We start from the raw sequence: 139,818 nt of genomic DNA, 5'->3' as shown, positions 1-139,818 counted from the left end.
GGGAATGGGGAAATCAGAAAAGATGGGCCATTTCCTTGGAAGTGAAGACAATGCTTTTTCAGTGTGCAGCCAAGCAGTGGAAGCGGTTGCACAGAGAGGTGTTGGAGTCTTGATTGTAGGAGCTACTGAAAAGCTGAGTGGCCATGGTCATGGACATCCTGCTGGAGCTGATGCTGTTGTGTAGTTTGGCTTGAACTAGCTGATCCCTAGGGGTTCCTTGCGCACCCAATGATTTAGTTTGCTGTGCTTCTGCTAGGTGTGATGGCCTGAGGTACATTGTCGGGAAGAGAGTAGGTCAAGTGCATGCTGCTATGGGGAGCTTGCATGAAAGGTGTGAGTAGAAGCGCATTAGCATGTGCAAGCCTTTGTTTGAGCAATTGCAGGGTTTGTTGTCATGGACTGGAAGTCCCCCTGTGCTGCTTTGTGTTTTTGGTGTTGTTGCTCGGGACATACTTTCTGTGAGAGGTCTTGTAGCCCGTTTGGACACATTCTGAAACCCTCTTGAGCCCTGGCTTTGTGCACGGGTGAAGGCGGCAGAGCCTTGTGAGATGCAAGGAAGAGGAGGCATCTGAGGCTGTGATGCAGGAGAACTTTATTGAGGGAACGTAAAACAGCGAAAAGGCATGAGTGTGAAGTGGCTGGGAGCCAGTGTAGAAGAGCAAGTAGGGCGACAATCAGCGGGGGTCCCTTGGGTGAGATAGATCCGGCCAGAGCAACGAGGTCTTTGTGCCCTGCAGTGGATTTCCCCAGTGCCCTATGAGCTGTGAGAAGGTTTTTGCGGCAGAAAGTACCGGACATAGTTGAAGAGGCAATGGAGAGAAGGAAGAGGGAGAAGAGGAGGTCAATGGGCCATGTTTGCAGGCAGCCCAAGCTGACTGCTTCCTTGCCTATGTGCTTGTTGCCTGGAGAGGAAGAGCTGTGGACAGCTGGTCTAGATGCCAGGAAGGGCCTGGATGTGCATCCTCAATGCATGCCGTGGCTTCCAGAGCAGGGGTGGTGGTAAGGGGGCCTTTAGCAGGGGTAGCAGCCTCTTCCGCCATAGTTGCAGCCTCTTGCGCCGTAGTAGCAGCCCAGGCCTCCTAAGCCGTAGCCATAGCCATAGCCATAGCCGAAGGCACCGGAGGAGACGGGCACTCCCTGGGAGCTGAGTTCGCTGCCCACGGCAGCGGATGTGGAGGATCCAACGGCGGTGTTCTGTGGGAAGGAGCTGAGGATGGGTCCTGGCAGGGTGACCACGACGGTGGAGGGCTGGATGATGACACGGGAGTCCTCACACTGCCTGACACAGGGCTCGTTGCAGCTGTTGGCCAGCGGGGTGGGTCCGCAGGGGCGGCAGAGGTCGTAGCAGGCCATGTGTGTGGTGTGGAGAGTACCTGGAAGACAGGGTGATGAGAAAGCGGAGGGGCATGGGGGTGCGAGGGGCAGTGCTGCAGGGGGGTGAGGGAGTGGGGAGGGCTGGTGTCTGAGCGTCCTGGAAGAGCCAGGTGAGGAGAAGGAGAGGCAGGGGTGTTGAGACTCACCTTGTTGATGGTGGAGGAGAAGGTGTCAGGAGAAGTGTGTGAGGGAGAGCAGCGCTGGTCCAACTTATATGCTGGTCCCCGAGGGGCGGGACAGGCTTTGCGCAGGACAGCGCTTTGCAGCAAGCAGCTGTTGCATGCCAGAGGCTGGCGAGTAATGAGGTGGGGTGTGTCTTCCTTCCTGCAATTCTCCAAATTGAAGTCGTCCAGTTGAGGAGGTGTCCGTGTGACCCTGTCGGCACCTTTTAAGTGAGAGTCGGCTTTTGGGAGTATTTCCATGGCAGGTGCATGTCAGCACGTTCAGCAGACATGGGCAAAGCGTGGAGTGGTGCGGTGTCATCAGTGGAGTCATGCCGTGGCACTGGTGTGGTGTGGTTTGCAGGTGCGTGGTGAAGAGGGGACCCCGTTTCCTTGCAGCCCTTGGAGGCTGCTGTGGGTTTAGCAGGTGTAGTGGGCGTGAGGGGCTGCCCCTTGCATGGTGTTCAGTGCATCCCTGGCTTGCTGCCAGCTGGCTAAGGCTGCGTTTAGGCCTGGCCTTTCCGTTTGGGTATGCGCTTCTGGTGTGTTGGTGTCCCTCATGCTTGTAAAGTTGTAGGTGGGAGAATGAGGGCTGCCTGTTTGGGCTTGAGCATGGCTATGGCCGTGTGCGGGGTGTGGGAGTGGAAGCAGGCAGAGGAGGGCTGCTGGTGAGAGCAGGCTGTTGTTGTAGCAGGCGTGGTGCAGAGCTGGCAAGCCCTGTGCTGTGCGGAGGCCTGCCAGGCTCCCCAGAGGCTTGTGTTGGCCCCTCTCTAGAGATCCCCTTAGCTGGGTGCGAATCGTTTGCAACCTCGACTCTGGCTTGACGTTTCCAGACAAGAGCAACGAAGCTCGTGAAGGAATTAGAGAACAGGAGTTAAGAGGAGCAGTTGAAGTTACTCGGGGTGTGCAGTGTGAAGATAAAGAAGGCTGAGGGGTGACCTTATCGCTGTCTGCAACTACCTGAAAGGAGGTTGTAAGAAGGTGGAAAGGTGGATAGAAGTCTCTTCTCCTTAGGCACATGTGATAGTAGAAGAGGACAGAGCCTCAAGTTGCATTAGGGGGAGGTTTGGATTGGGTATTCGGAAAAATTTCATCCCCGAAAGGGTGATGAAGTGCTGGAAGAGGCTGCCCAGGGAAGCGTCGGAGTCAGCATCTTGGGAGGTATTTGAAGGGCGTGTAGACATAAAATGATAGGACTAGAGAATCATAGTATAGTTTGTGTTGGAAGGGACCTTGAAAGGTCATGTAGTGCAGCCTTCCTGCAATGGGCAGGGACATCTAGCACTATAGCAGGTTGCTCCGAGCCGCGTCCATCCTGACCTTGAATGTTTCCAGGGATGGGACATCTCCCACCTCTCTGGGCAACTTGATCCAGTGTTTCCCGTTCATCATTGTCAAAGTTTCCTCCTTAGATCCAGTCTAAATCTACGCTCTTTTAGTTTAAAAGCAATACCCCTTGTCGTATGCCCTGGAGCTACAGGCAGATGGTTTCGTGGTGGACTTGGCAGTGGTAGCTTAGCGACTGGAGCCGATGATAGGAAGAGTCTTTTCCCAGCTAAATAAGTCTATGATTGTATAAGGGGCAGCCGGCAAGGGCAGGTGAGTTTCTGGAGAGCGCGTGAGAGTGGCGAGAGGCAGAGCGGGAGTGTGAGCAGGAGGCAGGGGAGGCTGGTGAGGCAGGGCGTTTGGTGGCCTGTGCTTGAGGTGAGTGCCGAGTGTCCAGGTCATTTCTCTGCACAGCACGTGACAGGAAGAAAGAGGGTTTGGAGCATGCCAAGGAGAGCTGGGGGCAATCATGGTGCAGGTGGCTGCAGAGCCGCTGTCCTGGTGGCGGTTGGTGCATTCTGAAGTGTTGATGAATGAGAGGCCGTGTCCCACTTCAGGCAAGGTGAGTGTTTTGCAGGGTGTTTGGCTTGTGAGTTGTCCTCGTTGTTGAGGAGGATGAAGGGAGGTAGGAAGGAGTGCTGTGCGTCTGGATGTACACAAGTCTATCGGTCCTTGGTGGCTTGTAGCTGCGAATGCCGAGGGAGCTGGCTGCTGTCCTTGGGAGCTCAGTGCCCGTTCTCTTGTCAAGGTCATGTTGCGCGGGAGCGGTTGCTGATGTGTGGAAGAGAGCTCGTAGCCCTCCTGTCTTGAAGAACATGAGGAAGGAAGGTGTGGGAAAGCAGAGGCTAGTGATCCTCAGCTTGTCCCCTGGAGAGGTGATGGAGGAAGTGGTCCCAAAAGCACTGCCAAGTGAAGGTGAAGAAAGTGATGGGGAGCTTTTGGGGTGAATTTAGAAAGGGGAAATGCTGCTTCAGTGACCTCCATTTCTTGTGTGTTGAAGTGAGTGGGTGTTGGACAAGGGGAGAGCAGTGGCTTTCGGACCCTTTGTCACTGTCTGCCATTGGGTGGTCCTAGAGAAGCTGAGAAAGTGTGGGTAGCACAAGTGGCCTGTGAAGTGCACTGCAAAGTGGCTGAAGGTCTGGGCCCAGAGGCTTGTGATGAGTGGCGCAAAGTCCACTGACAGTCAAGTGTCAAGTGATGTAGCCCAGGAGTCGTATCCATGGGGCCACGACTGTTCATCTTCCTGATCGATGAGGTGGGCAGCGGGTCAGAGTGGCCCCTGAGGCAGTCGGCAGCTGATGCAGAAGGTGGAGGACTGGCCGAGTGGTTGTGGCAGTGTTGAGAGGGAGTTGGAGAAGTTGGCGAACAGGGCCGAGAGCAATGTCCTGAGGTTCAAGACAGGCAATCAGAGAATCATTAATGTATGAAAAGACCTCCAAGATCATCAAATCCAACCTTTAGCACAACACTACGATGCCTGCTAAACAGTGTCCCGAAGCGCAATGTCTACACATTTTTGAAACAGCTGCGGGTCTGGTGACTCCACCAGTTCCCTGGGCACATGCCAAGTCGTGCATGAGGGCAGGAACAGCGCTGGTCCCCAGGACATTGTGGAGGCTGAGAGGCTTGAAAGCAGCTTTGCTGAGCCCAACCTTGTGGTGCTGGCAGAAAGCAAGGTGACTACAAGGCAGCAAGGCAGCCTTGGGGCCAAAGAGGCCCAGAGTCTCGAGGGCGACATTGGGAGGAGCATTGGCAGCACAATGGGGGAGGTGATCTTGCTGTCTCTTCATTACTGGGGGTGCCCCGTGTGGAATCCTGTGTGCAGCTGAGGGCTCGGCAGTGGAAGAGGGGCACGGCGTTAGTGGAAGAAGTTGAGTGCAGGGCCAGTGAGATGCTTAAGGGTCTGGAGCATCCTTCCGCTGAGGAGAAGCCGAGTGAGCTGGGAGGTGTTTTAGCCAGGAGGCAAAGCTGCTGATCGGAGATGACAGGAATGTGTGTCAAAACCCGAGTGGAAGGCATGAGGCCAGGCAAGTCGGACTCTTGTGTTGGCTGCCCATGGCCAGGGCAAGAGGGAATGGGGAAATCAGAAAAGATGGGCCATTTCCTTGGAAGTGAAGACAATGCTTTTTCAGTGTGCAGCCAAGCAGTGGAAGCGGTTGCACAGAGAGGTGTTGGAGTCTTGATTGTAGGAGCTACTGAAAAGCTGAGTGGCCATGGTCATGGACATCCTGCTGGAGCTGATGCTGTTGTGTAGTTTGGCTTGAACTAGCTGATCCCTAGGGGTTCCTTGCGCACCCAATGATTTAGTTTGCTGTGCTTCTGCTAGGTGTGATGGCCTGAGGTACATTGTCGGGAAGAGAGTAGGTCAAGTGCATGCTGCTATGGGGAGCTTGCATGAAAGGTGTGAGTAGAAGCGCATTAGCATGTGCAAGCCTTTGTTTGAGCAATTGCAGGGTTTGTTGTCATGGACTGGAAGTCCCCCTGTGCTGCTTTGTGTTTTTGGTGTTGTTGCTCGGGACATACTTTCTGTGAGAGGTCTTGTAGCCCGTTTGGACACATTCTGAAACCCTCTTGAGCCCTGGCTTTGTGCACGGGTGAAGGCGGCAGAGCCTTGTGAGATGCAAGGAAGAGGAGGCATCTGAGGCTGTGATGCAGGAGAACTTTATTGAGGGAACGTAAAACAGCGAAAAGGCATGAGTGTGAAGTGGCTGGGAGCCAGTGTAGAAGAGCAAGTAGGGCGACAATCAGCGGGGGTCCCTTGGGTGAGATAGATCCGGCCAGAGCAACGAGGTCTTTGTGCCCTGCAGTGGATTTCCCCAGTGCCCTATGAGCTGTGAGAAGGTTTTTGCGGCAGAAAGTACCGGACATAGTTGAAGAGGCAATGGAGAGAAGGAAGAGGGAGAAGAGGAGGTCAATGGGCCATGTTTGCAGGCAGCCCAAGCTGACTGCTTCCTTGCCTATGTGCTTGTTGCCTGGAGAGGAAGAGCTGTGGACAGCTGGTCTAGATGCCAGGAAGGGCCTGGATGTGCATCCTCAATGCATGCCGTGGCTTCCAGAGCAGGGGTGGTGGTAAGGGGGCCTTTAGCAGGGGTAGCAGCCTCTTCCGCCATAGTTGCAGCCTCTTGCGCCGTAGTAGCAGCCCAGGCCTCCTAAGCCGTAGCCATAGCCATAGCCATAGCCGAAGGCACCGGAGGAGACGGGCACTCCCTGGGAGCTGAGTTCGCTGCCCACGGCAGCGGATGTGGAGGATCCAACGGTGGTGTTCTGTGGGAAGGAGCTGAGGATGGGTCCTGGCAGGGTGACCACGACGGTGGAGGGCTGGATGATGACACGGGAGTCCTCACACTGCCTGACACAGGGCTCGTTGCAGCTGTTGGCCAGCGGGGTGGGTCCGCAGGGGCGGCAGAGGTCGTAGCAGGCCATGTGTGTGGTGTGGAGAGTACCTGGAAGACAGGGTGATGAGAAAGCGGAGGGGCATGGGGGTGCGAGGGGCAGTGCTGCAGGGGGGTGAGGGAGTGGGGAGGGCTGGTGTCTGAGCGTCCTGGAAGAGCCAGGTGAGGAGAAGGAGAGGCAGGGGTGTTGAGACTCACCTTGTTGATGGTGGAGGAGAAGGTGTCAGGAGAAGTGTGTGAGGGAGAGCAGCGCTGGTCCAACTTATATGCTGGTCCCCGAGGGGCGGGACAGGCTTTGCGCAGGACAGCGCTTTGCAGCAAGCAGCTGTTGCATGCCAGAGGCTGGCGAGTAATGAGGTGGGGTGTGTCTTCCTTCCTGCAATTCTCCAAATTGAAGTCGTCCATTTGAGGAGGTGTCCGTGTGACCCTGTCGGCACCTTTTAAGTGAGAGTCGGCTTTTGGGAGTATTTCCATGGCAGGTGCATGTCAGCACGTTCAGCAGACATGGGCAAAGCGTGGAGTGGTGCGGTGTCATCAGTGGAGTCATGCCGTGGCACTGGTGTGGTGTGGTTTGCAGGTGCGTGGTGAAGAGGGGACCCCGTTTCCTTGCAGCCCTTGGAGGCTGCTGTGGGTTTAGCAGGTGTAGTGGGCGTGAGGGGCTGCCCCTTGCATGGTGTTCAGTGCGTCCCTGGCTTGCTGCCAGCTGGCTAAGGCTGCGTTTAGGCCTGGCCTTTCCGTTTGGGTATGCGCTTCTGGTGTGTTGGTGTCCCTCATGCTTGTAAAGTTGTAGGTGGGAGAATGAGGGCTGCCTGTTTGGGCTTGAGCGTGGCTATGGCCGTGTGCGGGGTGTGGGAGTGGAAGCAGGCAGAGGAGGGCTGCTGGTGAGAGCAGGCTGTTGTTGTAGCAGGCGTGGTGCAGAGCTGGCAAGCCCTGTGCTGTGCGGAGGCCTGCCAGGCTCCCCAGAGGCTTGTGTTGGCCCCTCTCTAGAGATCCCCTTAGCTGGGTGCGAATCGTTTGCAACCTCGACTCTGGCTTGACGTTTCCAGACAAGAGCAACGAAGCTCGTGAAGGAATTAGAGAACAGGAGTTAAGAGGAGCAGTTGAAGTTACTCGGGGTGTGCAGTGTGAAGATAAAGAAGGCTGAGGGGTGACCTTATCGCTGTCTGCAACTACCTGAAAGGAGGTTGTAAGAAGGTGGAAAGGTGGATAGAAGTCTCTTCTCCTTAGGCACATGTGATAGTAGAAGAGGACAGAGCCTCAAGTTGCATTAGGGGGAGGTTTGGATTGGGTATTCGGAAAAATTTCATCCCCGAAAGGGTGATGAAGTGCTGGAAGAGGCTGCCCAGGGAAGTGTCGGAGTCAGCATCTTGGGAGGTATTTGAAGGGCGTGTAGACATAAAATGATAGGACTAGAGAATCATAGTATAGTTTGTGTTGGAAGGGACCTTGAAAGGTCATGTAGTGCAGCCTTCCTGCAATGGGCAGGGACATCTAGCACTATAGCAGGTTGCTCCGAGCCGCGTCCATCCTGACCTTGAATGTTTCCAGGGATGGGACATCTCCCACCTCTCTGGGCAACTTGATCCAGTGTTTCCCGTTCATCATTGTCAAAGTTTCCTCCTTAGATCCAGTCTAAATCTACGCTCTTTTAGTTTAAAAGCAATACCCCTTGTCGTATGCCCTGGAGCTACAGGCAGATGGTTTCGTGGTGGACTTGGCAGTGGTAGCTTAGCGACTGGAGCCGATGATAGGAAGAGTCTTTTCCCAGCTAAATAAGTCTATGATTGTATAAGGGGCAGCCGGCAAGGGCAGGTGAGTTTCTGGAGAGCGCGTGAGAGTGGCGAGAGGCAGAGCGGGAGTGTGAGCAGGAGGCAGGGGAGGCTGGTGAGGCAGGGCGTTTGGTGGCCTGTGCTTGAGGTGAGTGCCGAGTGTCCAGGTCATTTCTCTGCACAGCACGTGACAGGAAGAAAGAGGGTTTGGAGCATGCCAAGGAGAGCTGGGGGCAATCATGGTGCAGGTGGCTGCAGAGCCGCTGTCCTGGTGGCGGTTGGTGCATTCTGAAGTGTTGATGAATGAGAGGCCGTGTCCCACTTCAGGCAAGGTGAGTGTTTTGCAGGGTGTTTGGCTTGTGAGTTGTCCTCGTTGTTGAGGAGGATGAAGGGAGGTAGGAAGGAGTGCTGTGCGTCTGGATGTACACAAGTCTATCGGTCCTTGGTGGCTTGTAGCTGCGAATGCCGAGGGAGCTGGCTGCTGTCCTTGGGAGCTCAGTGCCCGTTCTCTTGTCAAGGTCATGTTGCGCGGGAGCGGTTGCTGATGTGTGGAAGAGAGCTCGTAGCCCTCCTGTCTTGAAGAACCTGAGGAAGGAAGGTGTGGGAAAGCAGAGGCTAGTGATCCTCAGCTTGTCCCCTGGAGAGGTGATGGAGGAAGTGGTCCCAAAAGCACTGCCAAGTGAAGGTGAAGAAAGTGATGGGGAGCTTTTGGGGTGAATTTAGAAAGGGGAAATGCTGCTTCAGTGACCTCCATTTCTTGTGTGTTGAAGTGAGTGGGTGTTGGACAAGGGGAGAGCAGTGGCTTTCGGACCCTTTGTCACTGTCTGCCATTGGGTGGTCCTAGAGAAGCTGAGAAAGTGTGGGTAGCACAAGTGGCCTGTGAAGTGCACTGCAAAGTGGCTGAAGGTCTGGGCCCAGAGGCTTGTGATGAGTGGCGCAAAGTCCACTGACAGTCAAGTGTCAAGTGATGTAGCCCAGGAGTCGTATCCATGGGGCCACGACTGTTCATCTTCCTGATCGATGAGGTGGGCAGCGGGTCAGAGTGGCCCCTGAGGCAGTCGGCAGCTGATGCAGAAGGTGGAGGACTGGCCGAGTGGTTGTGGCAGTGTTGAGAGGGAGTTGGAGAAGTTGGCGAACAGGGCCGAGAGCAATGTCCTGAGGTTCAAGACAGGCAATCAGAGAATCATTAATGTATGAAAAGACCTCCAAGATCATCAAATCCAACCTTTAGCACAACACTACGATGCCTGCTAAACAGTGTCCCGAAGCGCAATGTCTACACATTTTTGAAACAGCTGCGGGTCTGGTGACTCCACCAGTTCCCTGGGCACATGCCAAGTCGTGCATGAGGGCAGGAACAGCGCTGGTCCCCAGGACATTGTGGAGGCTGAGAGGCTTGAAAGCAGCTTTGCTGAGCCCAACCTTGTGGTGCTGGCAGAAAGCAAGGTGACTACAAGGCAGCAAGGCAGCCTTGGGGCCAAAGAGGCCCAGAGTCTTGAGGGCGACATTGGGAGGAGCATTGGCAGCACAATGGGGGAGGTGATCTTGCTGTCTCTTCGTTACTGGGGGTGCTCCGTGTGGAATCCTGTGTGCAGCTGAGGGCTCGGCTGTGGAAGAGGGGCACGGCGTTAGTGGAAGAAGTTGAGTGCAGGGCCAGCGAGATGCTTAAGGGTCTGGAGCATCCTTCCGCTGAGGAGAAGCCGAGTGAGCTGGGAGGTGTTTTAGCCAGGAGGCAAAGCTGCTGATCAGAGATGACAGGAATGTGTGTCAAAACCCGAGTGGAAGGCATGAGGCCAGGCAAGTCGGACTCTTGTGTTGGCTGCCCATGGCCAGGGCAAGAGGAAATGGGCAAATCAGAAGAGATGGGCCATTTCCTTGGAAGTGAAGACAATGCTTTTTCAGTGTGCAGCCAAGCAGTGGAAGCGGTTGCACAGAGAGGTGTTGGAGTCTTGATTGTAGGAGCTACTGAAAAGCTGAGTGGCCGTGGTCCTGGACATCCTGCTGGAGCTGATGCTGTTGTGTAGTTTGGTTTGAACTGGGTGATCCCTAGGGGTTCCTTGCGCACCCAATGGTCTTGTTTGCTGTGCTTCTGCTTGTTATGATGACCTGAGGTACATTGTCGGGAAGAGAGTTGGTCAAGTGCGTGCTGCCATGGGGAGCTTGCATCAGAGGTGTGAGTAGAAGTGCGTTAGCGTGTGCAAGCCTTTGTTTGAGCAATTGAAGGGTTTGTTGTCATGGACTGGAAGTCCCCCTGTGCTGCTCTGTGTTGTTGCTGGTGTTGTTGCTTGGGACACACTTCCTATGAGAGGTCTTGTAGCCCATTTGGACCCATTCTGAGACCCTCTTGAGCCCTGGCTTTGTGCAGGGTGAAGGCGGCAGAGCCTTGTGAGATGCAAGGAAGAGGAGGCATCTGAGGCTGTGATGCAGGAGAACTTTATTGAGGGAACGTAAAACAGCGAAAAGGCATGAGTGTGAAGTGGCTGGGAGCCAGTGTAGAAGAGCAAGTAGGGCGACAAACAGCGGGCGTCCCTTGGGTGAGATAGATCTGGCCAGAGCAACGAGGTCTTTGTGCTCTGCAGTGGATTTCCCCAGTGCCCTATGAGCTGTGAGAAGGTTTTTGCAGCAGAAAATACCGGACATAGTTGAAGGGGTAAAGGAAAAAAGGAAGAGGGAGAGGAGGAGGTCAATGGGCCATGTTTGCAGGCAGCCCAAGCTGACTGCTTCCTTGCCTGTGTGCTTGTTGCATTGAGAGGAACAGATGTGGACGGCTGGTCTAGATGCCAGGAAGGGCCTGGATGTGCATCCTCAGTGCATGCGGAGGCTTCCAGAGCAGGGGTGGTGGTAAGGGGGCCTTTAGCAGGGGTAGCAGCCTCTTCCGCCATAGTTGCAGCCTCTTGCGCCGTAGTAGCAGCCCAGGCCTCCTAAGCCGTAGCCGTAGCCATAGCCATAGCCAAAGGCACCGGAGGAGACGGGCACTCCCTGGGAGCTGAGTTCGCTGCCCACGGCAGCGGATGTGGAGGATCCAACGGTGGTGTTCTGTGGGAAGGAGCTGAGGATGGGTCCTGGCAGGGTGACCACGACGGTGGAGGGCTGGATGATGACACGGGAGTCCTCACACTGCCTGACACAGGGCTCGTTGCAGCTGTTGGCCAGCGGGGTGGGTCCGCAGGGGCGGCAGAGGTCGTAGCAGGCCATGTGTGTGGTGTGGAGAGTACCTGGAAGACGGGGTGATGAGAAAGCGGAGGGGCATGGGGGTGCGAGGGGCAGTGCTGCAGGGGGGTGAGGGAGTGGGGAGGGCTGGTGTCCGAGCGTCCTGGAAGAGCCAGGTGAGGAGAAGGAGGGGCAGGGGTGTTGAGACTCACCTTGTTGATGGTGGAGGAGAAGGTGTCAGGAGAAGTGTGTGAGGGAGAGCAGCGCTGGTCCAACTTATATGCTGGTCCCCGAGGGGCGGGACAGGCTTTGCGCAGGACAGCGCTTTGCAGCAAGCAGCTGTTGCATGCCAGAGGCTGGCGACTAATGAGGTGGGGTGTGTCTTCCTTCCTGCAATTCTCCAAATTGAAGTCGTCCAGTTGAGGAGGTGTCCGTGTGACCCTGTCGGCACCTTTTAAGTGAGAGTCGGCTTTTGGGAGTATTTCCATGGCAGGTGCATGTCAGCGCGTTCACCAGACATGGGCAAAGCGTGGAGTGGTGCGGTGTCATCAGTGGAGTCATGCCGTGGCACTGGTGTGGTGTGGTTTGCGGGTGCGTTGTGAAGAGGGGACCCCGTTTCCTTGCAGCCCTTGGAGGCTGCTGTGGGTTTAGCAGGTGTAGTGGGCGTGAGGGGCTGCCCCTTGCATGGTGTTCAGTGCATCCCTGCCTTGCTGCCAGCTGGCTAAGGGTGTGCTTATGCCTGGCCTTTCCGTTTGGTTATGTGCTTCTGGTGTGTTGGTGTCCCTCATGCTTGTAAAGTTGTAGGTGGGAGAATGAGGGCTGCCTGTTTGGGCTTGAGCATGGCTATTGCCGTGTGCGGGGTGTGGAAGGGGAAGCAGGCAGAGGAGGGCTGACTTTGCCCTCTTCAAGGAGCTACTGGGAGGAATCCCGTGGGCCAGGGCTCTCGAAGGCAGGGGGGTCCATGAGTGCTGGTCGCTCTTTGAACAACACTTCTTCCATGCACAGGAGCAATGCATCCCCCTGAGAAAGAAATCGAGCAAAGGAGGCAGGCGACCTGCATGGTTAAAGAAGGAGCTTCTAGCAGAGATCAGGCAGAAGAGAAAGGTCCATGGAATGTGGAAAGAGGGGCCGGCCCCTTGGGAAGAGTACAGGAACGTGTTCCGAGCATGCAGGGATGCGACGAGGAAGGCCAAGGTCCACCTGGAATTGAAACTGGCAAGGGATGTGAAAAACAACAAGAAGGGCTTCTTCAAGTACATCAGCAGCAAAAGGAAGGCTAGGGACAATGTGGGGCCGCTGCTGAATGAGGCGGGTGTCCTGGTGACGGAGGATGCGGAGAAGGCAGAGCTACTGAATGCCTTCTTTGCTTCAGTCTTCAGTGCTAAGACTGGCCCTCAGGAATCGCAGGCCCCAGAGGTATGAGAAGAAGCCTACAAAGAGGACGACTTTCCCTTGGTCGAGGAGGACTGTGTGAGGGATCGCTTAAGCGATCTGGACGCCCACAAATCCATGGGCCCCAATGGAATGCACCCACGAGTGCTGAGGGAACTGGCGGATGTCATTGCTGAGCCACTCTCCATCATCTTTGAGAGGTCCTGTGGGACAGGAGAGGTGCCCGAGGACTGGAGAAAGGCCAATGTCACTCCAATCTTCAAAAAGGGCAAGAAGGAGGATCTACAGGCCGGTCAGCCTCACCTCCATCCCGGGAAAGGTGATGGAGCAGCTTATCCTGGAGGCCATCATGAAGCAAGTGGAAGAAAAGAAGGTTATCAGGAGTAGTCAGCATGGATTCACCAAGGGGAAATCATGCCTGACCAATCTGATAGCTTTCTACGATGACATGACTGGCTGGGTAGACGAAGGGAGAGCTGTGGATGTTATCTACCTTGACTTCAGCAAGGCTTTCGACACAGTCTCCCATGATATCCTCCTGGGGAAGCTGAGGAAGTGTGGGCTGGATGAGTGGTCGGTGAAGTGGATAGAGAACTGGCTGAATGGCAGAACTCAGAGGGTTGTCATCAGCGGCGCTGAGTCTAGTTGGAGGCTGGTGACAAGTGGTGTCCCCCAGGGGTCAGTACTGGGCCCAGTCTTGTTTAACTTTTTCATCAACGACCTGGATGAAGAGTTAGAATGTACCCTCAGCAAGTTTGCTGATGACACCAGACTGGGAGTTGTGGTAGACACACCGGAAGGCTGTGCTGCCATTCAGCGTGACCTGGATAGGCTGGAAAGCTGGGCAGAGAGGAACCTGATGAGATTCAACAAAGGCAAATGCAGGGTCCTGCACCTGGGGAGGAACAATCCCATGCACCAGTACAGGCTTGGGGTGGACCTGCTGGAGAGCAGCTCTGCGGAGAGGGACCTGGGTGTCCTGGTGGATGACAGGTTAACCATGAGCCAGCAGTGTGCCCTGGCTGCCAAGAAGGCCAATGGAATCCTGGGGTGCATCAAGAAGAGTGTGGTCAGCAGGACGAGGGAGGTTCTCCTTCCCCTCTACACTGCCCTGGTGAGGCCTCATCTGGAGTCCTGTGTCCAGTTCTGGGCTCCCCAGTTCAAGAAAGATGAAGAGCTACTGGAGAGAGTCCAGCGGAGGGCTACAAGTCTGATGAGGGGACAGGAACATCTACCCTACGAGGAGAGGCTGAGGGAGCTGGGCTTGTTCAGCCTGAAGAAGAAAAGGCTGCGAGGGGACCTAATAAATGCTTATAAATATCTGCAGGGTGGGTGTCAGGAGGATGGGGCCAAGCTCTTTTCAGTGGTGCCCAGTGACAGGACAAGGGGCAATGGGCACAAACTGAGGCACAGGAAGTTCCGTCTGAACATGAGGAAGAACTTCTTCCCTCTGAGGGTGACGGAGCCCTGGAACAGGCTGCCCAGGGAGGTTGTGGAGTCTCCTTCTCTGGAGATATTCAAGACCCGCGTGGACAAGGTCCTGTGCAGTCTGCTGTAGGTGACCCTGCTTTGGCAGGAGGGTTGGGCTAGATGACGCACAGAGGTCCCTTCCAACCCCTACTATTCTGTGATTCTGTGACTCTGTGAGGGCTGCTGGTGAGAGCAGGCTGTTGTTGTAGCAGGCGTCGTGCAGAGCTGGCAAGCCCTGTGCTGTGCGGAGGCCTGCCAGGCTCCCCAGAGGCTTGTGCTGGCCCCTCTCTAGAGATCCCCTTAGCTGGGTGCGAATCGTTTGCAACCTCGACTCTGGCTTGACGTGTCCAGACAAGGGCAAGGAAGCTCGTGAAGGAATTAGAGAACAGGAGTTAAGAGGAGCTGTTGAAGATACTCGGGGTGTGCAGTGTGAAGATAAAGAAGGCTGAGGGGTGACCTTATCGCTGTCTGCAACTACCTGAAAGGAGGTTGTAAGAAGGTGGAAAGGTGGATAGAAGTCTCTTCTCCTTAGGCACATGTGATAGTAGAAGAGGACAGAGCCTCAAGTTGCATTCAGGGGAGGTTTGTATTGGGTATTCGGAAAAATTTCATCCCTGAAAGGGTGATGAAGTGCAGGAAGAGGCTGCCCAGGGAAGGGTCGGAGTCAGCATCTTGGGAGGTATTTGAAGGGCGTGTAGACATAAAATGATAGGACTAGAGAATCATAGTATAGTTTGTGTTGGAAGGGACCTTGAAAGGTCATGTAGTGCAGCCTTCCTGCAATGGGCAGGGACATCTAGCACTATAGCAGGTTGCTCCGAGCCGCGTCCATCCTGACCTTGAATGTTTCCAGGGATGGGACATCTCCCACCTCTCTGGGCAACTTGATCCAGTGTTTCCCGTTCATCATTGTCAAAGTTTCCTCCTTAGATCCAGTCTAAATCTACGCTCTTTTAGTTTAAAAGCAATACCCCTTGTCGTATGCCCTGGAGCTACAGGCAGATGGTTTCGTGGTGGACTTGGCAGTGGTAGCTTAGCGACTGGAGCCGATGATAGGAAGAGTCTTTTCCCAGCTAAATAAGTCTATGATTGTATAAGGGGCAGCCGGCAAGGGCAGGTGAGTTTCTGGAGAGCGCGTGAGAGTGGCGAGAGGCAGAGCGGGAGTGTGAGCAGGAGGCAGGGGAGGCTGGTGAGGCAGGGCGTTTGGTGGCCTGTGCTTGAGGTGAGTGCCGAGTGTCCAGGTCATTTCTCTGCACAGCACGTGACAGGAAGAAAGAGGGTTTGGAGCATGCCAAGGAGAGCTGGGGGCAATCATGGTGCAGGTGGCTGCAGAGCCGCTGTCCTGGTGGCGGTTGGTGCATTCTGAAGTGTTGATGAATGAGAGGCCGTGTCCCACTTCAGGCAAGGTGAGTGTTTTGCAGGGTGTTTGGCTTGTGAGTTGTCCTCGTTGTTGAGGAGGATGAAGGGAGGTAGGAAGGAGTGCTGTGCGTCTGGATGTACACAAGTCTATCGGTCCTTGGTGGCTTGTAGCTGCGAATGCCGAGGGAGCTGGCTGCTGTCCTTGGGAGCTCAGTGCCCGTTCTCTTGTCAAGGTCATGTTGCGCGGGAGCGGTTGCTGATGTGTGGAAGAGAGCTCGTAGCCCTCCTGTCTTGAAGAACCTGAGGAAGGAAGGTGTGGGAAAGCAGAGGCTAGTGATCCTCAGCTTGTCCCCTGGAGAGGTGATGGAGGAAGTGGTCCCAAAAGCACTGCCAAGTGAAGGTGAAGAAAGTGATGGGGAGCTTTTGGGGTGAATTTAGAAAGGGGAAATGCTGCTTCAGTGACCTCCATTTCTTGTGTGTTGAAGTGAGTGGGTGTTGGACAAGGGGAGAGCAGTGGCTTTCGGACCCTTTGTCACTGTCTGCCATTGGGTGGTCCTAGAGAAGCTGAGAAAGTGTGGGTAGCACAAGTGGCCTGTGAAGTGCACTGCAAAGTGGCTGAAGGTCTGGGCCCAGAGGCTTGTGATGAGTGGCGCAAAGTCCACTGACAGTCAAGTGTCAAGTGATGTAGCCCAGGAGTCGTATCCATGGGGCCACGACTGTTCATCTTCCTGATCGATGAGGTGGGCAGCGGGTCAGAGTGGCCCCTGAGGCAGTCGGCAGCTGATGCAGAAGGTGGAGGACTGGCCGAGTGGTTGTGGCAGTGTTGAGAGGGAGTTGGAGAAGTTGGCGAACAGGGCCGAGAGCAATGTCCTGAGGTTCAAGACAGGCAATCAGAGAATCATTAATGTATGAAAAGACCTCCAAGATCATCAAATCCAACCTTTAGCACAACACTACGATGCCTGCTAAACAGTGTCCCGAAGCGCAATGTCTACACATTTTTGAAACAGCTGCGGGTCTGGTGACTCCACCAGTTCCCTGGGCACATGCCAAGTCGTGCATGAGGGCAGGAACAGCGCTGGTCCCCAGGACATTGTGGAGGCTGAGAGGCTTGAAAGCAGCTTTGCTGAGCCCAACCTTGTGGTGCTGGCAGAAAGCAAGGTGACTACAAGGCAGCAAGGCAGCCTTGGGGCCAAAGAGGCCCAGAGTCTTGAGGGCGACATTGGGAGGAGCATTGGCAGCACAATGGGGGAGGTGATCTTGCTGTCTCTTCGTTACTGGGGGTGCTCCGTGTGGAATCCTGTGTGCAGCTGAGGGCTCGGCTGTGGAAGAGGGGCACGGCGTTAGTGGAAGAAGTTGAGTGCAGGGCCAGCGAGATGCTTAAGGGTCTGGAGCATCCTTCCGCTGAGGAGAAGCCGAGTGAGCTGGGAGGTGTTTTAGCCAGGAGGCAAAGCTGCTGATCAGAGATGACAGGAATGTGTGTCAAAACCCGAGTGGAAGGCATGAGGCCAGGCAAGTCGGACTCTTGTGTTGGCTGCCCATGGCCAGGGCAAGAGGAAATGGGCAAATCAGAAGAGATGGGCCATTTCCTTGGAAGTGAAGACAATGCTTTTTCAGTGTGCAGCCAAGCAGTGGAAGCGGTTGCACAGAGAGGTGTTGGAGTCTTGATTGTAGGAGCTACTGAAAAGCTGAGTGGCCGTGGTCCTGGACATCCTGCTGGAGCTGATGCTGTTGTGTAGTTTGGTTTGAACTGGGTGATCCCTAGGGGTTCCTTGCGCACCCAATGGTCTTGTTTGCTGTGCTTCTGCTTGTTATGATGACCTGAGGTACATTGTCGGGAAGAGAGTTGGTCAAGTGCGTGCTGCCATGGGGAGCTTGCATCAGAGGTGTGAGTAGAAGTGCGTTAGCGTGTGCAAGCCTTTGTTTGAGCAATTGAAGGGTTTGTTGTCATGGACTGGAAGTCCCCCTGTGCTGCTCTGTGTTGTTGCTGGTGTTGTTGCTTGGGACACACTTCCTATGAGAGGTCTTGTAGCCCATTTGGACCCATTCTGAGACCCTCTTGAGCCCTGGCTTTGTGCAGGGTGAAGGCGGCAGAGCCTTGTGAGATGCAAGGAAGAGGAGGCATCTGAGGCTGTGATGCAGGAGAACTTTATTGAGGGAACGTAAAACAGCGAAAAGGCATGAGTGTGAAGTGGCTGGGAGCCAGTGTAGAAGAGCAAGTAGGGCGACAAACAGCGGGCGTCCCTTGGGTGAGATAGATCTGGCCAGAGCAACGAGGTCTTTGTGCTCTGCAGTGGATTTCCCCAGTGCCCTATGAGCTGTGAGAAGGTTTTTGCAGCAGAAAATACCGGACATAGTTGAAGGGGTAAAGGAAAAAAGGAAGAGGGAGAGGAGGAGGTCAATGGGCCATGTTTGCAGGCAGCCCAAGCTGACTGCTTCCTTGCCTGTGTGCTTGTTGCATTGAGAGGAACAGATGTGGACGGCTGGTCTAGATGCCAGGAAGGGCCTGGATGTGCATCCTCAGTGCATGCGGAGGCTTCCAGAGCAGGGGTGGTGGTAAGGGGGCCTTTAGCAGGGGTAGCAGCCTCTTCCGCCATAGTTGCAGCCTCTTGCGCCGTAGTAGCAGCCCAGGCCTCCTAAGCCGTAGCCGTAGCCATAGCCATAGCCAAAGGCACCGGAGGAGACGGGCACTCCCTGGGAGCTGAGTTCGCTGCCCACGGCAGCGGATGTGGAGGATCCAACGGTGGTGTTCTGTGGGAAGGAGCTGAGGATGGGTCCTGGCAGGGTGACCACGACGGTGGAGGGCTGGATGATGACACGGGAGTCCTCACACTGCCTGACACAGGGCTCGTTGCAGCTGTTGGCCAGCGGGGTGGGTCCGCAGGGGCGGCAGAGGTCGTAGCAGGCCATGTGTGTGGTGTGGAGAGTACCTGGAAGACGGGGTGATGAGAAAGCGGAGGGGCATGGGGGTGCGAGGGGCAGTGCTGCAGGGGGGTGAGGGAGTGGGGAGGGCTGGTGTCCGAGCGTCCTGGAAGAGCCAGGTGAGGAGAAGGAGGGGCAGGGGTGTTGAGACTCACCTTGTTGATGGTGGAGGAGAAGGTGTCAGGAGAAGTGTGTGAGGGAGAGCAGCGCTGGTCCAACTTATATGCTGGTCCCCGAGGGGCGGGACAGGCTTTGCGCAGGACAGCGCTTTGCAGCAAGCAGCTGTTGCATGCCAGAGGCTGGCGACTAATGAGGTGGGGTGTGTCTTCCTTCCTGCAATTCTCCAAATTGAAGTCGTCCAGTTGAGGAGGTGTCCGTGTGACCCTGTCGGCACCTTTTAAGTGAGAGTCGGCTTTTGGGAGTATTTCCATGGCAGGTGCATGTCAGCGCGTTCACCAGACATGGGCAAAGCGTGGAGTGGTGCGGTGTCATCAGTGGAGTCATGCCGTGGCACTGGTGTGGTGTGGTTTGCGGGTGCGTTGTGAAGAGGGGACCCCGTTTCCTTGCAGCCCTTGGAGGCTGCTGTGGGTTTAGCAGGTGTAGTGGGCGTGAGGGGCTGCCCCTTGCATGGTGTTCAGTGCATCCCTGCCTTGCTGCCAGCTGGCTAAGGGTGTGCTTATGCCTGGCCTTTCCGTTTGGTTATGTGCTTCTGGTGTGTTGGTGTCCCTCATGCTTGTAAAGTTGTAGGTGGGAGAATGAGGGCTGCCTGTTTGGGCTTGAGCATGGCTATTGCCGTGTGCGGGGTGTGGAAGGGGAAGCAGGCAGAGGAGGGCTGACTTTGCCCTCTTCAAGGAGCTACTGGGAGGAATCCCGTGGGCCAGGGCTCTCGAAGGCAGGGGGGTCCATGAGTGCTGGTCGCTCTTTGAACAACACTTCTTCCATGCACAGGAGCAATGCATCCCCCTGAGAAAGAAATCGAGCAAAGGAGGCAGGCGACCTGCATGGTTAAAGAAGGAGCTTCTAGCAGAGATCAGGCAGAAGAGAAAGGTCCATGGAATGTGGAAAGAGGGGCCGGCCCCTTGGGAAGAGTACAGGAACGTGTTCCGAGCATGCAGGGATGCGACGAGGAAGGCCAAGGTCCACCTGGAATTGAAACTGGCAAGGGATGTGAAAAACAACAAGAAGGGCTTCTTCAAGTACATCAGCAGCAAAAGGAAGGCTAGGGACAATGTGGGGCCGCTGCTGAATGAGGCGGGTGTCCTGGTGACGGAGGATGCGGAGAAGGCAGAGCTACTGAATGCCTTCTTTGCTTCAGTCTTCAGTGCTAAGACTGGCCCTCAGGAATCGCAGGCCCCAGAGGTATGAGAAGAAGCCTACAAAGAGGACGACTTTCCCTTGGTCGAGGAGGACTGTGTGAGGGATCGCTTAAGCGATCTGGACGCCCACAAATCCATGGGCCCCAATGGAATGCACCCACGAGTGCTGAGGGAACTGGCGGATGTCATTGCTGAGCCACTCTCCATCATCTTTGAGAGGTCCTGTGGGACAGGAGAGGTGCCCGAGGACTGGAGAAAGGCCAATGTCACTCCAATCTTCAAAAAGGGCAAGAAGGAGGATCTACAGGCCGGTCAGCCTCACCTCCATCCCGGGAAAGGTGATGGAGCAGCTTATCCTGGAGGCCATCATGAAGCAAGTGGAAGAAAAGAAGGTTATCAGGAGTAGTCAGCATGGATTCACCAAGGGGAAATCATGCCTGACCAATCTGATAGCTTTCTACGATGACATGACTGGCTGGGTAGACGAAGGGAGAGCTGTGGATGTTATCTACCTTGACTTCAGCAAGGCTTTCGACACAGTCTCCCATGATATCCTCCTGGGGAAGCTGAGGAAGTGTGGGCTGGATGAGTGGTCGGTGAAGTGGATAGAGAACTGGCTGAATGGCAGAACTCAGAGGGTTGTCATCAGCGGCGCTGAGTCTAGTTGGAGGCTGGTGACAAGTGGTGTCCCCCAGGGGTCAGTACTGGGCCCAGTCTTGTTTAACTTTTTCATCAACGACCTGGATGAAGAGTTAGAATGTACCCTCAGCAAGTTTGCTGATGACACCAGACTGGGAGTTGTGGTAGACACACCGGAAGGCTGTGCTGCCATTCAGCGTGACCTGGATAGGCTGGAAAGCTGGGCAGAGAGGAACCTGATGAGATTCAACAAAGGCAAATGCAGGGTCCTGCACCTGGGGAGGAACAATCCCATGCACCAGTACAGGCTTGGGGTGGACCTGCTGGAGAGCAGCTCTGCGGAGAGGGACCTGGGTGTCCTGGTGGATGACAGGTTAACCATGAGCCAGCAGTGTGCCCTGGCTGCCAAGAAGGCCAATGGAATCCTGGGGTGCATCAAGAAGAGTGTGGTCAGCAGGACGAGGGAGGTTCTCCTTCCCCTCTACACTGCCCTGGTGAGGCCTCATCTGGAGTCCTGTGTCCAGTTCTGGGCTCCCCAGTTCAAGAAAGATGAAGAGCTACTGGAGAGAGTCCAGCGGAGGGCTACAAGTCTGATGAGGGGACAGGAACATCTACCCTACGAGGAGAGGCTGAGGGAGCTGGGCTTGTTCAGCCTGAAGAAGAAAAGGCTGCGAGGGGACCTAATAAATGCTTATAAATATCTGCAGGGTGGGTGTCAGGAGGATGGGGCCAAGCTCTTTTCAGTGGTGCCCAGTGACAGGACAAGGGGCAATGGGCACAAACTGAGGCACAGGAAGTTCCGTCTGAACATGAGGAAGAACTTCTTCCCTCTGAGGGTGACGGAGCCCTGGAACAGGCTGCCCAGGGAGGTTGTGGAGTCTCCTTCTCTGGAGATATTCAAGACCCGCGTGGACAAGGTCCTGTGCAGTCTGCTGTAGGTGACCCTGCTTTGGCAGGAGGGTTGGGCTAGATGACGCACAGAGGTCCCTTCCAACCCCTACTATTCTGTGATTCTGTGACTCTGTGAGGGCTGCTGGTGAGAGCAGGCTGTTGTTGTAGCAGGCGTCGTGCAGAGCTGGCAAGCCCTGTGCTGTGCGGAGGCCTGCCAGGCTCCCCAGAGGCTTGTGCTGGCCCCTCTCTAGAGATCCCCTTAGCTGGGTGCGAATCGTTTGCAACCTCGACTCTGGCTTGACGTGTCCAGACAAGGGCAAGGAAGCTCGTGAAGGAATTAGAGAACAGGAGTTAAGAGGAGCTGTTGAAGATACTCGGGGTGTGCAGTGTGAAGATAAAGAAGGCTGAGGGGTGACCTTATCGCTGTCTGCAACTACCTGAAAGGAGGTTGTAAGAAGGTGGAAAGGTGGATAGAAGTCTCTTCTCCTTAGGCACATGTGATAGTAGAAGAGGACAGAGCCTCAAGTTGCATTCAGGGGAGGTTTGTATTGGGTATTCGGAAAAATTTCATCCCTGAAAGGGTGATGAAGTGCAGGAAGAGGCTGCCCAGGGAAGGGTCGGAGTCAGCATCTTGGGAGGTATTTGAAGGGCGTGTAGACATAAAATGATAGGACTAGAGAATCATAGTATAGTTTGTGTTGGAAGGGACCTTGAAAGGTCATCTAGTGCTGCCTTCCTGCAATGGGCAGGGACATCTAGCACTATAGCAGGTTGCTCCGAGCCGCGTCCATCCTGACCTTGAATGTTTCCAGGGATGGGACATCTCCCACCTCTCTGGGCACCCTGATCCAGTGTTTCCCGTTCATCATTGTAAAAAATTTCCTCCTTACATCCAGTCTAAATCTACACTCTTTTAGTTTAAAAGCAATACCCCTTGTCGTATCCGATGGAGCTACAGGCAGATGGTTTCGTGGTGGACTTGGTAGCGGTAGCTTAGCAGCTGGAGCCAATGATAGGAAGAGTCTTTTCCCAGCTCAATAAGTCTATGATTGTATAAGGGGCAGCCGGCAAGGGCAGGTGAGTTTCTGGAGAGCGCGTGAGAGTGGCGAGAGGCAGAGCGGGAGTGTGAGCAGGAGGCAGGGGAGGCTGGTGAGGCAGGGCGTTTGGTGGCCTGTGCTTGAGGTGAGTGCCGAGTGGCCAGGCCACTTGTCTGCACAGCACGTGACAGGAAGAAAGAGGGTTTGGAGCATGGCAAGGAGAGCTGGGGGCAATCATGGTGCAGGTGGCTGCAGAGCCGCTGTCCTGGTGGCGGTTGGTGCATTCTGAAGTGTTGATGAATGAGAGGCCGTGTCCCACTTCAGGCAAGGTGAGTGTTTTGCAGGGTGTTTGGCTTGTGAGTTGTCCTCATTGTTGAGGAGGACGAAGGGAGGTAGGAAGGAGTGCTGTGCGTCTGGATGTACACAGGTCTATTGGTCCTTGCTGGCTTGTAGCTGCGAATGCCGAGGGAGCTGGCTGCTGTCCTTGGGAGCTCAGTGCCCATTCTCTTGTCAAGGTCATGTTGCGTGGGAGAGGTTGCTGATATGTGGAAGAGAGCTCGTAGCCCTCCTGTCTTGAAGAACCTGAGGAAGGAAGGTGTGGGAAAGCAGAGGCTAGCGATCCTCAGCTTGTCCCCTGGAGAGGTGATGGAGGAAGTGGTCCCAAAAGCACTGCCAAGTGAAGGTGAAGAAAGTGACGGGGAGCTTTTGGGGTGAATTTAGAAAGGGGAAATGGTGCTTCAGTGACCTCCATTTCTTGTGTGTTGAAGTGAGTGGGTGTTGGACAAGGGGAGAACAGTGGCTGTTGTTGAGGTTTACTTGAATGGAAGCTTTGTCCCTGTCTCCCATCACATGCTCCTACAGAAGCTGAGAAAGTGTGTGCTGCCTAAGTGGGCAGTGAGTTGGATTGCAAAGTAGTGCAAGAGCTGTGCCCAGAAGCTGGTGATCAGTGGCAGGACTGAAGCAGCCCAGACTTCGAAAGACATAGCCAAAGCCACCGGAGGAGACGGGCACTCCCTGGGAGCTGAGGACATCACCCAGGGCAGCCAATGAGGACGATCCGATGGCAGTGGGCTGCTTGGAAGAGGAGGATGCTGTGCTGGCAGCTCTGGTTCAGAATTTCTGCTGTTGAAAGGCCTGTCAGGCTTCCTGGTAGCTTCTTTTGGCCCCTCCATCACTCTCCCTTTAGTTGGTTCCAGCATCTTTGCAGACTGGGCTTTGGCGTGACTAGGTGCCTGATGCAGTAATAGGCAGCAGATCAACACCTTGCTGCGAGCCTGGTGTCTCCAGCAGAATTTTGGTATTTCTGGTCATGGGTCTCTTTGCATGACACCAGGGCTTCTAGCAGCAGATGGGTTCCACCTGACTCAAAGCGGCACAAGGTGTTTGGCACAGGAGTTAGCAGGGTTCACTGCAAGAGCTTGAAACTAGACTGGAAGGAGAAAACGAATAATCACATAGAGATAAGGCTGTGGGTGGCCTGCCAAAGTTTGAGGGACGGTGTGCCAGCGAGGTCCTTCAGTCTGCCATCTCAGTAGATCCAGGGGATTGAGATCCCTTCAGCAGCAAAGACACAGCGGGTATTGCTGAGTTAGAAAGCACGGGAGCGCCTGAGAATGGTCACGTAGGCATTAGGGCTTCTAACTGAGCTTCCTTCTCTCTTCAGGGCTGCTGAGGCTGGGGGCCGAGGGTTTTGAAAGTGCCGGGGCAGGAGCAGGAAGGGAAGGTTATTGAGGCTCAGCTTGTTGACCATGGAGGAGATGGTGTCAGGAGAAATGTGCTGGGGAGAGAGACTGTGGCCTCGCTTTTCTGCTGGTCCCTGAGTGCCCAAGGGGGCGAGTCAGCCATTGCACATGACAGCAATTTGCAGCTGTAGCTGTGTAAGTAATGAGGTGCAGTGTGTTCTGCTTCCTGCAATTATCTAATTTCAGATGTTTCTCTTGAGGACGTGTCCACTTGGCCCTGGCAGCAGCTTTTAAGTGCAAGTGTTTGAGACCGAATACTTGTCGCTGATGGCACTTGTCAGAGCAGGCAGAAGATGCAACCAAAGCATGGGAGAGGTGGGGATGTCATCAGGGAGGTCAGCCATGGCATTCACATGGTGCGGTTTGCGGGCATGTTTTCAAGAGGGGTTCCCATTTCCTCACAGCCCTGGCAGGCTGCTGTGTGCTTTGGAGGTGTGCTGGGCATGAGGGACTGCCTCTTCCATTGTGTTTAGTGCCTCCGTGCCTCGCTGCCAGCTGGCTGAGCCTGTCTGTAGGCCTGGCCTTTGCTGTTGGCTGTGCTCTGTGGGTTGCTTGATGTCCCTCATGCTTGTAAGGATTCAGCTGGGAGAAAGGCAGCTGCCTGTTTTCTCTTGTTCCCGTTTGGGGCCATCCCTGGGTGTCGAAGTGGAAGCAGCTGGAGGGCTGCTCTCAAGAGCAGGCTGTTGTCCTTGCAGCCCTGTTTCAGGGCTCGCAAGCCCTGTGCTGTCGCGTTGCAGCCAGGCTCCCCAGAGCCTTGTGTTGGCCCCTCTCTAAGGCTCCCCTTAGCTGAGTTCAGCACGTTTGCAGCCTGGGCTTTGGCACGACACAGTGCTTGATGTGGAGCACCCTGCAAGGGCAGACCAGTGTCCAGAGAGCCCATGACTGTGTCGAGCGGCAGAGCGGGTGTGGAAGTGGCTTAGACCTGATGTGGGCAGGCAGGGTGTGTGTGGTGTCTCCTTGGGGTGAGTGCCGAGGGGTGAGGCCACTTCTCTGCACAGTGCCTGATAAGAAGAAAGAGGATTTGGAGCTCACTGAGGGGAGTTTGGGGCAACCATGCTTCAGGTGGCTGCAGAGCCAAGGTACTGGTGGCAGTTGATGCATTCTGAAACATTGATGAATGAGAGGCCCTGTCCCCTTTCAGCCAAGGTGAGTGTTTTGCAGGGTATTTGGCCAGTGAGCTGTCCTCGTTGTTGAGGAGGATGAAGGGAGGTAGGAAGGAGTGCTGTGCGCCTGGATGTACACAAGTCTGCTGGAGCCCTGCTGGAGCCGACCCTGCCTGAGCAGCCTGGATCGAACTAGGTGTTCCCTGGAGGTTCCTTTGCCCACTAAATGATTGTTTGCTGTGAATCTGCTTGCTGTGATGGGCTGAGAGTCGTGCTGGTGAGGAAGAGAGTAGGTCAAGTGCATGCTGCCATGGGGAGCTGGTGTCAGAGGTGTGAGTAGAGGTGCGATAGGATATCCAAGCCTTTCTTTCGGCATTTGAATGTTTTGTTGTCATGCACTGGAAGCCCCCATGTGTGGCTTTGTGTTGTTGGTGGTGTTGTTGCTGTGGACATACTTCCTAGGAGAGGACTTTCAGACCTTTTTCCACACCCTCTGCGAACATCTTCAGCCCTGGCTTTGTGCCAGGTGAAGGTAGAAGAGCCCAGGGAGATAAAAGGAAGAGGAGTCATCTCAGGCTGGGATGCAGGAGAACTTTATTGACAAAAAAGATAAATGAACAGTGAAAAGGCAGGAGCACCAAGTGGAAGGGAACCCATCTAAGGTGCAAGGAGGGCAATCACCAGCGAGGTCTCTGTGTGAGAGAGATCTGTCCAGAGCACCCAGGTCTTCCTGCACCACAGTGGCAGCGTTACAGTGGAATTCCCCAGTGGTCTTTGGCTTGTGAGAATTTGTTTGCAGAGGAGAGTACTGGACAGAGCAGAAGGGGTGACGCAAAGAAGGCAGTGGGAGAAGAGGAGAAGGGACATGGGCCATGTTTGCAGACAGCCCGAACTGGCCCCTTCCCTGCTTTGTTGCTTGGTGCCTTGAGAGGAGGAGCTGTGGATGGCAGGTGGATGTGCCAGAAAGGACCTGGATGTGTGTCCTCAATCCATGCTGTACCTTCCAAGGCAGGGGTGGTGAAAAGGGCCTTTAGCAGGGGTAGCAGCCTCTTCTGCCATAGTAACAGCCCAGGCCTCCTAAGCCGTAGCCACAGCCGTAGCCATAGCCGAAGCCACCGGAGGAGATGGGCACTCCCTGGGAGCTGAGTTCGCTGCCCACGGCAGCGGATGCGGAGGATCCAACGGCGGTGTTCTGTGGGAAGGAGGTGAGGATGGGTCCTGGCAGGGTGACCAGCACGGGGGAGGGCTCAATGATGACGCGGGAGTCCTGGCACTGCCTGACACAGGGCTCGTTGCAGCTGTTGGCCAGCGGGGTGGGTCCGCAGGGGCGGCAGAGGTCGTAGCAGGCCATGTGTGTGGTGTGGAGGGTCCCTGGAAGAGATGGTGATGAGAAAGTGGGTTGGTGTGGGGGTGCAAGGGGTGGTGTTGTATGAGGCGGAGGGAGTGGGGAGGGCTGGTATGGGGCTGTGGGGAGAGTGTGGCAGAGGGCAGGGATCAGGGCTGCTGAGGCTGTGGTCTGAGGGTGTTGGAATAGGCAGCACCAGAGAAGGAGGGGCAGGGGTTTGAGGCTTACCTTGCTGTCCGTGGAGGAGAAGGTGTCAGGAGAAAAGTGTGAGGGAGAGCAGCCCTGGGCTTGCTTTTATGCTGGTTCCTGAGGGGCGGGACAGCCTTTGCACATGACAGCACTTTGCAGCAAGCAGCTATTACATGCCACAAGCTCGCTAGTAATGAGACAGGGAATGTTTTCCTTCCCACAGTGCTCCCTTTTTCATGTCCTCCTCCTGAGGATGTGTCCATCTGACCTTGGTGTCACGTTTTATGTGGGAGTAATAGAGGCCAAAGCCTTGGCGTTGATGGCGCATGCCAGTGCGTGCAGAAGATGCGTCCAAAGCATAGGAGAGGTCGGTTGTCATCAGTGAGGTCATCCCGTGGCACTATAGTGTTGTGGTCTGCAGGTGCATTGTAAAGAGGGGACCCTGTCCATCCCTGGCTGTCACAGCGCAAGCAGTTGGAGGGCTGCTTGTGAGAGCAAGCTATTGATTTGTCAGCCCTGGTTCTGAGCTCCCAACCCCTGTGCTGTCTGGAGGCCTGCCAGGCACCCCAAAGGCTTCTGTTGACCCCTCTGTAGTGCTCCCTTGAGCTGGGTGTGGCACATTTACAGCCTGAACCTTGGCGTGACGCAGTGTTTGATGCAGGAAGAGGTAGCACATCAATACCTGGCTTCCAGCCTGGCTTCACCGCTAGAATTTTGGGGTTTTTGATCATTGGTCCATCTACTTGACACCAGACCTACTGGCAACAGACGATATACACGTACCTGGACACCTGAGTACAAGGGGGAAAGGACTCTTTGCACAGGAGTTCGCAGCGTTCATTGAAAGTGCTTTGGACTGGATTTGGAGGAGGAAAGGAATAAATCTGTAGAGTTATGCCTGGGGACGGCATATGAATGTTTGGGTGACAGTGTACTAGTGAGGTCCTTCAGTCCACCATCTCCGTGGATGCAGGGGTTTGAGATCCCTGCGACAGCAAAGACACAAGGGGCTTTGTGTGTGTTAGAAACCATGAAGTACCTCAAAATTGTCACAAAGGCATTAGAAAAAGCCCCAGAAAAGGCAGCGGCATCAATAGCCCAGCTGCAGTGTGTCTACAGCAGTGCATACAGCATGGGCAACAAACAGGGGGAGCTGGAAGCTGATGTGCAGCAGGAAAGTTATGATACAGTTGCAGACGAAATATTCTACAACCGGCTGGGAGAAGTATCACAATCATTAGCCCTTGTTGCTGTGGTGGCCTTCAACTTAGACTGAGATTAGATCAGATGTCTGATGGAAATACAGTACAGCAGAGAGAGTGACAAAGGATGAGGGAAAGGCTGAGGTATTTAATGCCGCCTTTGCCACAGTATTTAATAGTAATACGAGTTGTTGTCTGAGTACCCAGCCCCATGATCTGGAAGACAGGGTCGGGGAGCAGAATGAAGCCCCCACAAGCCAATGGAAATGCTTAGTGAGTTCCTACCACACTGAGACAAACAGAGGTGTATGGGGCCGGATGGGATCCACCCAAGGGTACTGAGGGAGCTGGCAGAGGTGCTCACTAAGCAATTTCCAAGAATTTAGCAGCAGTCCTGGCTAATCGGGCAGGTCCCAGTTGACTGGAATGTAGCAAATGTGATGCCCGTCTACAAGAAGGGCCAGAATGAATGTCCAGGGAACTCCAAGCCTGTCAATCTGACCTCGAAGCCTGGGAAGGTTATGAAGTAGATCCTCTGGAGTGCAAGTACATGGCACATATGGGACAACTGGGAGATCAGGCCCAGTGAGCATGGGTTTATGCAAGGCAGGTCCTGCTTGACTAACCTGATCTGATTCGAGGGCAAGGTTCTTAGTGAATGAGGGAGTGGCTGTGAATGTGTTCTGCCTAGACTTCAGCAAGCCTTTGACACCATGTCCCACAGCCTTCTCCTGGCGACACTGACTGCTCGTGGCTTGGACGGACATACCCTTTGCTGGTTAGCAAACTGGCTGGATAGCCAGACACCAAGAGTTTTGGCGAATGGAGTTAGAGCCTGTTGGCGGCTGGTCACAAGAGGTGCTCCCCAGGGCTCAGTACTGGGGCCAGTTCTGTTTAATGTCTTTATCAATGATCTGCACGAGGGGATCGAGTGCACCCTCAATAAGGTTGCAGATGACACAAAGTTGGGCGGGAGTGTAGATGTGCTTGAGGGTGGGAAGGCTCTACAGAGGGATTTCGACTGGCTGGATCTATGGGCCGAAGCCAGCTGTAGGAGCTTCAACAAGGCTGAGTGCTGGGTCACAGAATCACAGAATCACAGAATCACAGAATAGTAGGGGTTGGAAGGGACCTCTGTGGGTCATCTAGTCCAACCCCCCCGCCGAAGCAGGGTCACCTACAGCAGGCTGCACAGGACCTTGTCCAGGCGGGTCTTGAATATCTCCAGAGAAGGAGACTCCACAACCTCCCTGGGCAGCCTGTTCCAGTGCTCCGTCACCCTCAGAGAGAAGAAGTTCCTCCTCATGTTCAGACGGAACTTCCTGTGCCTCAGTTTGTGCCCATTGCCCCTTGTCCTGTCACTGGGCACCACTGAAAAGAGCTTGGCCCCATCCGCCTGACACCCACCCTTCACATATTTGTAGGCATTTATAAGGTCCCCTCGCAGCCTTCTCTTCTTCAGGCTGAACAAGCCCAGTTCCCTCAACCTCTCCTCGTAGTGGAGATGCTCCAGTCCCCTCACCATCCTTGTAGCCCTCCGCTGGACTCTCTCCAGTAGCTCTTCATCTTTCTTGAAGTGGGGAGCCCAGAACTGGACACAGTACTCCAGATGAGGCCTCACCAGGGCAGTGTAGAGGGGAAGGAGAACCTCCCTTGTCCTGCTGGCCACACTCTTCTTGATGCACCCCAGGATCCCATTGGCCTTCTTGGCAGCCAGGGCACACTGCTGGCTCATAGTTAACCTGTCGTCCACCAGGACACCCAGGTCCCTCTCCGCAGAGCTGCTCTCCAGCAGGTCCACCCCAAGCCTGTACTGGTGCATGAGGTTGTTCCTCCCCAGGTGCAGGACCCTGCACTTGCCCTTGTTGAACCTCATCAGGTTCCTCTCTGCCCAGCTCTCCAGCCTATCCAGGTCACGCTGAACGGCAGCACAGCCTTCTGGTGTATCTACCATACCTCCCAGTTTGGTGTCATCAGCAAACTTGCTGAGGGTACATTCTAACTCTTCATCCAGGTCGTTGATGAAGAAGTTAAACAAGACTGGGCCCAGTACTGACCCCTGAGGGACACCACTTGTCACCAGCCTCCAACTAGACTCAGCGCCGCTGATGACAACCCTCTGAGTTCTGCCATTCAGCCAGTTCTCTATCCACTTCACCGACCACTCATCCAGCCCACACTTCCTCAGCTTCCCCAGGAGGATATCATGGGAGACTGTGTCGAAAGCCTTGCTGAAGTCAAGGTAGATAACATCCACAGCTCTCCCTTCGTCTACCCAGCCAGTCATGTCATCGTAGAAAGCTATCAGATTGGTCAGGCATGATTTCCCCTTGGTGAATCCATGCTGACTACTCCTGATAACCTTCTTTTCTTCCACTTGCTTCATGATGGCCTCCAGGATAAGCTGCTCCATCACCTTTCCCGGGATGGAGGTGAGGCTGACCGGCCTGTAGTTCCCTGGGTCCTCCTTCTTGCCCTTTTTGAAGATTGGAGTGACATTGGCCTTTCTCCAGTCCTCGGGCACCTCTCCTGTCTTCCAGGACCTCTCAAAGATGATGGAGAGTGGCTCAGCAATGACATCCGCCAGCTCCCTCAGCACTCGTGGGTGCATTCCATCGGGGCCCATGGATTTGTGGACATCCAGATCGCTTAAGCGATCCCTCACACAGTCCTCCTCGACCAAGGGAAAGTCGTCCTCTCTGTAGGCTTCCTCTCTTACCTCCGGGGCCTGGGATTCCTGAGGGCCAGTCTTAGCACTGAAGACTGAAGCAAAGGCGGCATTCATTAGCTCTGCCTTCTCCGCATCCTCCGTCACCAGGACACCCGCCTCATTCAGCAGCGGCCCCACGTTGTCCCTAGCCTTCCTTTTGCTAGGGAGTGCCCGTCTCCTCCGGTGCCTTTGGCTATGGCTATGGCTACGGCTACGGCTTTGGAGGCCTGGGCTGCTACTACGGCGCAAGAGGCTGCAACTACGGCGGAAGAGGCTGCTACCCCTGCTAAAGGCCCCCTTACCACCACCCCTGCTCTGGAAGCCTCCGCATGCATTGAGGATGCACATCCAGGCCCTTCCTGGCATCTAGACCAGCCGTTCACATCTGTTCCTCTCAATGCAACAAGCACACAGGCAAGGAAGCAGTCAGCTTGGGCTGCCTGCAAACATGGCCCATGGACCTCCTCCTCTCCCTCTTCCTTTTTTCCTTTGCCCCTTCAACTATGTCCGGTATTTTCTGCTGCAAAAACCTTCTCACAGCTCATAGGGCACTGGGGAAATCCACTGCAGAGCACAAAGACCTCGTTGCTCTGGCCGGATCTATCTCACCCAAGGGACCCCCGCTGATTGTCGCCCTACTTGCTCTTCTAGACTGTCTCCCAGCCACTTCACACTCATGCCTTTTCGCTGTTTTACGTTCCCTCAATAAAGTTCTCCTGCATCACAGCCTCAGATGCCTCCTCTTCCTTGCACCTCACAAGGCTCTGCCGCCTTCACCCTGCACAAAGCCAGGGCTCAAGAGGGTCTCAGAATGTGTCCAAACGGGCTACAAGACCTCTCATAGGAAGTGTGTCCCAAGCAACAACACCAGCAACAACACAGAGCAGCACAGGGGGGCTTCCAGTCCATGACAACAAACCCTTCAATTGCTCAAACAAAGGCTTGCACATGCTAACGCACTTCTACTCACACCTCTGATGCAAGCTCCCCATGGCAGCACGCACTTGACCAGCTCTCTTCCTGACAATGTACCTCAGGTCATCAGAACAAGCAGAAGCACAGCAAACAAGATCATTGGGTGCGCAAGGAACCCCTAGGGATCACCCAGTTCAAACCAAACTACACAACAGCATCAGCTCCAGCAGGATGTCCATGACCACGGCCACTCAGCTTTTCAGTAGCTCCTACAATCAAGACTCCAACACCTCTCTGTGCAACCGCTTCCACTGCTTGGCTGCACACTGAAAAAGCATTGTCTTCACTTCCAAGGAAATGGCCCATCTCTTCTGATTTGCCCATTTCCTCTTGCCCTGGTCATGGGCAGCCAACACAAGAGTCCGACTTGCCTGGCCTCATGCCTTCCACTCGGGTTTTGACACACATTTGTGTCATCTCCGATCAGCAGCTTTGCCTCCTGGCTAAAACACCTCCCAGCTCACTCGGCTTCTCCTCAGTGGAAGGATGCTCCAGACCCTTAAGCATCTCGCTGGCCCTGCACTCAACTTCTTCCACTAATGCCGTGCACCTCTTCCACTGCCAAGCCCTCAGCTGCACACAGGATTCCACACGGGGCACCCTCAGTGATGAAGAGACAGCAAGATCACCTGTCCCAATGTGCTGCCAATGCTCCTCCCAATGTCGCCCTCGAGACTCTGGGCCTCTTTGGCCCCAAGGCTGCCTTGCTGCCTTGTAGTCACCTTGCTTTCTGCCAGCACCACAAGGTTGGGCTCAGCAAAGCTGCTTTCATGCCTCTCAGCCTCCACAATGTCCTGGGGACCAGCGCTGTTCCTGCCCTCATGCACGACTTGGCATGTGCCCAGGGAACTGGTGGAGTCACCAGACCCGCAGCTGTTTCAAAAATGTGTAGACATTGCGCTTCGGGACACTGTTTAGCAGGCATCGTAGTGTTGTGCTAATGGTTGGATTTGATGATCTTGGAGGTCTTTTCATACATTAATGATTCTCTGATTGCCTGTCTTGAACCTCAGGACATTCCTCTCGGCCCTGTTCGCCAACTTCTCCAACTCCCTCTCAACACTGCCACAACCACTCGGCCAGTCCTCCACCTTCTGCATCAGCTGCCGACTGCCTCAGGGGCCACTCTGACCCGCTGCCCACCTCATCGATCAGGAAGATGAACAGTCGTGGCCCCATGGATACGACTCCTGGCCTACATCACTTGACACCTGACTGTTAGTGGACTTTGCGCCACTCATCACAAGCCTCTGGGCACAGACCTTCAGCCACTTTGCAGTGCACTTCACGGGCCACTTGTGCTACCCACACTTTCTCAGCTTCTCTAGGACCACCCAATGGCAGACAGTGACAAACGGTCCAAAAGCCACTGCTCTCCCCTTGTCCAACACCCACTCACTTCAACACACAAGAAATGGAGGTCACTGAAGCAGCATTTCCCCTTTCTAAATTCACCCCAAAAGCTCCCCATCACTTTCTTCACCTTCACTTGGCAGTGCTTTTGGGACCACTTCCTCCATCACCTCTCCAGGGGACAAGCTGAGGATCACTAGCCTCTGCTTTCCCACACCTTCCTTCCTCATGTTCTTCAAGACAGGAGGGCTACGAGCTCTCTTCCACATATCAGCAACCACTCCCACGCAACATGACCTTGACAAGAGAATGGGCACTGAGCTCCCAAGGACAGCAGCCAGCTCCCTCGGCATTCGCAGCTACAAGCCAGCAAGGACCAATAGACCTGTGTACATCCAGACGCACAGCACTCCTTCCTACCTCCCTTCGTCCTCCTCAACAACGAGGACAACTCACAAGCCAAACACCCTGCAAAACACTCACCTTGCCTGAAGTGGGACACGGCCTCTCATTCATCAACACTTCAGAATGCACCAACCGCCACCAGGACAGCGGCTCTGCAGACACCTGCACCATGATTGCCCCCAGCTCTCCTTGCCATGCTCCAAACCCTCTTTCTTCCTGTCACGTGCTGTGCAGACAAGTGGCCTGGCCACTCGGCACTCACCTCAAGCACAGGCCACCAAACGCCCTGCCTCACCAGCCTCCCCTGCCTCCTGCTCACACTCCCGCTCTGCCTCTCGCCACTCTCACGCGCTCTCCAGAAACTCACCTGCCCTTGCCGGCTGCCCCTTATACAATCATAGACTTATTGAGCTGGGAAAAGACTCTTCCTATCATCGGCTCCAGTCGCTAAGCTACCACTGCCAAGTCCACCACAAAACCATCTGCCTGTAGCTCCATCGGATACGACAAGGGGTATTGCTTTTAAACTAAAAGAGCGTAGATTTAGTCTGGATGTAAGGAGGAAATTTTTTACAATGATGAACGGGAAACACTGGATCAGGTTGCCCAGAGAGGTGGGAGATGTCCCATCCCTGGAAACATTCAAGGTCAGGATGGACGCGGCTCGGAGCAACCTGCTATAGTGCTAGATGTCCCTGCCCATTGCAGGAAGGCTGCACTAGATGACCTTTCAAGGTCCCTTCCAACACAAACTATACTATGATTCTCTAGTCCTATCATTTTATGTCTACACGCCCTTCAAATACCTCCCAAGATGCTGACTCCGACACTTCCCTGGGCAGCCTCTTCCAGCACTTCATCACCCTTTCTAGGATGAAATTTTTCCGAATACCCAATACAAAACTCCCCTGAATGCAACTTGAGGCTCTGTCCTCTTCTACTATCACATGTGCCTAAGGAGAAGAGACTTCTATCCACCTTTCCATCTTCTTACAACCTCCTTTCAGGTAGTTGCAGACAGCGATAAGGTCACCCCTCAGCCTTCTTTATCTTCACACTGCACACCCCGAGTATCTTCAACCACTCCTCTTAACTCCTGTTCTCTAATTCCTTCACGAGCTTCCTTGCCCTTGTCTGGACACGTCAAGCCAGAGTCGAGGTTGCAAACGATTCGCACCCAGCTAAGGGGATCTCTAGAGAGGGGCCAGCACAAGCCTCTGGGGAGCCTGGCAGGCCTCCGGACAGCACAGGGCTTGCCAGCTCTGCACCACGCCTGCTACAACAACAGCCTGCTCTCACCAGCAGCCCTCACAGAGTCACAGAATCACAGAATAGTAGGGGTTGGAAGGGACCTCTGTGGGTCATCTAGCCCAACCCTCCTGCCGAAGCAGGGTCACCTACAGCAGACTGCACAGGACCTTGTCCACACGGGTCTTGAATATCTCCAGAGAAGGAGACTCCACAACCTCCCTGGGCAGCCTGTTCCATTGCTCCGTCACCCTCAGAGGGAAGAAGTTCTTCCTCATGTTCAGACGGAACTTCCTGTGCCTCAGTTTGTGCCCATTGCCCCTTGTCTTGTCACTGGGCACCACTGAAAAGAGCTTGGCCCCATCCTCCTGACACCCACCCTGCAGATATTTATAAGCATTTATTAGGTCCCCTCGCAGCCTTTTCTTCTTCAGGCTGAACAAGCACAGCTCCCTCAGCCTCTCCTCGTAGGGGAGATGTTCCAGTCCCCTCCTCATCCTTGTAGCCCTCCGCTGGACTCTCTCCAGTAGCTCTTCATCTTTCTTGAAGTGGGGAGCCCAGAACTGGACACAGGACTCCAGATGAGGCCTCACCAGGGCAGTGTAGAGGGGAAGGAGAACCTCCCTCGTCCTGCTGACCACACTCTTCTTGATTCACCCCAGGATGCCATTGGCCTTCTTGGCAGCCAGGGCACACTGCTGGCTCATGGTTAACCTGTCATCCACCAGGACACCCAGGTCCCCCTCCGCAGAGTTGCTCTCCAGCAGGTCCACCCCAAGCCTGTACGGGTGCATGGAGTTGTTCCTCCCCAGGTGCAGGACCCTGCATTTGCCTTTGTTGAATCTCATCAGGTTCCTCTCTGCCCAGCTTTCCAGCCTATCCAGGTCACGCTGAATGGCAGCACAGCCTTCCGGTGTGTCTACCACAACTCCCAGTCTGGTGTCATCAGCAAACTTGCTGAGGGTACATTCTAACTCTTCATCCAGGTCGTTGATGAAGAAGTTAAACAAGACTGGGCCCAGTACTGACCCCTGAGGGACACCACTTGTCACCAGCCTCCAACTAGACTCAGCGCCGCTGATGACAACCCTCTGAGTTCTGCCATTCAGCCAGTTCTCTATCCACTTCACCGACCACTCATCCAGCCCACACTTCCTCAGCTTCCCCAGGAGGATATCATGGGAGACTGTGTCGAAAGCCTTGCTGAAGTCAAGGTAGATAACATCCACAGCTCTCCCTTCGTCTACCCAGCCAGTCATGTCATCGTAGAAAGCTATCAGATTGGTCAGGCATGATTTCCCCTTGGTGAATCCATGCTGACTACTCCTGATAACCTTCTTTTCTTCCACTTGCTTCATGATGGCCTCCAGGATAAGCTGCTCCATCACCTTTCCCGGGATGGAGGTGAGGCTGACCGGCCTGTAGTTCCCTGGGTCCTCCTTCTTGCCCTTTTTGAAGATTGGAGTGACATTGGCCTTTCTCCAGTCCTCGGGCACCTCTCCTGTCTTCCAGGACCTCTCAAAGATGATGGAGAGTGGCTCAGCAATGACATCCGCCAGCTCCCTCAGCACTCGTGGGTGCATTCCATCGGGGCCCATGGATTTGTGGACATCCAGATCGCTTAAGCGATCCCTCACACAGTCCTCCTCGACCAAGGGAAAGTCGTCCTCTCTGTAGGCTTCCTCTCTTACCTCCGGGGCCTGGGATTCCTGAGGGCCAGTCTTAGCACTGAAGACTGAAGCAAAGGCGGCATTCATTAGCTCTGCCTTCTCCGCATCCTCCGTCACCAGGACACCCGCCTCATTCAGCAGCGGCCCCACGTTGTCCCTAGCCTTCCTTTTGCTGCTGATGTAGTTGAAGAAGCCCTTCTTGTTGTTTTTGACATCCCTTGCCAGCTTCAATTCCAGGTGAGCCTTGGCCTTCCTCGTCACATCCCTGCATGCTCTCACTACGTTTCTGTACTCTTCCCAAGTGGCCTGTCCCTCTTTCCACATGCCATGCACCTTTCTCTTCTGCCTGATCTCCGCTAGAAGCTCCTTGTTTAACCATGCAGGTCTCCTTCCTCCTTTGCTAAATTTCTTTCTCAGGGGGATGCATTGCTCCTGTGCATGGAAGAAGTGTTGTTTAAAAAGCGACCAGCACTCATGGACCCCCCTGCCTTCGAGAGCCCTGGCCCACGGGATTCCTCCCAGTAGCTCCTTGAAGAGGCCAAAGTCAGCCCTCCTGAGGTCCAGGGTTTTGATCCTGCTTATCGCCCTGCTTCCTCCACGCAGGATCCTGAACTCGACCATTTCATGGTCACTGCAGCCGAGTCTACCTCCAACCTTCACGTCCTGCCCTTTGGTCACAATGACCCCATGCAAAGCTACAGGACTGGGGAAGAGTGGCTGGAAAGATGCCGGGCAGAAAAGGATCTGGGCTGTTTGTCGACAGCCGACTGCACCTGAGCCATGTGTGTCCCCCTATGGCCAACGGCATCCTGGCTTGTACCAGAAATAGTGTGGCCAGCAGCACTAGGGCAGCGATTGTCCATTGCGTACTCAGCATTGGTGAAGCAACACCTCAGATACTGTGTTCAGTTTTGGGCCGCTCACTACAAGAAAGACCTTGAGGTGCTGGAGTGTGTGCAAGATAAAGCAACAAAGCTGGTGCAGGGTCTAGCGCAGAAGTCTTGTGAGGCACAGGTAAGGGAACTTGGCTTTATTAGTGTGGAGAAAAGGAGGCTGAAGGGAGACCATGCCTCTCTCTACAAGTACCTGGCAGGAGGTTGTAAGGAGTTGGGTGTCAGTCTCTTCTCCCATTAACAAGCAATAGGGCAAGAGCAAACGGCCTGAAGTTGCACTGGGAGAGATTTACAAAAGAGGTTCGGCAAAATATCATCACCGACAGCGCTGTCAAGCATTGGAACAGGGTGCCCAGGGGAAGTGGTTGAGTCAATATCATGGGAAGTATTTAGAAAACATGCCGAAGTGGCGCTTAGGGACATGGTTTAGTGGTGGACTTGGCAGTGTTAGGCTGACATTTGGATTCCATGATGTTAAGGGACTTTTCCCACCTAAATGAATCCATGGGTGTCTATGGGGCAGCCGGCAAGGGCAGGTGAGTTTCTGGAGAGCCTGTGAGTGTGGCGAGAGACACAGGAGGAGTGTGAACAGCAGGTAGGGGAGACTGGTGATCCAGGGCCTCTGGGGTCTTTACTTGCGGTGAGTGCCTAGGGGTGAGGCCAGTTCTGTGCACAGTGTCTGATGGAGAGAAAGAGATTTTGGAGGTTGCCAAGGGGAGTTGGAGGCAAGCACGCTGCACATAGCTGCAGAGGATCTGGTGGCAGTTGATCCATTCTGAAAATTCGATGAATGAGAGTCCCTATCCCATTTGATCCAAGGTGAGTGTTTTGCAGGGCGTTTGGCCGGTGAGCTGTCCTCATTGCTGAGGAGGATGAAGGCAACTAGGAAGGAGTACTGTGCATCTGGTTGTACGCAAGTCTGTAGGGCGTTGATTGCTCGTAGGCACGAGTGCTGAGGGAGCTGGCTGATGCCGTTGGGAGCTCACTATCCATTCTCATGGCAAGGTCATGTTGCCTTGGAGTGCTTCCTGATGGCTGAATGAGAGCTTGTAGCCCAGCTGTCTTGAAGCAACTGAAGAAGGAAGATGCGAGGAAGAGGCTGGTGGGACTAACCTCATCCATTGGAAAGGTGATGGAGGAAATAGGAAATATTCCCCAAAGCACTACCAAGGCCAGCAAGGTCAAGAAAGTGATGGGGAGTTGTTGGTGTGGATTTACAAAGGGGAGATCATGCTCGCGTCACCGCCATGTCTTCTATGTTAAAGTGAGTGGGTATTGGACAGTGGGAGAGCAGTGGCTGTTGTTGAGCTATACTTGAATGGAAGCTTTGTCCCTGTCTCCCATCACATGCTCCTACAGAAGCTGAGAAAGTGTGGGCTGCCTAAGTGGGCAGTGAGTTGGACTGCAAAGTAGTGGAAGAGGTGGGCCCAGAAGGTTATGATCAGTGGCAGATCTAAAGCAGCACAGGCCTCCAAAGCCAAAGCCACGGGAGGAGACATGGATTTCCCTGGGAGCTGAGGACATCACCCAGAGCAGCCAATGAGGACGATCCGATGGCAGTAGGCTGCTTGCAAGAGTAGGCTGCTGTACTGGCAGCTCTGGTTCAGAATTTCTGCTGTTGAAAGGTCTGCCAGGATTCCTGGTGGCTTCTTTTGGCCCCTCCATCACTCTCCCTTTAGCTGGTTCCAGCATCTTTGCAGACTGGGCTTTGGCGTGACTAGGTGCCTGATGCAGGAAGAGGCAGCAGATGAACACCTTGCTGTGAGCCTGGTGTCTCCAGCAGAATTTTGGTATTTCTGGTCGTGGGTCGGTCTGCATGACACCAGGGCTTCTGGTAGCAGACGGGTTGAACCTGACTCAAAGCACAAAGCGGCACAAGGTTTTTGGCACAGGAGTTAACAGGGGTCACTGAAAAAGCTTGAAACTAGACTGGAAGGAGAAAACGGATAACCCCATAGAGATAAGGCTGTGGGTGGCCTGCTAAAGTTTGAGGGATGGTGTGCCAGCGAGGTCCTTCAGTCTGCCATCTCAGTAGATCCAGGGGATTGAGATCCCTTCAGCAGCAAAGACACAGCGGATACTGATGAGTTATAAAGCACGGGAGCACCTGAGAATGGTCACGTAGGCATTAGGGCTTCTACTGGGCTTCCTTCATTCTTCAGGGCTGCTGAGGCTGGGGGCCGAGGGTTTTGAAAGAGCCAGAGCAGGAGCAGGAGGGGAAGGTTTTTGAGGCTCAGCTTGTTGACCATGGAGAAGATGGTGTCAGGAGAAATGTGCTGGGGAGAGAGGCTGTGGCCTCGCTTTTCTGCTGGTCCCTGAGTGCCCAAGGGGGTGAGTCAGCCTTTGCACATGACAGCAATTTGCAGCTGTAGCTGTGTAAGTAATGAGGTGCAGTGTGTTCTGCTTCCTGCAATTATCTAATTTCAGGTCTTTCTCTTGACGAGGTGTCCACTTGGCCCTGGCAGCAGCTTTTAAGTGCAAGTGTTTGAGGCCAAAGACTTGTTGTTGATGGCACTTGTCAGAGCAGGCAGAAGATGCAACCAAAGCATGGGAGAGGTGGGGTGTCATCAGGGAGGTCAGCCATGGCATTCACATGGTGTGGTTTGCGGGCATGTTTTCAAGAGGGGTTCCCATTTCCTCACAGCCCTGGCAGGCTGCTGTGGGCTTTGGAGGTGTGCTGGGCATGAGGGACTGCCTCTTCCATTGTGTTCAGTGCCTCCGTGCTTCGCTGCCAGCTGGCTAAGCCTGTCTGTAGGCCTGGCCTTTGCTGTTGGCTGTGCTCTGTGGGTGTCCTGGGTTTGGCCAGGACAGGGTTAATTTTCACCGGACTCCAGGAAGGGGCACAGCTGGGGGGTGGGGGCTGACCCCACCTGGCCAAACAGAGCCCGGTATTCCATACCATGTGACGTCACGCTGGGTTCCAGTGGGAGGGGCGGCATGGCGGGAACGCTCTCGCGGTTTGGGGGGACACGGCACTGGTCCTGTTCGGGAGAGCGGCTGTCTGGGTCGTGCGGTTCGTTGTTGTGTTTTCTCTTTATCTGTACCGTTGTTGTTGCTGTTCCCTCTGTTTGCTGTTCTGTTAAACTGCCCTTATCCCGACCCACCGGTTTCTGCCTGTTTTCTTTTTCATTCTCCTCCACACGCCGGCGGGGGGAGGGGTGGCCACGTGGCGCTTTGTTGCCAGTGGCAGCCGAAACCAAGACATTAATTTGGCGCCCAAGCGTGGGGCAGGGATAACGGCAGGGCTGAGCAGCGGGTGTTAAAACAGCTGTCTTAGATTTTGTTAAATTTTGTTATAGGTATTTTTCTGTTTAGTTAAATAGTCGCTGGTAGAAATGTTGCTGACTTTGTTCAGATGGCTGTGGTTTTTGAACCCTTATTTGCAGTATGTGTTTACTGCCATGCTGTTCATCATCACTGGAAAAAGGATTAAGATGATGATTTTGCTGTACTGTACGATATCGACTTATGATATGATAACATCACTGTTCATGAAATTAGTCTTGTATTTGCATGCGGCACTGCGGTCATTTCCGTACCTCGGATCCTATGTCTTAGATTTTGTTAATAATCAAACCCAGTCTGTGGGGAAAACGGAAGGGGATACCTTCCCCCACTCTTTCGCCCCCCCTCTCTCCCTCAGGCTGGTCCTAACTGCTTTTGAGAACTTCGAGTACCAGTGGGATGCTCAGGGCAGCACTCTCCTTTTGTTATGCCTCCTGAATGGTTTCTGGGTTTTGTTTAGGGTTAAGCAAGTCGTTAAGAACATCGTGCAGAGACCTGCCCCGGGGCTGGATAGCTGTGAGTGGCTGGGTGTGTGGGACAGCATGGACAGATGTCTAGAGCAGTGGGCACCTGCGGTGTGTTTTAAACTCACCCCTGAACAAATGCAGGATCCGGACAATCTGGTAAAACATCTGAAAAAAGTGTGCTGCCACCCTGGGAACTCCAGAGAGACACAGATCACCACAATGTGCTGGGGTCTGGCCCATGCCTACAGAGCCATGTTCAACACTGTTCAGTGCCTTAAAGGGGAAAGGGGGGGAAGCAAAGCGTCAGGCATTGCGACTGGCGCTGCCCCCCCAGCCGGCCCTGCAGCCCCTCCAGCCCAGCAGGCAGTCACAGCCCCCCCAGCCAGCACCACCGCTGCCACAGCTGCAGGGTCTGCCTCGGTTTCCCCAGCGGGCACGGCAGCTGCTCCAGCTCCAGCTGCAGGCATCGCGGCTGAGCCCAATGACCGACCTGTGCCGGTAGCAGTTGCCCCTGTAAAACTAAAGAAAGACGCAAAGAGAGTAGATCGCTCCGGGAGGGATGACGATGAGCCAGGGTCATCGCGGGAGACAGAGACAGAGATCATCACCCGGTCCCTGTCCCTGGGCGAGCTGCGAGACATGCGGAAAGATTTCAGGCGCCACCAAGGCGAGCACATTGTCACCTGGCTGCTGCAGTGCTGGGATAATGGGGCCAGCAGCTTGGAATTAGAGGGCAAGGAAGCCAAGCAGCTGGGATCCCTGGCCAGGGACGGGGGCATTGACAAGGCCATTGGGAAAAAGGAACAAGTCCTCAGCCTCTGGAGGAGACTTCTCTCAGGGGTGAGGGAGAGATACCCCTTCAGTAACGATTTTGTATGTTATCCTGGCAAGTGGACCAATATGGAAAAGGGTATTCAGTACTTGAGGGAATTAGCTGTGTGGGAGCTGGTTTATAATGAACCAGATGATGACCAGTTACCCACAGACCCAGATGAAATCCAGTGCACAGCATCTATGTGGAGGAAGTTTGTGCGGAGCGCACCCTCCTCATATGCGAACTCACTGGCAGTTGTAAACTGGAAGGGTAAGGAGGCACCAACAGTGGATGAGGTGGCTGTCAGACTCCGGCAATATGAGGAAAGTCTCTCTTCCTCCGTTGTCTCAGCTGTGGAGAAACTGGCCCGGGAGGTGCGGCAAATCAAAGAGAACATGTCCTACTCCCCACCTGTACGGGCCAGTGTCTCAGCTATTAGGGGCAAGCGTTTCCCTGCTCAGGAGAGGGAATACAGAGGCTACACACCCCGGGGCACCCGGTGGTTTTACCTGCGTGACCACAGAGAGGACATGAGGAAGTGGGATGGGAAACCCACCTCAAGTCTAGAGGCACGAGTACGTGAGTTGCGAGGTAAAACAATCACAAAAGGGGATTCTGTTAGGAAAAATGCCGCTCCAGTTTCCAGCAGCCAGCTCTCCAGACCAGGCAGACAGTTTGACCTTGATTCCGATCCTCTGGAGGGGACCTCCAAGTCATTTTTACAGCAGGTGAGCAGCAAATTCTCTGACGAGGATTAGAGGGGCCCTGCCTCCAGCCAGGTGGAGGAAAGGGACAACCGTGTTTATTGGACGGTGTGGATTCGGTGGCCTGGCACGTCAGATCCACAAGAGTATAAAGCTCTAGTGGACACTGGTGCACAGTGTACTTTAATGCCATCAGAGTTCAAAGGGTCAGAGTCCATTTGCATTTCGGGAGTGACAGGGGGGTCCCAAGAGCTGAGTGTACTGGAGGCTGAAGTGAGCCTCACTGGGCAGGACTGGCAGAAGCACCCCATTGTAACTGGCCCCGAGGCTCCGTGCATCCTTGGGATAGACTATCTTAGCAGAGGCTATTTCAAGGACCCAAAGGGGTATCGGTGGGCTTTTGGCATAGCTGCTGTGGAGACGGAAGAAATTAAACAGCTGTCCATTTTGCTTGGTCTCTTGGAGGATCCTTCCGTTGTGGGGTTGCTGAGGGTGGAAGAACAACAGGTGCCAATCGCGACCACAACGGTGCACCGGCGACAGTATCGTACTAGCCGAGACTCCCTTGTCCCCATTCATCAGCTGATCCGCCAGCTGGAGAGTCAAGGAGTGATCACCAAAACTCGCTCACCCTTTAATAGTCCCATATGGCCAGTGAGAAAATCTACTGGAGAGTGGAGACTGACAATAGACTACCGTGGCCTGAATGAAGTCACACCACCGCTGAGTGCTGCCGTGCCAGACATGTTAGAACTTCAATATCAGCTGGAGTCAAAGGCAGCCAAGTGATACGCTACAACTGACATCGCTAATGCATTCTTCCCCATCCCTTTGGCAGCAGAGTGCAGGCCATAGTTTGCTTTCACCTGGAGGGGCATCCAGTACACCTGGAATCGACTGCCCCAGGGGTGGAAACAGAGTCCCACCATTTGCCATGGACTAATCCAGACTGCACTGGAAAAAGGTGAAGCTCCAGAACATCTGCAGTACATCAACGACATCATTATATGGGGCGACACAGCGGAGGAGGTTTTTGAGAAAGGGGAGAAAATAGTTCAGATCCTTCTGAAAGCCGGTTTCGCCATTAAGCGAAGTAAAGTCAAGGGACCTGCGCAAGAGATCCAGTTTTTGGGGATAAAATGGCAGGATGGGCGCCGTCAAATCCCAATGGATGTCATCAACAAAATAGCAGCTATGTCTCCACCCACCAGCAAAAAGGAAGCACAGGCCTTCCTGGGTGTTGTGGGTTTTTGGAGGATGCACATCCCAAATTACAGCCAAATTGTAAGTCCTCTGTACCACGTGACCCAGAAGAAGAATGATTTTGAATGGGGCCCTGAGCAACGACAGGCATTTGAACAAATTAAACGGGAGATAGTTCATGCCGTAGCCCTTGGTCCAGTCCGGTCAGGGCAAGATGTTAAAAACGTGTTCTACACCGCAGCCGGGGAGAATGGCCCAACCAGGAGTCTCTGGCAGAAAGCACCAGGGGAGACTCGAGGTCGACCCCTGAGGTTTTGGAGCTGGGGATACAAAGGATCCGAGGCCCACTATACTCCCACTGAAAAAGAGATTCTGGCAGCATATGAAGGCGTTCGAGCTGCTTCAGAAGTGGTCGGCACTGAAGCACAGCTCCTCCTAGCACCACGATTGCCGGTCCTGGGCTGGATGTTCAAACAAAGAGTCCCCTCTACGCATCATGCCACCGATGCTACGTGGAGTAAGTGGGTCGCTCTGATCACCCAGCACACCCGAATGGGAAACCCCAGTCGCCCAGGAATTCTGGAGGTAATCATGGACTGGCCAGAAGGCAAAGATTTCGGAGCATCGCCAGAGGAGGAGGTGACACGTGCTGAAGAGGCCCCACTGTATAAGCAGCTGCCAGAAGATAAGAAACAGTATGCCCTGTTCACGGATGGGTCCTGTCGCATTGTGGGGAAGCAGCGGAGGTGGAAGGCTGCTGTATGGAGCCCTACACGACAAGTTGCGGAAACTGCCGAGGGAGAAGGTGAGTCCAGCCAGTTTGCAGAGGTGAAAGCCATCCAGCTGGCTTTAGACATTGCCAGTCGAGAGAAGTGGCCAGTGCTCTATCTTTACACCGACTCTTGGATGGTGGCCAATGCCTTGTGGGGGTGGCTGCAGCAATGGAAGAAGAACAACTGGCAGCGCAGAGGCAAACCTATCTGGGCTGCCCCATTGTGGCAAGATATTGCTGCCCGGCTGGAGCAGTTGGCTGTAAAAGTCCGTCACGTGGACGCCCACATCCCTAAGAGTCGGGCCACTGAAGAACATCAAAACAACCACCAGGTAGATCAGGCTGCTAAGATTGAAGTGGCTCAGGTGGATATGGACTGGCAACATAAGGGTGAACTCTTTATAGCTCGGTGGGCCCATGACACCTCGGGCCACCAAGGAAGAGATGTGACATACCGATGGGCTCGTGACCGAGGGGTGGACTTGACCATGGATACCATCGCACAGGTTATCCATGAATGTGAGACATGCGCTGCAATCAAGCAAGCCAAGCGGGTAAAGCCTCAGTGGTATGGAGGACAATGGCTAAAATATAAATATGGGGAGGCCTGGCAGATTGACTACATCACACTGCCAAAAATCCGCCAAGGCAAGCGCTATGTGCTCACAATGGTGGAGGCCACCACCGAATGGCTGGAAACCTACCCTGTGCCCCATGCCACCGCCCGGAATACCATCCTGGGCCTGGAAAAACAAGTCCTGTGGCGACATGGCACTCCTGAAAGAACTGAGTCGGACAACGGGACTCATTTTCGCAACAGCCTCATAGACACCTGGGCCAAAGAACACGGTATTGAGTGGGTGTATCACATCCCCTACCATGCACCAGCCTCTGGAAAGATCGAACGTTACGATGGGCTTCTAAAAACCACTTTGAGGGCAATGGGGGGTGGGACTTTCAAAAATTGGGATACCCGTTTAGCAAAGGCCACCTGGTTGGTCAACACCAGAGGGTCCACCAACCGGACTGGTCCTGCCCAGTCAAAACCTCAGCGCCCCGTAGAAGGCGATAAAGTCCCTGTAGTGCACATGCGGAACATGTTAGGGAAGACAGTTTGGGTTAGTCCTGCCTCGGGCAAAGGCAAGCCCGTCCGGGGGATTGCTTTTGCTCAAGGACCTGGGTGTACCTGGTGGGTAATGAGGAAGGATGGGGAAGTCCGATGTGTACCTCATGGGGATTTAATTTTGGGTGAGAATAGTCCATAAATAAATTGTATAAAGTTAATTGTTAAATAACCCTGTCACTGTGTGTTATCACAGTTATAATTGTTATATTTTGTACCAGTAGTAGCATAGTAAGAATCGTCCAGATTAAAGAAGGATGGACTTTTTCGTGAAAACCTAGCAGAGCACAGCGATGATGGAACTCTACCTGGTTTTCAACAACTGGCATCCAGCAACTTCATCAAGATCAACATCTCCTGCAGACTGTGGGCACGGGCCGCACCAGATACATCAGCCATGAGCTCTGGATACAGCAAGTGACTGCCCATCACCACACATCACCTCTCCTGCCACGGAAGACCATTACGACAGATGGAGCCCGAAGTCATGGATTAAATGAACTCAACGGACACTTTAGAGTGATGATCCATAGACTAAGGGAATGATATCTGGAGACAGGAGAAGTGGTGGTGATCAACCGGACAATGGGGGACCTGGGCATGACGTAGATGGTATGGAATAAGGGGTGGATAATGTCCTGGGTTTGACCAGGACAGGGTTAATTTTCACCGGACTCCAGGAAGGGGCACAGCTGGGGGGTGGGGGCTGACCCCACCTGGCCAAACAGAGCCCGGTATTCCATACCATGTGACATCACGCTGGGTTCCGGTGGGGGGGGCGGCATGGCGGGAATGCTCTCGCGGTTTGGGGGGACACGGCACTGGTCCTGTTCGGGAGAGCGGCTGTCTGGGTCGTGCGGTTCATTGTTGTGTTTTCTCTTTATCTGTACCGTTGTTGTTGCTGTTCCCTCTGTTTGCTGTTCTGTTAAACTGCCCTTATCCCGACCCACCGGTTTCTGCCTGTTTTCTTTTTCATTCTCCTCCACACGCCGGCGGGGGGAGGTGCGGCCACATGGTGCTTTTGTTGCCGGCGGCAGCCGAAACCAAGACAGTGGGTTTCTTGGTGTCCCTCATGCTTGTAAGGATTCAGCTGGGAGAAAGGCAGCTGCCTGTTTTCTCTTGTTCCCGTTTGGGGCCATCCCTGGGTGTCGAAGCGGAAGCAGCTGGAGGGCTGCTCTCAAGAGCAGGCTGTTGTCCTTGCAGCCCTGTTTCAGGGCTCGCAAGCCCTGTGCTGTCACGTTGCAGCCAGGCTCCCCAGAGCCTTGTGCTGGCCCCTCTCTAAGGCTCCCCTTAGCTGAGTTCAGCACGTTTGCAGCCTGGGCTTTGGCACGACACAGTGCTTGATGTGGAGCACCCTGCAAGGGCAGACCAGTGTCTAGAGAGCCCATGACTGTGTCGAGCGGCAGAGCGGGTGTGGAAGTGGCTTAGAACTGATGTGGGCAGGCAGGGTTTGTGTGGTGTCTCCTTGGGGTGAGTGCCGAGGGGTGAGGCCACTTCTCTGCACAGTGTCTGATGAGAAGAAAGAGGATCTGGAGCTCACTGAGGGGAGTTTGGGGCAACCATGCTTCAGGTGGCTGCAGAGCCAAGGTACTGGTGGCAGTTGATGCATTCTGAAACATTGATGAATGAGAGGCCCTGTCCCTTTTCAGCCAAGGTGAGTGTTTTTCAGGGTATTTGGCCAGTGAGAGGTCCTCGTTGCTGAGGAGGATGAGGAGAGGTAGGAAGGAGTGCTGTGCGCCTGGATGTACACAAGTCTGCTGGAGCCCTGCTGGAGCCGACCCTGCCTGAGCAGCCTGGATCGAACTAGGTGTTCCCTGGAGGTTCCTTTGCCCACTAAATGATTGTTTGCTGTGAATCTGCTTGCTGTGATGGGCTGAGAGTCGTGCTGAGGAAGAGAGTTGGTCAAGTACATGCACCTATGGGGAGCTAGTGTCAGAGGCATGAGTAGAGGTGCGTTAGCATGTCCAAATCTTTGTCTTTGAAACTGAATATTTTGTTGTCATGGGCAGGAAGCCCCCATGTGTGGATTTGCGTTGCTGGTGGTGTTGTTGCTGTGGACATTCTTCCTAGGAGAGGTCTTTCAGCCCTTTTTCCATCCCCTCCGAGAACATCTTGAGGCCTGCCTTTGTGCCAGGTGAAGGTAGAAGAGCCCAGGGAGATGAAAGGAAGAGGAGTCGTCTCAGGCTGGGATGCAGGAGAACTTTATTGATAGAAAAAAATGAACAGTGAAAAGGCAGGAGCTCCAAGTGGAAGGGAGCCCGTCTGAGGTGCAAGGAGGGCAACCACCAGCGAGGTCCCTGTGTGAGAGAGATCTGTCCAGAGCACTGAGGCCTTCCTGCCCCACAGTGGCAGCGTTACAGTGGATTACCTCAGTGGTCTTTGGCTTGTGAGAAGGTGTTTGCAGTGGAGGGTACTGGACAGAGCAGAAGGGGTGACGCAAAGAAGGAAGGCAGAGAACAGGAGGAGTTACATGGGCCATGTTTGCAGGCAGCCCGAACTGGCCTCTTCCCTGCTTTGTTGCTTGGTGCCTTGAGAGGAGGAGCTGTGGATGGCAGGTGGATGTGCCAGGAAGGACCTGGATGTGTGTCCTCAATCCATGCTGTCTTTTCCAAGGCAGGGGTGGTGGCAAGGGCCTTTAGCAGGGGTAGCATCCTCTTCTGCCATAGAAGCAGCCCAGGCCTCCTAAGCCATAGCCGTAGCCGTAGCCGAAGCCACCGGAGGAGATGGGCACTCCCTGGGAGCTGAGTTCGCTGCCCACGGCAGCCGATGCGGAGGATCCGACGGCGGTGTTCTGTGGGAAGGAGGTGAGGATGGGTCCTGGCAGGGTGACCAGCACAGGGGAGGGCTCAATGATGACGCGGGAGTCCTGGCACTGCCTGACACAGGGCTCGTTGCAGCTGTTGGCCAGCGGGGTGGGTCCGCAGGGGCGGCAGAGGTCGTAGCAGGCCATGTGTGTGGTGTGGAGGGTCCCTGGAAGAGAGGGTGATGAGAAAGCGGGTGGGTGTGGGGGTGCAAGGGTTGGTGTTGTAGGAGGTGGAGGGAGTGTGGAGGGCTGGAGTGGGGCTCTGGGGAGAGTATGGCAGAGGGCAGGAGGTCAGGGCTGCTGAGGCTGTGGTGTGAGGGTGGTGGAATAGACAGCACCAGAGAAGGAGGGGCAGGGGTTTGAGGCTTACCTTGCTGTCCGTGGAGGAGAAGGTGTCAGGAGAAAAGTGTGAGGGAGAGCACCTCTGGGCTTCCTTTTATACTGGTTCCTGAGGGGCGGGACAGCCTTTGCACATGACAGCATTTTGCAGCAAGCTGCTGTTGCATGCCACAAGCTCGCCAGTAATGAGGCAGGGAATGTTTCCCTTCCCGCAGTGCTCCCTTTTCATGTGCTCCTCTTGAGGACGTGTCCATCTGACCTTGGTGTCACCTTTTATGTGGGAGTAATAGAGGCCAAAGCCTTGGCGTTGATGGCGCATGCCAGTGTGTTCAGAAGATGCGTCCAAAGCATAGGAGAGGTCGGTTGTCATCAGTGAGGTCATCCCGTGGCACTATAGTGTTGTGGTCTGCAGGTGCATTGTAAAGAGGGGACCCTGTCCATCCCTGGCTGTCACAGCGCAAGCAGTTGGAGGGCTGCTTGTGAGAGCAGGCTATTGATTTGTCAGCCCTGGTTCTGAGCTCCCAACCCCTGTGCTGTCTGGAGGCCTGCCAGGCACCCCAAAGGCTTCTGTTGACCCCTCCGTAGTGCTCCCTTGAGCTGGGTGTGGCACATTTACAGCCTGAACCTTGGCGTGACGCAGTGTTTGATGCAGGAAGAGGTAGCACATCAATACCTGGCTTCCAGCCTGGCTTCACCGCTAGAATTTTGGGGTTTTTGATCATTGGTCCATCTACTTGACACCAGACCTACTGGCAACAGACGATATACACGTACCTGGACACCTGAGTACAAGGGGGAAAGGACTCTTTGCACAGGAGTTCGCAGTGTTCATTGAAAGAGCTTTGGACTGGATTTGGAGGAGGAAAGGAGTAAATCTGTAGAGTTATGCCTGGGGACGGCATATGAATGTTTGGGTGACAGTGTACTAGTGAGGTCCTTCAGTCCACCATCTCCGTGGATGCAGGGGTTTGAGATCCCTGCGACAGCAAAGACACAAGGGGTTTTGTGTGTGTTAGAAACCATGAAGTACCTCAAAATTGTCACAAAGGCATTAGAAAAAGCCCCAGAAAAGGCAGCGGCATCAATAGCCCAGCTGCAGTGTGTCTACAGCAATGCCTACAGCATGGGCAACAAACAGGGGGAGCTGGAAGCTGATGTGCAGCAGGAAAGTTATGATATAGTTGCAGACGAAATATTCTAGAAGCGGCTGGGAGAAGTATCACAATCATTAGCCCTTGTTGCTGTGGTGGCCTTCAACTTAGACTGAGATTAGATCAGATGTCTGATGGAAATACAATACAGCAGAGAGAGTGACAAAGGATGAGGGAAAGGCTGAGGTATTTAATGCCGCCTTTGCCACAGTATTTAATAGTAATACGAGTTGTTGTCTGAGTACCCAGCCCCCTGATCTGGAAGACAGGGTCGGGGAGCAGAATGAAGCCCCCACAAGCCAATGGAAATGCTTAGTGAGTTCCTACAGCACTGAGACACACAGAGGTGTATGGGGCCGGATGGGATCCACCCAAGGGTACTGAGGGAGCTGGCAGAGGTGCTCACTAAGCAATTTTCATGATTTTAGCAGCAGCCCTGAATGATCAGAGAGGTCCCAGTTGACTGGAATGTAGCAAATGTGACGTCCGTCTAGAAGAAGGGCCAGAGGGAAGGTGCAAGGAACTCCAAGCCTGTCAATCTGACCTCGAAGCCTGGGAAGGTTATGAAGTAGATCCTCTGGAGTGCCACCACACTGCACGTATGGGACAACTGGGAGATCAGGCCCAGTGAGCATGGGTTTATGCAAGGCAGGTCCTGCTTGACCAACCTGATCTCCTTCCAGAGCAAGGTGAGCCGCTTAGTGGATGAGGGAGTGGCTGTGGATGTGTTCTACCTAGACTTCAGCAAAGCCTTTGACACCATTTCCCACAGCCTTCTCCTGGAGAATCTGTCTGCTTGTGGCTTGGATGGACATACCCTTTTCTGGTTAGCAAACTGGCTGGATAGCCAGACGCCAAGAGTTTTGGTGAATGGAGTTAGAGCCTGTTGGCGGCCGGTCATAAGTGGTGCTCCCCAGAGCTCGGTATTGGGGCCAGTTCTGTGTAATGTCTTTATCAATAATCTGCACGAGGGGATCGAGTGCACCCTCTAGTAAGGTTGCAGATGACACCAAGTTGGGCAGGAGTGTAGATGTGCTTGAGGGTGGGAAGGCTCTACAGAGGGATTTCGACTGGCTGGATCTATGGGCCGAAGCCAGCTGTAGGAGCTTCAACAAGGCTGAGTGCTGGGTCCTGCGCTTGGGTCACAATGACCCCATGCAAAGCTACAGGGGTTGGGGAAGAGTGGCTGGAAAGATGCCTGGCAGAAAAGGACCTGGACTGTTTGTCGACAGCCGACTGCCCCTGAGCCAGCTGTGTGCCCCGATGGCCAACGGCATCCTGGCTTGTACCAGGAACAGTGTGGCCAGCAGCACAAGGGCAGCGATTGTCCATTGCGTACTCAGCATTGGTGAAGCAACACCTCAGATACTGTGTTCAGTTTTGGGCCGCTCACTACAAGAAAGACCTTGAGGTGCTGGAGTGTGTGCAAGGAAAAACAACAAAGCTGGTGCAGGGTCTAGCGCAGAAGTCTTGTGAGGCACAGGTAAGGGAACTGGGCTTGTTTAGTCTGGAGAAAAGGAGGCTGAGGGGAGACTCTTTACAAGTACCTGGCAGGAGGTTGTAAGGAGTTGGGTGTCAGTCTCTTCTCCCATTAACAAGCAATAGGGCAAGAGCAAACGGCCTGAAGTTGCACTGGGAGAGATTTACAAAGGATGTTTGGCAAAATATCATCACTGACAGCGCTGTCAAGCATTGGAACAGGCTGCCCAGGGGAAGTGGTTGAGTCAATATCATGGGAGGTATTTAGAAGACATCTAGAAGTGGCGCTTAGGGATATGTTTTAGTGGTGCACTTGGCAATGTTAGGTTGGCGTTTGGATTCCATGATGTTAAGGGACTTTTCCCACCTAAATGACTCCATGGGTGTCTATGGGGCAGCCGGCAAGGGCAGGTGAGTTTCTGGAGAGCCTGTGAGTGTGGCGAGAGGCAGAGGGGGAGTGTGAACAGCGGGCAGGGGAGACTGGTGATCCAGGGCCTCTGGGGTCTTTACTTGCGGTGAGTGCCTAGGGGTGAGGCCAGTTCTGTGCACAGTGTCTGATGGAGAGAAAGAGGTTTTGGAGGTTGCCAAGGGGAGTTGGAGGCAAGCATGCTGCACGTGGCTGCAGAGCAGAGGTCCTGGTGGCCTTTGTTGCATGCTGAGGGGTTGATGAATGGCAAGGCCTGCCCAGATGAGCCGAAGGGAGTGTTTTTGCAGGCTGTTTGTACGGCGAGCTGTGCTTGTTGCTGAGGGAGATGAAGGGAGGCAAGAAGGAGTGCTGTGCGACTGGGTGTAGCTAAGGCGCCAGGGCCTGAGGGGTTGCACCCAGCAATGCCAAGGGAGCTGGCTGATGTACTTGAGAGGCGACTGTCTATTAGCTTGGCAAGGTCTTGTTGCCTGGGAGTAGATCCTGATGGCTGGAAGAGTGAGCTCATAGCCCTCATATCTTGAAGTTGATGAAGAAGGAGGATGTGCTAAAATAGAGACTGGTGATCCTGCCCTCTTTTCTAGAGAAAGTAATGGAGGAAATCATTTCGGAATGAACTGAGAAACTCAAGATGAAGGTGATGGGGAGTGGTCAATGTGTATTTACGAAGGGGAAATCATGCTGGAGCGACCTCTGTGTTTTTCTGTGTTGAGGCGACCGTGTTTTGGAGGAGGGGAGAGCAGTGGCTTTCTGGAGCTGTACTTGAATGGTGCCTTTGACACCGTCACCCATCACATCCTCCTAGAGAAGACGAGAAAGTCGAGCTTGCTGAATTTGGCAGCAGAGCTGTGGTCCTGGTGGCCATTGATGCATTCTGAAAATTCAACAAATGAGAGGTCCTATCCCATTTGATCCAAGGTGTGTGTTTTTCTGGGTGTTTGGTGAGCAGTCCTCGTTGCTGAGGAGGAGGAAGGGAGGTAGGAAGGAGTGCTTTGTGTCTGGACATATGCAAGTCTGTAGGGTCTTGGTGGCTGATAGCCACGAATGCTGAGGGAGCTGGCTGATGTCGTTGGGAGCTCACTGTCCATTCTCATGGCAAATTCCTGTTGCCTTGGAGCACTTCCTGATGGGTAGAAGAGAGCTCGCAGCCCTGCTGTCTTGAAGCAACTGAAGAAGGAAGATGTGTGGAAGTAGAGGGTGGTAGGGCTAACCTCATCCCTTCTAAAGGCGATGGAGGAAATGTTCCTCAAACACACTGCCAAGGCCAGGATGGTCAAGAATGTGATGGGGAGCTATTGGCATGGATTTACAAATGGGAAATCATGCTCGCGTCACCTCCCTGTGTTGTACATTGAAGTGACGGGTTATCGGACAATGGGAGAGCAGTGGCTGTTGTTGAGCTATACTTGAATGGAAGCTTTGTCCCTGTCTGCCATCAAGTGCTCCTAGAGAAGCTGAGAAAGTGTGGGCTGCCTAAGTGGCCAGTGAGTTGGACTGCAAAGTAGTGAAAGAGCTGTGCCCAGAAGCTGGTGATCGGTGGCAGGACTGAAGCAGCCCAGACTTCGAAAGACATAGCCAAAGCCATCAGAGGAGACGGGCACTCCCTGGGAGCTGAGGACATCACCCAGGGCAGCCAATGAGGAGGATCCAATGGCGCTGGGCTGCTTGCAAGAGTAGGCTGTTGTGCTGGCAGCTCTGGTTCAGAATTTCTGCTGTTGAAAGGCCTGCCAGGCTTCCTGGTGGCTTCTTTTGGCCCCTCCATCACTCTCCCTTTAGCTGGTTCCAGCATCTTTGCAGACTGGGCTTTGGCGTGACTAGGTGCCTGATGCAGGAAGAGGCAGCAGATCAATACCTTGCTGCAAGCCTGGTATCTCCAGCAGAATTTTGGTATTTCTGATTGTGGGGTGGTCTACATGACATCAGGCCTTCTGGTCGCACATGGGTTCCACATGACTCAAAGCAGCACAAGGGTCTTGGCCTAGGAGTTAGCAGGGTTCACTGCAATAGCTTGAAACTAGACTGGAAGGAGAAAACGAATAACCACATAGAGATAAGGCTGTGGGTGGCCTGCCAATGTTTGAGGGACGGTGTGCCAGTGAGGTCCTTCAGTCCGCCATCTCAGTAGATCCAGGGGATTGAAATCCCTTCAGCAGCAAAGACACAGCGGGTATTGCTGAGTTAGAAAGCACGGGAGCACCTGAGAATGGTCACGTAGGCATTAGGGCTTCTACTGGGCTTCTTTCTCTCTTCAGGGCTGCTGAGGCTGGGGACCAAGGGTGTTGAAGGAGCCGGGGCAGGAGCAGGAGGGGAAGGTTATTGAGGCTCAGGTTGTTGACCATGGAGGAGATGGTGTCAGGAGAAATGTGCTGGGGAGAGAGGCTGTGGCCTCGCTTTTCTGCTGGTCCCTGAGTGCCCAAGGGGGCAAGTCAACCATTGCAAATGACAGCAATTTGCAGCTGTAGCTGTGTAAGTAATGAGGTGCAGTGTGTTCTGCTTCCTGCAATTATCTAATTTCAGGTGTTTCTCTTGAGAGCCCATGACTGTGTTGAGTGGCAGAGTGGGTGTGGAAGTGGCTTAGAACTGATGTGGGCAGGCAGGGTGTGTGTGGTGTCTCCTTGGGGTAAATGCCGAGGGGTGAGGCCACTTCTCTGCACAGTGTCTGATGAGCAGAAAGAGGATTTGGAGGTCACTGAGGGGAGCTGGGGGCAACCATGCTTAAGGTGGCTGCAGAACCGAGGTGCTGGTGGCAGTTGATGCATTCTGAAACACTGAGGAATGAGAGGCCCTGTCCCCTTTCAGCCAAGGTGAGTGTTTTTCAGGGTATTTGGCCAGTGATCTGTCCTCATTGCTGAGGAGGATGAAGGGAGGTAGGAAGGAGTGCTGTGCTCCTGGATGTGCACATGTCTGCTGGAGCCCTGCTGGAGCTGACCCTGCCTGAGCAGCCTGGATTGAGCTACATGATTCCATGAGGTTCATTTGCCCACTAAATGATTGTTTGCTGTGAACCTGCTTGCTGTGATGGGCTGAGAGTCATGCTGAGGAAGAGAACTGGTCAAGTGCATGTTGCTATGGGGAGCTGGTGTCACAGGTGTGAGTAGAGGTGCGTTAGCACGTCCAAGTCTTTGTCTTGGAAATTGAATGTTTTGTTGTCATGGATTAGAAACCCCTCTGTGCGGCATTGTGGTATTGTTGGTGTTGTTGCTGTGGACATACTTCCTAGGAGAGGTCTTTCAGCCCTTTTTCCACACACTCCACGAACATCTTGAGTCCTGGCTTTGTGCCAGGTGAAGGTAGAAGAGCGCAGGGAGATGAAAGGAAGTAGAGTGGTCTCAGGCTGGGATGCAGGAGAAATTTATTGACACAAAAAAAAAAACCAAGAGTGAAAAGGCAGGAGCACCAAGTGGAAGGGAGCCCGTCTGAGGTGCAAGTAGGGCAACCACCAGCGAGGTCCCAGTGTCAGAACGATAGTGGCCAGAGCACCGAGGCCTTCCTGGGGCGACTATGTTTCACGTGGCTGCAGAGCCGAGGTGCTGGTGGCAGTTGATGCATTCTCAAACATTGATGAATGAGAGGCCCTGTCCCCTTTCAGCCAAGGTGAGTGTTTTTCAGGGTGTTTGGCATGTGAGCTGTCCTCATTTCTGAGGAGGATGAAGGGAGGTAGGAAGGAGTGCTGTGCGCCTGGATGTACACAAGTCTGCTGGAGCCCTGCTGGAGCTGACCCTGCCTGAGCAGCCTGGATCGAACTAGGTGGTCCCTGGGAGTTCCTTTCACAGAATCACAGAATGGTAGAAGTTGGAAGGGACCTCTGTGGGTCATCCAGTCCAACCCTCCTGCCGAAGCAGGGTCACCTACAGCAGGCTGCACAGGAACTTGTCCAGGCGGGTCTTGAATATCTCCAGAGAAGGAGACTCCACAACCTCCCTGGGCAGCCTGTTCCAGGGCTCCGTCACCCTCAGAGGGAAGAAGTTCTTCCTCATGTTCAGACGGAACTTCCTGTGCCTCAGTTTGTGCCCATTGCCCCTTGTCCTGTCACTGGGCACCACTGAAAAGAGCTTGGCCCCATCCTCCTGACACCCACCCTTCAGATATTTAGAAGCATTTATTAGGTACCCTCGCAGCCTTCTCTTCTTCAGGCTGAACAAGCCCAGCTCCCTCAGCCTCTCCTCGTAGGGGAGATGTTCCAGTCCCCTCACCATCCTTGTAGCCCTCCGCTGGACTCTCTCCAGTAGCTCTTCATCTTTCTTGAACTGAGGAGCCCAGAACTGGACAGACTATTCTAGATGAGGCTTCACTAGGGCAGTGTAGAGGGGAAGGAGAACCTCCCTCGTCCTGCTGGCCACACTCTTCTTGATGCACCCCAGGATCCCGTTGGCCTTCTTGGCAGCCAGGGCACACTGCTGGCTCATGGTTAACCTGTCGTCCACCAGGACACCCAGGTCCCTCTCCGCAGAGCTGCTCTCCAGCAGGTCCACCCCAAGCCTGCACTGGTGCATGAGGTTGTTCCTCCCCAGGTGCAGGACCCTGCATTTGGCTTTGTTAAACCTCATCAGGTTCGTCTCTGCCCAACTTTCCAGCATATCCAGGTCACGCTGAATGGCAGCACAGCCTTCTGGTGTATCTACCACACCTCGCAGTTTGGTGTCATCAGCAAACTTGCTGAGGGTACATTCTAACTCTTCATCCAGGTCGTTGATGAAGAAGTTAAACAAGACTGGGCCCAGTACTGACCCCTGGGGGACACCACTAGTTACCAGCCTCCAACTAGACTCAGCGCCGCTGATGACAACCCTCTGAGTTCTGCCATTCAGCCAGTTCTCTAACCACTTCACCGACCACTCATCCAGCCCACACTTCCTCAGCTTCCCTAGGAGGGTATCATGGGAGACTGTGTCGAAAGCCTTGCTGAAGTCCAGGTAGACAACATCCACGGCTCTCCCTTCATCTACCCAGCCAGTCATGTCATTGTAGAAAGCTATCAGATTGGTCAGGCATGATTTCCCCTTGGTGAATCCATGCTGACTACTCCTGAGAACCTTCTTTTCTTTCACTTGCTTCATGATGGCCTCCAGGATAAGCTGCTCCATCACCTTTCCCGGGATGGAGGTGAGGCTGACTGGCCTGTAGTTCCCTGGATCCTCCTTCTTGCCCGTTTTGAAGATTGGAGTGACATTGGCCTTTCTCCAGTCCTCAGACACCTCTCCTGTCCTCCAGGACCTCTCAAATATTTGCCCACTAAATGATTGTTTGCTGTGAATCTGCTTGCTGTGATGGGCTGAGAGTCGTGTTGAGGAAGAGAGTTGGTCAAGTGCATGCTGCCATGGGGAGCTAGTGTCAGAGGTGTGAGTAGAGGTTCGTTAGCACGTCCAAGTCTTTGTCTTGGAAATTGAATGTTTTGTTGTCATGGATTAGAAGCCCCTCTGTGCGGCATTGTGGTGTTGTTGGTGTTGTTGCTGGGGACATACTTCCTAGGAGAGGTCTTTCAGACCTTTTTCCACACCCTCTGCGAACATCTTCAGCCCTGGCTTTGTGCCAGGTGAAAGTAGAAGAGCCCAGGGAGATGAAAGGAAGAGCAGTCATCTCAGGCTGGGATGCAGGAGAACTTTATTGACAGAAAAAAATGAACAGTGAAAAGGCAGGAGCGCCAAGTGGAAGGGAGCCCGTCTGACGTGCAAGTAGGGCACCCACCAGCGAGGTCCCTGTGTGAGACCGAAAGTGACCAGAGACACAGGGAGCCACACAGTGGCCAGAGAACTGAGGCCTTCCTGCCCCACAGTGGGAGATTTACAGTGGAATAACCCAGCGGTCTTTGTCTTCTGAGAATTTGTTTGCAGAGGAGAGTACTGGACAGAGCAGAAGGGGTGACGCAAAGAAGGCAGTGGGAGAAGAGGAGAAGGGACATGGGCCATGTTTGCAGACAGCCCGAACTGGCCCCTTCCCTGCTTTGTTGCTTGGTGCCTTGAGAGGAGGAGCTGTGGATGGCAGGTGGATGTGCCAGGAAGAGCCTGGATGTGTGTCCTCAATCCATGCTGTATCTTCCAAAGCAGGAGTGGTGGCAAGGGCCTTTAGCAGGGGTAGCATCCTCTTCCGCCGTAGTAGCAGCCCAGGCCTCCTAAGCCATAGCCGTAGCCATAGCCGAAGCCACCGGAGGAGATGGGCACTCCCTGGGAGCTGAGTTCGCTGCCCACGGCAGCAGATGCGGAGGATCCGACGGCGGTGTTCTGTGGGAAGGAGGTGAGGATGGGTCCTGGCAGGGTGACCACGACGGGGGAGGGCTGGATGATGACGCGGGAGTCCTGGCACTTCAGGACACAGGGCTCGTTGCAGCTGTTGGCCAGCGGGGTGGGTCCGCAGGGGCGGCAGAGGTCGTAGCAGGCCATGTGTGTGGTGTGGAGGGTCCCTGGAAGAGAGGGTGATGAGAAAGCAGGTGGGTGTGGGGGTGCAAGGGGAGGTGTTGTAGGAGGTGGAGGGATTGGGGAGGGCTGGTGTGGGGCTATGGGGAGAGTATGGCCGAGGGCAGGGGTCAGGGCTGCTGAGGCTGTGGTGTGAGGGTGGTGGAATAGACAGCACCAGAGAAGGAGGGACAGGGGGTTGAGGCTTACCTTGCTGTCCGTGGAGGAGAAGGTGTCAGGAGAAATGTGTGAGGGAGAGCAGCCCTGGGCCTGCTTTTATGCTGGTTCCCGAGGGGCGGGACAGCCTTTGCACATGACAGCACTTTGCAGCAAGCAGCTGTTGCATGCCACAAGCTCGCCAGTAATGAGGCAGGGAATGTTTTCCTTCCCGCAGTGCTCCCTTTTTCATGTGCTCCTCTTAAGGACGTGTCCATGTGACCTTGTTGTCAGCTTTTATGTGGGAGAAATAGAGGCCAAAGCCTTGGTGTTGATGGCGCATGCCATTGCGTGCAGAAGATGCGTGCAAAGCATAGGAGAGGTCGGTTGTCATCAGTGCGGTCATCCCGTGGCACTATTGTTGTGTGGTCTGGAGACGCGTATTGCAGAGGGGTCCTGGTTTCGTCGCAGCCCTGTCCGGCTGTTCTGTGCTTTGGAGGTATGTGGGGCATGAGGGACTTCCCTGTTCATTGCGATGACTCCCTCTCTGCAATGGTTCCATAGTAATCAGAAGTATTAATAGTGAGACCATTTTTTCTCCAAATACCCAGCCCCCTGATCTGGAAGACAGGGTCGGGGAGCAGAATGAAGCCCCCACAAGCCAATGGAAATGCTTAGTGACTTCCTACAGCACTGAGACACACAGAGGTGTATGGGGCCGGATGAGATCCACCCAAGGGTACTGAGAGAGCTGGCAGAGGTGCTCATTAAGCCATTTGCAAGAATTTAGCAGCAGTCCTGGCTAATCGGGCAGGTCCCAGTTGACTGGAATGTAGCAAATGTGATGCCCGTCTACAAGAATGGCCAGAACGAAGGTCCAGAGAACTCCAGGCCTTTCAATCTGACCTCGAAGCCTGGGAAGGTTATGAAGTAGATCACAGAATCACAGAATCACAGAATGGTAGGAGTTGGAAGGGACCTCTGTGGGTCATCCAGTCCAACCCTCCTGCCGAAGCAGGGTCACCTACAGCAGGCTGCACAGGAACTTGTCCAGGCGGGTCTTGAATATCTCCAGAGAAGGAGACTCCACGACCTCCCTGGGCAGCCTGTTCCAGGGCTCCGTCACCCTCAGAGGGAAGAAGTTCTTCCTCATGTTCAGACGGAACTTCCTGTGCCTCAGTTTGTGCCCATTGCCCCTTGTCCTGTCACTGGGCACCACTGAAAAGAGCTTGGCCCCATCCTCCTGACACCCACCCTTCAGATATTTAGAAGCATTTATTAGGTACCCTCGCAGCCTTCTCTTCTTCAGGCTGAACAAGCCCAGCTCCCTCAGCCTCTCCTCGTAGGGGAGATGTTCCAGTCCCCTCACCATCCTTGTAGCCCTCCGCTGGACTCTCTCCAGTAGCTCTTCATCTTTCTTGAACTGGGGAGCCCAGAACTGGACAGACTACTCTAGATGAGGCTTCACTAGGGCAGTGTAGAGGGGAAGGAGAACCTCCCTTGTCCTGCTGGCCACACTCTTCTTGATTCACCCCAGGATCCCATTGGCCTTCTTGGCAGCCAGGGCACACTGCTGGCTCATGGTTAACCTGTCGTCCACCAGGACACCCAGGTCCCTCTCCGCAGAGCTGCTCTCCAGCAGGTCCACCCCAAGCCTGTACTGGTACATGAGGTTGTTCCTCCCCAGGTGCAGGACCCTGCATTTGGCTTTGTTAAACCTCATCAGGTTCGTCTCTGCCCAACTTTCCAGCATATCCAGGTCACGCTGAATGGCAGCACAGCCTTCTGGTTGTATCTACCACACCTCGCAGTTTGGTGTCATCAGCAAACTTGCTGAGGGTACATTCTAACTCTTCATCCAGGTCGTTGATGAAGAAGTTAAACAAGACTGGGCCCAGTACTGACCCCTGGGGGACACCACTAGTTACCAGCCTCCAACTAGACTCAGCGCCGCTGATGACAACCCTCTGAGTTCTGCCATTCAGCCAGTTCTCTAACCACTTCACCGACCACTCATCCAGCCCACACTTCCTCAGCTTCCCTAGGAGGGTATCATGGGAGACTGTGTCGAAAGCCTTGCTGAAGTCCAGGTAGACAACATCCACGGCTCTCCCTTCGTCTACCCAGCCAGTCATGTCATTGTAGAAAGCTATCAGATTGGTCAGGCATGATTTCCCCTTGGTGAATCCATGCTGACTACTCCTGAGAACCTTCTTTTCTTTCACTTGCTTCATGATGGCCTCCAGGATAAGCTGCTCCATCACCTTTCCCGGGATGGAGGTGAGGCTGACTGGCCTGTAGTTCCCTGGATCCTCCTTCTTGCCCGTTTTGAAGATTGGAGTGACATTGGCCTTTCTCCAGTCCTCAGACACCTCTCCTGTCCTCCAGGACCTCTCAAATATTTGCCCACTAAATGATTGTTTGCTGTGAATCTGCTTGCTGTGATGGGCTGAGAGTCGTGTTGAGGAAGAGAGTTGGTCAAGTGCATGCTGCCATGGGGAGCTAGTGTCAGAGGTGTGAGTAGAGGTTCGTTAGCACGTCCAAGTCTTTGTCTTGGAAATTGAATGTTTTGTTGTCATGGATTAGAAGCCCCTCTGTGCGGCATTGTGGTGTTGTTGGTGTTGTTGCTGGGGACATACTTCCTAGGAGAGGTCTTTCAGACCTTTTTCCACACCCTCTGCGAACATCTTCAGCCCTGGCTTTGTGCTAGGTGAAGGTAGAAGAGCCCAGGGAGATGAAAGGAAGAGCAGTCATCTCAGGCTGGGATGCAGGAGAACTTTATTGACAGAAAAAAATGAACAGTGAAAAGGCAGGAGCGCCAAGTGGAAGGGAGCCCGTCTGAGGTGCAAGTAGGGCACCCACCAGCGAGGTCCCTGTGTGAGACCGAAAGTGACCAGAGACACAGGGAGCCACACAGTGGCCAGAGAACTGAGGCCTTCCTGCCCCACAGTGGGAGATTTACAGTGGAATAACCCAGCGGTCTTTGTCTTCTGAGAATTTGTTTGCAGAGGAGAGTACTGGACAGAGCAGAAGGGGTGACGCAAAGAAGGCAGTGGGAGAAGAGGAGAAGGGACATGGGCCATGTTTGCAGACAGCCCGAACTGGCCCCTTCCCTGCTTTGTTGCTTGGTGCCTTGAGAGGAGGAGCTGTGGATGGCAGGTGGATGTGCCAGGAAGAGCCTGGATGTGTGTCCTCAATCCATGCTGTATCTTCCAAAGCAGGAGTGGTGGCAAGGGCCTTTAGCAGGGGTAGCATCCTCTTCCGCCGTAGTAGCAGCCCAGGCCTCCTAAGCCATAGCCGTAGCCATAGCCGAAGCCACCGGAGGAGATGGGCACTCCCTGGGAGCTGAGTTCGCTGCCCACGGCAGCAGATGCGGAGGATCCGACGGCGGTGTTCTGTGGGAAGGAGGTGAGGATGGGTCCTGGCAGGGTGACCACGACGGGGGAGGGCTGGATGATGACGCGGGAGTCCTGGCACTTCAGGACACAGGGCTCATTGCAGCTGTTGGCCAGCGGGGTGGGTCCGCAGGGGCGGCAGAGGTCGTAGCAGGCCATGTGTGTGGTGTGGAGGGTCCCTGGAAGAGAGGGTGATGAGAAAGCAGGTGGGTGTGGGGGTGCAAGGGGAGGTGTTGTAGGAGGTGGAGGGATTGGGGAGGGCTGGTGTGGGGCTATGGGGAGAGTATGGCCGAGGGCAGGGGTCAGGGCTGCTGAGGCTGTGGTCTGAGGGTGGTGGAATAGACAGCACCAGAGAAGGAGGGACAGGGGGTTGAGGCTTACCTTGCTGTCCGTGGAGGAGAAGGTGTCAGGAGAAATGTGTGAGGGAGAGCAGCACTGGGCCTGCTTTTATGCTGGTTCCCGAGGGGCGGGACAGCCTTTGCACATGACAGCACTTTGCAGCAAGCAGCTGTTGCATGCCACAAGCTTGCCAGTAATGAGGCAGGGAATGTTTTCCTTCCCGCAGTGCTCCCTTTTTCATGTGCTCCTCTTAAGGACGTGTCCATGTGACCTTGTTGTCAGCTTTTATGTGGGAGAAATAGAGGCCAAAGCCTTGGTGTTGATGGCGCATGCCATTGCGTGCAGAAGATGCGTGCAAAGCATAGGAGAGGTCGGTTGTCATCAGTGCGGTCATCCCGTGGCACTATTGTTGTGTGGTCTGGAGACGCGTATTGCAGAGGGGTCCTGGTTTCGTCGCAACCCTGTCCGGCTGTTCTGTGCTTTGGAGGTATGTGGGGCATGAGGGACTTCCCTGTTCATTGCGATGAGTCCCTCTCTGCAATGGTTCCATAGTAATCAGAAGTATTAATAGTGAGACCATTTTTTCTCCAAATACCCAGCCCCCTGATCTGGAAGACAGGGTCAGGGAGCAGAATGAAGCCCCCACAAGCCAATGGAAATGCTTAGTGACTTCCTACAGCACTGAGACACACAGAGGTGTATGGGGCCGGATGAGATCCACCCAAGGGTACTGAGGGAGCTGGCAGAGGTGCTCATTAAGCCATTTGCAAGAATTTAGCAGCAGTCCTGGCTAATCGGGCAGGTCCCAGTTGACTGGAGTGTAGCAAATGTGATGCCCGTCTACAAGAATGGCCAGAACGAAGGTCCAGAGAACTCCAGGCCTTTCAATCTGACCTCGAAGCCTGGGAAGGTTATGAAGTAGATCACAGAATCACAGAATCACAGAATGGTAGGAGTTGGAAGGGACCTCTGTGGGTCATCCAGTCCAACCCTCCTGCCGAAGCAGGGTCACCTACAGCAGGCTGCACAGGAACTTGTCCAGGCGGGTCTTGAATATCTCCAGAGAAAGAGACTCCACGACCTCCCTGGGCAGCCTGTTCCAGGGCTCCGTCACCCTCAGAGGGAAGAAGTTCTTCCTCATGTTCAGACGGAACTTCCTGTGCCTCAGTTTGTGCCCATTGCCCCTTGTCCTGTCACTGGGCACCACTGAAAAGAGCTTGGCCCCATCCTCCTGACACCCACCCTTCAGATATTTAGAAGCATTTATTAGGTACCCTCGCAGCCTTCTCTTCTTCAGGCTGAACAAGCCCAGCTCCCTCAGCCTCTCCTCGTAGGGGAGATGTTCCAGTCCCCTCACCATCCTTGTAGCCCTCCGCTGGACTCTCTCCAGTAGCTCTTCATCTTTCTTGAACTGGAGAGCCCAGAACTGGACAGACTACTCTAGATGAGGCTTCACTAGGGCAGTGTAGAGGGGAAGGAGAACCTCCCTTGTCCTGCTGGCCACACTCTTCTTGATTCACCCCAGGATCCCATTGGCCTTCTTGGCAGCCAGGGCACACTGCTGGCTCATGGTTAACCTGTCGTCCACCAGGACACCCAGGTCCCTCTCCGCAGAGCTGCTCTCCAGCAGGTCCACCCCAAGCCTGTACTGGTACATGAGGTTGTTCCTCCCCAGGTGCAGGACCCTGCATTTGGCTTTGTTAAACCTCATCAGGTTCGTCTCTGCCCAACTTTCCAGCATATCCAGGTCACGCTGAATGGCAGCACAGCCTTCTGGTTGTATCTACCACACCTCGCAGTTTGGTGTCATCAGCAAACTTGCTGAGGGTACATTCTAACTCTTCATCCAGGTCGTTGATGAAGAAGTTAAACAAGACTGGGCCCAGTACTGACCCCTGGGGGACACCACTAGTTACCAGCCTCCAACTAGACTCAGCGCCGCTGATGACAACCCTCTGAGTTCTGCCATTCAGCCAGTTCTCTAACCACTTCACCGACCACTCATCCAGCCCACACTTCCTCAGCTTCCCTAGGAGGGTATCATGGGAGACTGTGTCGAAAGCCTTGCTGAAGTCCAGGTAGACAACATCCACGGCTCTCCCTTCGTCTACCCAGCCAGTCATGTCATTGTAGAAAGCTATCAGATTGGTCAGGCATGATTTCCCCTTGGTGAATCCATGCTGACTACTCCTGAGAACCTTCTTTTCTTTCACTTGCTTCATGATGGCCTCCAGGATAAGCTGCTCCATCACCTTTCCCGGGATGGAGGTGAGGCTGACTGGCCTGTAGTTCCCTGGATCCTCCTTCTTGCCCGTTTTGAAGATTGGAGTGACATTGGCCTTTCTCCAGTCCTCAGACACCTCTCCTGTCCTCCAGGACCTCTCAAATATTTGCCCACTAAATGATTGTTTGCTGTGAATCTGCTTGCTGTGATGGGCTGAGAGTCGTGTTGAGGAAGAGAGTTGGTCAAGTGCATGCTGCCATGGGGAGCTAGTGTCAGAGGTGTGAGTAGAGGTTCGTTAGCACGTCCAAGTCTTTGTCTTGGAAATTGAATGTTTTGTTGTCATGGATTAGAAGCCCCTCTGTGCGGCATTGTGGTGTTGTTGGTGTTGTTGCTGGTGACATACTTCCTAGGAGAGGTCTTTCAGACCTTTTTCCACACCCTCTGCGAACATCTTCAGCCCTGGCTTTGTGCTAGGTGAAGGTAGAAGAGCCCAGGGAGATGAAAGGAAGAGCAGTCATCTCAGGCTGGGATGCAGGAGAACTTTATTGACAGAAAAAAATGAACAGTGAAAAGGCAGGAGCGCCAAGTGGAAGGGAGCCCGTCTGACGTGCAAGTAGGGCACCCACCAGCGAGGTCCCTGTGTGAGACCGAAAGTGACCAGAGACACAGGGAGCCACACAGTGGCCAGAGAACTGAGGCCTTCCTGCCCCACAGTGGGAGATTTACAGTGGAATAACCCAGCGGTCTTTGTCTTCTGAGAATTTGTTTGCAGAGGAGAGTACTGGACAGAGCAGAAGGGGTGACGCAAAGAAGGCAGTGGGAGAAGAGGAGAAGGGACATGGGCCATGTTTGCAGACAGCCCGAACTGGCCCCTTCCCTGCTTTGTTGCTTGGTGCCTTGAGAGGAGGAGCTGTGGATGGCAGGTGGATGTGCCAGGAAGAGCCTGGATGTGTGTCCTCAATCCATGCTGTATCTTCCAAAGCAGGAGTGGTGGCAAGGGCCTTTAGCAGGGGTAGCATCCTCTTCCGCCGTAGTAGCAGCCCAGGCCTCCTAAGCCATAGCCGTAGCCATAGCCGAAGCCACCGGAGGAGATGGGCACTCCCTGGGAGCTGAGTTCGCTGCCCACGGCAGCAGATGCGGAGGATCCGACGGCGGTGTTCTGTGGGAAGGAGGTGAGGATGGGTCCTGGCAGGGTGACCACGACGGGGGAGGGCTGGATGATGACGCGGGAGTCCTGGCACTTCAGGACACAGGGCTCATTGCAGCTGTTGGCCAGCGGGGTGGGTCCGCAGGGGCGGCAGAGGTCGTAGCAGGCCATGTGTGTGGTGTGGAGGGTCCCTGGAAGAGAGGGTGATGAGAAAGCAGGTGGGTGTGGGGGTGCAAGGGGAGGTGTTGTAGGAGGTGGAGGGATTGGGGAGGGCTGGTGTGGGGCTATGGGGAGAGTATGGCCGAGGGCAGGGGTCAGGGCTGCTGAGGCTGTGGTCTGAGGGTGGTGGAATAGACAGCACCAGAGAAGGAGGGACAGGGGGTTGAGGCTTACCTTGCTGTCCGTGGAGGAGAAGGTGTCAGGAGAAATGTGTGAGGGAGAGCAGCACTGGGCCTGCTTTTATGCTGGTTCCCGAGGGGCGGGACAGCCTTTGCACATGACAGCACTTTGCAGCAAGCAGCTGTTGCATGCCACAAGCTTGCCAGTAATGAGGCAGGGAATGTTTTCCTTCCCGCAGTGCTCCCTTTTTCATGTGCTCCTCTTAAGGACGTGTCCATGTGACCTTGTTGTCAGCTTTTATGTGGGAGAAATAGAGGCCAAAGCCTTGGTGTTGATGGCGCATGCCATTGCGTGCAGAAGATGCGTGCAAAGCATAGGAGAGGTCGGTTGTCATCAGTGCGGTCATCCCGTGGCACTATTGTTGTGTGGTCTGGAGACGCGTATTGCAGAGGGGTCCTGGTTTCGTCGCAACCCTGTCCGGCTGTTCTGTGCTTTGGAGGTATGTGGGGCATGAGGGACTTCCCTGTTCATTGCGATGAGTCCCTCTCTGCAATGGTTCCATAGTAATCAGAAGTATTAATAGTGAGACCATTTTTTCTCCAAATACCCAGCCCCCTGATCTGGAAGACAGGGTCAGGGAGCAGAATGAAGCCCCCACAAGCCAATGGAAATGCTTAGTGACTTCCTACAGCACTGAGACACACAGAGGTGTATGGGGCCGGATGAGATCCACCCAAGGGTACTGAGGGAGCTGGCAGAGGTGCTCATTAAGCCATTTGCAAGAATTTAGCAGCAGTCCTGGCTAATCGGGCAGGTCCCAGTTGACTGGAATGTAGCAAATGTGATGCCCGTCTACAAGAATGGCCAGAACGAAGGTCCAGAGAACTCCAGGCCTTTCAATCTGACCTCGAAGCCTGGGAAGGTTATGAAGTAGATCACAGAATCACAGAATCACAGAATGGTAGGAGTTGGAAGGGACCTCTGTGGGTCATCCAGTCCAACCCTCCTGCCGAAGCAGGGTCACCTACAGCAGGCTGCACAGGAACTTGTCCAGGCGGGTCTTGAATATCTCCAGAGAAGGAGACTCCACAACCTCCCTGGGCAGCCTGTTCCAGGGCTCCGTCACCCTCAGAGGGAAGAAGTTCTTCCTCATGTTCAGACGGAACTTCCTGTGCCTCAGTTTGTGCCCATTGCCCCTTGTCCTGTCACTGGGCACCACTGAAAAGAGCTTGGCCCCATCCTCCTGACACCCACCCTTCAGATATTTAGAAGCATTTATTAGGTACCCTCGCAGCCTTCTCTTCTTCAGGCTGAACAAGCCCAGCTCCCTCAGCCTCTCCTCGTAGGGGAGATGTTCCAGTCCCCTCACCATCCTTGTAGCCCTCCGCTGGACTCTCTCCAGTAGCTCTTCATCTTTCTTGAACTGAGGAGCCCAGAACTGGACAGACTATTCTAGATGAGGCTTCACTAGGGCAGTGTAGAGGGGAAGGAGAACCTCCCTCGTCCTGCTGGCCACACTCTTCTTGATGCACCCCAGGATCCCGTTGGCCTTCTTGGCAGCCAGGCCACACTGCTGGCTCATGGTTAACCTGTCGTCCACCAGGACACCCAGGTCCCTCTCCGCAGAGCTGCTCTCCAGCAGGTCCACCCCAAGCCTGCACTGGTGCATGAGGTTGTTCCTCCCCAGGTGCAGGACCCTGCATTTGGCTTTGTTAAACCTCATCAGGTTCGTCTCTGCCCAACTTTCCAGCATATCCAGGTCACGCTGAATGGCAGCACAGCCTTCTGGTGTATCTACCACACCTCGCAGTTTGGTGTCATCAGCAAACTTGCTGAGGGTACATTCTAACTCTTCATCCAGGTCGTTGATGAAGAAGTTAAACAAGACTGGGCCCAGTACTGACCCCTGGGGGACACCACTAGTTACCAGCCTCCAACTAGACTCAGCGCCGCTGATGACAACCCTCTGAGTTCTGCCATTCAGCCAGTTCTCTAACCACTTCACCGACCACTCATCCAGCCCACACTTCCTCAGCTTCCCTAGGAGGGTATCATGGGAGACTGTGTCGAAAGCCTTGCTGAAGTCCAGGTAGACAACATCCACGGCTCTCCCTTCGTCTACCCAGCCAGTCATGTCATTGTAGAAAGCTATCAGATTGGTCAGGCATGATTTCCCCTTGGTGAATCCATGCTGACTACTCCTGAGAACCTTCTTTTCTTTCACTTGCTTCATGATGGCCTCCAGGATAAGCTGCTCCATCACCTTTCCCGGGATGGAGGTGAGGCTGACTGGCCTGTAGTTCCCTGGATCCTCCTTCTTGCCCGTTTTGAAGATTGGAGTGACATTGGCCTTTCTCCAGTCCTCAGACACCTCTCCTGTCCTCCAGGACCTCTCAAATATTTGCCCACTAAATGATTGTTTGCTGTGAATCTGCTTGCTGTGATGGGCTGAGAGTCGTGTTGAGGAAGAGAGTTGGTCAAGTGCATGCTGCCATGGGGAGCTAGTGTCAGAGGTGTGAGTAGAGGTTCGTTAGCACGTCCAAGTCTTTGTCTTGGAAATTGAATGTTTTGTTGTCATGGATTAGAAGCCCCTCTGTGCGGCATTGTGGTGTTGTTGGTGTTGCTGGGGACATACTTCCTAGGAGAGGTCTTTCAGACCTTTTTCCACGCCCTCTGCGAACATCTTCAGCCCTGGCTTTGTGCCAGGTGAAGGTAGAAGAGCCCAGGGAGATGAAAGGAAGAGCAGTCATCTCAGGCTGGGATGCAGGAGAACTTTATTGACAGAAAAAAATGAACAGTGAAAAGGCAGGAGCGCCAAGTGGAAGGGAGCCCGTCTGAGGTGCAAGTAGGGCACCCACCAGCGAGGTCCCTGTGTGAGACCGAAAGTGACCAGAGACACAGGGAGCCACACAGTGGCCAGAGAACTGAGGCCTTCCTGCCCCACAGTGGGAGATTTACAGTGGAATAACCCAGCGGTCTTTGTCTTCTGAGAATTTGTTTGCAGAGGAGAGTACTGGACAGAGCAGAAGGGGTGACGCAAAGAAGGCAGTGGGAGAAGAGGAGAAGGGACATGGGCCATGTTTGCAGACAGCCCGAACTGGCCCCTTCCCTGCTTTGTTGCTTGGTGCCTTGAGAGGAGGAGCTGTGGATGGCAGGTGGATGTGCCAGGAAGAGCCTGGATGTGTGTCCTCAATCCATGCTGTATCTTCCAAAGCAGGAGTGGTGGCAAGGGCCTTTAGCAGGGGTAGCATCCTCTTCCGCCGTAGTAGCAGCCCAGGCCTCCTAAGCCATAGCCGTAGCCATAGCCGAAGCCACCGGAGGAGATGGGCACTCCCTGGGAGCTGAGTTCGCTGCCCACGGCAGCAGATGCGGAGGATCCGACGGCGGTGTTCTGTGGGAAGGAGGTGAGGATGGGTCCTGGCAGGGTGACCACGACGGGGGAGGGCTGGATGATGACGCGGGAGTCCTGGCACTTCAGGACACAGGGCTCATTGCAGCTGTTGGCCAGCGGGGTGGGTCCGCAGGGGCGGCAGAGGTCGTAGCAGGCCATGTGTGTGGTGTAGAGGGTCCCTGGAAGAGAGGGTGATGAGAAAGCAGGTGGGTGTGGGGGTGCAAGGGGAGGTGTTGTAGGAGGTGGAGGGATTGGGGAGGGCTGGTGTGGGGCTATGGGGAGAGTATGGCCGAGGGCAGGGGTCAGGGCTGCTGAGGCTGTGGTGTGAGGGTGGTGGAATAGACAGCACCAGAGAAGGAGGGACAGGGGGTTGAGGCTTACCTTGCTGTCCGTGGAGGAGAAGGTGTCAGGAGAAATGTGTGAGGGAGAGCAGCACTGGGCCTGCTTTTATGCTGGTTCCCGAGGGGCGGGACAGCCTTTGCACATGACAGCACTTTGCAGCAAGCAGCTGTTGCATGCCACAAGCTTGCCAGTAATGAGGCAGGGAATGTTTTCCTTCCCGCAGTGCTCCCTTTTTCATGTGCTCCTCTTAAGGACGTGTCCATGTGACCTTGTTGTCAGCTTTTATGTGGGAGAAATAGAGGCCAAAGCCTTGGTGTTGATGGCGCATGCCATTGCGTGCAGAAGATGCGTGCAAAGCATAGGAGAGGTCGGTTGTCATCAGTGCGGTCATCCCGTGGCACTATTGTTGTGTGGTCTGGAGACGCGTATTGCAGAGGGGTCCTGGTTTCGTCGCAGCCCTGTCCGGCTGTTCTGTGCTTTGGAGGTATGTGGGGCATGAGGGACTTCCCTGTTCATTGCGATGAGTCCCTCTCTGCAATGGTTCCATAGTAATCAGAAGTATTAGTAGTGAGACCATTTTTTCTCCAAATACCCAGCCCCCTGATCTGGAAGACAGGGTCAGGGAGCAGAATGAAGCCCCCACAAGCCAATGGAAATGCTTAGTGACTTCCTACAGCACTGAGACACACAGAGGTGTATGGGGCCGGATGAGATCCACCCAAGGGTACTGAGGGAGCTGGCAGAGGTGCTCATTAAGCCATTTGCAAGAATTTAGCAGCAGTCCTGGCTAATCGGGCAGGTCCCAGTTGACTGGAATGTAGCAAATGTGATGCCCGTCTACAAGAATGGCCAGAACGAAGGTCCAGGGAACTCCAGGCCTTTCAATCTGACCTCGAAGCCTGGGAAGGTTATGAAGTAGATCACAGAATCACAGAATCACAGAATGGTAGGAGTTGGAAGGGACCTCTGTGGGTCATCCAGTCCAACCCCCCTGCCCAAGCAGGGTCACCTACAGCAGGCTGCACAGGAACTTGTCCAGGCGGGTCTTGAATATCTCCAGAGAAGGAGACTCCACAACCTCCCTGGGCAGCCTGTTCCAGGGCTCCGTCACCCTCAGAGGGAAGAAATTCTTCCTCATGTTCAGACGGAACTTCCTGTGCCTCAGTTTGTGCCCATTGCCCCTTGTCCTGTCACTGGGCACCACTGAAAAGAGCTTGGCCCCATCCTCCTGACACCCACCCTTCAGATATTTAGAAGCATTTATTAGGTACCCTCGCAGCCTTCTCTTCTTCAGGCTGAACAAGCCCAGCTCCCTCAGCCTCTCCTCGTAGGGGAGATGTTCCAGTCCCCTCATCATCCTTGTAGCCCTCCGCTGGACTCTCTCCAGTAGCTCTTCATCCTTCTTGAACTGGGGAGCCCAGAACTGGACACAGTACTCCAGATGAGGCCTCACCAGGGCAGTGTAGAGGGGAAGGAGAACCTCCCTCGTCCTGCTGGCCACACTCTTCTTGATGCACCCCAGGATCCCATTGGCCTTCTTGGCAGCCAGGGCACACTGCTGGCTCATGGTTAACCTGTCGTCCACCAGGACACCCAGGTCCCTCTCCGCAGAGCTGCTCTCCAGCAGGTCCAACCCAAGCCTGTACTGGTGCATGGGGTTGTTTCTCCCCAGGTGCAGGACCCTGCATTTGCATTTGTTAAATCTCATCAGGTTCCTCTCTGCCCAACTTTCCAGCCTATCCAGGTCACGGTGAATGGCAGCACAGCCTTCCGGTGTGTCTACCACACCTCGCAGTTTGGTGTCATCAGCAAACTTGCTGAGGGTACATTCTAACTCTTCATCCAGGTCGTTGATGAAGAAGTTAAACAAGACTGGGCCCAGTACTGACCCCTGGGGGACACCACTTGTTACCAGCCTCCAACTAGACTCAGCGCCGCTGATGACAACCCTCTGAGTTCTGCCATTCAGCCAGTTCTCTAACCACTTCACCGACCACTCATCCAGCCCACACTTCCTCAGCTTCCCTAGGAGGGTATCATGGGAGACTGTGTCGAAAGCCTTGCTGAAGTCCAGGTAGACAACATCCACGGCTCTCCCTTCATCTACCCAGCCAGTCATGTCATCGTAGAAAGCTATTAGATTGGTCAGGCATGATTTCCCCTTGGTGAATCCATGCTGACTACTCCTGATAACCTTCTTTTCTTCCACTTGCTTCATGATGGCCTCCAGGATAAGCTGCTCCATCACCTTTCCCGGGATGGAGGTGAGGCTGACCGGCCTGTAGTTCCCTGGGTCCTCCTTCTTGCCCTTTTTGAAGATTGGAGTGACATTGGCCTTTCTGCAGTCCTCAGGCACCTCTCCTGTCCCCCAGGACCTCTCAAAGATGATGGAGAGTGGCTCAGCAATGACATCCGCCAGCTCTCTCAGCACTCGTGGGTGCATTCCATCGGGGCCCATGTATTTGTGGACGTCCAGATTGCTTAAGTGATCCCTCACACAGTCCTCCTTGACCAAGGGAAAGTCGTCCTCTTTGTAGGCTTTTTCTCTGAGGGCCAGTCTTAGCTCTGAAGACTGAAGCAAAGAAGGCATTGATTAGCTCTGCCTTCTCCGCATCCTCCGTCACCAGGACACCCGCCTCATTCAGCAGCGGCCCCACATTGTCCCTAGCCTTCCTTTGCTGCTGATGTAGTTGAAGAAGCCCTTCTTGTTGTTTTTGACATCCCTTGCCAGCTTCAATTCCAGGTGGGCCTTGGCCTTCCTCGTCGCATCCCTGCATGCTCTGACCACGTTCCTGTACTCTTCGCAAGTGGCCTGCCCCTCTTTCCACATTCCATGGACCTTTCTCTTCTGCCTGATCTCTGCTAGAAGCTCCTTGTTTAACCATGCAGGTCTCCTGCCTCCTTTGCTCGATTTCTTTCTCAGGGGGATGCATTTCTCCTGAGCATGGAGGAAGTGTGGTTTAAAGAGCGACCAGCACTCATGGACCCCCCTGCCTTCGAGAGCCCTGGCCCATGGGATACCTCCCAGTAGCTCCTTGAAGAGGCCAAAGTCAGCCCTCCTGAGCTCCAAGGTTTTTATCCTGCTTATCGCCCTGCTTCCTCCACGCAGGATCCTGAACTCGACCATTTCATGGTCACTGCAGCCGAGTCTACCTCCGACCTTCACATCCTCCACCAGTCCCTCCTTGTTTGTTAACACAAGGTCCAGCAGCACGCCTTTCCTTGTTGGTTCTTCCACCACTTGCATCAGAAATTTATCATCGATGCTCTGTAGGAACCTCCTGGATTGTGCCTGCCTAGCTGTATGGTCTTCCCAGCTGATGTCAGGGTGGTTGAAGTCCTCCATGAGAACCAGGGCCTGTGATTCTGAGGCTGCTTGCAGCTGCCTGTAGAAGGCCTCATCAATTTCCTCCTCCTGGTCAGGTGGCCTGTAGTACACACCTACCATAATGTCACCTGTGTGAGCCTCTCCCTTAATTCTAACCCACAAGCTCTCAAGTCATTCCTCATTTGCCCCCAGGCCAAGCTCAATGCATTCCAGTTGCTTCCTCACATACAGAGCAACTCCACCACCTCTCCTTGTTGGCCTGTCTTTCCTAAAGAGTCTGTAGCCATCCATGACAGCTTGCCAGTCATGCGAGTTGTCCCACCACGTTTCTGTGATGGCGACCAAGTCGTAGCCATCCTGCTGTTCCAGCTCCTCCTGTTTCTGGCCCATGCTACGTGCTTTGGTATAGACACACTTGAGCTGGGCTGTCAATCTCACCCCTGACCCTGGCACGCCAAGCCTGGGCTCATCCCTAGTGAGCTGGGCGATGTCCCCTTCCCCCTTCAAACCAAGTTTAAAGCCCTCTCAATGAGCCCCGCCAGCTCGTGGCCAAGAATCCTTTTTCCCATTTGAGATAGCTGCGATCTGCCTGTCGCCAGCAAGCCCGGTGCGGTGTACACCTCCCCGTGATCAAAGAAGCCAAAATTTGACCGATGGCATCAGTCCCTGAGCCACCTGTTAACCAGGTGAGTTTTCCTGCCCCTTTCAGTGCTGTTCCCTGCCACTGAAGGGATGGAGGAAAACACCACCTGCTCCCCTGATCCCTCAACGAGTCGCCCCAGTGCCCTGAAGTCCCTTTTGATGGCCTTGGGACTTCTCTCTGGGATCTCGTCCCCGCCAACCTGCGTTACCAAGAGGGACTAATAATCAGAGGTCCGCACCAGACCAGGGAGTTTCTTAGCAACATCCCTGAGCTGGGCCCCAGGGAGGCAGCAGACATCCCTATATATGTCCAAGTCATTCTTGTGGCATTTGAATGATTTCTTGTCATACACTGGAAGCCCCCCTGTGTGGCTTTGTGTTGTTGGTGATGTTGTTGCTGGGGACATACTTCCTGAGAGTGGTCTTTCAGCCCTTTTCGACACCCTTTGAGAACGTCTTGAGCCCTGGCTTTGTGCTGGGTGAAGGCAGAAGATCTCAGGGAGATGAAAGGAAGAGGAGTCGTCTCAGGCTGGGATGCAGGAGAACTTTATTAAAAGAAAAAAAAAAACCAACAGTGAAAAGGGAGGAGCACCAAGTGGAAGGGAGCCCGTCTGAGGTGCAAGTAGGGCTACCACCAGCGAGGTCCCTGTGTGAGATAGAAGTGGCCAGAGCACCGAGGTCTTCCTGCCCCACACTGGGAGCATTACAGTGGATTTCCCCAGTGGTCTTTGGCTTGTGAGAATTTGTTTGCAGAGGAGAGTACTGGACAGAGCAGAAGGGCTTATGGAAAGAAGGAAGTGGGAGAAAAGGAGGAGGTACATGGGCCATGTTTGCAGGCAGCCCGAACTGGCCCCTTCCCTGCTTTGTTGCTTGGTGCCTTGAGAGGAGGAGCTGTGGATGGCAGGTGGATGTGCCAGGAAGGGCCTGGATGTGTGTCCTCAGTCCATGCTGTATCTTCCAAGGCAGGAGTGGTAGCAAGGGCCTTTAGCAAGGGTAGCAGCCTCTTCCGCCGTAGTAGCAGCCCAGGCCTCCTAAGCCGCAGCCGTAGCCATAGCCGAAGCCACCGGAGGAGATGGGCACTCCCTGGGAGCTGAGTTCGCTGCCCACGGCAGCAGATGCGGAGGATCCGACGGCGGTGTTCTGTGGGAAGGAGGTGAGGATGGGTCCTGGCAGGGTGACCAGCACGGGGGAGGGCTGGATGATGACGCGGGAGTCCTGGCACTGCCTGACACAGGGCTCGTTGCAGCTGTTGGCCAGCGGGGTGGGTCCGCAGGGGCGGCAGAGGTCGTAGCAGGCCATGTGTGTGGTGTAGAGGGTCCCTGGAAGAGATGGTGTTGAGAAAGCGGGTGGGTGTGGGAGTGCGAGAGGCAATGTTGTAGGAGGACAAGGGAGTGTAGAGGGCTGCTGTGGGGCTGGGCTATTGGGAGCATGGCATGGGGTACGGGTCAGGGCTGTTGAGGCTGGTGGCTGAGGGTGGTGGAAGAGATAGCGCAGGAGAAGGAGAGGCACGGAATTGATACTCACCTTGCTGACCGTGGAGGAGAAGGTGTCAGGAGAAAGCTGTGAGGGACAGCGGCACTGGTAGATCTTTTATGCTGGTTCTCGAGGGGCGGGACAGCCTTTGCACATGACAGCACTTTGCAGCAAGCAGCTGTTGCATGCCACAAGCTCGCCAGTAATGAGGCAGGGAATGTTTTCCTTCCCGCAGTGCTCCCTTTTTCATGTTGTCCTCTTGAGGACATGTCCATGTGACCTTGGTGTCAACTTTTATGTGGGAGAAATAGAGGCCAAAGTCTTGGTGTCATGGCGAATGCCAGTGCGTGCAGAAGATGCATCCAAAGCATAGGAGAGGTCGGTTGTCATCAGTGAGGTCATCCCGTGGCAGTATTGAGGTGTGGTCTGCAGATGCGTTGTGGAGAGGGGTCCTTGTTTCGTCGCAGCCCTGGCTGGCTGTTCTGGGCTTTGGAGGTATGCGGGGCATGAGGGGCTTCCCCTTCCATTGCGATGAGTCCCTCTCTGCAATGGTTCCATAGTAATCAGAAGTATTAATAGTGCGATAAGTTGTTCTGCAAGTACCCAGCCCCCTGATCTGGAAGACAGGGTCAGGGAGCAGAATGAAGCCCCCACAAGCCAATGGAAATGCTTAGTGACTTCCTACAGCACTGAGACACACAGAGGTGTAGGGGCCGGATGTGATCCACCCAAGGGTACTGAGGGAGCTGGCGAGGTGCTCACTAAGCCATTTCCAAGAATTTAGCAGCAGTCCTGGCTAATCGGGCAGGTCCCAGTTGACTGGAATGTAGCAAATGTGATGGCCGTCTACAAGAAGGGCCAGAACGAAGGTCCAGGGAACTCCAGGGCTGTCAATCTGATCTCGAAGCCTGGGAAGGTTATGAAGTAGATCCTCTGGAGTGCAAGTACACGGCACATATGGGGCAACTAGGAGATCAGGCCCAGTGAGCACGGGTTTATGCAAGGCAGGTCCTGCTTGACTAACCTGATCTCCTTCGAGGGCAAGGTGAGCCGCTTAGTGGATGAGGGAGTGGCTGTGAATGTTGTCTCCCTGGACTTCAGCAAAGCCTTTGACACCATTTCCCACAGCCTTCTCCCGGAGACACTGACTGCTCGTGGCTTGGACAGACATACCCTTTTCTGGGTAGAGAACTGGGGGGATAGCCAGACACCACGAGCTTTAGTGAATGGAGTTAGAGCCTGTTGGCAGCCGGTCACAAGTGGTGCTTCCCAGGGGACACTATTGCGGCCAGTTCTGTTTAATGTCTTTGTCAATGATCTGCACGAGGGATCGAGTGCACCCTCAGTACGTTTGCAGACAACACCATGTTGAGCAGGAGTGTTGATGTGCTTGAGGGTGGGAAGGCTCTACAGAGGGATCTGGACAGACTCGATCGATGGGCCGAGGCCAACTGTATGCGGTTCAACAAGGCTGAGTGCTGGGTCCTGCGCTTGGGTCACAATGACCCCATGCAAAGCTACAGGAAAGGGGAAGAGTGGCTGGAAAGCTGCCCAGCAGACTAGGACCTGGGCTGTTGGTGAACAGCCAGCTGAACAGGAGCCAGCTGTGTGCCCAAATGGCCAAGAAGGCCAACAACATCCTAGCTTGTATCAGGAATAGTGTGGCCAGCAGCACTAGGGCAGTAATTGTCCCACATGTACTCGGCACTGGTGAAGCCACATGTTGAATACTGCGTTCCGTTTTGGCCCCCTCACAACAGGAAAGACCCTGAGGTGCTGGAGCATGTCCAAGGAAAAGCAACAAAGCTGGTGAAGGGTCTAGAGTAGAAGCCTTATGAGGCACAAGTAATGTAACAGGGCTTATTTAATTTGGAGAAGAGGAGGCTGAGGGGGGCTGAGGGGAGACCTTGCCACTCTGTACAAGTACCTGGCAGGAGGTTGTAAGGAGTTGAGTGTTGGTATCTTATCGCATTAACAAGTGATAGAGCAAGAGCAAACGGCCTCAAGTGTCACCAGTGCAGATTTACATGGGATATTAGGCAAAATTTCATCACAAAAAGAGTAGTCAGGCATTGGAACAGGCTGCCCAGGGAAGTGGTTGAGTCACTATCATGGGAGGTATTTAAAAGACATGTAGAAGTGGCGCTTAGGGACATGGTTTAGTGGTGGACTTGGCACTGTTAGGCTGGCATTTGGAATCCATAATGTTAAGGGACTTTTCCCACCTAGATGACTCCATGGGTGTCTATGGGGCAGCTGGCAAGGGCAGGTGAGTTTCTGGAGAGCCTGTGAGTGTGGCGAGAGACAGAGAGGGAGTGTGAACAGCAGGCAGGGGAGACTGGTGATCCAGGGCCTCTGGGGTCTTTATTTGGGTTGAGAACCTAGGGGCGAGGCCAGTTCTGTGCACAGTGTCTGATGGAGAGAAAGAGGTTTTGGAGGTTGCCAAGGGGAGTTGGAGGCAAGCACGCTGTACATGGCTGCAACGCAGAGGATCTGGTGGCGGTTGATCCATTCTGAAAATTCGATGAATGAGAGGCCCTATCCCATTTGATCCAAGGTGAGTGTTTTGCAGGGCGTTTGGCCGGTGAGCTGACCTCGTTGCTGAGGAGGATGAAGGGAGGTAGGAAGGAGTGCTGTGCATGTGGTTGTACCCAAGTCTGTAGGGCATAGATTGCTCGTAGGCACGAGTGCTGAGGGAGCTGGCTGATGTCATTGGGAGCTCACTGTCCATTCTCATGGCAAGGTCATGTTGCCTTGGAGCGCTTCCTGATGGCTGAAGGAGAGCTTGTAGCTCCCCTGTCTTGAAGCAACTGAAGAAGGAAGATGCGAGCAAGAGGCTGGTGGGACTTACCTCATCCCTCGGAAAGGTGATGGAGGAAATGTTCCCCAAACACACCGCCAAGGCCAGCAAGGTCAAGAATGTGATGGGGAATTGTTGGTGCGAATTTACAAAGGGGAAATCATGCTCGCGTCACTGCCATGTCTTCTACATTGAAGTGAGTGATTATTGGACAATGGGAGAGCAGTGGCTGTTGTTGAGCTATACTTGAATGGAAGCTTTGTCCCTGTCTCCCATCACGTGCTCCTAGAGAAGCTGAGAAAGTGTGGGCTGCCTAAGTGGGCAGTGAGTTGGACTGCAAAGTAGTGGAAGAGCTGTGCCCAGAAGCTGGTGATCGGTGGCAGATCTGAAGCAGCCCAGACTTCGAAAGACATAGCCAAAGCCACCGGAGGAGACGGGCACTCCCTGGGAGCTGAGGACATCACCCAGGGCAGCCAATGAGGACGATCCGATGGCGCTGGGCTGCTTGCAAGAGTAGGCTGTTGTGCTGGCAGCTCTGGTTCAGAATTTCTGCTGTTGAAAGGCCTGCCAGGCTTCCTGGTGGCTTGTTTTGTGCCCTTCATCACTTTCCATTTAGGTGGTTCAAGCATCTTAGCAGACTGGACTTTGGCGTGACTAGGTGCCTGATGCAGGAATAGGCAGCAGATCAATACCTTGCTGCAAGCCTGGTATCTCCAGCAGAATATTTGTATTTCTGGTCATGGGTCGCTCTGCATGACATCAGGCATTCTGGTCGCAGACGGGTTCCACCTGACACAAAGTGGCACAAGGGTCTTGGCACAGGAGTTAGCAAGGGTCACTGCAAGAGCTTGAAACTAGACTGGAAGGAGAAAACGAATAACCCCATAGAGATAAGTGTGGGGGTGGCCTGCCAAAGTTTGAGGGACGGTGTGCCAGTGAGGTCCTTCAGTCCGCCATCTCAGTAGATCCAGGGGATTGAGATCCCTTCAGCAGCAAAGACACAAGGGGTATTGCTGAGTTAGAAAGCACGGGAGCGCCTGAGAATGGTCACATAGGCATTAGGGCTTCTACTGGGCTTCCTTCATTCTTCAGGGCTGCTGGGGGCCGAGGTTCTTGAAAGAGCTGGGGCAGAAGCAGGAGGGGAAGGTTATTGAGGCTCAGCTTGTTGACGATGGAGGAGATGGTGTCAGGAGAAATGTGCTGGGGAGAGAGGCTGTGGCCTCGCTTTTCTGCTGGTCCCTGAGTGCCCAAGGGGGCGAGTCAGCCATTGCACATGACAGCAATTTGCAGCTGTAGCTGTGTAAGTAATGAGGTGCAGTGTGTTCTGCTTCCTGCAATTATCTAATTTCAGGTCTTTCTCTTGACGACGTGTCCACTTGGCCCTGGCAGCAGCTTTTAAGTGCAAGTTTTTGAGGCCAAAGGCTTGTTGTTGATGGCAGTTGTCAAGGCAGGCAGAAGATGCAACCAAAGCATGGGAGAGGTGGGGTGTCATCACAGAGTTCACCCATGGGACTCACATGGTGCAGTTTGCGGGTGTGTTTTCAAGAGGGATTCCCATTTCCTCACAGCCCTGGCAGGCTGCTGTGGGCTTTGGAGGTGTGCTGGGCATGAGGGACTGCCTCTTCCATTGTGTTCTGTGCCTCCGTGCCTCGCTGCCAGCTGGCTAAGCCTGTCTGTAGGCCTGGCCTTTGCTGTTGGCTGTGCTCTGTGGGTTTCTTGGTGTCTCTCATGCTTGTAAGGTGTCAGCTGGGAGAAAGGTGGCTGCCTGTTTTCTCTTGTTCCCGTTTGGGGCCATCCCTGGGTGTCGAAGTGGAAGCAGCTGGAGGGCTGCTCTCAAGAGCAGGCTGTTGTCCTTGCAGCCCTGTTTCAGGGCTCGCAAGCCCTGTGCTGTCGCGTTGCAGCCAGGCTCCCCAGAGCCTTGTGTTGGCCCCTCTCTACGGCTCCCCTTAGCTGAGTTCAGCACGTTTGCAGCCTGGGCTTTGGCACGACACAGTGCTTGATGTGGAGCACCCTGCAAGGGCAGACCAGTGTCTAGAGAGCCCATGACTGTGTCGAGCGGCAGAGTGGGTGTGGAAGTGGCTTCGAACTGATGTGGGCAGGCAGGGTGTATGTGGTGTCTCCTTGCGGTGAGTGCCGAGGGGTGAGGTAACTTCTCGGCACAGTGCCTGATGAGCAGAAAGATGATTTGGAGGTCACTGAGGGGAGCTTGGGGCAACTATGTTTCACGTGGCTGCAGAGCCGAGGTGCTGGTGGCAGTTGATGCATTCTGAAACATTGATGAATGAGAGGCCCTGTCCCCTTTCAGCCAAGGTGAGTGTTTTTCAGGGTGTTTGGCCAGTGAGCTGTCCTTGTTGCTGAGGAGGATGAAGGGAGGTAGGAAGGAGTGCTGTGCGCCTGGATGTACACAAGTCTGCTGGAGCCCTGCAGGAGCTGACCCTGCCTGAGCAGCCTGGATCGAACTAGGTGGTCCCTGGGGGTTCCTTTGCCCACTAAATGATTGTTTGCTGTGAATCTGCTTGCTGTGATGGGCTGAGAGTCGTGTTGAGGAAGAGAGTTGGTCAAGTGCATGCTGCCATGGTGAGCTAGTGTCAGAGTTTTGAGTAGAGGTTCGTTAGCACGTCCAAGTCTTTGTCTTGGAAATTGAATGTTTTGTTGTCATGGATTAGAAGCCCCTCTGTGCGGCATTGTGGTGGTGTTGCTGTTGTTGCTGGGGACATACTTGCTAGGAGAGGTCTTTCAGCCCTTTTTCCACACGCTCCGTGAACATCTTGAGTCCTGGCTTTGTGCCAGGTGAAGGTAGAAGAGCCCAGGGAGATGAAAGGAAGAGGAGTCATCTCAGGCTGGGATGCAGGAGAACTTTATTGACAGAAAAAAATGAACAGTGAAAAGGCAGGAGCGCCAAGTGGAAGGGAGCCCGTCTGAGGTGCAAGTAAGGCAACCACCAGCGAGGTCCCTGTGTGAGAGACATCTGTCCAGAGCACCGCGGCCTTCCTGCCCCACACTGGGAGATTTACAGTGGAATAACCCAGCGGTCTTTGTCTTCTGAGAATTTGTTTGCAGAGAAGAATACTGGACAGAGCAGAAGGGGTGATGCAAAGAAGGCAGGGGGAGAAGAGGAGAAGGGACATGGGCCATGTTTGCAGGCAGCCTGAACTGGCCCCTTCCCTGCTTTGTTGCTTGGTGCCTTGAGAGGAGGAGCTGTGGATGGCAGGTGGATGTGCCAGGAAGGACCTGGATGTGTGTCCTCAATCCATGCTGTATCTTCCAAGGCAGGAGTGGTGGCAAGGGCCTTTAGCAGGGGTAGCAGCCTCTTCCGCCGTAGTAGCAGCCCAGGCCTCCTAAGCCATAGCCGTAGCCATAGCCGAAGCCACCGGAGGAGATGGGCACTCCCTGGGAGCTGAGTTCGCTGCCCACGGCAGCGGATGTGGAGGATCCAACGGCGGTGTTCTGTGGGAAGGAGGTGAGGATGGGTCCTGGCAGGGTGACCACGACGGGGGAGGGCTGGATGATGACGCGGGAGTCCTGGCACTTCAGGACACAGGGCTCATTGCAGCTGTTGGCCAGCGGGGTGGGTCCGCAGGGGCGGCAGAGGTCGTAGCAGGCCATGTGTGTGGTGTGGAGGGTCTGGAAGAGAGGGTGATGAGAAAGCGGGTGGGTGTGGGGGTGCAAGGGGTGGTGTTGTAGGACGTGGAGGGAGTGTGGAGGGCTGGTGTGGGGCTATGGGGAGAGTATGGCCGAGGGCAGGGGTCAGGGCTGCTGAGGCTGTGGTCTGAGGGTGGTGGAATAGACAGCACCAGAGAAGGAGGGACAGGGGGTTGAGGCTTACCTTGCTGTCCGTGGAGGAGAAGGTGTCAGGAGAAATGTGTGAGGGAGAGCAGCCCCGGGCCTGCTTTTATGCTTGTTCCCGGGGGGCGGGACAGCCTTTGCACATGACAGCACTTTGCAGCAAGCAGCTGTTGCATGCCACAAGCTCGCCAGTAATGAGGCAGGGAATGTTTTCCTTCCCACAGTGCTCCCTTTTTCATGTGCTCCTCTTGAGGACATGTCCATGTGACCTTGGTGTCAGCTTTTATGTGGGAGAAATAGAGGCCAAAGCCTTGGCGTTGATGGCGCATGCCATTGCGTGCAGAAGATGCGTCCAAAGCATAGGAGAGGTTGGTTGTCATCAGTGAGGTCATCCCGTGGCTGTATTGAGGTGTGGTCTGCAGATGCGTTGTGGAGAGGGGTCCTGGTTTCGTCGCAGCCCTAGCCAGCTGTTCTGTGCTTTGGAGGTACGCGGGGCATGAGGGGCTTCCCCTTCCATTGCGATGACTCCCTCTCTGCAATGATTCCACAGTAATAAGAAGTGTTAATAGTGAGACGAGTAGTTTTCTGAGTACCCAGCCCTCTGATCTGGAAGACAAGTTTGGGGAGCAGAATGAAGCCCCCACAAGCCAATGGAAATGCTTAGTGACTTCCTACAGCACTGAGACACACAGAGGTGTATTGGGCCGGATGGGATCCACCCAATAGGACTCAGGGAGCTGGCAGAGGTACTCACTAAGCCATTTGCAAGAATTTAGCAGCAGTCCTGGCTAATCGGGCAGGTCCCATTTGACTGGAATGTAGCAAATGTGATGGCCGTCTACAAGAAGGGCCAGAACGAAGGTCCAGGGTACTCCAGGCCTGTCAATCTGACCTCGAAGCCTGGGAAGGTTATGAAGTAGATCCTCTGGAGTGCAAGTACATTGCACGTATGGGACAACTGGGAGAGATCAGGCCCAGTGAGCATGGGTTTATGCAAGGCAGGTCCTGCTTGACTAACCTGATCTCCTTCGAGGGCAAGGTGAGCCACTTAGTGGATGAGGGAGTGACTGTGGATGTGTTCTACCTAGACTTCAGCAAACCCTTTGATACCATGTCCCACAGCCTTCTCCCAGAGACACTGACTGCTCGTGGCTTGGATGGGCATAGCTTTTGCTGGGTAGAGAACTGGCTGGAGAGCCAGACGGGAAGAGTTTTGGCGAATGGAGTTAGAGCCTGTTGGCGGCCGGTCACAAGTGGTGCTTCCCAGGGGACACTGTTGCGGCCAGTTCTGTTTATTGTCTTTGTCAATGATGTGCACGAGGGGATCGAGTGCACCCTCAGTAAGTTTGCAGACGACACCATGTTGGGCAGAAGTGTTGATGTGCTTGAGGGTGGGAAGGCTCGACAGAGGGTTCTGGACAGGATGGATTGATGGGCCGAGGCGAACTGTATGCGGTTCAACAAGGCTGAGTGCTGGGTCCTGCGCTTGGGTCACAATGACCCCACGCAAAGCTACAGGGGTTGGGGAAGGGTGGCTGGAAAGTTGCCCGGTAGAAGAGCACTTGGGCTGTTGGTGAACAGCCAACTGAACAGGAGCCAGCGATGTGCCCAGGTGGCCAAGAAGGCCAACAGCATCCTGGCTTGTATCAGGAATAGTGTGACCAGCAGCAGTAGGACAGCAATTGTCCCATATGTACTCGGCACTGGTGAAGCCACACGTTGAATACTTTGTTCCGTTTTGGGCCCCTCAGAACAGGAAAGGCCTTGAGGTGCTGGAGCATGTGCAAGGAAAAGCAACAAAGCTGGTGCAGGGTCTAGAGCAGAAGTCTTGTGAGGCACAGGTAACGGAACTGGGCTTGTTTAGTGTGGAGGAAAGGAGGGTGAGGGAGTCTGAGGGGAGACCTTGCCACTCTCTACAATTACCTGGCAGGAGGTTGTAGTGATTTGGGTGTTGGTCTCTTATCGCTATTAACAAGCGATAGGACAAGAGGAAATGGCCTGAAGTTGCACCAGCAGAGTTTTACGTTGGATGTGTGGCAAAATTTCATCACTGAAAGGGCTGTGAAGCATTGGAACAGGCTGCCCAGGGAAGTGGTTGAGTCACTATCATGGGAGGTATTTAAAAGATGTGTAGAAGTGGTGCTTTGGGACATGGTTTAGTGGTGGGTTTGGCAATGTAAGGTTGGCGTTTGGACTCCATAATGCTAAGGGACTTTTCCCACCTTAATGACTCCATGGATGTCTATGTGGCAGCCGGCAAGAGCAGGTGAGTTTCTGGAGAGCCTGTGAGTGTGGCGAGAGGCAGAGGGGGAGTGGGAGCAGCAGATAGGGGAGACTGGTGATCCAGGGCCTCTGGGGTCTTTAGTTGAGGTGAGAACCAAGGGGTGAGGCCAGTTCTGTGCACAGTGTCTGATGGAGAGAAAGAGGAGTTGGAGCTTGCCAAGGGGAGTTGGAGGCAAGCATGCTGCACGTGGCAGCCGAGCCGAGGTCCTGGTGGCAGTTGTTGCATGCCGAGGGGTTGATGAATGGCAAGGCCTGCCCAGATGAGGCAAAGTGAATGTTTTTGCAGGCTGTTTGTCCAGCGAGCTGTGCTTGTTGCTGAGGGAGATGAAGGGAGGCAAGAAGGAGTGTTGTGCGACTGGGTGTAGATAGGGCGACAGGGCCTGAGGGGTTGCACCCAGCAATGCCAAGGGAGCTGGCTGATGTCCTTGAGAGGCGACTGTCTATTAGCTTGGCAAGGTCATGTTGCCTGGGAGCAGGTGCTGATGGGTGGTAGAGAGAGCTCATAGCCCTCATATCATGAAGATGATGAAGAAGGAGGATGTGGGAAAGTGGAGTCTCACGAGGCTGCCCTCTTTTTTAAGGGAATGTCTTGGAGGAAAGCCTCCCAGAAAGAACAGAGAAAGTCAAGATGAAGGTGATATGAAGTGATCATTGAGGAGTTACGAAGGAAAATCATGCTGGAGCTACCTCGGTGTTATCCATGTTGAGGCGAGCAGGTGTTGTACGAGGGGAGAGCAGTGTCTGCTGTTGAGCTGTACTTGAATGGTGCCTTTGTCACCATCTCCCATCACATCCTCCTAGAAAAGAGGAGAAAGTCGAGCTTGCTGAATTTGGCTGCAGAGCTGTGGCCCTGGTGGCGGTTGATGCATTCTGAAAATTCGATAGAATGAGAGGCCCTATCCCATTTGATCCAAGGTGAGTGTTTTTCTGGGTGTTTGTCTGGTGAGCTGTCCTCGTTGCTGAGGCGGAGGAAGGGAGGTAGGAAGGAGTGCTTTGTGTCTGGATGTACGCAAGTTTGTAGGGGCTTGGTGGCTGATAGCCACGAATGCTGAGGGAGCTGGCTGATGTCGTTGGGAGCTCACTGTCCATTCTCATGGCAAAGTCATATTGCCTTGGAGCACTTCCTGATGGGTGGAAGAGAGCTCGTAGCCCTGCTGTCTTGCAGCAACTGAAGAAGGAAGATGCGAGGAAGTAGAGGGTGGTGGGACTAACCTCATCCCTTGGAAGGGTGATGGAGGAAATGTTCCCGAAACGCACTGCCAAGGCCAGCAAGATCAAGAATGTGATGGGGATTTGTTGGCGTGGATTTACAAAGGGGAAATCATGCTCACGTCACCTCCCTGTGTTGTACATTGAAGTGAGTGGGTATCGGACAATGGGAGAGCAGTGGCTGTTGTTGAGCTATACTTGAATGGAAGCTTTGTCCCTGTCTCCCATCACGTGCTCCTAGAGAAGCTGAGAAAGTGTGGGCTGCCTAAGTGGGCAGTGAGTTGGACTGCAAAGTAGTGGAAGAGCTGTACCCAGAAGCTGGTGATCGGTGGCAGGACTGAAGCAGCCCAGACTTCGAAAGACATAGCCAAAGCCACCGGAGGAGACGGGCACTCCCTGGGAGCTGAGGACATCACCCAGGGCAGCCGATGAGGAGGATCCAATGGCGCTGGGCTGCTTGTAAGAGTAGGCTGTTGTGCTGGCAGCTCTGGTTCAGAATTTCTGCTGTTGAAAGGCCTGCCAGGCTTCCTTGTGGCTTCTTTTGGCCCCTCCATCACTCTCCCTTTAGTTGGTTCCAGCATCTTTGCAGACTGGGCTTTGGCGTGACTAGGTGCCTGATGCAGTAATAGGCAGCAGATCAACACCTTGCTGCGAGCCTGGTGTCTCCAGCAAAATTTTGGTATTTCTGGTCGTGGGTCGGTCTGCACAACACCAGGCCTTCTGGTCGCAGACGGGTTGAACCTGACTCAAAGTGGCACAAAGCGGCACAAGGGTATTGGCACAGGAGTTAGCAGGGTTCACTGAAAAAGCTTGAAACTAGACTGGAAACAGAAAAGGGGTAACCCCATAGAGATAAGGCTGGGGGTTGGCTGCCAATGTTTGAGGGACGGTGTGCCAGCGAGGTCCTTCAGTCCGCCATCTCAGTAGATCCAGGGGATTGAGATCCCTTCAGCAGCAAAGACACAGCGGGTATTGCTGAGTTAGAAAGCACGGGAGCGCCTGAGAATGGTCACGTAGGCATTAGGGCTTCTACCGGGCTTCCTTCATTCTTCAGGGCTGCTGAGGCTGGGGGCCGAGGGTTCTGAAAGAGCTGGGGCAGGAGCAGGAGGGGAAGGTTATTGAGGCTCAGCTTGTTGACGATGGAGGAGATGGTGTCAGGAGAAATGTGCTGGGGAGAGAGGCTGTGGCCTCGCTTTTCTGCTGGTCCCTGAGTGCCCAAGGGGGCGAGTCAGCCATTGCACATGACAGCAATTTGCAGCTGTAGCTGTGTAAGTAATGAGGTGCAGTGTGTTCTGCTTCCTGCAATTATCTAATTTCAGATGTTTCTCTTGAGGACGTGTCCACTTGGCCCTGGCAGCAGCTTTTAAGTGCAAGTGTTTGAGACCAAATACTTGTCGTTGATGGCACTTGTCAGAGCAGGCAGAAGATGCAACCAAAGCATGGGAGAGGTGGGTTGTCACCAGTGAGGTCACCCATGGCACTCACGTGGTGTGGTTTGCGGGTGCGGTTTCAAAAGGGGTTCCCATTTCCTCACAGCCCTGGCAGGCTGCTGTGGGCTTTGGAGCTGTGCTGGGCATGAGGGACTGCCTCTTCCATCGCATTTGGTGCCTCCGTGCCTCGCTGCCAGCTGGCTAAGCCTGTCTGTAGGCCTGGCCTTTGCTGTTGGCTGTGCTCTGTGGGTTGCTTGGTGTCTCTCATGCTTGTAAGGTGTCAGCTGGGAGAAAGGTGGCCACCTGTTTTCTCTTGTTCCCGTTTGGGGCCATCCCTGGGTGTCGAAGTGGAAGCAGCTGGAGGGCTGCTCTCAAGAGCAGGCTGTTGTCCTTGCAGCCCTGTTTCAGGGCTCGCAAGCCCTGTGCTGTCGCGTTGCAGCCAGGCTCCCCAGAGCCTTGTGTTGGCCCCTCTCTACGGCTCCCCTTAGCTGAGTTCAGCACATTTGCAGCCTGGGCTTTGGCACGACACAGTGCTTGATGTGGAGCACCCTGCAAGGGCAGACCAGTGTCCAGAGAGCCCATGACTGTGTTGAGCGGCAGAGCGGGTGTGGAAGTGGCTTCGAACTGATGTGGGCAGGCAGGGTGTGTGTGGTGTCTCCTTGGGGTGAGTGCCGAGGGGTGAGGCCACTTCTCGGCACAGTGCCTGATGAGCAGAAAGATGATTTGGAGGTCACTGAGGGGAGCTTGGGGCAACTATGTTTCACGTGGCTGCAGAGCCGAGGTGCTGGTGGCAGTTGATGCATTCTGAAACATTGATGAATGAGAGACCCTGTCCCCTTTCAGCCCAGGTGAGTGTTTTTCAGGGTGTTTGGCCAGTGATCTGTCCTCATTGCTGAGCAGGATGAAGGGAGGTAGGAAGGAGTGCTGTGCGCCTGGATGTACACAAGTCTGCTGGAGCCCTGCTGGAGCCGACCCTGCCTGAGCAGCCTGGATCGAACTAGGTGGTCCCTGGGGGTTCCTTTGCCCACTAAATGATTGTTTGCTGTGAATCTGCTTGCTGTGATGGGCTGAGAGTCGTGTTGAGGAAGAGAGTTGGTCAAGTGCATGCTGCCATGGTGAGCTAGTGTCAGAGTTTTGAGTAGAGGTTCGTTAGCACGTCCAAGTCTTTGTCTTGGAAATTGAATGTTTTGTTGTCATGGATTAGAAGCCCCTCTGTGCGGCATTGTGGTGGTGTTGCTGTTGTTGCTGGGGACATACTTGCTAGGAGAGGTCTTTCAGACCTTTTTCCACACACTCCACGAACATCTTGAGTCCTGGCTTTGTGCCAGGTGAAGGTAGAAGAGCCCAGGGAGATGAAAGGAAGAGGAGTCATCTCAGGCTGGGATGCAGGAGAACTTTATTGATAGAAAAAAATGAACAGTGAAAAGGCAGGAGCGCCAAGTGGAAGGGAGCCCGTCTGAGGTGCAAGTAAGGCAACCACCAGCGAGGTCCCTGTGTGAGAGACATCTGTCCAGAGCACCGAGGCCTTCCTGCCCCACAGTGGGAGATTTACCGTGGAGTAACCCAGCGGTCTTTGTCTTGTGAGAATTTGTTTGCAGAGGAGAGTACTGGACAGAGCAGAAGGGGTGATGTAAAGAAGGCAGGGGGAGAAGAGGAGAAGGGACATGGGCCATGTTTGCAGGCAGCCCGAACTGGCCCCTTCCCTGCTTTGTTGCTTGGTGCCTTGAGAGGAGGAGCTGTGGATGGCAGGTGGATGTGCCAGGAAGGGCCTGGATGTGTGTCCTCAGTCCATGCTGTATCTTCCAAGGCAGGGGTGGTGGCAAGGGCCTTTAGCAGGGGTAGCAGCCTCTTCCGCCGTAGTAGCAGCCCAGGCCTCCTAAGCCATAGCCGTAGCCATAGCCGAAGCCACCGGAGGAGATGGGCACTCCCTGGGAGCTGAGTTCGCTGCCCACGGCAGCGGATGTGGAGGATCCGACGGCGGTGTTCTGTGGGAAGGAGGTGAGGATGGGTCCTGGCAGGGTGACCAGCACAGGGGAGGGCTCAATGATGACGCGGGAGTCCTGGCACTGCCTGACACAGGGCTCGTTGCAGCTGTTGGCCAGCGGGGTGGGTCCGCAGGGGCGGCAGAGGTCGTAGCAGGCCATGTGTGTGGTGTGGAGGGTCCCTGGAAGAGATGGTGATGAGAAAGCGGGTGGGTGTGGGAGTGCAAGGGGTGGTGTTGTAGGAGGTGGAGGGAGTGTAGAGGGCTGGTGTGGGGCTGTGGGGAGAGTGTGGCAGAAGGCAGGGGGTCAGGGCTGCTGAGGCTGTAGTGTGAGGGTGGTGGAATAGACAGCACCAGAGAAGGAGGGACAGGGGGTTGAGGCTTACCTTGCTGTCCGTGGAGGAGAAGGTGTCAGGAGAAATGTGTGAGGGAGAGCAGCCCCGGGCCTGCTTTTATGCTGGTTCCCGGGGGGCGGGACAGCCTTTGCACATGACAGCACTTTGCAGCAAGCAGCTGTTGCATGCCACAAGCTCGCCAGTAATGAGGCAGGGATTGTTTTCCTTCCCGCAGTGCTCCCTTTTTCATGTGCTCCTCTTGAGGACGTGTCCATCTGACGTTGGTATCAACTTTTATGTGGGAGAAATAGAGGCCAAAGTCTTGCTGTCATGGCGGATGCCAGTGCGTTCAGAAGATGCGTCCAAAGCATAGGAGAGGTTGGTTGTCATCAGTGAGGTCATCCCGTGGCACTATGGTGGGGTGGTCTGCAGATGCGTTGTGGAGAGGGGTCCTGGTTTCGTCGCAGCCCTAGCCAGCTGTTCTGGGCTTTGGAGATATGTGGGGCATGAGGGGCTTCCCCTTCCATTGCAATGAGTCCCTCTCTGCAATGGTTCCATAGTAATCAGAAGTATTAGTAGTGAGATGAGTTGTTCTGCGAGTACCCAGCCCCCTGATCTTTAAGACAGGGTCGGGGAGCAGAATGAAGCCCCCACAAGCCAATGGAAATGCTTAGTGACTTCCTACAGCACTGAGACACACAGAGGTGTATTGGGCCGGATGGGATCCACCCAAGGGTACTGAGGGAGCTGGCAGAGGTGCTCACTAAGCCATTTCCAAGAATTTAGCAGCAGTCCTGGCTAATCGGGCAGGTCCCAGTTGACTGGAATGTAGCAAATGTGATGGCCGTCTACAAGAAGGGCCAGAACGAAGGTCCAGGGAACTCCAGGGCTGTCAATCTGACCTCGAAGCCTGGGAAGGTTATGAAGTAGATCCTCTGGAGTGCAAGTACATTGCACGTATGGGACGACTAGGAGATCAGGCCCAGTGAGCATGGGTTTATGCAAGGCAGGTCCTGCTTGACTAACCTGATCTCCTTCGAGGGCAAGGTGAGCCACTTAGTGGATGAGGGAGTGACTGGATGTGTTCTACCTAGACTTCAGCAAACCCTTTGACACCGTTTCCCACAGCCTTCTCCCAGAGACACTGACTTCTTGTGGCTTGGATGGGCATAGCTTTTGCTGGGTAGAGAACTGGCTGGAGAGCCAGACGGGAAGAATTTTGGCGAATGGAGTTAGAGCCTGTTGGCGGCCGGTCACAAGTGGTGCTCCTCAGGGGACACTATTGCGGCCAGTTCTGTTTATTGTCTTTGTCAATGATGTGCACGAGGGGATCGAGTGCACCCTCAGTAAGTTTGCAGACGACACCATGTTGGGCAGAAGTGTAGATGTGCTTGAGGGTGGGAAGGCTCGACAGAGGGTTCTGGACAGGCTGGATTGATGGGCCGAGGCGAACTGTATGCGGTTCAACAAGGCTGAGTGCTGGGTCCTGCACTTGGGTCACAATGACCCCATGCAAAGCTACAGGGGTTGGGGAAGAGTGGCTGGAAAGTTGCCCGGTAGAAGAGCACTTGGGCTGTTGGTGAACAGCCAACTGAACAGGAGCCAGCTGTGTGCCCAAATGGCCAAGAAGGCCAACAGCATCCTGGCTTGTGTCAGGAATAGTGTGGCCAGCAGCAGTAGGACAGCAATTGTCCCATATGTACTCGGCACTGGTGAAGCCACACGTTGAATACTTTGTTCCGTTTTGGGCCCCTCAGAACAGGAAAGACCTTGAGGTGCTGGAGCATGTGCAAGGAAAAGCAACAAAGCTGGTGCAGGGTCTAGAGCAGAAGTCTTGTGAGGCACAGGTAACGGAACTGGGCTTGTTTAGTGTGGAGAAAAGGAGGGTGAGGGAGTCTGAGGGGAAACCTTGCCACTCTCTACAAGTACCTGGCAGGAGGTTGTAGTGATTTGGGTATTGGTCTCTTATCGCTATTAACAAGCGATAGGACAAGAGGAAATGGCCTGAAGTTGCACCAGCAGAGTTTTACGTTGAATGTGTGGCAAAATTTCATCACTGAAAGGGCTGTGAAGCATTGGAACAGGCTTCTCAGGGAAGTGGTTGAGTCACTATCATGGGAGGTATTTAAAAGATGTGTAGAAGTGGTGCTTTGGGACATGGTTTAGTGGTGGGTTTGGCAATGTAAGGTTGGCGTTTGGACTCCATGATGTTAAGGGACTTTTCCCACCTTAATGACTCCATGGATGTCTATGTGGCAGCCGGCAAGAGCAGGTGAGTTTCTGGAGAGCCTGTGAGTGTGGCGAGAGGCAGAGGGGGAGTGGGAGCAGCAGATAGGGGAGACTGGTGATCCAGGGCCTCTGGGGTCTTTAGTTGAGGTGAGAACCAAGGGGTGAGGCCAGTTCTGTGCACAGTGTCTGATGGAGAGAAAGAGGAGTTGGAGCTTGCCAAGGGGAGTTGGAGGCAAGCATGCTGCACGTGGCAGCCGAGCCGAGGTCCTGGTGGCGGTTGTTGCATGCCGAGGGGTTGATGAATGGCAAGGCCTGCCCAGATGAGGCAAAGTGAATGTTTTTGCAGGCTGTTTGTCCAGCAAGCTGTGCTTGTTGCTGAGGGAGATGAAGGGAGGCAAGAAGGAGTGCTGTGCGACTGGGTGTAGGTAAGGAGACAGGGCCTGAGGGGTTGCACCCAGCAATGCCAAGGGAGCTGGCTGATGTCCTTGAGAGGCGACTGTCTATTAGCTTGGCAAGGTCATGTTGCCTGGGAGCAGGTGCTGATGGGTGGTAGAGAGAGCTCATAGCCCTCATATCATGAAGATGATGAAGAAGGAGGATGTGGGAAAGTGGAGTCTCACGAGGCTGCCCTCTTTTTTAAGGGAATGTCTTGGAGGAAACCCTCCCAGAAAGAACAGAGAAAGTCAAGATGAAGGTGATACGGAGTGATCATTGAGGAGTTACGAAGGAAAATCATGCTGGAGCTACCTCGGTGTTATCCATGTTGAGGCGAGCAGGTGTTGTACAAGGGGAGAGCAGTGTCTGCTGTTGAGCTGTACTTGAATGGTGCCTTTGTCACAATCTCCCATCACATCCTCCTAGAAAAGAGGAGAAAGTCGAGCTTGCTGAATTTGGCTGCAGAGCTGTGGCCCTGGTGGTGGTTGATGCATTCTGAAAATTCGATGAATGAGAGGCCCTATCCCATTTGATCCAAGGTGAGTGTTTTTCTGGGTGTTTGTCTGGTGAGCTGTCCTCGTTGCTGAGGAGGAGGAAGGGAGGTAGGAAGGAGTGCTTTGTGTCTGGATGTACGCAAGTCTGTAGGGGCTTGGTGGCTGACAGCCACGAATGCTGAGGGAGCTGGCTGATGTCGTTGGGAGCTCACTGTCCATTCTCATGGCAAAGTCATATTGCCTCGGAGCACTTCCTGATGGGTGGAAGAGAGCTCGTAGCCCTGCTGTCTTGCAGCAACTGAAGAAGGAAGATGCGAGGAAGTAGAGGGTGGTGGGACTAACCTCATCCCTTGGAAGGGTGATGGAGGAAATGTTCCCGAAACGCACTGCCAAGGCCAGCAAGATCAAGAATGTGATGGGGATTTGTTGGCGTGGATTTACAAAGGGGAAATCATGCTCACGTCACCTCCCTGTGTTGTACATTGAAGTGAGTGGGTATCGGACAATGGGAGAGCAGTGGCTGTTGTTGAGCTATACTTGAATGGAAGCTTTGTCCCTGTCTCCCATCACGTGCTCCTAGAGAAGCTGAGAAAGTGTGGGCTGCCTAAGTGGCCAGTGAGTTGGACTGCAAAGTAGTGGAAGAGCTGTGCCCAGAAGCTGGTGATCGGTGGCAGGACTGAAGCAGCCCAGACTTCGAAAGACATAGCCAAAGCCACCGGAGGAGACGGGCACTCCCTGGGAGCTGAGGACATCACCCAGGGCAGCCGATGAGGAGGATCCAATGGCGCTGGGCTGCTTGTAAGAGTAGGCTGTTGTGCTGGCAGCTCTGGTTCAGAATTTCTGCTGTTGAAAGGCCTGCCAGGCTTCCTTGTGGCTTCTTTTGGCCCCTCCATCACTCTCCCTTTAGTTGGTTCCAGCATCTTTGCAGACTGGGCTTTGGCGTGACTAGGTGCCTGATGCAGTAATAGGCAGCAGATCAACACCTTGCTGCGAGCCTGGTGTCTCCAGCAAAATTTTGGTATTTCTGGTCGTGGGTCGGTCTGCACAACACCAGGCCTTCTGGTCGCAGACGGGTTGAACCTGACTCAAAGTGGCACAAAGCGGCACAAGGGTATTGGCACAGGAGTTAGCAGGGTTCACTGAAAAAGCTTGAAACTAGACTGGAAACAGAAAAGGGGTAACCCCATAGAGATAAGGCTGGGGGTTGGCTGCCAATGTTTGAGGGACGGTGTGCCAGCGAGGTCCTTCAGTCCGCCATCTCAGTAGATCCAGGGGATTGAGATCCCTTCAGCAGCAAAGACACAGCGGGTATTGCTGAGTTAGAAAGCACGGGAGCGCCTGAGAATGGTCACGTAGGCATTAGGGCTTCTACCGGGCTTCCTTCATTCTTCAGGGCTGCTGAGGCTGGGGGCCGAGGGTTCTGAAAGAGCTGGGGCAGGAGCAGGAGGGGAAGGTTATTGAGGCTCAGCTTGTTGACGATGGAGGAGATGGTGTCAGGAGAAATGTGCTGGGGAGAGAGGCTGTGGCCTCGCTTTTCTGCTGGTCCCTGAGTGCCCAAGGGGGCGAGTCAGCCATTGCACATGACAGCAATTTGCAGCTGTAGCTGTGTAAGTAATGAGGTGCAGTGTGTTCTGCTTCCTGCAATTATCTAATTTCAGATGTTTCTCTTGAGGACGTGTCCACTTGGCCCTGGCAGCAGCTTTTAAGTGCAAGTGTTTGAGACCAAATACTTGTCGTTGATGGCACTTGTCAGAGCAGGCAGAAGATGCAACCAAAGCATGGGAGAGGTGGGTTGTCACCAGTGAGGTCACCCATGGCACTCACGTGGTGTGGTTTGCGGGTGCGGTTTCAAAAGGGGTTCCCATTTCCTCACAGCCCTGGCAGGCTGCTGTGGGCTTTGGAGCTGTGCTGGGCATGAGGGACTGCCTCTTCCATCGCATTTGGTGCCTCCGTGCCTCGCTGCCAGCTGGCTAAGCCTGTCTGTAGGCCTGGCCTTTGCTGTTGGCTGTGCTCTGTGGGTTGCTTGGTGTCTCTCATGCTTGTAAGGTGTCAGCTGGGAGAAAGGTGGCCACCTGTTTTCTCTTGTTCCCGTTTGGGGCCATCCCTGGGTGTCGAAGTGGAAGCAGCTGGAGGGCTGCTCTCAAGAGCAGGCTGTTGTCCTTGCAGCCCTGTTTCAGGGCTCGCAAGCCCTGTGCTGTCGCGTTGCAGCCAGGCTCCCCAGAGCCTTGTGTTGGCCCCTCTCTAAGGCTCCCCTTAGCTGAGTTCAGCACATTTGCAGCCTGGGCTTTGGCACGACACAGTGCTTGATGTGGAGCACCCTGCAAGGGCAGACCAGTGTCCAGAGAGCCCATGACTGTGTTGAGCGGCAGAGCGGGTGTGGAAGTGGCTTCGAACTGATGTGGGCAGGCAGGGTGTGTGTGGTGTCTCCTTGGGGTGAGTGCCGAGGGGTGAGGCCACTTCTCGGCACAGTGCCTGATGAGCAGAAAGATGATTTGGAGGTCACTGAGGGGAGCTTGGGGCAACTATGTTTCACGTGGCTGCAGAGCCGAGGTGCTGGTGGCAGTTGATGCATTCTGAAACATTGATGAATGAGAGACCCTGTCCCCTTTCAGCCCAGGTGAGTGTTTTTCAGGGTGTTTGGCCAGTGATCTGTCCTCATTGCTGAGCAGGATGAAGGGAGGTAGGAAGGAGTGCTGTGCGCCTGGATGTACACAAGTCTGCTGGAGCCCTGCTGGAGCCGACCCTGCCTGAGCAGCCTGGATCGAACTAGGTGGTCCCTGGGGGTTCCTTTGCCCACTAAATGATTGTTTGCTGTGAATCTGCTTGCTGTGATGGGCTGAGAGTCGTGTTGAGGAAGAGAGTTGGTCAAGTGCATGCTGCCATGGTGAGCTAGTGTCAGAGTTTTGAGTAGAGGTTCGTTAGCACGTCCAAGTCTTTGTCTTGGAAATTGAATGTTTTGTTGTCATGGATTAGAAGCCCCTCTGTGCGGCATTGTGGTGGTGTTGCTGTTGTTGCTGGGGACATACTTGCTAGGAGAGGTCTTTCAGCCCTTTTTCCACACGCTCCGTGAACATCTTGAGTCCTGGCTTTGTGCCAGGTGAAGGTAGAAGAGCCCAGGGAGATGAAAGGAAGAGGAGTCATCTCAGGCTGGGATGCAGGAGAACTTTATTGATAGAAAAAAATGAACAGTGAAAAGGCAGGAGCGCCAAGTGGAAGGGAGCCCGTCTGAGGTGCAAGTAAGGCAACCACCAGCGAGGTCCCTGTGTGAGAGACATCTGTCCAGAGCACCGAGGCCTTCCTGCCCCACAGTGGGAGATTTACCGTGGAGTAACCCAGCGGTCTTTGTCTTGTGAGAATTTGTTTGCAGAGGAGAGTACTGGACAGAGCAGAAGGGGTGATGTAAAGAAGGCAGGGGGAGAAGAGGAGAAGGGACATGGGCCATGTTTGCAGGCAGCCCGAACTGGCCCCTTCCCTGCTTTGTTGCTTGGTGCCTTGAGAGGAGGAGCTGTGGATGGCAGGTGGATGTGCCAGGAAGGACCTGGATGTGTGTCCTCAGTCCATGCTGTATCTTCCAAGGCAGGGGTGGTGGCAAGGGCCTTTAGCAGGGGTAGCAGCCTCTTCCGCCGTAGTAGCAGCCCAGGCCTCCTAAGCCATAGCCGTAGCCATAGCCGAAGCCACCGGAGGAGATGGGCACTCCCTGGGAGCTGAGTTCGCTGCCCACGGCAGCCGATGCGGAGGATCCGACGGCGGTGTTCTGTGGGAAGGAGGTGAGGATGGGTCCTGGCAGGGTGACCAGCACAGGGGAGGGCTCAATGATGACGCGGGAGTCCTGGCACTGCCTGACACAGGGCTCGTTGCAGCTGTTGGCCAGCGGGGTGGGTCCGCAGGGGCGGCAGAGGTCGTAGCAGGCCATGTGTGTGGTGTGGAGGGTCCCTGGAAGAGATGGTGATGAGAAAGCGGGTGGGTGTGGGAGTGCAAGGGGTGGTGTTGTAGGAGGTGGAGGGAGTGTAGAGGGCTGGTGTGGGGCTGTGGGGAGAGTGTGGCAGAAGGCAGGGGGTCAGGGCTGCTGAGGCTGTAGTGTGAGGGTGGTGGAATAGACAGCACCAGAGAAGGAGGGACAGGGGGTTGAGGCTTACCTTGCTGTCCGTGGAGGAGAAGGTGTCAGGAGAAATGTGTGAGGGAGAGCAGCCCCGGGCCTGCTTTTATGCTGGTTCCCGGGGGGCGGGACAGCCTTTGCACATGACAGCACTTTGCAGCAAGCAGCTGTTGCATGCCACAAGCTCGCCAGTAATGAGGCAGGGATTGTTTTCCTTCCCGCAGTGCTCCCTTTTTCATGTGCTCCTCTTGAGGACGTGTCCATCTGACGTTGGTATCAACTTTTATGTGGGAGAAATAGAGGCCAAAGTCTTGCTGTCATGGCGGATGCCAGTGCGTTCAGAAGATGCGTCCAAAGCATAGGAGAGGTTGGTTGTCATCAGTGAGGTCATCCCGTGGCACTATGGTGGGGTGGTCTGCAGATGCGTTGTGGAGAGGGGTCCTGGTTTCGTCGCAGCCCTAGCCAGCTGTTCTGGGCTTTGGAGATATGTGGGGCATGAGGGGCTTCCCCTTCCATTGCGATGAGTCCCTCTCTGCAATGGTTCCATAGTAATCAGAAGTATTAGTAGTGAGATGAGTTGTTCTGCGAGTACCCAGCCCCCTGATCTTTAAGACAGGGTCGGGGAGCAGAATGAAGCCCCCACAAGCCAATGGAAATGCTTAGTGACTTCCTACAGCACTGAGACACACAGAGGTGTATTGGGCCGGATGGGATCCACCCAAGGGTACTGAGGGAGCTGGCAGAGGTGCTCACTAAGCCATTTCCAAGAATTTAGCAGCAGTCCTGGCTAATCGGGCAGGTCCCAGTTGACTGGAATGTAGCAAATGTGATGGCCGTCTACAAGAAGGGCCAGAACGAAGGTCCAGGGAACTCCAGGGCTGTCAATCTGACCTCGAAGCCTGGGAAGGTTATGAAGTAGATCCTCTGGAGTGCAAGTACATTGCACGTATGGGACGACTAGGAGATCAGGCCCAGTGAGCATGGGTTTATGCAAGGCAGGTCCTGCTTGACTAACCTGATCTCCTTCGAGGGCAAGGTGAGCCACTTAGTGGATGAGGGAGTGACTGGATGTGTTCTACCTAGACTTCAGCAAACCCTTTGACACCGTTTCCCACAGCCTTCTCCCAGAGACACTGACTTCTTGTGGCTTGGATGGGCATAGCTTTTGCTGGGTAGAGAACTGGCTGGAGAGCCAGACGGGAAGAATTTTGGCGAATGGAGTTAGAGCCTGTTGGCGGCCGGTCACAAGTGGTGCTCCTCAGGGGACACTATTGCGGCCAGTTCTGTTTATTGTCTTTGTCAATGATGTGCACGAGGGGATCGAGTGCACCCTCAGTAAGTTTGCAGACGACACCATGTTGGGCAGAAGTGTAGATGTGCTTGAGGGTGGGAAGGCTCGACAGAGGGTTCTGGACAGGCTGGATTGATGGGCCGAGGCGAACTGTATGCGGTTCAACAAGGCTGAGTGCTGGGTCCTGCACTTGGGTCACAATGACCCCATGCAAAGCTACAGGGGTTGGGGAAGAGTGGCTGGAAAGTTGCCCGGTAGAAGAGCACTTGGGCTGTTGGTGAACAGCCAACTGAACAGGAGCCAGCTGTGTGCCCAAATGGCCAAGAAGGCCAACAGCATCCTGGCTTGTGTCAGGAATAGTGTGGCCAGCAGCAGTAGGACAGCAATTGTCCCAGATGTACTCGGCACTGGTGAAGCCACACGTTGAATACTTTGTTCCGTTTTGGGCCCCTCAGAACAGGAAAGACCTTGAGGTGCTGGAGCATGTGCAAGGAAAAGCAACAAAGCTGGTGCAGGGTCTAGAGCAGAAGTCTTGTGAGGCACAGGTAACGGAACTGGGCTTGTTTAGTGTGGAGAAAAGGAGGGTGAGGGAGTCTGAGGGGAAACCTTGCCACTCTCTACAAGTACCTGGCAGGAGGTTGTAGTGATTTGGGTATTGGTCTCTTATCGCTATTAACAAGCGATAGGACAAGAGGAAATGGCCTGAAGTTGCACCAGCAGAGTTTTACGTTGAATGTGTGGCAAAATTTCATCACTGAAAGGGCTGTGAAGCATTGGAACAGGCTTCTCAGGGAAGTGGTTGAGTCACTATCATGGGAGGTATTTAAAAGATGTGTAGAAGTGGTGCTTTGGGACATGGTTTAGTGGTGGGTTTGGCAATGTAAGGTTGGCGTTTGGACTCCATGATGTTAAGGGACTTTTCCCACCTTAATGACTCCATGGATGTCTATGTGGCAGCCGGCAAGAGCAGGTGAGTTTCTGGAGAGCCTGTGAGTGTGGCGAGAGGCAGAGGGGGAGTGGGAGCAGCAGATAGGGGAGACTGGTGATCCAGGGCCTCTGGGGTCTTTAGTTGAGGTGAGAACCAAGGGGTGAGGCCAGTTCTGTGCACAGTGTCTGATGGAGAGAAAGAGGAGTTGGAGCTTGCCAAGGGGAGTTGGAGGCAAGCATGCTGCACGTGGCAGCCGAGCCGAGGTCCTGGTGGCGGTTGTTGCATGCCGAGGGGTTGATGAATGGCAAGGCCTGCCCAGATGAGGCAAAGTGAATGTTTTTGCAGGCTGTTTGTCCAGCAAGCTGTGCTTGTTGCTGAGGGAGATGAAGGGAGGCAAGAAGGAGTGCTGTGCGACTGGGTGTAGGTAAGGAGACAGGGCCTGAGGGGTTGCACCCAGCAATGCCAAGGGAGCTGGCTGATGTCCTTGAGAGGCGACTGTCTATTAGCTTGGCAAGGTCATGTTGCCTGGGAGCAGGTGCTGATGGGTGGTAGAGAGAGCTCATAGCCCTCATATCATGAAGATGATGAAGAAGGAGGATGTGGGAAAGTGGAGTCTCACGAGGCTGCCCTCTTTTTTAAGGGAATGTCTTGGAGGAAACCCTCCCAGAAAGAACAGAGAAAGTCAAGATGAAGGTGATACGGAGTGATCATTGAGGAGTTACGAAGGAAAATCATGCTGGAGCTACCTCGGTGTTATCCATGTTGAGGCGAGCAGGTGTTGTACAAGGGGAGAGCAGTGTCTGCTGTTGAGCTGTACTTGAATGGTGCCTTTGTCACAATCTCCCATCACATCCTCCTAGAAAAGAGGAGAAAGTCGAGCTTGCTGAATTTGGCTGCAGAGCTGTGGCCCTGGTGGTGGTTGATGCATTCTGAAAATTCGATGAATGAGAGGCCCTATCCCATTTGATCCAAGGTGAGTGTTTTTCTGGGTGTTTGTCTGGTGAGCTGTCCTCGTTGCTGAGGAGGAGGAAGGGAGGTAGGAAGGAGTGCTTTGTGTCTGGATGTACGCAAGTCTGTAGGGGCTTGGTGGCTGACAGCCACGAATGCTGAGGGAGCTGGCTGATGTCGTTGGGAGCTCACTGTCCATTCTCATGGCAAAGTCATATTGCCTCGGAGCACTTCCTGATGGGTGGAAGAGAGCTCGTAGCCCTGCTGTCTTGCAGCAACTGAAGAAGGAAGATGCGAGGAAGTAGAGGGTGGTGGGACTAACCTCATCCCTTGGAAGGGTGATGGAGGAAATGTTCCCGAAACGCACTGCCAAGGCCAGCAAGATCAAGAATGTGATGGGGATTTGTTGGCGTGGATTTACAAAGGGGAAATCATGCTCACGTCACCTCCCTGTGTTGTACATTGAAGTGAGTGGGTATCGGACAATGGGAGAGCAGTGGCTGTTGTTGAGCTATACTTGAATGGAAGCTTTGTCCCTGTCTCCCATCACGTGCTCCTAGAGAAGCTGAGAAAGTGTGGGCTGCCTAAGTGGCCAGTGAGTTGGACTGCAAAGTAGTGGAAGAGCTGTGCCCAGAAGCTGGTGATCGGTGGCAGGACTGAAGCAGCCCAGACTTCGAAAGACATAGCCAAAGCCACCGGAGGAGACGGGCACTCCCTGGGAGCTGAGGACATCACCCAGGGCAGCCGATGAGGAGGATCCAATGGCGCTGGGCTGCTTGTAAGAGTAGGCTGTTGTGCTGGCAGCTCTGGTTCAGAATTTCTGCTGTTGAAAGGCCTGCCAGGCTTCCTTGTGGCTTCTTTTGGCCCCTCCATCACTCTCCCTTTAGTTGGTTCCAGCATCTTTGCAGACTGGGCTTTGGCGTGACTAGGTGCCTGATGCAGTAATAGGCAGCAGATCAACACCTTGCTGCGAGCCTGGTGTCTCCAGCAAAATTTTGGTATTTCTGGTCGTGGGTCGGTCTGCACAACACCAGGCCTTCTGGTCGCAGACGGGTTGAACCTGACTCAAAGTGGCACAAAGCGGCACAAGGGTATTGGCACAGGAGTTAGCAGGGTTCACTGAAAAAGCTTGAAACTAGACTGGAAACAGAAAAGGGGTAACCCCATAGAGATAAGGCTGGGGGTTGGCTGCCAATGTTTGAGGGACGGTGTGCCAGCGAGGTCCTTCAGTCCGCCATCTCAGTAGATCCAGGGGATTGAGATCCCTTCAGCAGCAAAGACACAGCGGGTATTGCTGAGTTAGAAAGCACGGGAGCGCCTGAGAATGGTCACGTAGGCATTAGGGCTTCTACCGGGCTTCCTTCATTCTTCAGGGCTGCTGAGGCTGGGGGCCGAGGGTTCTGAAAGAGCTGGGGCAGGAGCAGGAGGGGAAGGTTATTGAGGCTCAGCTTGTTGACGATGGAGGAGATGGTGTCAGGAGAAATGTGCTGGGGAGAGAGGCTGTGGCCTCGCTTTTCTGCTGGTCCCTGAGTGCCCAAGGGGGCGAGTCAGCCATTGCACATGACAGCAATTTGCAGCTGTAGCTGTGTAAGTAATGAGGTGCAGTGTGTTCTGCTTCCTGCAATTATCTAATTTCAGATGTTTCTCTTGAGGACGTGTCCACTTGGCCCTGGCAGCAGCTTTTAAGTGCAAGTGTTTGAGACCAAATACTTGTCGTTGATGGCACTTGTCAGAGCAGGCAGAAGATGCAACCAAAGCATGGGAGAGGTGGGTTGTCACCAGTGAGGTCACCCATGGCACTCACGTGGTGTGGTTTGCGGGTGCGGTTTCAAAAGGGGTTCCCATTTCCTCACAGCCCTGGCAGGCTGCTGTGGGCTTTGGAGCTGTGCTGGGCATGAGGGACTGCCTCTTCCATCGCATTTGGTGCCTCCGTGCCTCGCTGCCAGCTGGCTAAGCCTGTCTGTAGGCCTGGCCTTTGCTGTTGGCTGTGCTCTGTGGGTTGCTTGGTGTCTCTCATGCTTGTAAGGTGTCAGCTGGGAGAAAGGTGGCCACCTGTTTTCTCTTGTTCCCGTTTGGGGCCATCCCTGGGTGTCGAAGTGGAAGCAGCTGGAGGGCTGCTCTCAAGAGCAGGCTGTTGTCCTTGCAGCCCTGTTTCAGGGCTCGCAAGCCCTGTGCTGTCGCGTTGCAGCCAGGCTCCCCAGAGCCTTGTGTTGGCCCCTCTCTAAGGCTCCCCTTAGCTGAGTTCAGCACATTTGCAGCCTGGGCTTTGGCACGACACAGTGCTTGATGTGGAGCACCCTGCAAGGGCAGACCAGTGTCCAGAGAGCCCATGACTGTGTTGAGCGGCAGAGCGGGTGTGGAAGTGGCTTCGAACTGATGTGGGCAGGCAGGGTGTGTGTGGTGTCTCCTTGGGGTGAGTGCCGAGGGGTGAGGCCACTTCTCGGCACAGTGCCTGATGAGCAGAAAGATGATTTGGAGGTCACTGAGGGGAGCTTGGGGCAACTATGTTTCACGTGGCTGCAGAGCCGAGGTGCTGGTGGCAGTTGATGCATTCTGAAACATTGATGAATGAGAGACCCTGTCCCCTTTCAGCCCAGGTGAGTGTTTTTCAGGGTGTTTGGCCAGTGATCTGTCCTCATTGCTGAGCAGGATGAAGGGAGGTAGGAAGGAGTGCTGTGCGCCTGGATGTACACAAGTCTGCTGGAGCCCTGCTGGAGCCGACCCTGCCTGAGCAGCCTGGATCGAACTAGGTGGTCCCTGGGGGTTCCTTTGCCCACTAAATGATTGTTTGCTGTGAATCTGCTTGCTGTGATGGGCTGAGAGTCGTGTTGAGGAAGAGAGTTGGTCAAGTGCATGCTGCCATGGTGAGCTAGTGTCAGAGTTTTGAGTAGAGGTTCGTTAGCACGTCCAAGTCTTTGTCTTGGAAATTGAATGTTTTGTTGTCATGGATTAGAAGCCCCTCTGTGCGGCATTGTGGTGGTGTTGCTGTTGTTGCTGGGGACATACTTGCTAGGAGAGGTCTTTCAGCCCTTTTTCCACACGCTCCGTGAACATCTTGAGTCCTGGCTTTGTGCCAGGTGAAGGTAGAAGAGCCCAGGGAGATGAAAGGAAGAGGAGTCATCTCAGGCTGGGATGCAGGAGAACTTTATTGATAGAAAAAAATGAACAGTGAAAAGGCAGGAGCGCCAAGTGGAAGGGAGCCCGTCTGAGGTGCAAGTAAGGCAACCACCAGCGAGGTCCCTGTGTGAGAGACATCTGTCCAGAGCACCGAGGCCTTCCTGCCCCACAGTGGGAGATTTACCGTGGAGTAACCCAGCGGTCTTTGTCTTGTGAGAATTTGTTTGCAGAGGAGAGTACTGGACAGAGCAGAAGGGGTGATGTAAAGAAGGCAGGGGGAGAAGAGGAGAAGGGACATGGGCCATGTTTGCAGGCAGCCCGAACTGGCCCCTTCCCTGCTTTGTTGCTTGGTGCCTTGAGAGGAGGAGCTGTGGATGGCAGGTGGATGTGCCAGGAAGGACCTGGATGTGTGTCCTCAGTCCATGCTGTATCTTCCAAGGCAGGGGTGGTGGCAAGGGCCTTTAGCAGGGGTAGCAGCCTCTTCCGCCGTAGTAGCAGCCCAGGCCTCCTAAGCCATAGCCGTAGCCATAGCCGAAGCCACCGGAGGAGATGGGCACTCCCTGGGAGCTGAGTTCGCTGCCCACGGCAGCCGATGCGGAGGATCCGACGGCGGTGTTCTGTGGGAAGGAGGTGAGGATGGGTCCTGGCAGGGTGACCAGCACAGGGGAGGGCTCAATGATGACGCGGGAGTCCTGGCACTGCCTGACACAGGGCTCGTTGCAGCTGTTGGCCAGCGGGGTGGGTCCGCAGGGGCGGCAGAGGTCGTAGCAGGCCATGTGTGTGGTGTGGAGGGTCCCTGGAAGAGATGGTGATGAGAAAGCGGGTGGGTGTGGGAGTGCAAGGGGTGGTGTTGTAGGAGGTGGAGGGAGTGTAGAGGGCTGGTGTGGGGCTGTGGGGAGAGTGTGGCAGAAGGCAGGGGGTCAGGGCTGCTGAGGCTGTAGTGTGAGGGTGGTGGAATAGACAGCACCAGAGAAGGAGGGACAGGGGGTTGAGGCTTACCTTGCTGTCCGTGGAGGAGAAGGTGTCAGGAGAAATGTGTGAGGGAGAGCAGCCCCGGGCCTGCTTTTATGCTGGTTCCCGGGGGGCGGGACAGCCTTTGCACATGACAGCACTTTGCAGCAAGCAGCTGTTGCATGCCACAAGCTCGCCAGTAATGAGGCAGGGATTGTTTTCCTTCCCGCAGTGCTCCCTTTTTCATGTGCTCCTCTTGAGGACGTGTCCATCTGACGTTGGTATCAACTTTTATGTGGGAGAAATAGAGGCCAAAGTCTTGCTGTCATGGCGGATGCCAGTGCGTTCAGAAGATGCGTCCAAAGCATAGGAGAGGTTGGTTGTCATCAGTGAGGTCATCCCGTGGCACTATGGTGGGGTGGTCTGCAGATGCGTTGTGGAGAGGGGTCCTGGTTTCGTCGCAGCCCTAGCCAGCTGTTCTGGGCTTTGGAGATATGTGGGGCATGAGGGGCTTCCCCTTCCATTGCGATGAGTCCCTCTCTGCAATGGTTCCATAGTAATCAGAAGTATTAGTAGTGAGATGAGTTGTTCTGCGAGTACCCAGCCCCCTGATCTTTAAGACAGGGTCGGGGAGCAGAATGAAGCCCCCACAAGCCAATGGAAATGCTTAGTGACTTCCTACAGCACTGAGACACACAGAGGTGTATTGGGCCGGATGGGATCCACCCAAGGGTACTGAGGGAGCTGGCAGAGGTGCTCACTAAGCCATTTCCAAGAATTTAGCAGCAGTCCTGGCTAATCGGGCAGGTCCCAGTTGACTGGAATGTAGCAAATGTGATGGCCGTCTACAAGAAGGGCCAGAACGAAGGTCCAGGGAACTCCAGGGCTGTCAATCTGACCTCGAAGCCTGGGAAGGTTATGAAGTAGATCCTCTGGAGTGCAAGTACATTGCACGTATGGGACGACTAGGAGATCAGGCCCAGTGAGCATGGGTTTATGCAAGGCAGGTCCTGCTTGACTAACCTGATCTCCTTCGAGGGCAAGGTGAGCCACTTAGTGGATGAGGGAGTGACTGGATGTGTTCTACCTAGACTTCAGCAAACCCTTTGACACCGTTTCCCACAGCCTTCTCCCAGAGACACTGACTTCTTGTGGCTTGGATGGGCATAGCTTTTGCTGGGTAGAGAACTGGCTGGAGAGCCAGACGGGAAGAATTTTGGCGAATGGAGTTAGAGCCTGTTGGCGGCCGGTCACAAGTGGTGCTCCTCAGGGGACACTATTGCGGCCAGTTCTGTTTATTGTCTTTGTCAATGATGTGCACGAGGGGATCGAGTGCACCCTCAGTAAGTTTGCAGACGACACCATGTTGGGCAGAAGTGTAGATGTGCTTGAGGGTGGGAAGGCTCGACAGAGGGTTCTGGACAGGCTGGATTGATGGGCCGAGGCGAACTGTATGCGGTTCAACAAGGCTGAGTGCTGGGTCCTGCACTTGGGTCACAATGACCCCATGCAAAGCTACAGGGGTTGGGGAAGAGTGGCTGGAAAGTTGCCCGGTAGAAGAGCACTTGGGCTGTTGGTGAACAGCCAACTGAACAGGAGCCAGCTGTGTGCCCAAATGGCCAAGAAGGCCAACAGCATCCTGGCTTGTGTCAGGAATAGTGTGGCCAGCAGCAGTAGGACAGCAATTGTCCCAGATGTACTCGGCACTGGTGAAGCCACACGTTGAATACTTTGTTCCGTTTTGGGCCCCTCAGAACAGGAAAGACCTTGAGGTGCTGGAGCATGTGCAAGGAAAAGCAACAAAGCTGGTGCAGGGTCTAGAGCAGAAGTCTTGTGAGGCACAGGTAACGGAACTGGGCTTGTTTAGTGTGGAGAAAAGGAGGGTGAGGGAGTCTGAGGGGAAACCTTGCCACTCTCTACAAGTACCTGGCAGGAGGTTGTAGTGATTTGGGTATTGGTCTCTTATCGCTATTAACAAGCAATAGGACAAGAGGAAATGGCCTGAAGTTGCACCAGCAGAGTTTTACGTTGAATGTGTGGCAAAATTTCATCACTGAAAGGGCTGTGAAGCATTGGAACAGGCTTCTCAGGGAAGTGGTTGAGTCACTATCATGGGAGGTATTTAAAAGATGTGTAGAAGTGGTGCTTTGGGACATGGTTTAGTGGTGGGTTTGGCAATGTAAGGTTGGCGTTTGGACTCCATGATGTTAAGGGACTTTTCCCACCTTAATGACTCCATGGATGTCTATGTGGCAGCCGGCAAGAGCAGGTGAGTTTCTGGAGAGCCTGTGAGTGTGGCGAGAGGCAGAGGGGGAGTGGGAGCAGCAGATAGGGGAGACTGGTGATCCAGGGCCTCTGGGGTCTTTAGTTGAGGTGAGAACCAAGGGGTGAGGCCAGTTCTGTGCACAGTGTCTGATGGAGAGAAAGAGGAGTTGGAGCTTGCCAAGGGGAGTTGGAGGCAAGCATGCTGCACGTGGCAGCCGAGCCGAGGTCCTGGTGGCGGTTGTTGCATGCCGAGGGGTTGATGAATGGCAAGGCCTGCCCAGATGAGGCAAAGTGAATGTTTTTGCAGGCTGTTTGTCCAGCAAGCTGTGCTTGTTGCTGAGGGAGATGAAGGGAGGCAAGAAGGAGTGCTGTGCGACTGGGTGTAGGTAAGGAGACAGGGCCTGAGGGGTTGCACCCAGCAATGCCAAGGGAGCTGGCTGATGTCCTTGAGAGGCGACTGTCTATTAGCTTGGCAAGGTCATGTTGCCTGGGAGCAGGTGCTGATGGGTGGTAGAGAGAGCTCATAGCCCTCATATCATGAAGATGATGAAGAAGGAGGATGTGGGAAAGTGGAGTCTCACGAGGCTGCCCTCTTTTTTAAGGGAATGTCTTGGAGGAAACCCTCCCAGAAAGAACAGAGAAAGTCAAGATGAAGGTGATACGGAGTGATCATTGAGGAGTTACAAAGGAAAATCATGCTGGAGCTACCTCGGTGTTATCCATGTTGAGGCGAGCAGGTGTTGTACAAGGGGAGAGCAGTGTCTGCTGTTGAGCTGTACTTGAATGGTGCCTTTGTCACAATCTCCCATCACATCCTCCTAGAAAAGAGGAGAAAGTCGAGCTTGCTGAATTTGGCTGCAGAGCTGTGGCCCTGGTGGTGGTTGATGCATTCTGAAAATTCGATGAATGAGAGGCCCTATCCCATTTGATCCAAGGTGAGTGTTTTTCTGGGTGTTTGTCTGGTGAGCTGTCCTCGTTGCTGAGGAGGAGGAAGGGAGGTAGGAAGGAGTGCTTTGTGTCTGGATGTACGCAAGTCTGTAGGGGCTTGGTGGCTGACAGCCACGAATGCTGAGGGAGCTGGCTGATGTCGTTGGGAGCTCACTGTCCATTCTCATGGCAAAGTCATATTGCCTCGGAGCACTTCCTGATGGGTGGAAGAGAGCTCGTAGCCCTGCTGTCTTGCAGCAACTGAAGAAGGAAGATGCGAGGAAGTAGAGGGTGGTGGGACTAACCTCATCCCTTGGAAGGGTGATGGAGGAAATGTTCCCGAAACGCACTGCCAAGGCCAGCAAGATCAAGAATGTGATGGGGATTTGTTGGCGTGGATTTACAAAGGGGAAATCATGCTCACGTCACCTCCCTGTGTTGTACATTGAAGTGAGTGGGTATCGGACAATGGGAGAGCAGTGGCTGTTGTTGAGCTATACTTGAATGGAAGCTTTGTCCCTGTCTCCCATCACGTGCTCCTAGAGAAGCTGAGAAAGTGTGGGCTGCCTAAGTGGGCAGTGAGTTGGACTGCAAAGTAGTGGAAGAGCTGTGCCCAGAAGCTGGTGATCGGTGGCAGGACTGAAGCAGCCCAGACTTCGAAAGACATAGCCAAAGCCACCGGAGGAGACGGGCACTCCCTGGGAGCTGAGGACATCACCCAGGGCAGCCGATGAGGAGGATCCAATGGCGCTGGGCTGCTTGTAAGAGTAGGCTGTTGTGCTGGCAGCTCTGGTTCAGAATTTCTGCTGTTGAAAGGCCTGCCAGGCTTCCTTGTGGCTTCTTTTGGCCCCTCCATCACTCTCCCTTTAGTTGGTTCCAGCATCTTTGCAGACTGGGCTTTGGCGTGACTAGGTGCCTGATGCAGTAATAGGCAGCAGATCAACACCTTGCTGCGAGCCTGGTGTCTCCAGCAAAATTTTGGTATTTCTGGTCGTGGGTCGGTCTGCACAACACCAGGCCTTCTGGTCGCAGACGGGTTGAACCTGACTCAAAGTGGCACAAAGCGGCACAAGGGTATTGGCACAGGAGTTAGCAGGGTTCACTGAAAAAGCTTGAAACTAGACTGGAAACAGAAAAGGGGTAACCCCATAGAGATAAGGCTGGGGGTTGGCTGCCAATGTTTGAGGGACGGTGTGCCAGCGAGGTCCTTCAGTCCGCCATCTCAGTAGATCCAGGGGATTGAGATCCCTTCAGCAGCAAAGACACAGCGGGTATTGCTGAGTTAGAAAGCACGGGAGCGCCTGAGAATGGTCACGTAGGCATTAGGGCTTCTACCGGGCTTCCTTCATTCTTCAGGGCTGCTGAGGCTGGGGGCCGAGGGTTCTGAAAGAGCTGGGGCAGGAGCAGGAGGGGAAGGTTATTGAGGCTCAGCTTGTTGACGATGGAGGAGATGGTGTCAGGAGAAATGTGCTGGGGAGAGAGGCTGTGGCCTCGCTTTTCTGCTGGTCCCTGAGTGCCCAAGGGGGCGAGTCAGCCATTGCACATGACAGCAATTTGCAGCTGTAGCTGTGTAAGTAATGAGGTGCAGTGTGTTCTGCTTCCTGCAATTATCTAATTTCAGATGTTTCTCTTGAGGACGTGTCCACTTGGCCCTGGCAGCAGCTTTTAAGTGCAAGTGTTTGAGACCAAATACTTGTCGTTGATGGCACTTGTCAGAGCAGGCAGAAGATGCAACCAAAGCATGGGAGAGGTGGGTTGTCACCAGTGAGGTCACCCATGGCACTCACGTGGTGTGGTTTGCGGGTGCGGTTTCAAAAGGGGTTCCCATTTCCTCACAGCCCTGGCAGGCTGCTGTGGGCTTTGGAGCTGTGCTGGGCATGAGGGACTGCCTCTTCCATCGCATTTGGTGCCTCCGTGCCTCGCTGCCAGCTGGCTAAGCCTGTCTGTAGGCCTGGCCTTTGCTGTTGGCTGTGCTCTGTGGGTTGCTTGGTGTCTCTCATGCTTGTAAGGTGTCAGCTGGGAGAAAGGTGGCCACCTGTTTTCTCTTGTTCCCGTTTGGGGCCATCCCTGGGTGTCGAAGTGGAAGCAGCTGGAGGGCTGCTCTCAAGAGCAGGCTGTTGTCCTTGCAGCCCTGTTTCAGGGCTCGCAAGCCCTGTGCTGTCGCGTTGCAGCCAGGCTCCCCAGAGCCTTGTGTTGGCCCCTCTCTAAGGCTCCCCTTAGCTGAGTTCAGCACATTTGCAGCCTGGGCTTTGGCACGACACAGTGCTTGATGTGGAGCACCCTGCAAGGGCAGACCAGTGTCCAGAGAGCCCATGACTGTGTTGAGCGGCAGAGCGGGTGTGGAAGTGGCTTCGAACTGATGTGGGCAGGCAGGGTGTGTGTGGTGTCTCCTTGGGGTGAGTGCCGAGGGGTGAGGCCACTTCTCGGCACAGTGCCTGATGAGCAGAAAGATGATTTGGAGGTCACTGAGGGGAGCTTGGGGCAACTATGTTTCACGTGGCTGCAGAGCCGAGGTGCTGGTGGCAGTTGATGCATTCTGAAACATTGATGAATGAGAGACCCTGTCCCCTTTCAGCCCAGGTGAGTGTTTTTCAGGGTGTTTGGCCAGTGATCTGTCCTCATTGCTGAGCAGGATGAAGGGAGGTAGGAAGGAGTGCTGTGCGCCTGGATGTACACAAGTCTGCTGGAGCCCTGCTGGAGCCGACCCTGCCTGAGCAGCCTGGATCGAACTAGGTGGTCCCTGGGGGTTCCTTTGCCCACTAAATGATTGTTTGCTGTGAATCTGCTTGCTGTGATGGGCTGAGAGTCGTGTTGAGGAAGAGAGTTGGTCAAGTGCATGCTGCCATGGTGAGCTAGTGTCAGAGTTTTGAGTAGAGGTTCGTTAGCACGTCCAAGTCTTTGTCTTGGAAATTGAATGTTTTGTTGTCATGGATTAGAAGCCCCTCTGTGCGGCATTGTGGTGGTGTTGCTGTTGTTGCTGGGGACATACTTGCTAGGAGAGGTCTTTCAGCCCTTTTTCCACACGCTCCGTGAACATCTTGAGTCCTGGCTTTGTGCCAGGTGAAGGTAGAAGAGCCCAGGGAGATGAAAGGAAGAGGAGTCATCTCAGGCTGGGATGCAGGAGAACTTTATTGATAGAAAAAAATGAACAGTGAAAAGGCAGGAGCGCCAAGTGGAAGGGAGCCCGTCTGAGGTGCAAGTAAGGCAACCACCAGCGAGGTCCCTGTGTGAGAGACATCTGTCCAGAGCACCGAGGCCTTCCTGCCCCACAGTGGGAGATTTACCGTGGAGTAACCCAGCGGTCTTTGTCTTGTGAGAATTTGTTTGCAGAGGAGAGTACTGGACAGAGCAGAAGGGGTGATGTAAAGAAGGCAGGGGGAGAAGAGGAGAAGGGACATGGGCCATGTTTGCAGGCAGCCCGAACTGGCCCCTTCCCTGCTTTGTTGCTTGGTGCCTTGAGAGGAGGAGCTGTGGATGGCAGGTGGATGTGCCAGGAAGGACCTGGATGTGTGTCCTCAGTCCATGCTGTATCTTCCAAGGCAGGGGTGGTGGCAAGGGCCTTTAGCAGGGGTAGCAGCCTCTTCCGCCGTAGTAGCAGCCCAGGCCTCCTAAGCCATAGCCGTAGCCATAGCCGAAGCCACCGGAGGAGATGGGCACTCCCTGGGAGCTGAGTTCGCTGCCCACGGCAGCCGATGCGGAGGATCCGACGGCGGTGTTCTGTGGGAAGGAGGTGAGGATGGGTCCTGGCAGGGTGACCAGCACAGGGGAGGGCTCAATGATGACGCGGGAGTCCTGGCACTGCCTGACACAGGGCTCGTTGCAGCTGTTGGCCAGCGGGGTGGGTCCGCAGGGGCGGCAGAGGTCGTAGCAGGCCATGTGTGTGGTGTGGAGGGTCCCTGGAAGAGATGGTGATGAGAAAGCGGGTGGGTGTGGGAGTGCAAGGGGTGGTGTTGTAGGAGGTGGAGGGAGTGTAGAGGGCTGGTGTGGGGCTGTGGGGAGAGTGTGGCAGAAGGCAGGGGGTCAGGGCTGCTGAGGCTGTAGTGTGAGGGTGGTGGAATAGACAGCACCAGAGAAGGAGGGACAGGGGGTTGAGGCTTACCTTGCTGTCCGTGGAGGAGAAGGTGTCAGGAGAAATGTGTGAGGGAGAGCAGCCCCGGGCCTGCTTTTATGCTGGTTCCCGGGGGGCGGGACAGCCTTTGCACATGACAGCACTTTGCAGCAAGCAGCTGTTGCATGCCACAAGCTCGCCAGTAATGAGGCAGGGATTGTTTTCCTTCCCGCAGTGCTCCCTTTTTCATGTGCTCCTCTTGAGGACGTGTCCATCTGACGTTGGTATCAACTTTTATGTGGGAGAAATAGAGGCCAAAGTCTTGCTGTCATGGCGGATGCCAGTGCGTTCAGAAGATGCGTCCAAAGCATAGGAGAGGTTGGTTGTCATCAGTGAGGTCATCCCGTGGCACTATGGTGGGGTGGTCTGCAGATGCGTTGTGGAGAGGGGTCCTGGTTTCGTCGCAGCCCTAGCCAGCTGTTCTGGGCTTTGGAGATATGTGGGGCATGAGGGGCTTCCCCTTCCATTGCGATGAGTCCCTCTCTGCAATGGTTCCATAGTAATCAGAAGTATTAGTAGTGAGATGAGTTGTTCTGCGAGTACCCAGCCCCCTGATCTTTAAGACAGGGTCGGGGAGCAGAATGAAGCCCCCACAAGCCAATGGAAATGCTTAGTGACTTCCTACAGCACTGAGACACACAGAGGTGTATTGGGCCGGATGGGATCCACCCAAGGGTACTGAGGGAGCTGGCAGAGGTGCTCACTAAGCCATTTCCAAGAATTTAGCAGCAGTCCTGGCTAATCGGGCAGGTCCCAGTTGACTGGAATGTAGCAAATGTGATGGCCGTCTACAAGAAGGGCCAGAACGAAGGTCCAGGGAACTCCAGGGCTGTCAATCTGACCTCGAAGCCTGGGAAGGTTATGAAGTAGATCCTCTGGAGTGCAAGTACATTGCACGTATGGGACGACTAGGAGATCAGGCCCAGTGAGCATGGGTTTATGCAAGGCAGGTCCTGCTTGACTAACCTGATCTCCTTCGAGGGCAAGGTGAGCCACTTAGTGGATGAGGGAGTGACTGGATGTGTTCTACCTAGACTTCAGCAAACCCTTTGACACCGTTTCCCACAGCCTTCTCCCAGAGACACTGACTTCTTGTGGCTTGGATGGGCATAGCTTTTGCTGGGTAGAGAACTGGCTGGAGAGCCAGACGGGAAGAATTTTGGCGAATGGAGTTAGAGCCTGTTGGCGGCCGGTCACAAGTGGTGCTCCTCAGGGGACACTATTGCGGCCAGTTCTGTTTATTGTCTTTGTCAATGATGTGCACGAGGGGATCGAGTGCACCCTCAGTAAGTTTGCAGACGACACCATGTTGGGCAGAAGTGTAGATGTGCTTGAGGGTGGGAAGGCTCGACAGAGGGTTCTGGACAGGCTGGATTGATGGGCCGAGGCGAACTGTATGCGGTTCAACAAGGCTGAGTGCTGGGTCCTGCACTTGGGTCACAATGACCCCATGCAAAGCTACAGGGGTTGGGGAAGAGTGGCTGGAAAGTTGCCCGGTAGAAGAGCACTTGGGCTGTTGGTGAACAGCCAACTGAACAGGAGCCAGCTGTGTGCCCAAATGGCCAAGAAGGCCAACAGCATCCTGGCTTGTGTCAGGAATAGTGTGGCCAGCAGCAGTAGGACAGCAATTGTCCCAGATGTACTCGGCACTGGTGAAGCCACACGTTGAATACTTTGTTCCGTTTTGGGCCCCTCAGAACAGGAAAGACCTTGAGGTGCTGGAGCATGTGCAAGGAAAAGCAACAAAGCTGGTGCAGGGTCTAGAGCAGAAGTCTTGTGAGGCACAGGTAACGGAACTGGGCTTGTTTAGTGTGGAGAAAAGGAGGGTGAGGGAGTCTGAGGGGAAACCTTGCCACTCTCTACAAGTACCTGGCAGGAGGTTGTAGTGATTTGGGTATTGGTCTCTTATCGCTATTAACAAGCGATAGGACAAGAGGAAATGGCCTGAAGTTGCACCAGCAGAGTTTTACGTTGAATGTGTGGCAAAATTTCATCACTGAAAGGGCTGTGAAGCATTGGAACAGGCTTCTCAGGGAAGTGGTTGAGTCACTATCATGGGAGGTATTTAAAAGATGTGTAGAAGTGGTGCTTTGGGACATGGTTTAGTGGTGGGTTTGGCAATGTAAGGTTGGCGTTTGGACTCCATGATGTTAAGGGACTTTTCCCACCTTAATGACTCCATGGATGTCTATGTGGCAGCCGGCAAGAGCAGGTGAGTTTCTGGAGAGCCTGTGAGTGTGGCGAGAGGCAGAGGGGGAGTGGGAGCAGCAGATAGGGGAGACTGGTGATCCAGGGCCTCTGGGGTCTTTAGTTGAGGTGAGAACCAAGGGGTGAGGCCAGTTCTGTGCACAGTGTCTGATGGAGAGAAAGAGGAGTTGGAGCTTGCCAAGGGGAGTTGGAGGCAAGCATGCTGCACGTGGCAGCCGAGCCGAGGTCCTGGTGGCGGTTGTTGCATGCCGAGGGGTTGATGAATGGCAAGGCCTGCCCAGATGAGGCAAAGTGAATGTTTTTGCAGGCTGTTTGTCCAGCAAGCTGTGCTTGTTGCTGAGGGAGATGAAGGGAGGCAAGAAGGAGTGCTGTGCGACTGGGTGTAGGTAAGGAGACAGGGCCTGAGGGGTTGCACCCAGCAATGCCAAGGGAGCTGGCTGATGTCCTTGAGAGGCGACTGTCTATTAGCTTGGCAAGGTCATGTTGCCTGGGAGCAGGTGCTGATGGGTGGTAGAGAGAGCTCATAGCCCTCATATCATGAAGATGATGAAGAAGGAGGATGTGGGAAAGTGGAGTCTCACGAGGCTGCCCTCTTTTTTAAGGGAATGTCTTGGAGGAAACCCTCCCAGAAAGAACAGAGAAAGTCAAGATGAAGGTGATACGGAGTGATCATTGAGGAGTTACGAAGGAAAATCATGCTGGAGCTACCTCGGTGTTATCCATGTTGAGGCGAGCAGGTGTTGTACAAGGGGAGAGCAGTGTCTGCTGTTGAGCTGTACTTGAATGGTGCCTTTGTCACAATCTCCCATCACATTCTCCTAGAAAAGAGGAGAAAGTCGAGCTTGCTGAATTTGGCTGCAGAGCTGTGGCCCTGGTGGTGGTTGATGCATTCTGAAAATTCGATGAATGAGAGGCCCTATCCCATTTGATCCAAGGTGAGTGTTTTTCTGGGTGTTTGTCTGGTGAGCTGTCCTCGTTGCTGAGGAGGAGGAAGGGAGGTAGGAAGGAGTGCTTTGTGTCTGGATGTACGCAAGTCTGTAGGGGCTTGGTGGCTGACAGCCACGAATGCTGAGGGAGCTGGCTGATGTCGTTGGGAGCTCACTGTCCATTCTCATGGCAAAGTCATATTGCCTCGGAGCACTTCCTGATGGGTGGAAGAGAGCTCGTAGCCCTGCTGTCTTGCAGCAACTGAAGAAGGAAGATGCGAGGAAGTAGAGGGTGGTGGGACTAACCTCATCCCTTGGAAGGGTGATGGAGGAAATGTTCCCGAAACGCACTGCCAAGGCCAGCAAGATCAAGAATGTGATGGGGATTTGTTGGCGTGGATTTACAAAGGGGAAATCATGCTCACGTCACCTCCCTGTGTTGTACATTGAAGTGAGTGGGTATCGGACAATGGGAGAGCAGTGGCTGTTGTTGAGCTATACTTGAATGGAAGCTTTGTCCCTGTCTCCCATCACGTGCTCCTAGAGAAGCTGAGAAAGTGTGGGCTGCCTAAGTGGGCAGTGAGTTGGACTGCAAAGTAGTGGAAGAGCTGTGCCCAGAAGCTGGTGATCGGTGGCAGGACTGAAGCAGCCCAGACTTCGAAAGACGTAGCCAAAGCCACCGGAGGAGACGGGCACTCCCTGGGAGCTGAGGACATCACCCAGGGCAGCCGATGAGGAGGATCCAATGGCGCTGGGCTGCTTGTAAGAGTAGGCTGTTGTGCTGGCAGCTCTGGTTCAGAATTTCTGGTGTTGAAAGGCCTGCCAGGCTTCCTTGTGGCTTCTTTTGGCCCCTCCATCACTCTCCCTTTAGCTGGTTCCAGCATCTTTGCAGACTGGGCTTTGGCGTGACTAGGTGCCTGATGCAGTAATAGGCAGCAGATCAACACCTTGCTGCGAGCCTGGTGTCTCCAGCAAAATTTTGGTATTTCTGGTCGTGAGTCGGTCTGCACAACACCAGGCCTTCTGGTCGCAGACGGGTTGAACCTGACTCAAAGCACAAAGCGGCACAAGGGTATTGGCACAGGAGTTAGCAGGGTTCACTGAAAAAGCTTGAAACTAGACTGGAAAAAGAAAAGGGGTAACCCCATAGAGATAAGGCTGGGGGTTGGCTGCCAATGTTTGAGGGACGGTGTGCCAGCGAGGTCCTTCAGTCCGCCATCTCAGTAGATCCAGGGGATTGAGATCCCTTCAGCAGCAAAGACACAGCGGGTATTGCTGAGTTAGAAAGCACGGGAGCGCCTGAGAATGGTCACGTAGGCATTAGGGCTTCTACCGGGCTTCCTTCATTCTTCAGGGCTGCTGAGGCTGGGGGCCGAGGGTTCTGAAAGAGCTGGGGCAGGAGCAGGAGGGGAAGGTTATTGGGGCTCAGCTTGTTGACGATGGAGGAGATGGTGTCAGGAGAACTGTGCCGGGGAGAGAGACTGTGGCCTCGCTTTTCTGCTGGTCCCTGAGTGCCCAAGGGGGCGAGTCAGAAGATGCAACCAAAGCATGGGAGAGGTGGGGTGTCACCAGTGAGGTCACCCATGGCACTCACGTGGTGTGGTTTGCGGGTGCGGTTTCAAGAGGGGTTCCCATTTCCTCACAGCCCTGGCAGGCTGCTGTGTGCTTTGGAGGTGTGCTGGGCATGAGGGACTGCCTCTTCCATTGCATTTGGTGCCTCCGTGCCTCGCTGCCAGCTGGCTGAGCCTGTCTGTAGGCCTGGCCTTTGCTGTTGGCTGTGATCTGTGGGTTTCTTGGTGTCCCACATGCCTGTAAGTATTCAACTAGCAGAAAGGTGGCTGCCTGTTTTTTCTTGTTCCCGTTTGGGGCCATCCCTGGGTGTCGAAGCGGAAGCAGCTGGAGGGCTGCTCTCAAGAGCAGGCTGTTGTCCTTGCAGCCCTGTTTCAGGGCTCGCAAGCCCTGTGCTGTCGCGTTGCAGCCAGGCTCCCCAGAGCCTTGTGTTGGCCCCTCTCTAAGGCTCCCCTTAGCTGAGTTCAGCATGTTTGCAGCCTGGGCTTTGGCACGACACAGTGCTTGATGTGGAGCACCCTGCAAGGGCAGACCAGTGTCCAGAGAGCCCATGACTGTGTCGAGCATCAGAGCGGGTGTGGAAGTGGCTTCGAACTGATGTGGGCAGGCAGGGTGTGTGTGGTGTTTCCTTGGGGTGAGTGCCGAGGGGTGAGGCCACTTCTCTGCACAGTGTCTGAGAGCAGAAAGAGGATTTGGAGCTTGCTGAGGGGAGTTGGGGGCAACCATGCTTCAGGTGGCTGCAGACCCAAGGTGCTGGTGGCGGTTGATGTATTCTGAAACATTGATGAATGAGAGGCCCTGTCCCCTTTCAGCCAAGGTGAGTGTTTTTCAGGGTATTTGGCCAGTGAGCTGTCCTCATTTCTGAGGAGAATGAAGAAAGTTAAGAAGGAGTGCTGTGCGCCTGGATGTACACAAGTCTGCTGGAGCCCTGCTGGAGCCGACCCTGCCTGAGCAGCTTGAATTGAACTAGGTGATTCATGAATATTCCTTTGCCCACTAAATGATTGTTTGCTGTGAATCTGCTTGCTGTGATGGGCTGAGAGTGGTGCTGAGGAAGAGAGCTGGGCAAGTGCATGCTGCTATTGGGAGCTGGTTTTAGAGGTGTGAGTAGAGATGGGTTAGTATGTCGAAGCCTTTCTTTCAGCATTTGAAAGTTTTGTTGTCATGCACTGGAAACCCCCCATGTGTGGCTTTGTGTTGTTGGTGATGTTGTTGCTGGGGACATTCTTCCTTGGAGAGGTCTTTCAGCCATTTCCATACCATTAGAGAATCTCCTGAGCCCTGGCTTTGTGCCGGGTGAAGACAGAAGAGTCCAGGCAGATGAAAGGACGAGGAGTCGTCTCAGGCTGGGATGCAGGAGAACTTTATTGATAGAAAAAAAATGAACAGTGAAAAGGCAGAAGCGCCAAGTGGAAGGGAGCCCATCTGAGGTGCAAGTAGGGCAACCACCAACGAGGTCCCTATGTGAGATAGAAGTGGCCAGAGAACTGAGGTCTTCCTGCCCCACAGTGGCAGCGTTACAGTGGAATTCCCCAGCGTTCTTTGTGTTGTGAGAAGGTGTTTGGAGCAGAGGGTACTGGACAGAGCAGAAGGGCTGATGGAAATAAGGAAGTGGGAGAAGAGGAGGAGGTACATGGGCCATGTTTGCAGGCAGCCCGAACTGGCCCCTTCCCTGCTTTGTTGCTTGGTGCCTTGAGAGGAGGAGCTGTGGATGGCAGCTGGATGTGCCAGGAAGAGCCTGGACGTGCGTCTTCAATCCATGCTGTGTCTTCCAAGGCAGGGGCGGTGGCAAGGGCCTTTAGCAGGGGTAGCAGCCTCTTCCGCCATAGTAGCAGCCCAGGCCTCCTAAGCCATAGCCATAGCCATAGCCGAAGCCACCGGAGGAGATGGGCACTCCCTGGGAGCTGAGTTCGCTGCCCACGGCAGCAGATGCAGAGGATCCGACGGCGGTGTTCTGTGGGTAGGAGGTGAGGATGGGTCCTGGCAGGGTGACCAGCACAGGGGAGGGCTGGATGATGACGCGGGAGTCCTGGCACTGCCTGACACAGGGCTCGTTGCAGCTGTTGGCCAGCGGGGTGGGTCCGCAGGGGCGGCAGAGGTCGTAGCAGGCCATGTGTGTGGTGTGGAGGGTCCCTGGAAGAGAGGGTGATGAGAAAGCGGGTGGGTGTGGGGGTGCGAGGGGAGGTGTTGCAGGGGGTTAGGGAGTGGGAAGGGTGTTGGCAGAGCGTCCTTGTAGAGATGGGTCAGGTGGGGAAAGAGGAGCAGGGGCTTGAGTCTCACCTTGTTGATGGTGGAGGAGAAGGTGTCAGGAGAAGTGTGTGAGGGAGAGCAGCACTGGTCCGTCTTTTATGCTGGTCCCTGAGGGGCGGGACAGGCTTTGCGCAGGACAGCGCTTTGCAGCAAGCAGCTGTTGCATGCCACAGGCTCGCGAGTAATGAGGCAGGGTGTGTTTTCCTGACCAAACCTTTTCATGTTCTTCTCTTGAGGTCAGGTCCATCTGAGCCTGGCTTCAGGTTTTAAGTGAGAGTGGGTTTTTGGGAGAATTTGCATGTGCGGTGCATGTCAGCACATTCAGCGGACATGGGCAAAGCGTCGAGTGGTGCGCTGTCATCAGTGAGGTCAGGCCATGTCACTCGTCTGGTGTGGTTTGTGGGTGCAATGTGAAGAGGGGAGTCTGTCTGCTCTGTGCTTTGGAAGCAAGCTGCAAATGTGGGGTTGCCCCTTCCATTGTCTTTGGTCATGAGGAGGGTGGCTTTCAAGAGCAAGCTGTTGTCCTGGCAGTCCTTGTTCAGATCTCACATCCTCTGTCCTGCTAGGAGGTCCACAAAGGCTTGTGTTGGCCCCTCCATAATGCTCCCCTAGCTGGTTGCAGCATGTTTGCAGCCTGGGCTTTGGCGTGACGCAGTGTTTGAGGCAGGAAGAGCCAGCAGATCAATAGCTGGCTTTGAGCCTGGTGTCACCAGTAGAATTCTGGGGTTTTTCATCATTGGTCTGACTACATGACACCAGGCCTGCTGGTGAAAGACCAGGGCACCTGCCTCAAAGGGTGAAAAGGGTCTTTGCACAGGATTTAGCAGGGTTCACTGAAACAGCTTTAAACTAGATTTGGAGGACAAAAGAGAGAAACTCAGGCTCACTAGAGATATGCCTTGGGGTGGCACTGCAGTGTTTGAGGGACAGTGTTCTAGCGAGGTCTGCTGTCTGAGTGGATGCAGCGGATTGTGATCCCTGTGGCAGCAAAGACTCAAGGGCTATTGGTGTGTTAGAACCACGGAAGTGCCTGAGAATGGTCACGTAGGTATTAGGGCTTCTCCCCCCAGTAAGGGTGGCGGGATCAGTGGCCCAGCTGAAGAGCATCTACACCAATGCATGCAGAATGGGCAAGAAACAGGAGAAGCTGGAAGCCACTGTGCAGCAAGAAAGCATTTTGGTTTGGCCTGGATAAATGCCAGGTGCCCACCAAAACTGCTCTATCACTCGCCCTCCTCAACCGGACAGGGGAGAGGACATATGATGAAAGGCTCGAGGCTCGAGATAAGGACAGGGAGAGATCACTCACCAGTTACCGTGATGGACAAACGAGACTGAACTTGGGGAGAAAAGGGGAGTTTAATTTATCACCAATCAAATCAGAGGAGGATAGTGAGAAAATAAATCCAGATCTTAAAAGACCTTCCCTCCACCCGTCCCTTCTTCCTGGACTCAACTTTACTCCCATTTCTCTACCTCATCCCCCTGAGCAGCACACGGGGATGGGGAATGGGGGTTACAGTCAGTTCATCGCATGTTGTCTCTGCTGCTCCTTCCTCCTCAGGGGAAGGACTCCTCAGACTCTGCCCCTGCTCCAATGTGAGGTTCCTCTCACGGGAGACAGTTCTCCACAAACTTCTTCAGTGTGAGTCCTTCCCAGAGGCTGCAGCCCTTCACGAACTGTCCCATTGTGGATCCCTCCCACGGGGTGCAGATCTTCATGAATTGCTCCAGCGTGAGTCCCCCAGGGGATCACAAGGCCTGCCAGCAAACCTGCTCCGGCATGGGCTCCTCTCTTCACGGGTCCACAGGCCCTGGCAGGAGACTGCTCCAGCGTGGGGCTCCCGATGGGGTCACAGGCTTCTCCGGGCATCCACCTGCTCCAGCATGGGGTCCTTTCCACGGGCTACAGGTGGATAAATGCTCCACCGTGGACCTCCATGGGCTGCAGGGGGACAGCCTGCCTCACCATGGTCTTCATCATGAGCTGCAAGGGACAACACTCTGCTCCAGCATCTTGAGCACCTCCTCCCTTTCCTTCTTCACTGACCTTGGTGTCTGCAGAGTTGTTTCTCTCACATAGTCTCAGTCCTCTCTCTTGACTGCCATTTCCACCACAGTTTTTTCCCCTTCTTAAATATGTCATCCCAGAGGCGCTACAACCATTGCTGATTGACTTGGCCTTGGGCAGCGGTGGGTCCATCTTAGAGCCAGCTGGCACTGGCTTTATCAGATAAGGGGGAATCTTCTTGCAGCTTCTCACAGAAGCCACCCCTATAGGACCCCCGCTATCAAAACCTTGCCACAAAAACCCAGAACGGAAAGCTCTGCTATAGTTTTAATGACAGAAGGATGGTGGGATGACTGGCACAAGTGGAGACCTGCAATGGCTGGCTGTAAAGTTTTCAGAAGGGACAGGCAAGGAAGGAGCGGTGGTGGGGTAGCCCTGTATGTTGGCAAGTGTTTTGCTTGTCTCGAGCTTAATAATGGTGATGGTAGGGTAGAGTGTTTACGGGTAAGAATGAGGGGGAAGGCTGACAAGGCAGATACCATGTGGGAATCTGTTATAGGCCACCCAACCAGGATGAAGAGGCAGACAAAATATTGTAGAAGCAACCGGGAGAAGTCTTACAATTGCTAGCTCTTGTTCTTGTCGTGGCCTTCAACTTAGGTTGAGATTAGATCAGATGCCTGATGGAAATGCAATACAGCGGAGAAACACAGTGTCAAAGGATGAGGGAAAGGCTGAGGTATTTAATGCAGATGACACCAATTTGGGTGGGAGTGTCGATCTGCTCAAGGGTAGGAAGGCTCTGGAGAGGGATGTGGACTGACTGGATCGATGGGCTGAGGCCAATTGTAAGAGGTTCAACAAGGCCAAGTGCCAGGTCCTGCACTTCTGTTACAACAACCCCATGCAAAGCTACAAGCTTGGTGAAGAGTGGCTAGAAAGCTACTCGCAGAAAAGGACTATGTGAGAGAAACAACTCTGCTGGTGGGTTGGTCAACAGCCGAGTGAACAGGAGCCAGCAGTGTTCCAAGGCGGCCAAGCAGACCAACGGTATCCTGGCTTGTTTCAGGAATAGTGTGGCCAGCAGGATTAAGGAGGTGATTGTCCCATATGTTCTTGGCACTGGTGAGGCAGCACGTGGAGAACTGTGTTCAGTTTTGGGCCCCTCACTACGAGAAGGACATGGAGGGTCTGGAGCATGTCCAGAGAAGGGCAATGAGGCTGGTGAGGGGTCTGGAGAACAAGTCTTCTGAGGAGTGGCTGAGGGAACTGGGGTTGTTCAGTGTGGAGAAGAGGAGGCTGAGGGGAGACCTTCTCACTATCTACAGCTACCTGACAGGAGGTTGTAGTGAGGTGGCTGTTTGTCTCTTCTCCCAGGTAACCAGTGATAGGACAAGAGGAGAAAGCCTCAAGTTGTGTCAGGGGAGGTACATGGGCCGTGTGTCACAGCATCCTGGCTGGCCCCTTCCCTGCTTTCTTGCTTGGTGCCTTGAGAGGAGGAGGCTGTTGATGGTGAGCCCATATGCAAGGAAGGTCCCAGAAGTGCATCCTCTTTACATGCGGTGGCTTCAAAGCTGTAGGTGATTGATGTTACGGGTGATGGAAAGCCCCTCTCTAAGGCTCCCCTTAGCTGAGTTCAGCACGTTTGCAGCCTGGGCTTTGGCACGACACAGTGCTTGATGTGGAGCACCCTGCAAGGGCAGAGCAGTGTCCAGAGAGCCCATGACTGTGTCGAGCGGCAGAGCGGGTGTGGAAGTGGCTTCGAATTGATGTGGGCAGGCAGGGTCTTTGTGATGTCTGCTTGGGGTAAATGCCGAGGGGTGAGGCCACTTCTCTGCACAGTGTCTGAGAGCAGAAAGAGGATTTGGAGCTTGCTGAGGGGAGTTGGGGGCAACCATGCTTCAGGAGGCTGCAGAGCCGAGGTGCTGGTGGCGGTTGATGCATTCTGAAACATTGATGAATGAGAGGCCCTGTCCCCTTTCAGCCAAGGTGAGTGTTTTTCAGGGTATTTGGCCAGTGAGCTGTCCTCATTTCTGAGGAGGATGAGGAGAGGTAGGAAGGAGTGCTGTGCGCCTGGATGTGCACAAGTCTGCTGGAGCCCTGCTGGAGCCGACCCTCCCTGAGCAGCCTGGATTGAGGTAGCTGATTCCATGAGGTTCCTTCCCCACTAAATGATTGTTTGCTGTGAATCTGCTTGCTGTGATGGGCTGAGAGTCGTGCTGAGGAAGAGAGTTGGTCAAGTGCATGCTGCTATTGGGAGCTGGTGTAAGAGGTGTGAGTAGAGGTGCATTAGTATGTCGAAGCCTTTCTTTCAGCATTTGAATGTTTTGTTGTCATGCACTGGAAGCCCCCATGTGTGGCTTTGTGTTGTTGGTGGTGTTGTTGCTGTGGACATACTTCCTAGGAGAGGTCTTACAGCCCTTTTTCCTTCCCCTCCGAGAATCTCTTGAGCCCTGGCTTTGTGCCGGGTGAAGGCAGAAGAGCCCAGGGAGATGAAAGGAAGAGGAGTCATCTCAGGCTGGGATGCAGGAGAACTTTATTGAGAAAAAAAAAAAAGAACAGTGAAAAAGCAGGAGCGCCAAGTGGAAGGGAGCCCGTCTGAGGTGCAAGTAGGGCTACCATCAACGAGGTCTCTGTATGAGACAGATGTATCCAGAGCACCGAGGCCTTCCTGCCCCACGCTGGGAGCATTACAGTGGATTTCCCAGGCGGTCTTTGGCTTGTGAGAATTTGTTTGCAGAGGAGAGTACTGGACAGAGCAGAAGGGGTGACGCAAAGAAGGCATTGGGATAAGAGGAGGTGGTACATGGGCCATGTTTGCAGGCAGCCCGAACTGGCCCCTTCCCTGCTTTGTTGCTTGGTGCCTTGAGAGGAGGAGCTGTGGATGGCAGGTGGATGTGCCAGGAAGGGCCTGGATGTGTGTCCTCAGTCCATGCTGTATCTTCCAAGGCAGGGGTGGTGGCAAGGGCCTTTAGCAGGGGTAGCATCCTCTTCTGCCGTAGTAGCAGCCCAGGCCTCCTAAGCCATAGCCACAGCCGTAGCCATAGCCGAAGCCACCGGAGGAGATGGGCACTCCCTGGGAGCTGAGTTCGCTGCCCACGGCAGCCGATGCGGAGGATCCGACGGCGGTGTTCTGTGGGAAGGAGGTGAGGATGGGTCCTGGCAGGGTGACCAGCACAGGGGAGGGCTGGATGATGACGCGGGAGTCCTGGCACTGCCTGACACAGGGCTCGTTGCAGCTGTTGGCCAGCGGGGTGGGTCCGCAGGGGCGGCAGAGGTCGTAGCAGGCCATGTGTGTGGTGTGGAGGGTCCCTGGAAGAGAGGGTGATGAGAAAGCGGGTGGGTGTGGGGGTGCAAGGCGTGGTGTTGTAGGAGGTGGAGGGAGTGGGGAAGGCTGGTGTGAGGCTGTGGGGAGCGTGTGGCAGAGGGCAGGGGGTCAGGGCTGCTGAGGCTGTGGTGTGAGGGTGGTGGAATAGACAGCACCAGAGAAGGAGGGGCAGGGGGTTGAGGCTTACCTTGCTGTCCGTGGAGGAGAAGGTGTCAGGAGAAATGTGTGAGGGAGAGCAGCCCTGGGCCTGCTTTTATGCTGGTTCCCGAGGGGCGGAACAGCCTTTGCACATGACAGCACTTTGCAGCAAGCAGCTATTGCATGCCACAAGCTCGCCAGTAATGAGACAGGGAATGTTTTCCTTCCTGCAGTGCTCCCTTTTTCATGTGCTCCTCTTGAGGACGTGTCCATCTGACCTTGGTGTCAACTTTTATGTGGGAGAAATAGAGGCCAAAGTCTTGCTGTCATGGCGGATGCCAGTGTGTTCAGAAGATGCGTCCAAAGCATAGGAGAGGTTGGTTGTCATCAGTGAGGTCATCCCGTGGCAGTATTGAGGTGTGGTCTGCAGATGCGTTGTGCAGAGTGGTCCTTGTTTCGTCGCAGCCCTAGCCAGCTGTTCTGGGCTTTGGAGGTATGCGGGGCATGAGGGGCTTCCCCTTCCATTGCGATGAGTCCTTCTCTGCAATGATTCCACAGTAATAAGAAGTGTTAATAGTGAGAAGAGTAATTCTATGAGTACCCAGCCCCCTGATCTGGAAGACAGTTTTGGGGAGCAGAATGAAGCCCCCACAAGCCAATGGAAATGCTTAGTGACTTCCTACAGCACTAAGACACACAGAGGTGTATGGGGCCGGATAGGATCCACCCAAGGGTACTGAGGGAGCTGGCAGAGGTGCTCACTAAGCCATTTCCAAGAATTTAGCAGCAGTCCTGGCTAATCGGGCAGGTCCCAGTTGACTGGAATGTAGCAAATGTGATGGCCGTCTACAAGAAGGGCCAGAACGAAGGTCCAGGGAACTCCAGGCCTGTCAATCTGACCTCGAAGCCTGGGAAGGTTATGAAGTAGATCCTCTGGAGTGCAAGTACATTGCACGTATGGGACAACTGGGAGATCAGGCCCAGTGAGCATGGGTTTATGCAAGGCAGGTCCTGCTTGACCAACCTGATCTCCTTCGAGGGCAAGGTGAGCCGCTTAGTGGATGAGGGAGTGACTGTGGATGTGTTCTACCTAGACTTCAGCAAAGCCTTTGACACCGTTTCCCACAGCCTTCTCCCAGAGACACTGACTGCTCGTGGCTTGGATGGGCATAGCTTTTGCTGCGTAGAGAACTGGCTGGAGAGCCAGACGGGAAGAGTTTTGGCGAATGGAGTTAGAGCCTGTTGGCGGCCGGTCACAAGTGGTGCTTCCCAGGCGACACTATTGCGGCCAGTTCTGTTTAATGTCTTTGTCAATGATGTGCACGAGGGGATCGAGTGCACCCTCAGTAAGTTTGCAGACGACACCATGTTGGGCAGGGGTGTTGATGTGCTTGAGGGTGGGAAGGCTCGACAGAGGGTTCTGGACAGGGTGGATTGATGGGCCGAGGCGAACTGTATGCGGTTCAACAAGGCTGAGTGCTGGGTCCTGCGCTTGGGTCACAATGACCCCATGCAAAGCTACAGGGGTTGGGGAACAGTGGCTGGAAAGTTGCCTGGTAGAAGAGCACCTGGGCTGTTGGTGAACAGCCAACTGAACAGGAGCCAGCTGTGTGCCCAGGTGGCCAAGAAGGCCAACAGCATCCTGGCTTGTATCAGGAATAGTGTGGCCAGCAGCAGTAGGACAGCAATTGTCCCAGATGTACTCGGCACTGGTGAAGCCACACGTTGAATACTTTGTTCCGTTTTGGGCCCCTCAGAACAGGAAAGACCTTGAGGTGCTGGAGCATGTGCAAGGAAAAGCAACAAAGCTGGTGCAGGGTCTAGAGCAGAAGTCTTGTGAGGCACAGGTAACGGAACTGGGCTTGTTTAGTGTGGAGAAAAGGAGGGTGAGGGAGTCTGAGGGGAGACCTTGCCACTCTCTACAATTACCTGGCAGGAGGTTGTAGTGATTTGGGTATTGGTCTCTTATCGCTATTAACAAGCGATAGGACAAGAGGAAATGGCCTGAAGTTGCACCAGCAGAGTTTTACGTTGGATGTGTGGCAAAATTTCATCACTGAAAGGGCTGTGAAGCATTGGAACAGGCTGCCCAGGGAAGTGGTTGAGTCACTATCATGGGAGGTATTTAAAAGATGTGTAGAAGTGGTGCTTTGGGACATGGTTTAGTGGTGGGTTTGGCAATGTAAGGTTGGCGTTTGGACTCCATAATGCTAAGGGACTTTTCCCACCTTAATGACTCCATGGATGTCTATGTGGCAGCCGGCAAGAGCAGGTGAGTTTCTGGAGAGCCTGTGAGTGTGGCGAGAGGCAGAGGGGGAGTGGGAGCAGCAGATAGGGGAGACTGGTGATCCAGGGCCTCTGGGGTCTTTAGTTGAGGTGAGAACCAAGGGGTGAGGCCAGTTCTGTGCACAGTGTCTGATGGAGAGAAAGAGGAGTTGGAGCTTGCCAAGGGGAGTTGGAGGCAAGCATGCTGCACGTGGCAGCCGAGCCGAGGTCCTGGTGGCGGTTGTTGCATGCCGAGGGGTTGATGAATGGCAAGGCCTGCCCAGATGAGGCAAAGTGAATGTTTTTGCAGGCTGTTTGTCCAGCGAGCTGTGCTTGTTGCTGAGGGAGATGAAGGGAGGCAAGAAGGAGTGCTGTGCGACTGTGTGTAGATAGGGCGACAGGGCCTGAGGGATTGCACCCAGCAATGCCAAGGGAGCTGGCTGATGTCCTTGAGAGGCGACTGTCTATTAGCTTGGCAAGGTCATGTTGCCTGGGAGCAGGTGCTGATGGGTGGTAGAGAGAGCTCATAGCCCTCATATCATGAAGATGATGAAGAAGGAGGATGTGGGAAAGTGGAGTCTCACGAGGCTGCCCTCTTTTTTAAGGGAATGTCTTGGAGGAAAGCCTCCCAGAAAGAACAGAGAAAGTCAAGATGAAGGTGATATGAAGTGATCATTGAGGAGTTACGAAGGAAAATCATGCTGGAGCTACCTCGGTGTTATCCATGTTGAGGTGAGCAGGTGTTGTACGAGGGGAGAGCAGTGTCTGCTGTTGAGCTGTACTTGAATGGCGCCTTTGTCACCATCTCCCATCACATCCTCCTAGAAAAGAGGAGAAAGTCGAGCTTGCTGAATTTGGCTGCAGAGCTGTGGCCCTGGTGGCGGTTGATGCATTCTGAAAATTCGATGAATGAGAGGCCCTATCCCATTTGATCCAAGGTGAGTGTTTTTCTGGGTGTTTGTCTGGTGAGCTGTCCTCGTTGCTGAGGAGGAGGAAGAGAGGTAGGAAGGAGTGCTTTGTGTCTGGATGTACGCAAGTCTGTAGGGGCTTGGTGGCTGATAGCCACGAATGCTGAGGGAGCTGGCTGATGTCGTTGGGAGCTCACTGTCCATTCTCATGGCAAAGTCATATTGCCTCAGAGCACTTCCTGATGGGTGGAAGAGAGCTCGTAGCCCTGCTGTCTTGAAGCAACTGAAGAAGGAAGATGCGAGGAAGTAGAGGGTGGTGGGACTAACCTCATCCCTTGGAAGGGTGATGGAGGAAATGTTCCCGAAACGCACTGCCAAGGCCAGCAAGATCAAGAATGTGATGGGGATTTGTTGGCGTGGATTTACAAAGGGGAAATCATGCTCGCGTCACCTCCCTGTGTTGTACATTGAAGTGAGTGGGTATCGGACAATGGGAGAGCAGTGGCTGTTGTTGAGCTATACTTGAATGGAAGCTTTGTCCCTGTCTCCCATCCAGTGCTCCTAGAGAAGCTGAGAAAGTGTGGGCTGCCTAAGTGGGCAGTGAGTTGGACTGCAAAGTAGTGGAAGAGCTGTGCCCAGAAGCTGGTGATCGGTGGCAGGACCGAAGCAGCCCAGACCTCGAAAGACATAGCCAAAGCCACCGGAGGAGACGGGCACTCCCTGGGAGCTGAGGACATCACCCAGGGCAGCCGATGAGGAGGATCCAATGGCGCTGGGCTGCTTGTAAGAGTAGGCTGTTGTGCTGGCAGCTCTGGTTCAGAATTTCTGCTGTTGAAAGGCCTGCCAGGCTTCCTTGTGGCTTCTTTTGGCCCCTCCATCACTCTCCCTTTAGTTGGTTCCAGCATCTTTGCAGACTGGGCTTTGGCGTGACTAGGTGCCTGAATGCAGTAATAGGCAGCAGATCAACACCTTGCTGCGAGCCTGGTGTCTCCAGCAAAATTTTGGTATTTCTGGTCGTGGGTCGGTCTGCACAACACCAGGCCTTCTGGTCGCAGACGGGTTGAACCTGACTCAAAGCACAAAGCGGCACAAGGGTATTGGCACAGGAGTTAGCAGGGTTCACTGAAAAAGCTTGAAACTAGACTGGAAAAAGAAGAGGGGTAACCCCATAGAGATAAGGCTGGGGGTTGGCTGCCAGTGTTTGAGGGACGGTGTGCCAGCGAGGTCCTTCAGTCCGCCATCTCAGTAGATCCAGTGGATTGAGATCTCTTCAGCAGCAAAGACACAGCGGGTATTGCTGAGTTAGAAAGCACGGGAGCGCCTGAGAATGGTCACGTAGGCATTAGGGCTTCTACCGGGCTTCCTTCATTCTTCAGGGCTGCTGAGGCTGGGGGCCGAGGGTTCTGAAAGAGCTGGGGCAGGAGCAGGAGGGGAAGGTTATTGAGGCTCAGCTTGTTGACGATGGAGGAGATGGTGTCAGGAGAAATGTGCTGGGGAGAGAGGCTGTGGCCTCGCTTTTCTGCTGGTCCCTGAGTGCCCAAGGGGGCGAGTCAGCCATTGCACATGACAGCAATTTGCAGCTGTAGCTGTGTAAGTAATGAGGTGCAGTGTGTTCTGCTTCCTGCAATTATCTAATTTCAGATGTTTCTCTTGAGGACGTGTCCACTTGGCCCTGGCAGCAGCTTTTAAGTGCAAGTGTTTGAGACCAAATACTTGTCGTTGATGGCACTTGTCAGAGCAGGCAGAAGATGCAACCAAAGCATGGGAGAGGTGGGGTGTCACCAGTGAGGTCACCCATGGCACTCACGTGGTGTGGTTTGCGGGTGCGGTTTCAAGAGGGGTTCCCATTTCCTCACAGCCCTGGCAGGCTGCTGTGTGCTTTGGAGGTGTGCTGGGCATGAGGGACTGCCTCTTCCATTGCATTTGGTGCCTCCGTGCCTCGCTGCCAGCTGGCTGAGCCTGTCTGTAGGCCTGGCCTTTGCTGTTGGCTGTGATCTGTGGGTTTCTTGGTGTCCCACATGCCTGTAAGTATTCAACTAGGAGAAAGGCAGCTGCCTGTTTTTTCTTGTTCCCGTTTGGGGCCATCCCTGGGTGTCGAAGCGGAAGCAGCTGGAGGGCTGCTCTCAAGAGCAGGCTGTTGTCCTTGCAGCCCTGTTTCAGGGCTCGCAAGCCCTGTGCTGTCGCGTTGCAGCCAGGCTCCCCAGAGCCTTGTGTTGGCCCCTCTCTAAGGCTCCCCTTAGCTGAGTTCAGCACGTTTGCAGCCTGGGCTTTGGCACGACACAGTGCTTGATGTGGAGCACCCTGCAAGGGCAGACCAGTGTCCAGAGAGCCCATGACTGTGTCGAGCGGCAGAGCGGGTGTGGAAGTGGCTTAGACCTGATGTGGGCAGGCAGGGTGTGTGTGGTGTCTCCTTGGGGTGAGTGCCGAGGGGTGAGGCCACTTCTCTGCACAGTGTCTGATGAGCAGAAAGATGATTTGGAGCTTGCTGAGGGGAGTTGGGGGCAACCATGCTTCAGGTGGCTGCAGACCCAAGGTGCTGGTGGCGGTTGATGTATTCTGAAACATTGATGAATGAGAGGTCCTGTCCCCTTTCAGCCAAGGTGAGTGTTTTTCAGGGTGTTTGGCCAGTGAGCTGTCTTCATTTCTGAGGAGAATGAAGAAAGTTAAGAAGGAGTGCTGTGCGCCTGGATGTGCACAAGTCTGCTGGAGCCCTGCTGGAGCCGACCCTGCCTGAGCAGCTTGAATTGAACTAGGTGATTCATGAATATTCCTTTGCCCACTAAATGATTGTTTGCTGTGAATCTGCTTGCTGTGATGGGCTGAGAGTGGTGCTGAGGAAGAGAGCTGGGCAAGTGCATGCTGCTATTGGGAGCTGGTTTTAGAGGTGTGAGTAGAGATGGGTTAGTATGTCGAAGCCTTTCTTTCAGCATTTGAAAGTTTTGTTGTCATGCACTGGAAACCCCCCATGTGTGGCTTTGTGTTGTTGGTGATGTTGTTGCTGGGGACATTCTTCCTTGGAGAGGTCTTTCAGCCATTTCCATACCATTAGAGAATCTCCTGAGCCCTGGCTTTGTGCCGGGTGAAGACAGAAGAGTCCAGGCAGATGAAAGGAAGAGGAGTCGTCTCAGGCTGGGATGCAGGAGAACTTTATTGATAGAAAAAAAATGAACAGTGAAAAGGCAGAAGCGCCAAGTGGAAGGGAGCCCATCTGAGGTGCAAGTAGGGCAACCACCAACGAGGTCCCTATGTGAGATAGAAGTGGCCAGAGCACTGAGGTCTTCCTGCCCCACAGTGGCAGCGTTACAGTGGAATTCCCCAGCGTTCTTTGGGTTGTGAGAAGGTGTTTGGAGCAGAGGGTACTGGACAGAGCAGAAGGGCTGATGGAAATAAGGAAGTGGGAGAAGAGGAGGAGGTACATGGGCCATGTTTGCAGGCAGCCCGAACTGGCCCCTTCCCTGCTTTGTTGCTTGGTGCCTTGAGAGGAGGAGCTGTGGATGGCAGCTGGATGTGCCAGGAAGAGCCTGGACGTGCGTCTTCAATCCATGCTGTGTCTTCCAAGGCAGGGGCGGTGGCAAGGGCCTTTAGCAGGGGTAGCAGCCTCTTCCGCCATAGTAGCAGCCCAGGCCTCCTAAGCCATAGCCATAGCCATAGCCGAAGCCACCGGAGGAGATGGGCACTCCCTGGGAGCTGAGTTCGCTGCCCACGGCAGCCGATGCGGAGGATCCGACGGCGGTGTTCTGTGGGAAGGAGGTGAGGATGGGTCCTGGCAGGGTGACCAGCACGGGGGAGGGCTGGATGATGACGCGGGAGTCCTGGCACTGCCTGACACAGGGCTCGTTGCAGCTGTTGGCCAGCGGGGTGGGTCCGCAGGGGCGGCAGAGGTCGTAGCAGGCCATGTGTGTGGTGTGGAGGGTCCCTGGAAGAGAGGGTGATGAGAAAGCGGGTGGGTGTGGGGGTGCGAGGGGTGGTGTTGCAGGGGGTTAGGGAGTGGGAAGGGTGTTGGCAGAGCGTCCTTGTAGAGATGGGTCAGGTGGGGAAAGAGGAGCAGGGGCTTGAGTCTCACCTTGTTGATGGTGGAGGAGAAGGTGTCAGGAGAAGTGTGTGAGGGAGAGCAGCACTGGTCCGTCTTTTATGCTGGTCCCTGAGGGGCGGGACAGGCTTTGCGCAGGACAGCGCTTTGCAGCAAGCAGCTGTTGCATGCCACAGGCTCGCGAGTAATGAGGCAGGGTGTGTTTTCCTGACCAAACCTTTTCATGTTCTTCTCTTGAGGTCAGGTCCATCTGAGCCTGGTTTCAGGTTTTAAGTGAGAGTGGGTTTTTGGGAGAATTTGCATGTGCAGTGCATGTCAGCACATTCAGCGGACATGGGCAAAGCGTCGAGTGGTGCGCTGTCATCAGTGAGGTCAGGCCATGTCACTCGTCTGGTGTGGTTTGTGGGTGCAATGTGAAGAGGGGAGTCTGTCTGCTCTGTGCTTTGGAAGCAAGCTGCAAATGTGGGGTTGCCCCTTCCATTGTCTTTGGTCATGAGGAGGGTGGCTTTCAAGAGCAAGCTGTTGTCCTGGCAGTCCTTGTTCAGATCTCACATCCTCTGTCCTGCTAGGAGGTCCACAAAGGCTTGTGTTGGCCCCTCCATAATGCTCCCCTAGCTGGTTGCAGCATGTTTGCAGCCTGGGCTTTGGCGTGACTCAGTGTTTGAGGCAGGAAGAGCCAGCAGATCAATAGCTGGCTTTGAGCCTGGTGTCACCAGTAGAATTCTGGGGTTTTTCATCATTGGTCTGACTACATGACACCAGGCCTGCTGGTGAAAGACCAGGGCACCTGCCTCAAAGGGTGAAAAGGGTCTTTGCACAGGATTTAGCAGGGTTCACTGAAACAGCTTTAAACTAGATTTGGAGGACAAAAGAGAGAAACTCAGGCTCACTAGAGATATGCCTTGGGGTGGCACTGCAGTGTTTGAGGGACAGTGTTCTAGCGAGGTCTGCTGTCTGAGTGGATGCAGCGGATTGTGATCCCTGTGGCAGCAAAGACTCAAGGGCTATTGGTGTGTTAGAACCACGGAAGTGCCTGAGAATGGTCACGTAGGTATTAGGGCTTCTCCCCCCAGTAAGGGTGGCGGGATCAGTGGCCCAGCTGAAGAGCATCTACACCAATGCATGCAGAATGGGCAAGAAACAGGAGAAGCTGGAAGCCACTGTGCAGCAAGAAAGCATTTTGGTTTGGCCTGGATAAATGCCAGGTGCCCACCAAAACTGCTCTATCACTCGCCCTCCTCAACCGGACAGGGGAGAGGACATATGATGAAAGGCTCGAGGCTCGAGATAAGGACAGGGAGAGATCACTCACCAGTTACCGTGATGGACAAACGAGACTGAACTTGGGGAGAAAAGGGGAGTTTAATTTATCACCAATCAAATCAGAGGAGGATAGTGAGAAAATAAATCCAGATCTTAAAAGACCTTCCCTCCACCCGTCCCTTCTTCCTGGACTCAACTTTACTCCCATTTCTCTACCTCATCCCCCTGAGCAGCACACGGGGATGGGGAATGGGGGTTACAGTCAGTTCATCGCATGTTGTCTCTGCTGCTCCTTCCTCCTCAGGGGAAGGACTCCTCAGACTCTGCCCCTGCTCCAATGTGAGGTTCCTCTCACGGGAGACAGTTCTCCACAAACTTCTTCAGTGTGAGTCCTTCCCAGAGGCTGCAGCCCTTCACGAACTGTCCCATTGTGGATCCCTCCCACGGGGTGCCGATCTTCATGAATTGCTCCAGCGTGAGTCCCCCAGGGGATCACAAGGCCTGCCAGCAAACCTGCTCCGGCATGGGCTCCTCTCTTCACGGGTCCACAGGCCCTGGCAGGAGACTGCTCCAGCGTGGGGCTCCCGATGGGGTCACAGGCTTCTCCGGGCATCCACCTGCTCCAGCATGGGGTCCTTTCCACGGGCTACAGGTGGATAAATGCTCCACCGTGGACCTCCATGGGCTGCAGGGGGACAGCCTGCCTCACCATGGTCTTCATCATGAGCTGCAAGGGACAACACTCTGCTCCAGCATCTTGAGCACCTCCTCCCTTTCCTTCTTCACTGACCTTGGTGTCTGCAGAGTTGTTTCTCTCACATAGTCTCAGTCCTCTCTCTTGACTGCCATTTCCACCACAGTTTTTTCCCCTTCTTAAATATGTCATCCCAGAGGCGCTACAACCATTGCTGATTGACTTGGCCTTGGGCAGCGGTGGGTCCATCTTAGAGCCAGCTGGCACTGGCTTTATCAGATAAGGGGGAATCTTCTTGCAGCTTCTCACAGAAGCCACCCCTATAGGACCCCCGCTATCAAAACCTTGCCACAAAAACCCAGAACGGAAAGCTCTGCTATAGTTTTAATGACAGAAGGATGGTGGGATGACTGGCACAAGTGGAGACCTGCAATGGCTGGCTGTAAAGTTTTCAGAAGGGACAGGCAAGGAAGGAGCGGTGGTGGGGTAGCCCTGTATGTTGGCAAGTGTTTTGCTTGTCTCGAGCTTAATAATGGTGATGGTAGGGTAGAGTGTTTACGGGTAAGAATGAGGGGGAAGGCTGACAAGGCAGATACCATGTGGGAATCTGTTATAGGCCACCCAACCAGGATGAAGAGGCAGACAAAATATTGTAGAAGCAACCGGGAGAAGTCTTACAATTGCTAGCTCTTGTTCTTGTCGTGGCCTTCAACTTAGGTTGAGATTAGATCAGATGCCTGATGGAAATGCAATACAGCGGAGAAACACAGTGTCAAAGGATGAGGGAAAGGCTGAGGTATTTAATGCAGATGACACCAATTTGGGTGGGAGTGTCGATCTGCTCAAGGGTAGGAAGGCTCTGGAGAGGGATGTGGACTGACTGGATCGATGGGCTGAGGCCAATTGTAAGAGGTTCAACAAGGCCAAGTGCCAGGTCCTGCACTTCTGTTACAACAACCCCATGCAAAGCTACAAGCTTGGTGAAGAGTGGCTAGAAAGCTACTCGCAGAAAAGGACTATGTGAGAGAAACAACTCTGCTGGTGGGTTGGTCAACAGCCGAGTGAACAGGAGCCAGCAGTGTTCCAAGGCGGCCAAGCAGACCAACGGTATCCTGGCTTGTTTCAGGAATAGTGTGGCCAGCAGGATTAAGGAGGTGATTGTCCCATATGTTCTTGGCACTGGTGAGGCGGCACGTGGAGAACTGTGTTCAGTTTTGGGCCCCTCACTACGAGAAGGACATGGAGGGTCTGGAGCATGTCCAGAGAAGGGCAATGAGGCTGGTGAGGGGTCTGGAGAACAAGTCTTCTGAGGAGTGGCTGAGGGAACTGGGGTTGTTCAGTGTGGAGAAGAGGAGGCTGAGGGGAGACCTTCTCACTATCTACAGCTACCTGACAGGAGGTTGTAGTGAGGTGGCTGTTTGTCTCTTCTCCCAGGTAACCAGTGATAGGACAAGAGGAGAAAGCCTCAAGTTGTGTCAGGGGAGGTACATGGGCCGTGTGTCACAGCATCCTGGCTGGCCCCTTCCCTGCTTTCTTGCTTGGTGCCTTGAGAGGAGGAGGCTGTTGATGGTGAGCCCATATGCAAGGAAGGTCCCAGAAGTGCATCCTCTTTACATGCGGTGGCTTCAAAGCTGTAGGTGATTGATGTTACGGGTGATGGAAAGCCCCTCTCTAAGGCTCCCCTTAGCTGAGTTCAGCACGTTTGCAGCCTGGGCTTTGGCACGACACAGTGCTTGATGTGGAGCACCCTGCAAGGGCAGAGCAGTGTCCAGAGAGCCCATGACTGTGTCGAGCGGCAGAGCGGGTGTGGAAGTGGCTTCGAATTGATGTGGGCAGGCAGGGTCTTTGTGATGTCTGCTTGGGGTAAATGCCGAGGGGTGAGGCCACTTCTCTGCACAGTGTCTGAGAGCAGAAAGAGGATTTGGAGCTTGCTGAGGGGAGTTGGGGGCAACCATGCTTCAGGAGGCTGCAGAGCCGAGGTGCTGGTGGCGGTTGATGCATTCTGAAACATTGATGAATGAGAGGCCCTGTCCCCTTTCAGCCAAGGTGAGTGTTTTTCAGGGTATTTGGCCAGTGAGCTGTCCTCATTTCTGAGGAGGATGAGGAGAGGTAGGAAGGAGTGCTGTGCGCCTGGATGTGCACAAGTCTGCTGGAGCCCTGCTGGAGCCGACCCTCCCTGAGCAGCCTGGATTGAGGTAGCTGATTCCATGAGGTTCCTTGCCCACTAAATGATTGTTTGCTGTGAATCTGCTTGCTGTGATGGGCTGAGAGTCGTGCTGAGGAAGAGAGTTGGTCAAGTGCATGCTGCTATTGGGAGCTGGTGTAAGAGGTGTGAGTAGAGGTGCATTAGTATGTCGAAGCCTTTCTTTCAGCATTTGAATGTTTTGTTGTCATGCACTGGAAGCCCCCATGTGTGGCTTTGTGTTGTTGGTGGTGTTGTTGCTGTGGACATACTTCCTAGGAGAGGTCTTACAGCCCTTTTTCCTTCCCCTCCGAGAATCTCTTGAGCCCTGGCTTTGTGCCGGGTGAAGGCAGAAGAGCCCAGGGAGATGAAAGGAAGAGGAGTCATCTCAGGCTGGGATGCAGGAGAACTTTATTGAGAAAAAAAAAAAAGAACAGTGAAAAAGCAGGAGCGCCAAGTGGAAGGGAGCCCGTCTGAGGTGCAAGTAGGGCTACCATCAACGAGGTCTCTGTATGAGACAGATGTATCCAGAGCACCGAGGCCTTCCTGCCCCACGCTGGGAGCATTACAGTGGATTTCCCAGGCGGTCTTTGGCTTGTGAGAATTTGTTTGCAGAGGAGAGTACTGGACAGAGCAGAAGGGGTGACGCAAAGAAGGCATTGGGATAAGAGGAGGTGGTACATGGGCCATGTTTGCAGGCAGCCCGAACTGGCCCCTTCCCTGCTTTGTTGCTTGGTGCCTTGAGAGGAGGAGCTGTGGATGGCAGGTGGATGTGCCAGGAAGGGCCTGGATGTGTGTCCTCAGTCCATGCTGTATCTTCCAAGGCAGGGGTGGTGGCAAGGGCCTTTAGCAGGGGTAGCATCCTCTTCTGCCGTAGTAGCAGCCCAGGCCTCCTAAGCCATAGCCACAGCCGTAGCCATAGCCGAAGCCACCGGAGGAGATGGGCACTCCCTGGGAGCTGAGTTCGCTGCCCACGGCAGCCGATGCGGAGGATCCGACGGCGGTGTTCTGTGGGAAGGAGGTGAGGATGGGTCCTGGCAGGGTGACCAGCACAGGGGAGGGCTGGATGATGACGCGGGAGTCCTGGCACTGCCTGACACAGGGCTCGTTGCAGCTGTTGGCCAGCGGGGTGGGTCCGCAGGGGCGGCAGAGGTCGTAGCAGGCCATGTGTGTGGTGTGGAGGGTCCCTGGAAGAGAGGGTGATGAGAAAGCGGGTGGGTGTGGGGGTGCAAGGCGTGGTGTTGTAGGAGGTGGAGGGAGTGGGGAAGGCTGGTGTGAGGCTGTGGGGAGCGTGTGGCAGAGGGCAGGGGGTCAGGGCTGCTGAGGCTGTGGTGTGAGGGTGGTGGAATAGACAGCACCAGAGAAGGAGGGGCAGGGGGTTGAGGCTTACCTTGCTGTCCGTGGAGGAGAAGGTGTCAGGAGAAATGTGTGAGGGAGAGCAGCCCTGGGCCTGCTTTTATGCTGGTTCCCGAGGGGCGGAACAGCCTTTGCACATGACAGCACTTTGCAGCAAGCAGCTATTGCATGCCACAAGCTCGCCAGTAATGAGACAGGGAATGTTTTCCTTCCTGCAGTGCTCCCTTTTTCATGTGCTCCTCTTGAGGACGTGTCCATCTGACCTTGGTGTCAACTTTTATGTGGGAGAAATAGAGGCCAAAGTCTTGCTGTCATGGCGGATGCCAGTGTGTTCAGAAGATGCGTCCAAAGCATAGGAGAGGTTGGTTGTCATCAGTGAGGTCATCCCGTGGCAGTATTGAGGTGTGGTCTGCAGATGCGTTGTGCAGAGTGGTCCTTGTTTCGTCGCAGCCCTAGCCAGCTGTTCTGGGCTTTGGAGGTATGCGGGGCATGAGGGGCTTCCCCTTCCATTGCGATGAGTCCTTCTCTGCAATGATTCCACAGTAATAAGAAGTGTTAATAGTGAGAAGAGTAATTCTATGAGTACCCAGCCCCCTGATCTGGAAGACAGTTTTGGGGAGCAGAATGAAGCCCCCACAAGCCAATGGAAATGCTTAGTGACTTCCTACAGCACTAAGACACACAGAGGTGTATGGGGCCGGATAGGATCCACCCAAGGGTACTGAGGGAGCTGGCAGAGGTGCTCACTAAGCCATTTCCAAGAATTTAGCAGCAGTCCTGGCTAATCGGGCAGGTCCCAGTTGACTGGAATGTAGCAAATGTGATGGCCGTCTACAAGAAGGGCCAGAACGAAGGTCCAGGGAACTCCAGGCCTGTCAATCTGACCTCGAAGCCTGGGAAGGTTATGAAGTAGATCCTCTGGAGTGCAAGTACATTGCACGTATGGGACAACTGGGAGATCAGGCCCAGTGAGCATGGGTTTATGCAAGGCAGGTCCTGCTTGACCAACCTGATCTCCTTCGAGGGCAAGGTGAGCCGCTTAGTGGATGAGGGAGTGACTGTGGATGTGTTCTACCTAGACTTCAGCAAAGCCTTTGACACCGTTTCCCACAGCCTTCTCCCAGAGACACTGACTGCTCGTGGCTTGGATGGGCATAGCTTTTGCTGCGTAGAGAACTGGCTGGAGAGCCAGACGGGAAGAGTTTTGGCGAATGGAGTTAGAGCCTGTTGGCGGCCGGTCACAAGTGGTGCTTCCCAGGCGACACTATTGCGGCCAGTTCTGTTTAATGTCTTTGTCAATGATGTGCACGAGGGGATCGAGTGCACCCTCAGTAAGTTTGCAGACGACACCATGTTGGGCAGGGGTGTTGATGTGCTTGAGGGTGGGAAGGCTCGACAGAGGGTTCTGGACAGGCTGGATTGATGGGCCGAGGCGAACTGTATGCGGTTCAACAAGGCTGAGTGCTGGGTCCTGCGCTTGGGTCACAATGACCCCATGCAAAGCTACAGGGGTTGGGGAACAGTGGCTGGAAAGTTGCCTGGTAGAAGAGCACCTGGGCTGTTGGTGAACAGCCAACTGAACAGGAGCCAGCTGTGTGCCCAGGTGGCCAAGAAGGCCAACAGCATCCTGGCTTGTATCAGGAATAGTGTGGCCAGCAGCAGTAGGACAGCAATTGTCCCATATGTACTCGGCACTGGTGAAGCCACACGTTGAATACTTTGTTCCGTTTTGGGCCCCTCAGAACAGGAAAGACCTTGAGGTGCTGGAGCATGTGCAAGGAAAAGCAACAAAGCTGGTGCAGGGTCTAGAGCAGAAGTCTTGTGAGGCACAGGTAACGGAACTGGGCTTGTTTAGTGTGGAGAAAAGGAGGGTGAGGGAGTCTGAGGGGAGACCTTGCCACTCTCTACAATTACCTGGCAGGAGGTTGTAGTGATTTGGGTATTGGTCTCTTATCGCTATTAACAAGCGATAGGACAAGAGGAAATGGCCTGAAGTTGCACCAGCAGAGTTTTACGTTGGATGTGTGGCAAAATTTCATCACTGAAAGGGCTGTGAAGCATTGGAACAGGCTGCCCAGGGAAGTGGTTGAGTCACTATCATGGGAGGTATTTAAAAGATGTGTAGAAGTGGTGCTTTGGGACATGGTTTAGTGGTGGGTTTGGCAATGTAAGGTTGGCGTTTGGACTCCATAATGCTAAGGGACTTTTCCCACCTTAATGACTCCATGGATGTCTATGTGGCAGCCGGCAAGAGCAGGTGAGTTTCTGGAGAGCCTGTGAGTGTGGCGAGAGGCAGAGGGGGAGTGGGAGCAGCAGATAGGGGAGACTGGTGATCCAGGGCCTCTGGGGTCTTTAGTTGAGGTGAGAACCAAGGGGTGAGGCCAGTTCTGTGCACAGTGTCTGATGGAGAGAAAGAGGAGTTGGAGCTTGCCAAGGGGAGTTGGAGGCAAGCATGCTGCACGTGGCAGCCGAGCCGAGGTCCTGGTGGCGGTTGTTGCATGCCGAGGGGTTGATGAATGGCAAGGCCTGCCCAGATGAGGCAAAGTGAATGTTTTTGCAGGCTGTTTGTCCAGCGAGCTGTGCTTGTTGCTGAGGGAGATGAAGGGAGGCAAGAAGGAGTGCTGTGCGACTGTGTGTAGATAGGGCGACAGGGCCTGAGGGATTGCACCCAGCAATGCCAAGGGAGCTGGCTGATGTCCTTGAGAGGCGACTGTCTATTAGCTTGGCAAGGTCATGTTGCCTGGGAGCAGGTGCTGATGGGTGGTAGAGAGAGCTCATAGCCCTCATATCATGAAGATGATGAAGAAGGAGGATGTGGGAAAGTGGAGTCTCACGAGGCTGCCCTCTTTTTTAAGGGAATGTCTTGGAGGAAAGCCTCCCAGAAAGAACAGAGAAAGTCAAGATGAAGGTGATATGAAGTGATCATTGAGGAGTTACGAAGGAAAATCATGCTGGAGCTACCTCGGTGTTATCCATGTTGAGGTGAGCAGGTGTTGTACGAGGGGAGAGCAGTGTCTGCTGTTGAGCTGTACTTGAATGGCGCCTTTGTCACCATCTCCCATCACATCCTCCTAGAAAAGAGGAGAAAGTCGAGCTTGCTGAATTTGGCTGCAGAGCTGTGGCCCTGGTGGCGGTTGATGCATTCTGAAAATTCGATGAATGAGAGGCCCTATCCCATTTGATCCAAGGTGAGTGTTTTTCTGGGTGTTTGTCTGGTGAGCTGTCCTCGTTGCTGAGGAGGAGGAAGAGAGGTAGGAAGGAGTGCTTTGTGTCTGGATGTACGCAAGTCTGTAGGGGCTTGGTGGCTGATAGCCACGAATGCTGAGGGAGCTGGCTGATGTCGTTGGGAGCTCACTGTCCATTCTCATGGCAAAGTCATATTGCCTCAGAGCACTTCCTGATGGGTGGAAGAGAGCTCGTAGCCCTGCTGTCTTGAAGCAACTGAAGAAGGAAGATGCGAGGAAGTAGAGGGTGGTGGGACTAACCTCATCCCTTGGAAGGGTGATGGAGGAAATGTTCCCGAAACGCACTGCCAAGGCCAGCAAGATCAAGAATGTGATGGGGATTTGTTGGCGTGGATTTACAAAGGGGAAATCATGCTCGCGTCACCTCCCTGTGTTGTACATTGAAGTGAGTGGGTATCGGACAATGGGAGAGCAGTGGCTGTTGTTGAGCTATACTTGAATGGAAGCTTTGTCCCTGTCTCCCATCCAGTGCTCCTAGAGAAGCTGAGAAAGTGTGGGCTGCCTAAGTGGGCAGTGAGTTGGACTGCAAAGTAGTGGAAGAGCTGTGCCCAGAAGCTGGTGATCGGTGGCAGGACCGAAGCAGCCCAGACCTCGAAAGACATAGCCAAAGCCACCGGAGGAGACGGGCACTCCCTGGGAGCTGAGGACATCACCCAGGGCAGCCGATGAGGAGGATCCAATGGCGCTGGGCTGCTTGTAAGAGTAGGCTGTTGTGCTGGCAGCTCTGGTTCAGAATTTCTGCTGTTGAAAGGCCTGCCAGGCTTCCTTGTGGCTTCTTTTGGCCCCTCCATCACTCTCCCTTTAGTTGGTTCCAGCATCTTTGCAGACTGGGCTTTGGCGTGACTAGGTGCCTGAATGCAGTAATAGGCAGCAGATCAACACCTTGCTGCGAGCCTGGTGTCTCCAGCAAAATTTTGGTATTTCTGGTCGTGGGTCGGTCTGCACAACACCAGGCCTTCTGGTCGCAGACGGGTTGAACCTGACTCAAAGCACAAAGCGGCACAAGGGTATTGGCACAGGAGTTAGCAGGGTTCACTGAAAAAGCTTGAAACTAGACTGGAAAAAGAAGA

This window comes from Opisthocomus hoazin, chromosome 3 (genome assembly GCF_030867145.1).
Source record: "Opisthocomus hoazin isolate bOpiHoa1 chromosome 3, bOpiHoa1.hap1, whole genome shotgun sequence".
NCBI classification, from domain to species: domain Eukaryota; kingdom Metazoa; phylum Chordata; class Aves; order Opisthocomiformes; family Opisthocomidae; genus Opisthocomus; species Opisthocomus hoazin.
Note: the sequence above shows the minus strand (reverse complement) of the source record.